Source organism: Podarcis raffonei, chromosome 2, assembly GCF_027172205.1.
Source record: "Podarcis raffonei isolate rPodRaf1 chromosome 2, rPodRaf1.pri, whole genome shotgun sequence".
Classification (NCBI taxonomy): Eukaryota; Metazoa; Chordata; class Lepidosauria; order Squamata; family Lacertidae; genus Podarcis; species Podarcis raffonei.
In genome coordinates, this window is record NC_070603.1 from 6072226 (window position 1) to 6214818 (window position 142593).

At 45.3% G+C, this 142593-nt stretch overlaps 5 protein-coding genes across 12 annotated transcripts; 2 read left to right on the forward strand and 3 right to left on the reverse strand.

The window, feature by feature from the left end:
- Window positions 1-13800: 13800 nt before the first annotated feature.
- On the reverse strand, window positions 13801-30041 carry PTGES3 (prostaglandin E synthase 3). The gene is made up of 8 exons (XM_053371776.1): window positions 29820-30041; window positions 20803-20916; window positions 20625-20694; window positions 18920-19018; window positions 17960-18049; window positions 17728-17790; window positions 16493-16517; window positions 13801-14984 (listed from the first exon to the last, which is right to left on the reverse strand). Coding segments are annotated over exons 1-8 (483 nt in total). The 5' UTR covers window positions 29822-30041; the 3' UTR covers window positions 13801-14964.
- Window positions 30042-45636: 15595 nt separating this feature from the next.
- Window positions 45637-64557, reverse strand: NACA (nascent polypeptide associated complex subunit alpha). Of its 8 annotated transcripts, none has more exons than XM_053371799.1 (11): window positions 64422-64557; window positions 62733-62804; window positions 59897-60013; window positions 57833-57913; window positions 53390-56755; window positions 50995-51080; window positions 49763-49840; window positions 48958-49104; window positions 48316-48444; window positions 46743-46865; window positions 45637-45758 (listed from the first exon to the last, which is right to left on the reverse strand). In XM_053371799.1, the coding sequence occupies exons 2-11, from the start codon at window positions 62800-62802 to the stop codon at window positions 45744-45746; spliced, it is 4212 nt and encodes a 1403-aa protein (XP_053227774.1). In that variant the 5' UTR covers window positions 62803-62804; window positions 64422-64557; the 3' UTR covers window positions 45637-45743. The 8 variants fall into 8 exon arrangements, with proteins under 8 accessions (XP_053227774.1, XP_053227767.1, XP_053227803.1 ...); XM_053371792.1 differs by having other exon boundaries at window positions 59897-60028; window positions 64422-64556; XM_053371828.1 differs by having other exon boundaries at window positions 53390-56101; window positions 59897-60028; window positions 64422-64549.
- Window positions 64558-70631: 6074 nt separating this feature from the next.
- On the reverse strand, window positions 70632-89950 carry PRIM1 (DNA primase subunit 1). The gene is made up of 13 exons (XM_053371861.1): window positions 89800-89950; window positions 87777-87934; window positions 87275-87381; window positions 85588-85661; window positions 84347-84483; window positions 83554-83612; window positions 81365-81474; window positions 79967-80058; window positions 79071-79203; window positions 78645-78714; window positions 76198-76289; window positions 73071-73169; window positions 70632-71033 (listed from the first exon to the last, which is right to left on the reverse strand). Exons 1-13 carry the CDS (start codon window positions 89900-89902, stop codon window positions 71014-71016), a joined length of 1254 nt encoding a protein of 417 aa, XP_053227836.1. The 5' UTR covers window positions 89903-89950; the 3' UTR covers window positions 70632-71013.
- An 8172-nt stretch (window positions 89951-98122) lies between these two features.
- LOC128405337 (17-beta-hydroxysteroid dehydrogenase type 6-like) lies at window positions 98123-105685 on the forward strand. Its single transcript, XM_053371867.1, has 5 exons — window positions 98123-98290; window positions 100717-101038; window positions 102089-102347; window positions 102886-103049; window positions 104686-105685. The coding sequence occupies exons 2-5, from the start codon at window positions 100732-100734 to the stop codon at window positions 104904-104906; spliced, it is 951 nt and encodes a 316-aa protein (XP_053227842.1). The 5' UTR covers window positions 98123-98290; window positions 100717-100731; the 3' UTR covers window positions 104907-105685.
- A 23968-nt stretch (window positions 105686-129653) lies between these two features.
- LOC128405345 (17-beta-hydroxysteroid dehydrogenase type 6-like) lies at window positions 129654-135171 on the forward strand. Its single transcript, XM_053371876.1, has 4 exons — window positions 129654-129975; window positions 131646-131904; window positions 132378-132535; window positions 134376-135171. The coding sequence occupies exons 1-4, from the start codon at window positions 129663-129665 to the stop codon at window positions 134591-134593; spliced, it is 948 nt and encodes a 315-aa protein (XP_053227851.1). The 5' UTR covers window positions 129654-129662; the 3' UTR covers window positions 134594-135171.
- The last annotated feature ends 7422 nt before the right edge of the window (window positions 135172-142593 follow it).

Genomic DNA, 142593 nt, shown 5'->3' on the forward strand with positions numbered 1-142593 from the left:
TCCGGTAAAAAATCCTGTATAGGTAGGGCTGGACAACTCTCCAGCCCATCACAAATAGATTATTTTCCTCAGCCTGGGTGGGCACCTTAGGCAGGCATTCATGTCAATTCAACACTTCAGCAGTGTTGTCGATCTTCTTACAGAGTTTCTCACCAACCTTCTCACGATAGATTTGCTGCTTTGATCTTCTACACTTCCCAAGGGATACAATCCTCCTAGAATGGCCACCACAATTTTTTCCTCACCTAACAGAACACCAGCTAGATCTGGTTCACCCCCATTTGCAGTGCGTTCTGGGAATGCAGACTCACCAACAGGCATTTTGCAAGAATGATTCCCGAAGTTTCCCTTGTGACACGTGGCAATTATCGTTCCCTTTACCAAGAATCATGCTGTACATCTGCAGCCAATGTAGCTGGACAATTGCATGACCACAATCCTGTCAATTGGACAGCTTTTCAAAGCTCTGAGGATCAAGCAAGTTTCTAGCCCTGAATATGATAAAGGGGAGAAATACACAAAGATTTTTAATCATCATCATCTAAGCCAAATTTTCTAAGGCCCAAAAGTTAAAAGAGAATGTACCGCAACTGCAGTTCTATTTACGAGGGTAGCATCACACAACCAGCTCCCAGTTATTTTCCAGGCCTGCCTGCTTCCCACCTTTAAACATTAGAGTTGTCAACTTTTCAACCAGCCTCTGTGGCTGCAGACTTGTTCTGCTGAAATTAGCAGGTGAAGGTTTTTATGACATGGCAAAATTAATGACCACCAGTTAGGGCTCATCCACGCATCCCTTAGTCGTGCAATTTCTTCCATTTGTTTTGAGATTTCTAGGCACAGGTCCAAGAGGTGCTTCTTCAGTCCCTCTGCTTTCCCCAGAAAAACCTGCTGTTTACTGCTGAATCAGAATAAGAAGAAGAAGAGTTTGGATTTGATATCCCGCTTTATCACTATCCGAAGGAGTCTCAAAGCGGCTAACATTCTCCTTTCCCTTCCTCCTCCACAGCAAACACACTGAGGTGAGTGGGGCTGAGAGACTTCAAAGAAGTGTGACTGGCCCAAGTTCACCCAGCAGCTGCAGGTGGAGGAGCGGGGAAGCGAACCCGGTTCACCAGATTATGAGTCCACCGCTCTGAACCACTACACCACACTGGCTCCCAGCTTGAATAAATGTCAGTCTGCAGAAAACTTGACTGATGTTTGTTCTGATTCAGCAGCAAACATTGGGATTCCCTGGGAAAAGCAGTGGAAGTGTGGATGAACCCGTACTTGTTGTAGATCAGGAGTGGCAAAGGTTTTTTTCCAAGCCTGAGGATTGCATTATTTTACAAGAAACTTTTCATGGTGTGTGTGTGGCTAGAGGCAAAAGTGGGTGTGGCCAGAAGTAAAAGAGAGAAACGCAATGGATGTGACTGTACAATAAGCTACTTTCCAGCCATACAAAATCCATAGGTTTCTATAGCCACACATATATGCACTTTTCTGTCTTCCATCCAGGATAGCAAGATGTGTTATTGTAGTTCAAGGACTCATTTCGTACAGGTAAAAGTACTTATGGAAGGTGTAGAGCAGGTTTGGTGAGAGGTATGCCCAGACAAAGAGGACTTGAGGACAGGTTTGGCTTCTGGGCCTAAGATTCCCCACAAGCCACAGTTGCAGCTGTGAGTTGAAAAGTTGACAGCCGTAGCTGAATGTTACCTGTTTTCTGGCCTTTAAAAGCTGCAGGCAGACATTTAGCAAGTGCTGACCCCCCATTATAGCTCTATAACAGGAGAAAGCATTGGTAGTTGAATTGCCTCCTTCCATGCCCTTGTTAAAAGCACAGGAGCCCTTAGACTAGTGGCTGGGCATATAAAAGTCTATATTTCGACAAATGTGGAAAAACTTTTAAGGAATATTTGAAAACCTACAAGCTATCAGAAGAGATTCATAGAAGAGGTGACTGAAAGAACAGGCAGTGGCGGGGGGGGGGGAATCCCCTGGGACTTGTGGTTTGGAAAACACTGTCAGTTTCTGCCATGTGAACTTTCTGTTCCCTTCAAGTTATTGTTGCCGAAATCATGTGCTTCTCATTTCCAAAATAAAAACAGCCATTCCTACCTTAACCATTAGAGAACAAGAGCTCCAAAACAATACGTAGTAGAATGTTACAGATAGCAGAAGGAAAATAAGCCTTTATTAAAAATGCATCACTTTTAAGTCAATGTTGGGGATTATTTTTTGGCCTAGTTTTTGCATCTTTAAGATTACTTCAATACACTCATAGCTGAGTGGGGAATTGAGCCCTCGTCTCCCAGATCCTAGTCCGACACTCTAAGCACTATACTGCACTGCCTCTACACATGTACAAGTGAAAACAATACACCTTTCATTGTTGTACAGCTCAGCTATTTCTGCTCACAGACTGAACACCCCTTGAAACATCATATATGCATTGGGAAAACAAATTCCTGCATTGCAGGGGGCTGGACAAAATCACCCTTGGGGTCCCTTCCAACTCTATGGTTCTTTGATTCTATCACCAAACAAATTCCAGAGGGACAATTGTGCTAAGTCAAAAACAACGAAGAGTCTTGCCACACATTAAAGGCTAGCAAATACAGAATTTTGGCATGAACTATTATAGCACAGAAGCGTACCAGGACATTTTCCCATTTCCTCCCCAGCTAACTGGCTGTTTTATAATTAGCTACTGGTTAGAACTGGACATTATTGGGAAATGACATACCCCCTCTTTTTTTAAGTTCAGGAATATTAGGAAGGCTGACATTGGTTAGCTCCCAATTCAGTATTTGCACAGAAGTTCAAATGTGACCACTGGAACTGTCACGTTGCTTGATTCTCTACACATCGTCTTGGTGTATTGCAGCTGTTACTGTTTAACATGAACTTTTTCCCTTGCGATGCTTGCAAAAGCCTGCAGAGAGCCCTTTTGTGTCCCAAATCTCTCTAATTAAAATTTACTGCAGCATATGTTTGGGATCTGATTTCACTGGAGCCTCTGTGTATCCTGCCAACATAAGCTTGTAATATGGGGCTTCTGATAAACTGGACAAGAGGGACTGTCCCCAGCCTAAGCTGTATTACAAAGCACTTGCCTGGAGTCTGATAACACCTCCATGGTTGTCCTGCCAACTTTTCAACCTGCTCTACCTGCAGCAGCTTAATAATGCACAGAAAACAGCAGGTGAAAATGTTGGTCTCTGTGAAAAGTGTCTCCTACTGATCTCTCCAGATCACACTTTTGTTAAAGGCTAAGCTATTGCCTTCCCTCCATCTCAGCAGGGGCAGACTTGGTAATATGGCACCCTGAACAAAGACAAAATTTGGTGCCCGCCCAATTTTTATTTTTGTATTTTCACAATATTTCCTTTTGGTGCAGTTGCTTTTTAAAAGGTCTCAGTTGGTACCCATATAAATATAGGTGGTGGTATTATTATTATTATTATTGATGATGATGATTAGGGATGCAGGTGGCACTGTGGTCTTAAACCATTGAGCCTCTTGGGCTTGCCGATCGTAAGGTTGGCAGTTTGAATTCACGCAACGGGGTGAGCTCCCATTGCTCTGTCCCACCTCCTGCCAACCTAGCAGTTCGAAAGCATGCCAGCGCAAGTAGATAAATAGGTACCACAAGGTAAATGAGTCTGACACTTGTCACGGTGTTCTGTGTGCCAGAAGCAGTTTAGTAATGCTGGCCACATGACCCTGAAAAGCTGTCAGCAGACAAAGGAGTGCCACACCACATAGTTGAATGCAACTGGTCTTCACTGTCCATTATTATTATTAGCGCTCCCTTGGCTTGGCACCCTGTGAGGAGGAACTGCCTACACAACCTTAAATCTGGCTCTGATCTCAGCTGGTAACCCAACCTGACAACTGCAGCAATCGCTCAGGAATGATTAAAAAACATCATTTTCCAGATGTGGCTTTGGAGAACTCAGCTGCCTAAAAAAGAAACTCAGATTGGTTGTCCTGATTAAATGAAATTCTCTAGTATATAGATCTTTCCAAAGTACCCTTCATAGTGCTATCACTTTACTGCAACATCTTTGGTGTTTGTTTGAGGCTGTGTACACATGACTCTTTACTCTGACTTCAGTGCATTCTCACTACTGGTATTTGAAGCCAACTACACAAGACGTTTGCCACAATCCATATCCTGTAATTTCTTGAGAAATGCTTCAGTGTGGTGCATTTCCCCTCAATCCAGGTTCCATCTGATTTCAAAAGGCAAGCTGTGTTCCCTTTGCAGTTAAGTTGAGGGGTGTCCATTTGAGACCATTGTTGCACATGTGCAGGTGACAGGTTCATGAATAGGAATTGTGGGGTTGCAGGCATGAGAAACCAAACAGGAGATGAACCGATTTTTGTGTGTATGGTGAAGGGGATTTGGGTTCAGTTCCCGCCTTTCACTCTCTCTCACACACCTCCTTTGTGAGAGAGGCAAGTTGCTTAGCCTTAGTGCATTACTAATCCCTTCCTTTTCCGTAATACGTTCAATTATACTGATTGTAAAATGTTCAGGGCAGAGGCTGCACAATGTTTTCAATAGCAGAGCCAGTGTGGTATATGTGCCATGCTTAGCACATCAGACTAGGACTGCAAGAACCTGGATTCCCATAAAAGCCACTGGTTGACCTTCGGCCGGTCACTCTCAGCCTTATCGTGCCCTTCAAGGTTGCTGGAGGATATGGAGATGTGGAGGGGGAGCCTTGCATGTCACATTAAGCCCTTGGAGAAAAGGGAGTATATCACTGTAATAGTATAAACTTGGAGAAACATGGTTACTGCATTCGAAGAGCAGTGTGGTCTGTTGGAGAACACTCACCAAATTCAATACAGAACTTGGCAGTGCCTTTAAAGGAAAATCAAAACAAACTGGTTCTGGAAGTCTTCAATGTGATGCTGCTTGAGTCAAGGAAAACCAGCTGTGGAGAGCCCTTATTAAATACTGCCTGTGGCATCACCAGCACATGCTCCCCCCCTAGCACATGTTTGCATGTGTAATTTAAAGTGTGTGTGCGTTTTTTATAAGGTGGTGGATGAAAGTATATTTGTAAAAAGTAATATGCTGTTTAAATGATTGTCGAAGAACCTGCTGTGCCCCACTGTTACGTTGCATTTGCTTTCACCCAAAGCAAATGAAGAATAGTCTGTCTGGATGCCACAACCTTGTCTTGCTTCTCTCTTATTTTCTAGCAGTCTTTAATGGTCTTGCTAGCTTGCCTTTCATTTTCCCCCAGCAACCAAGATGCGTCTTTAATGTAGTGGGTTCATCTGAGGTCAGGTACTCCCTGTAAGTTATTTCCACAATATACTATGTCACATTAAGTACAGGTGGATGTTATAGAATCACATCCCCAAATGGCAAATCAAAGTCCGAAAACTTTCCAAAAATGGAAAGTGAGAGAGGTCCCAGGTAAGGAGGATTGGCAACGTAACATGATAGAATATGCGGAGTTAGCTGGTCTAACAAATAGAAGAGAGCAAGATCAGGTACCGTATTTTTCCCTCTATAACACGCAGATTTTTTCTCCTAAAAAGTAAGGGGAAATGTCTATGCGTGTTATTGAGCGAATGTGTGGTCCCTGGAGCCGACTGGCCCAAGTGCATCACACATTTTCTTCGAGGGACGTCTTCGTTGCAGTCAGCAGAAGCCAGGGAAGTGCTTGCTAGGAGGTTTGGCCACTCTGCAGCGCGACTGTGTGTTTGCTAGTGTGTGTGCTTTGTGAGTGTGTGGTTGCCTGTGCCTGTGTGTTTGTTCGCTAGCGTGGGTGCTTGGAGGGAGTGAGAGAGTGACTGACTGCTGCATCTTCTCCTGCAATTTGCCTTTTAAAAAATTGGAAGCAGCGGGGCAGTAAAAACCACCTCCGAGAGCCCCATTTTTCCCTTCTAAGGCTGCAGCTCGGCTTTGGGAGCCCTGAACCCCTGCCTTGTTCTTGGGGGATCTTTGAGGTTTTCCCTTTAGCTTTAACCCAGCCCCCTTATTTTACCAGTTTATCTTCATTCTCTGCGTTTGAGCCTCCCGAGAGAGAAAGCTGTTGCTTTCCTGCATTCTGCCTCAGGGTCTTACTGCCCACCCGCTTCTGTTTCATTACTGTGTTTGCTCAAACGGAACAAAGAGCAGAGAAAACCCCTCCCCTCCAGGCAAGCAGAGGGGAAAGCAACGCGTCCTTCCTTCTACCGTAATTCCTCTCCGTGCTCCAGTGCTGCTGCGTCTAGGGACTCGCAGGCAACACGCAGGTGGGGGAGAGAAAGAGAGAGAGAGCTGGCTGGCTGGCTGGCTGGCTGGCTTGGGTGGGTAGGTGGGTGGGGGAACTTTTGCCTTCCTTTCCTCCCTCCAGTAAAACCCCTCTCCTGCATTCTTAGCCAGCTGCTTCTCCGCACACCCCTCTCGGTGCTCCTTGTCCATTCTATGTTTTTCCTTCCCTCCCCACTTAAAACGTGGTTACAAAGCACGGATCCACATGGATCCTCAGGATCTTTGCATAGGGTCACCCCAAATTCACCATCAGATCACATAGCATATCCATGGCTACAGCCTGCAGCAAAAAAATCACGCACCCACTGTTGCCTGGGGCTGCAATGGTGCAAAAACGTGGTTACAAAGCATGGATCCACATGGATCCTCAGGATCTTTGCATAGGGTCACCCCAAATTCAACATCAGATCACATAGCATATCCATGGCTACAGCCTGCACCAAAAAAATCACGCACCCACTGTTGCCTGGGGCTGCAATGGTGCAAAAACGTGGTTACAAAGCACAGATCCACATGGATTCTCAGGATTTTTGCATTGGGCTACCCCAATCTCACCGTCAAATCACATGTCTGTGGCCACAGCATGAAGCACAAAAATGATACATCCACTGCTTCATTCAGAATTTTTTCCCTTGTTTTCCTCCTCTAAAAACTATGTGCGTGTTATGGTCAGGTGTGTGTTATCGAGCGAAAAATACGGTATTTAAAAAGTGGAAAAATTGTGCACAGCCTAAAACGCTGACAGTATCAAAGTAAATTCAACAGTACAATAAATGCGGAAGTGATGTAAGATAAGAGAACTGAATTAGATGGTTATAATAAAATATGTAGGAATAGTGGATAAATTAAATGAACCATGGAAGGGGAAGGAGGGAAGTCATTGAATGTATGGTATAATGAAAGATGTTTAATTTGAGATATAAAACTGAAAACTTAATAAAAACTATATATATAAAGAGGATCAAATGTATTATTATGACAAGCTTTTGTGGACTCGGGGCCACTTCATCTACAGCAAGTGGATTTGAGTCCATGAAAACTCAGGCCTTGCTATACCCTAGTCTTCAAGACGCTGTGGGGTTCTGCTGTTTCTGCTGAACAGTTTCTTAAACAGCAGTTCTGCCCTCCAGTGTTAGGAGTAGCCAACTGTTCCTTAAATCTGGTAGAGACGTTCTCAGCTGGGAAGCATGCCTGTGTCTTGTTGAAAGTAGCACTTCAGTCTGCAGGTAGGGACTTGCAGGGCTAAACCCCAATAAAAGGATTCCTACACACATTTTTAAAAAAATCCAGCATGGCAGCAGCAGGTTAGGCTAGAGTGCTTATTCCTGCTGCTTGGCTTTTGTATGTGCAAAGGTTTTTTTTATTTTCGTTTGGAGAAGCAATCATTCAAATATTGTCCAAAAACAACAACATGTGTTATTTGTATTATTAATTTACAGTACTTATATACTGCTGTTGGGTGGTTTCGCAACAAAATCCATACAAATAAATAAGACACAAATACGGAAAGAAAGAAAAATGATTAATAAAGCCTGGCTCAAACGATTGTACAGATTGCCCTCTAGTGGCTTCTAGGTTGGTTGCAGTTTCGAAATGTATTTGCTCCAATAGCATTTTATTGCATAGGTGCCAAAATAAGCCCTGTACTTACTACTTCCCTCTGTTTCAACTGACCAGCATGTTGGGCAAAGTAATGTTGAGCAAATTACAGTGCAAGCAATTAAGAGAGATTCTACTTTTAAAGAAGGAGTTTATTCAGAAATGGGTACGGGACACTTGTCCCTTTTAAAGTGCGTCTCAGTACAACCTTCACTTGTAATGACAGAAGAGACGGTCATTCGTGACAGGTAACAATCTCCTTTTGTGACAATCACATTGGTAACACTGTTATCAGAACATTTGTCCTCAATAATCTTATCAGCTGAAGCAACTGATATCACCATCATCACCATTACAATTAACTTCAGGTAGGTAGCCGTGTTGGTCTGACGCAGCCGAAATTATATATATATAACACCAACCAGATAGAAGTGTGCATGCACACGAAAGCTTATACCAAGAACAAACTTCGCTGGTCTCTAAGGTGCTACTGGACATTTTTATTACTATTTTTATATATTTCGATTACAATTAACTTACTGGTACGAGCGCTTTTTTACAAAAGCCATGGACCAATAATGTGGCGCTCAGTTCCCAAACTTGGAAGTCCTGCCGATTGATGAAGGCCGGTGGTTCTCAAAGGCTGTGGCACAAGAAGAGGATGGCAAGTGTAGTGGGAAGATTCAAGGACAATCAAAGAAATATCTAAACTATATTTAGGACTGATTTGTGTACCTTATGTACATACATTGTTTTATACTTTCTGGGTGTCTCATGATCATATTATAAAATAGCTGTGTTCTGTGTTCTAAATTAAGCACTGCTGGGAGTCCCCCCCCCCAATATATTTCTTATCAATAAAAAAATCTGTGTGGCCCAGATAAAAAATTTGAGAACTACCGTATTTTTCGCTCTATTGGATGCAGTTTTTCCCCTCCAAAAATTGAGGGGAAATGTGTGTGCGTCCTATGGAGCGAATGCAGGCTTGTGCCATAGCCACACACAACCCCTCCGGCAGGGAGAGGCTGCACAGGGCTATGGCTTCTTTAGCCCCGCACAGCTTCTCCCAGCAGGGGGAAGTTGTGCAGGGCTAAAGAGGAAGCCAAAGCAGCGAGCAGGATCCAGCCTGCTCTTTGGGGTTGGGGGGGGGGGGAAGAGATTTTTTAAATTGATTTCCGTCTAAAAACTAGGTGCGCCCTATGGTCCGGTGCGCCCTATGGTGCGAAAAATACGGTACTGGCTTTCACTTTCTGAGGTCTCACTATATCCAGATGCAGAGCAGGCACCATGCTGGTTCAGCATTGGAAGTAAAGCAACAACAGTTGACAATAAGTTAGCTGAAACAATGGAGGGCAGTAGGAAGGCAACCTATTCTTCCTTCACAGATTTCTTCTCCAAAGTAATGACTTGTGGTGTAGATTGTGTCATCAGTCCTTGGCAGAGCTTAGGTGAATGTTTTGCATTACCTTGAGTCATGCAAATGACTACATTGTCTGCCATGTAAACCAGGGGCAAGTTATGATGGTCAATGTGTTGTTGGAGAGAGGTAACAAACACTTTGAGGTAAGAGTAGCCCTAGTATGTCTTGGAGTTAAAAGGTAGGCTTGTTGAAGTGTGGATTACAAAAATAGCTACTCTATTAAATTAGTTGCCAGTCCACACACACACACACACACACAATCTCTGTGCTTTGCTCCCCAACCAGTATATTTTGATTTGTGAAAGCTTATCATCGCAGTCTCTGCTCAGAATGATCTATTATCCAGCAGAGTTCCAGATATCTGGAAGATTTCACTAAAATTGTGGGTTAAACCACAGAGCCAGATACGTCAGCAAAGCTAGACCCTAGGTCTAAGCAACATCCGAAATACTTCATAAATATTTAATAAATAAATATGTGGGGGATATTGTATGTATTATTGTGCTTTCATATTGTAAACCGCCATGTGATCACTGGGTGAAGGGTAGTATAGAAATTTAATTAATAAAATAATAGTGCAGTTAGAAAATCATAGCCACGTCACTTCTCCCAATTCATGCTGCTGCTGCTGCTGCACTACTGGGAATTAAGACATGGTTTGGCTTAGCGTTACATGTAATCAAACACAGGGTCACAACTTGCTGTTGTCACTCTCCAATGAACCATGAACTATTACCGAGGGTTTGTTATTGGCTTATCACCTGGGATTTGTTTGGGGAAAGAGAAACCTCAAGCCTGGTTTCACACATATTGCTCGGCCAAACTATGGGTTAGCTCCTGGCAGCAAAGCAGGAGAGGAATGAAGCAGCCATGATTTGTCAGCTGTCCACTTGCTCCTTCCTGCTTAGCCAGTTTGAGTTGCTATTACCTCTAAATAAGACATCTATCTTGTAGCCCAATTCTTGAGTCTGCATTAAAACCAGTCCATGCTCTCTCTTGTATGCCAAAGGGCTTTCTGTTGGGATAGTAAAAAGTGCTTTAATTTTTGCAGCTTTAACCGTCTGTCCACTGCCTGCTGCAGTCTTGAGTATTAGCTACTAGGATGATAAATTTAAACCGCTTTCTCTCAGCATACACCAATGTTCTCTTAGAATGTTCATAGAATGGCTTAAAGATGCAATATTTCACCATACAACAAGATCAGAGTATACCTTTCATTTTAAAAAATCTGAAATCGCAAATGACACAGGTCTGATTGTTGTGTATATTTTGATGATTCTGCTTCCAATATCAGGTTTTACAATATGAAGTGCTGCACCTAATAAGTAGAAGAAAAACTGAAGAATTAAAAAAACACCCCTCAGCTTTACTACCCCACACAGTAATTAAGACTTTGGAAAATGTCCTATAGGTGTGCATGAAAGCACTTTAGAAGATTTATTGGTACAGGTAGGTGGGATTTTCATGGAGTCACAGCTTGTGAGATAAAGGCTAACTCTCCCCTCACTGTGCCTCCCCTCTACCAAGTCGCCATCTCCCTCATCCTACATATAGCAATTAGGCTTTTAAAAACGTTTGCATTGGCACCAATAGAAGCATTTTTAAATGTGTATTGTCATGTGGGGTGGAGCTAAGGACAAGCAGCAGAAGACAAGGTAGAATTGAATGGATGGGTATGTGTATGTATGAAAGTAGGTTTATGGGGTGCCCCTGTCTGCTCCGCCACCCCGGTCAACTAGCATGATGCTCTGGGAAGATTCCCCAGGAGGCAATGCAGCCTGAATCTGAAAAAGGTTCCCAAACCATGCCTCACATCAAGCAAATATTCCCAGAGTGCTAAATGTGATTTGCCAGATCCAATTCCTTGGTTGCAGAACACAATGCAGTCTTGTGCATAGTTCAGTAGCAGAATTCACTTTCTAGGATAAAGGGCTTTTAATGGGTTCATAACATATGGAAGTTAAGTCTATTTGCAATAATCAGCCAGAAAAATACAGTTCCAATGTTCAAACAGCATTATTTTGATTAACAGATGCTAGGAAGCACCAGGCGATGCCCTAGCTGTGAAGCTCTTTCAAGATTATAAGCTGCACCCAGACTCAATATGCTTGCGTTCTTAACTTCAGACATTTAAAAAGGGCTGCGCCAGCAACCTCCAACCTTTTGGGCAAGAACGCTACATATCAAGTTCAAAGTATGGGGAAATACACACCAACTCTGCTGTAGACTATTAGACATATGCAGATCCAGTCCCACCAAGAGTCTTGGTATGGTTTGCCTTTCACCAAGTGGGAGCCAGTTACAAAATGGCTGCTGCATGGGAGGCGCAAAGCATAATACAAAATTAAGAGAACAGCCATAGTGAAGATTTTCTCATAATTGTATTTCCATACTAGAAATGGCTTAATGTGTTGAATTTGTCTTAAGGCACAAGAACCCTGTTTTTCCCAAATGCCAACCCTAAACCAAAGTCTATATTGCCATCCTGGAACTACTTGGGAGTAAGTCCCTTTAAACACCAGTATTTAATTCTGTGTAGATATTGTAAGGTAAAGGTAAAGGGACCCCTGACCATTAGGTCCAGTCGTGGCTGACTTTGGGGTTCTGGCACTCATCTCGCTTTCCTGGCCGAGCTTCCGGGTCATGTGGCCAGCATGAAGAAGCCATTTCTGGTGAACCAGAGCAGCGCACGGAAACGCCGTTTACCTTCCTGCCGGAGCGGTACCTATTTATCTACTTGCGCTTTGACGTGCTTTCGAACTGCTAGGTTGGCAAGAGCAGGGACCAAGCAATTGGGAGTTCACCCCGTTGCAGGGATTTGAACCGCTGATCTTCTGATCGGCAAGTCCTAGGCTCTGTGGTTTAACCCAGTGTCACCCACATCCTTATTAGTAGGATATTGTACTGTAAGTTAAATATACACCGAATTCTTAATGAGTGCCTGATCTTTTGCCTCCTGCACAGACTACAAGCCAAATCTTATAATCATAGAATTGTAGAGTTGGAGGGTCATCTAGTCCAGCTCCCTGCAAGCCAGGAATATTTTGTACAATGTGGGGCTCAATCCCATGATGAGATTAAGAGTCCCATGTTCTACCAACTGAGCATTGGCGTTTAGGGGACAAATATCTACCCACACTTATTGCGTAGTAGTATTTGCAGAAAATAACTTCTAGAGAATACCTGATCTGAGATGAACCCGCCACAGGAAAGATGCATCGTGGTTTATATGGGGAAAAGGGAAACTAGAGATTCCAAGGACTAGAAAATAAGAAAGAAGCAGGATTGCTTGGTATCTACTTATTGTGGCTCTAACACTGATAGGCAGAAGCAACCAAGAAGGTTCATTTCACAAAACTGATTAGGTTATCTATACGGTTTGCTTCACCACTTACATTCTAGAGACTTTTTGTCTTAAAGAAAGCTCAGTCTGGCCCCCCAGCTGCCAGTGAAGGCCTTCACAGCAACCATGGCACTTGCCCAAGTTGGCAGCCCCTTGGGGTTTAGAGTCACAGAAAAGCATATTAAATTTTTAACTTCTTCTGGCCTTTCCTTAACACACTCCTCAAGCACTCACTTCTTTACATCCCTATCTGTCCCAGCCCTCCCTTCTCTCGTTTTGTTTTTTTGTCTACCCTGCTTCCCCACAAATATTCTCTACTAGGCTTTCAGTCTTCCAGCAACTGACTTCAGTGGAGGCACATCAGATGCAAGATGGTCATACAGCACAGCTGTTTGCAACAAATAGCATAATAAGCCAACACCAACTGAATCACATGCTTCTGAATTAAAGAAACAATTCAGATATACTGATATATTCTCTCTGCTCCATTCCTACATTTGAGGGACTTAATTTTGGTTTAAAACTCCAACAATAGCCTTTAAAAAATGAAGTTTGTTTACCTCTGGGCAAGGAACTCAGCAAGGTTGGCTTCTTGGAGCTCATTCTGCCCTGGGGCTGCAGACAAGGACATTCCGGACAAAGTGATGACCAGCTATCCTCAGGGCATAAACTACATTTCACTAACAAGTGACCCCCCCCCCAATGCTTGTCTGCATCTTAGATCAATAGTCTCTTAACAGCCTTTTGTTTAAGACTTAACTTAGACGTTTATGGTTTCAGAGCAGCTGCCAAGTTGGAAACCAGTGGCAAGCCTAAATTCATGTTATGTCTATCTGATACTATTAAAGGGAAAAGTCTGGTTGAGAAGACAGCACTTCTATGAAATCCAAATAATTTAATCCCCCAAATTCCTTAATTCGACACCTTCCTAAAAACGCAAGCTCACTGGGGACCCTCAATGCAACAGTCAAAAAAGGTGTGGAACTGTGTGCGTTTGGAGTGCATGTTAAGAGTTGGGGGAACTGAAGTATACATGGAAAAAATGTTTCTTCAGTATTAACAGCCTATATCAAACTCCAAGTGCCCCACCTCAGTCACACATATTTAGCTTGAGAACCCTTTTTAAAAAAAGTATTGCAGAAAACAAGTGTCAAATGCAGAAGCTCACCGTTTTTAAAGGAGGACAAACTTGCTTTTATTTTAGTCAAATCACAACATTTTTTTTTAAACTGTCAGTGTACCCACAACTTACAGATCCTTTTTTTTTTTAAAGACTTGCCTGGGAATATTACAATTTTCCTCCTTCAAACAGATGAAATAGTCCCACACTTTTATTCCAACTAGAAATTAAGTATTCCATTCCAACAAATAGTAAGAATACATGAAGTTACAGCCAGCCAGACAGTTGACAGCCATGGAGTCTTCAACAGTTTATTAGAAATAATGTAGACATTAAAAAATCCCCACTGCTTTGAACACAAATTGAGGTTTTTAGGCTTATCATAAACTGGTCAAAAAAATAAAATAAAACCCCAAAAGAAGATCCAATAGTGTATTAACATTTTGTCACTCGCTTTCATACCAACAGTGCAAATACAATTTGGTCTAAATGTACAGATTGACAAGCAACAACGTACAGGCTCTAACCCCTCCATACTGAGATGTAAGAGCTTTGAGGATCAAACAACCAAATGTACAGGCTTCACCCATTTTAAGTTTTAAAGGGACTGCTAGTTTTAGCTAGGATATTTTGAACACTAACTAGTGATTAAATACAACAAAGTGAAGAGCATTAAACATTAGTGGAACATACCCTGAAGACACCCCAAGAGGTACAGCATGTTACCAGTTTAAATTTGGAAAGCCAATTAAAACATTGCTTCAGCCAGTTCTGTTCCAGGCGTAAAATCTGAAACGTTCTAAGTTGCCTGCTTTCCACAATGTGAGGGGGAAAGTACATGTTTACCACTTCATGTAAATTGAGAGTTTTCCCATTGTTATATTTGATGATGAGGCAAAGAGGCGTTGTAAACCCTTTTATTGCAACTGTTTTTTCTCTCGATTGCCTATACCTCAATTGTTTGTGTGTGGCTTTTTTGTTTTTGGAAGTCTGGAAAACCTTTCATGCATAACATTATTGCCTCACGTAGCTTAAGACTGCCCTGAACAATGGTACGCACCAATCATCAATGAAGCTGCTTAAAACAGGTTGAAGATGAGTTAAAAGGATGCATTTTCTGCCTTTAGAGCTATCAACTCAGGAATTCTTATCTCAATTATGAAATGTTGTGATGAAGTTCTTTCCCTAAACCCCCAAAAGATAGCAGGTTCCCTTTACTCCAGGTCTGGCATTTCTGAAACAAAACAAAACAAACATTGAATACTGTATGGCAACAGCACTAGAATTAATGCACTGAAACAGCTTTCACCAACATCTGGTGCCTTCTACATGTTTTGGGCTACAGGCTCTCATCACCATAGTCATTGATGAGTTGTAGTCCAAAACACTGAGAGGATACCAGCTGAGGAAGTCTGCACTAAGTTATTGTTAGCTTTAACAATTTTGAAGAACAGTCCCACCTCCAAAGATGTGAGTAATATGCCCCACTAGAGTTACTGTGACAAAAATACATAAATACCCACAGAGCCATGTACCCAATGGTACTACTTCTGGTAAAAAGTATGTCCAGCAGTACACAGCCTCTCCCCTGAGCACACAGATGTCTGGGTAAGCTAACCAAAGCCTCTCCTACTTTTCACACATTTTCTCTATCACAGTGGAAATGAAAAATGTTTATTCCCTACCTGCCAGATTTTTTTTTTGGGGGGGGGTGTTGTTGTGAACCCAAGCAGAGGCCATCTAAACAGCCAGGCTAATGCTTACAACGTCCCTGAGTGGTGTTACAAACCATTATTCTGGCCAATTCTGAAAGATTACTCTCTTATGCCTCTTACACCAAGTTATTCTAGGTAGCTGCAACTCGCAGCACCTTGAGAGTATAGTGTATATGAAAAATTCATAATGGTTGTAATCATAGGGAAAAATGAAGTGGAGATTGTGCATTCACAGAAGCATGTCTCAAAAGAACTGCAGTGGTAAACTTGAAGATGTTTACAATCTCTCTTCCATCTTGATGCTGGAGATCTGGGAGCAAGTTAGCATCTTGGCTTTAAGTCCTGGAAGACCTGCTCCCTGCCTTGCAGGTCTTTTTCCACCTGGCCTGGGAGGGTGGGGCCCTGACTGATTGCAGCTACAAAAGCTGAGGCTGCTGAACAGACTCTTGGGCTGCGGTATTTTGAGGGGGGGGGTTGTTGGTCTTTTCTTTTAGATTTTATTGTGCTTAATTTATTGGTTTCGACTACTTTAAGTTGTAGTTAAGTATTTTCTTCATTTTGTAAGCCAGCTTGAGCATGGTCTGAACTGCGGAAAGGTGGCATACAAATAATATTATGTAGGTACTTCTCCTGTGTGCCCAGTCACGCATGAGTTACAAGAATGCAGAAGAAAGCCCTTCAGTTACTAATACAGAATTTAACATGACCAGCTCCACTCTAGAAACAAGAGTGTAGGTAGAATAGTTCAATCTATGCCCTGCCATCCATCAATAGCTTTTCCACCCCGCCCTCTTTTGATGCAAGTGCAAAGCAAGTTTTTCCCAGCGTAAAGTCACCTTGAGGGAGAATATTCTTCCATTCTCCACCACCCAAGTAGCATAGCAGGATAGTAGGCCCGTGGCAATCTTTGTCAGGCAAATGTTAATGAGGTATGGGAGGCACAACTTAGTAAATATTCATGCCAAGAGTTTTGTCTAACTCTTTTGGATGTATATGGTAAGTAAACACAGAACAATAGTCAACTTACTTTCATCATCGCTGTCTGGTGAATCCTAGGACAGAAGCACAGAAGGTTAGCAATTAAAGCCAGCTACGAAAGCAAGCCATAGCGCAATATTTGCAAAATTACTTTGAGAACCTCTACAGGCAAGTATCTACATATCTGGAATTATTATGCTGAGCAGGGGTGGAGGAAGGGGGGTGCGGTGGGTATGAGCCACCCAGGGTGTCACCACTGAGGGTGACAAAATGCCAGGTGGCACTCACCATGGGGCCTGCAGCATGCCTGAACCACACATCTCTCCTGGCTTGGGCACACAAAGTCGTGGCTTGGGCACACACAGACTCTGCGCTGCCCAAAACGGTCCGCCTGCTGCCTCCCCCCAGCTGTAGGGCAGCTGAGTGGGAGGAGGCAGGCAGACTCCGGAGGCCCCACAGTGTGCCCCGCCCCTATGGGTGGCTCGCCCCACCCCTGAGTGTGCCGCCCCAGGCGCTCAAGCAGCTTCCTCCGTCGCTGATGCTGAGAACAAGTGTTAGATATATTTTGATATGGAGTTAAGCCTACTTTATACATTAGCACCAAGAAAATTTGGACTCAATGTTTATATGCAACTGTGCATATCACATTTTAGATGCAGATAAGTCTCCTCCCAAATGAGTGTATTAAGTAGTTTGGATACAGGAATAAACTCTCAAGTAAGGATGGGCGATACCTGGCTTTCAACACTGCAACGTATTACCAGCTAAAGACCACAATATACTGATATTATCACGATTTCTGAAATAAGGATGGAGCTATGTTGAGGAATTGGCTGGCTTCACTGTTTCCCCCATCATGATTTTTGCATAGCGTGTGCAAGCATGTGCACACATGCACACACGATTCGCAATATATTATCAGTTCAAAAATCATGGAACAGATATCACAATATGGACTTTTAAACCTGTTTTGGACAATATATTGGTATACTGCCCAGTTCTATTCTCAAGTTTCAAAAAAAGGGCAGTATTTGTGCAAAACGTGACCTACCCAAATTTGCTCTGGAGGTTTGCGGGACACCCCTTCCCCGGGCGGATTTAGGAAGCTGTGGGTAAGGGATGTTCTGGTGTGCAGCAGAAAGTCCTTCCATTAGATGAAGCACATCAATGAATACTACCCAGAGTTTCCAAACAGTGACACTATACAAATGTCAATATACATCAAGTATTGACATCAGCCTCAAGCAGGAGACTAAAAGTTCCAATCACAGGGAAGCTACTCACATCGTCTGCTCCATCTACTTCTGGCAAATCTACATCTTCATCACCACCCATGTTGTTCATCATCTAAATGACGCAAGGGAGTATTAAGTAAAGTCATGTTTTTTGTTTTGATCAAGCAAGTAAAAATAGTATATATGAAAAGGAGCCAAAATAACTATCAAAACTTCAGTGAGATCAAGATCAATGCCCAATAATTTAAGCTATGTCATCAACCGCAGAATGTTCTGCTTACTTCAGAAAAGCGATCAAAATTGGACAAATCTTCATCAGAATCATCTTCCCAGTCTTTCCAGTTGTTAAAGTCCACACTGAGCCAATTGAGCTGTGGATATAGAAATAAGGTCACAGGCAAGTTAGGCAAATAGGGATGGGATGGAGTCTATAGGAGCTTTAAGAGCCCTCAATTGAAGTAACGCATTTCTTCTGACCTTTGTTCTACCCAATGAGTATTTTAATTCATTAGGAAAAATTACTTAACTTTGTTCTACAAGTTAACCCTCTACTTGCAGGGGTTATAATTTTATTTTTTAGTATGTATTTTGTGCTTTTATATTGTGATTTTATGTTGTGAAGCAGCCCAAGACTTGCGGGTATAGGATGGTATACAAATTGAATGAATTAATAATAAGTCTAATGGTTTCAAAATGTGACTCCTGGATGAGGATTAAAAAAAAAATCAAGATAATTTGACTTGCAAATCATAATTTTAGTTATTTGTTTATAGGCTAGGCTTTCAGACTCTAGAACAGGGCACAAAGTATATGGGGCATCATACACAGAATGAGAGCATTCATAACCAGCCAGGAACTGGGCAATCTCTCAGCAGAGTATCCTCACCAATCCCAAATAAATCAGTGGAGGCAACAGCTCACTTCATTCTAACCTGATCTGAGGAACAGCAGTCAGGTGGTCTGCTACTATACTTTGAATGTTTCTGTGTACATGAGAGATATTCAGAGATAACCTATTCTTCCTTGTCTAATGTAAAATAAATGCCGCAAAACCACAGAACTTATACAAAGTAGGTCTTAGTGTGCATTGTAACTGCCTGTGAGAATCTCTGTATCTTCAAATGGAGAATGAATAGTCCTAGGTTGGAGCCCTCAGAAAGTACATTTAGAACGGGGGCACATTAAAAAACTTGAGATACACCAATATAGAGGTTAGAGTACTGTCGTGAATAAAGATTTACCTTTGCCCTCTCTTTCGTTAATCGTGGCCATGACTGGCCAGATTCTCCTTTTCGTAAACAACATAAGACAGACCTGTCTGTTCTTTTATGCTTGGATTCCTGAAAAGAAAAGAAGTTCCTTTAACATAGTAAGCATGTGCCTAATTCTTACACAAGGCTACAGATGAAGGCTCACATAACTGTGTTCCTTCATATTAAGAAACACTCAAAAAGCTGCCATTTCATGCGGCTCAATGTGGTGCCTTCCATAGTTCCAGTTACAGATAGGTAGCCGTGTTGGTCTGCCATAGTCAAAACAAAAAAAATTTTCCCTTCCAGTAGCACCTTAAAGACCAACTAAGTTAGTTCTTGGTATGAGCTTTCGTGTGCATGCACACTTCTTCAGAAACACTCAGTGTGCATGAAGAAGTGTGCATGCACACGAAAGCTCATACCAAGAACTAACTTAGTTGGTCTTTAAGGTGCTAATGGAAGGGAAAAAAAATTTTGTTTTGACTATGGCAGACCAACACGGCTACCTATCTGTATCAAAAAGCTGCATTAGCCTTCTTGCTGACATCCCAGCTTTCTTGGTACACTGAATATTTTGGGAAGCTATAGAAATGGTACAATTGAGAAACAGGTTCATCATAATGTTTATGAGAACTAGACTTCACTGGCATGAGGGAGCCTGCAGTTACTACAGTGGCAATTTGTCTTACCTGCCTCTGCTTGCATTTTGACTACTAACATGTGTCGGTAGTCAAAATGGTTGGAGTTAACCACCCCACATTTGTCAAGCACCCCTACCCTCAACGATCAAAGCATAATATCAAATATTAAGTGGTCATAAAATCTCAAGTACTGTGTAAGCTTTGCCATCATGCTTCCACTGCGGTTTCCTCCAAAGGTAATTAGGCAAAGCAGGCAGAGGGAAGACTCTGAGCCATGTGTAATGATGCAATTAAATGCCTTGAAGACTGAGAGCAGCAGAAGCTGAGCAGCAGTGGAAACAGAGCTTCATGCTCTACTCCCTAATGGTAGTTACCAATTCTTTTTGAGAACTTAGTAACACATACATACATAATCAAAGAATTAGAGGAATCAATAATAATTAAGTTGGTAATTTGTCTACTAGGTGCAACACAATCAAACATTTCATGACCTTTAGCTTTCCCAGGAGGCTACATGCTTTTACAGGATTCAGTACAATCAGTGTTAGAACCTGAGATATGAAAGCTAGGAGGCACCTTAAACCTATGTTATGGGCGCAACAATGGAACGTCTAGGCACGCTTTTTAATAAGAAGAATACAAAGCTGAAAATGAATGAACTGAAGCTAAAATATTATGTTCATTTTTCACATCATCTAGTCCTTCCCCTGTCTATCCCCCCCCCCAAGAGGGTTTCTTCTCCAGTCTTCAGATAATATCTGGAAGTGGGGAGGCAGAAAAAGGTCCACCTTTCCTTCTACTCTGCAGCTTTAATCAGAAACTGCTCACCTTAATGAAATCCCATCACAAAATGTGCCTAGAACAATGGAAGTGTCAAACACTGAGTACAATCTTTTAACTATTTCATTGTAATCAAACTGCACACTAAACGGCAGCAAGAGTCACCACCACCTATTTACAGGTTATATTTATAGGCATACTAACAAAGTGAAGTCCTGTGGTTTTTTACACCCTAAAATTAAGCATGCCATAGATAAATGAAAGCAACTTACATTTGGATCAATTGAATTATAAAGATCAATTTCATTTAAATGCTTGAAGTTATCGTTTCCTCCAAGACAACTGTAGGAAAATGAGAAACAAATATTAACACTGTCTCGAGAAGAGGATCCAGTTGAAACACATGCATGTGATCTCTGTTCATGGTCAACTTTTGGGTGTTTTGCTTACCTGAACGAAAGTTTGGATTTCTCAAAATTTACATTAACATCTTTACTGTCTTCAACACAAAATTCAATAAAGACGTAGTCCCTTCGGTCATACCACTTCGCAGAAGCAGGCTGCCTAGAAAGGTAATTGGAGTATTAGAGAAAAAATGTACACAGCAAACAACTTGACATAAAGCAACAAATGACTCTAATGAGTATGATGCTCTGTTACACTAGCAGCTTTTCCTAGCAGCTTCTCTTTTTTTGCTACAAGTTTTGCTATCTGCAGCAAAGCAAGACTGCAACAGTATTCAAAGAACTTGAAGAATCCTGGGCGCCCAGCCAAGCACCCACTGGTCTTATTCAGGTGTCCAGAGCCCGCCCCTCCCACAATGGGATTAAGTCTCACTGAGCTTAATGGGACTTACTTCTGATTAGATATGAACAGGTTTTCACTGCAAGCAAGGTGTTTGACTTGAAACACAGAAACCTGATAGGAACATGTGTTTTGTTGGTAGCTTTAATTTCAACAGGTCTTCCAGTATGTCAGGAAGCTGAGCAATATGCACATCATTTTAAATTCTAGTCTAGTGCTAAGGTGTTGCTGCACAATCACACATGTGAAGGCAACAGCACCATAAAGATGGTGCCCATTGTCTTTATGAAATCCTCAGAAAGAGGGAAGCAGATTCACAAGTAGTGTATTGAAATAAGAAAACGTTAATGTTTAAACAGAAAAGCTCAAATGAACTATCCCTGCAGCAGCAAAGAATGTTACCAAAAAACAAAACCTAAATGTTTCAGAAGAAGCTCTTTCACAGACAAGTCAATATAATCCTTTGGTGTTCTAACCTGAGAAATATTCTATCAGAGTTTTGAATTTCTGAATAAGAACTAAAAGAGGAAATACTGATCAACTAAAATACGAGCTGAAATGCACCATTAAATTGCAGAAATAAAGAATGCTTGTTTGAAAACCAGTATCACTGTGATCTACACAATCAGCAGCAAGCTACTGACATGTTCATAATCCAGTTTCTCAGAAAAGGCAATGCATTATGGCACCACTCCATTTTCAGTCAAGAATTTGCATTGAAGCTGTCAACACCAAAGAAGAATTCTTGAATTTCCTAGTTTAATGCCAACACTCATGCCACACCTGACTGCGTTTCCCCCCTGCACTAGGTAGATGGTGGCCATGATGATACAATACAAAGACAGAAGACTTCTGCACTGTCCTCATATGGGCTTCTCCCCACCCATAGTTTAGGTTTAGGTCCCCCAAATATGGTGAACAAATTAGAATGTGAATATTTTTAGTTATTTCCATCTTGTCAAAAGTGTCGGCCTCATGTGTTTAAGCTGGACAGCAAAATAAACATAATTCTATCAAGTAAAAAATTGAAATAGAAAAAGAGAATGCATTCAGGAATGTTAGCAGTTTTTACAGCTGGCCTTCAATAATGCATTTATTTCTCCCACCTTTTCTTCCAAGGAGCTCAGGGTGATGTACATAGTTTTTCCTCTCCCCATTCTATCATCACAACAAGCCTGTGAAGTAGGTTAGGCTGAGAGACAGTGTCTGGCACAAGGGAAGCCAGTGAGCTTCATGGCTGAGTGCGGATTCAAATTCTGGTCTCCCAGGGCATAGCCCAGCCTAACTGTTACACCACACTGACTCTAGTTCATTTCCCCATATAATTTCAAAGTTTACAGGAGAATGTAACCACTTTGTTTATTCATACAAATTATTTCCCAACTGCTGTATCTCTAATACTCAATTTGCACCCCAATTTCTAGGGTTTTTTTGCTATTACCATCCTTATGAAACTAAGCATTGCCAATAAGTTCCAAGTGGACAGGAACCGCCTTTTAAAAGACATGAAAAGGTAAGTATGTCAGATTACTTTGTATCAAGTGGAAAACACCATGTAGCCTCCCCCTCCCCTTTGCTGGTCTCTAAACTACAAGATTACATGCCTTTCTCAACCTGTGGGTTCCCAGATGTTGTTGAACTACAACTCCCATCACCCCTAGCTAGCAAGGCCAGAGCTCAGGGATGATGGGGGTTGTAGTCCAACAACATCGGGGGACCCAGAGGTTGAGAACTGCTTCCTGATATTAGAAATCTTATTTCAGTTGAATATATTTTAATCCTTGTTAATCTTATCAGTCATAACTGGAGTTTCCTAATTAAAAAAATACATGTAATCATAAGCCCAATTTATACAAATTTAGGCCTTCATGAGATAATGTTGTTGAGTTTACAGCATGACAGAACTCACACGGAGCCAATAACCGCAAGAACTAGGGTCTCCATGATCATGCTGGCATTGTCATTCACATATTGGTAACATTCCTTAAAAAGGCTGCTACAGTAAGGATACCAGCTTTCATAAAAGGCACTTTCTGAAAGAGCTGTTAGACACAGGGTTTAATCCAACAATCACTGCTCAAGCAAAATGACATCCACTCATGGACTGGAATTTCTTCTTCCTCTCCTCCCCCGTAACCCCACCCCAATTTGCTCTGGAGGGTTGGGAGGAATCCCCTCAAAACAAATCTGATGGGCACACAGAGGCACGAGAGGGAGTGGATGTTCCGTTGCATGAGCAGAACTCATTCCGTTTGTGCCATTACTTCAATGGATAAAAGCCTGAGAATGGCAAAACCAACTCCCAAAATGCTCGTAAGTCTAAGAACCAGGGCACAGTGTAGTACCACATATTTTGAACATCCTAGAATTGGAAGTACAAATATAAAACTTCAAATTTGTAACAGACTAACAAGTTCTGATGAACAGAATGGTGTGTGTTGAAGCACAGAACAGTCAACTTTTGTTGCCGTGGTCTCGACATAAACAAAAGCAAAGCCAGCATGACAGACTAGCTGCTGCAATCAAACCAGTAAGCTATCCAAAAAGCTACATATATGCTTGCACCATTACTTCCTCTTTGAATGGCTTTTCAACACATCTGTGCACTGTACCTAGTCCCAAATGCTCTGATTAAAATACAGTGGTACCTTGGTTTTTGAACTTAATCCATTCCGGGAGTTTGTTTGACTCCCGAAACGGTTTGAAAACCAAGGCACAGCTTCTGATTGGCTGCAGGAGCTTTCCTGCACTCAACTGGAAGCCGAGGAAACCGCGTCGGATGTTCAGCTTCCAAAAAACATTTGGAAACCGGAACATTCATTTCTGGGTTGGCAGCATTCGGGAGCCAATTTGTTCGGGAGCAAAGCCGTTTGAGTACCAAGGTACCACTGTACAGCATTTTACTCTGATGGTCCTCAATAATCTCCCAAGTGTCTCCTATCCAGAACTGGAGTGTGTTCTGAATACAAGGGGGCCTGGAACTTTTAGAGATGGAAAAGAACACCAGTTCAACTCCAGAGCTAATGGGCTCTATTAGCTATTATCCTCATTTTCTAACACATCTGTATTTGGCTATTATTAAAGATACTCAAAGGCATTTTAAAGTACAAACTGGACTCAACATGATTCAGGGGCTTGTAATATCAAAAGGGTGTTATTCACACAATATGTTATTTGACTAAATAAGCTTTTGCTCTCTTTTTAGATCATCTGAACACATAAGCATATGTGCAACCTGGAACCCTGCGTTTTCAGGTTTTCAAACTGCATGGAGGCTTTTCAGCAGTGTTAGAAGTCTCCTTCAGAACTTCTCATTCAACATAAGATGTTTGGAGAGGCATACATTGGCTGGGACCAGCAGATCCCCTACATGCTCACTCCTCAAATGTTGCTTAAACATCCAGATGTTGTGGCTAGATGCAAGTGTAGTTCTAGTCAACTGCAGATATTGAGCAGATCTCAGCAGCAGCACTGATGTGCCGTACTGAGCAGTTCTTTGATTCAGACTCAACACCCAGTGCTCTACAAAGCAATGTTTTTGGCTTGTGCCCTCTATGCTTAAAAGGTATGATCTGTTGGCAACATTGAGATCTTGCTTTCAGTTCTTTGTATCTGCTCTAGATTTAGCAAGATCAAACAAAGCCCCAAACTAAGCATGGTTTACAAGAATTTTATATATTTGGTCTGGAACCTTTAAGATAAAACAAACCATAAAATGAATCTTGATTTAGGGTAAGTTCACTTTGAGTGCAATTATAAGTTGCTCTACCCAGAGGGGCTCAGACAAACAACACACTTTAATAAAAACAAATTACAGAAGACAGGGGACAACCTGCAATTAAACCTCAGGTGGGTGGACAATTGGTTTGCATCCTACATTTTAAATATGATTACTACTAAAACCTTACATATCATGTGCACTCTGAAGTCCACATATCTCTCCTCATTTACATGCACAGCCGCACATCCCACATAAGTTCAAACTGCAACGGAAAGGGCCAAGCTCAATGGTAGAGCACATACCTTTTGTGTGCAAAGGACCAAGATTCAATTTCTGGCATCTTTAGACAGGGCTAGGAAAGACTCTGCCCAAAATCCTACAAGACCACTGCCAGTCGGTAAAACAATACTGAAATAGATTGATCAGCAGTCTGTCTCAATATAAGGCAGTTTCCTATATTCTCAATTTCCTCAATCACACAATCATGTACATCAGTGTTTCTCAATAAGATGAGTACTGTGGACCCCGTTTTCAAAAGCCATGACACAGACCCCCTCCCTACTTGAAAATTTTGTTATCTCTATGATAGTTTTTGTTATGTGATTGGTGCCACGGACCCCTTGGGTGGGTTACATGGGCACCCTGGGGTCTGCAACCCACCAATGGGGAACCACTAATGTACACCATATCTCAGTTCACACATGCATCACTAAATTTGTACTTAAACCCATAAGACTCCATGCACACTCCCCCCTCACACAAACACACACACTTTTGATACCTTGATTGCACATCATATCACAAAACACCGAGTATTACATAGCCACATTGCAGCTTCATTCCCACCCACTCAACAAAGCCTGTTGTGTATCATTTACTAGGGGTAACAGATACTTACCTGAATGTGCTTCTGTTGCTAAGAGCTGAAGCCTCATCTCAGCCCTTGTTGCATTTAAAACTGCCTGTCCCACTACCTTCTTGTGCTGGCTATTTTCTACCCTTGAAGTTGCTAGGAATATTCATTACTTTCAAGAAGCAAAGGGAAACAGCATAGTACTGGTAAGTCAGGGTTTGTGGATTATTATTTTTTTCTGCTGTAGAAGAGCAGTTCCTTCCCAAGCAATTGCTTCTTGGCAGCTCTTCAGAGCTAGCAAAATGTCAATAATGATGGGCAGAGAGTGTCTATATACTATAGCAAGGATTTCTTATGATATAAGACAAGTGTGTGCTCTGCATACACAGACCTGTTCTATCTCTCCCCACTTGGTCCCACTTAGTGGAGGTTGGGCTATCCAATGTCAGTAGTAGAGACAGGATTTTCCCTCACCACAACCATGGCTCCAAATGTACTGCTTTGTTTGTTTGTTTTTACACAATAGTAAATGGAAGTTATTCACTTATACAGTATAGGACAAATTAAAATGGTTTTACACAATGACAGCATTGCAGTGCAGAATACACTCTACTGTTTGAGGGAGAGAAGCAGTTTCCTTTTTCCCCATAGCTTCATTGACCACTGTCAGTTAATTTTGTTCTTTAGAACTTAAAAGCACTCAGACCTGCCCCTTGCTGCCATATGTTCTGAAAATTGGTCACACTACAATGTGATGGAAGTTCCTTTTGTATACACATGTTCTCACTTGCCTTATTTGCCACTCCGTTTCCTTTACACAGAAGAACCATTTCATTTTGCTTTTTAATGTCTATTCTGATCCTACCTGACAGATATTATAATAGATCAAAAGGGGGGGGGGAAGATGCATGTTTCATTCGAACAGAACCATGGGTAACATTTAAACTGAATCAATGTTAGGGAACTAGAGGCCATATTCCTTTCTAGCATTGCATTTCCAGACTGCTTAAGCAGTTATTTGGGGGGCGACTGTTTGTGGACCCATAACCAGTGTATTTAAAGTGACAAATAGATGCATGCCTGCTAAGAGCATCCCATTCTCATACTGTATCTCAACCTAAGTATTTCTGTCAACACAGCTAATTACTTCATTTGCTTTCAATTAAGGACTCTGGATCCAAGTCCTACATGAACATGTTGGCGATTTCAATCAGCATCAACTATGTAGGAGGTTGACTTACCTTTAGAGGGGCTGTTTAGTAATATAGAGAAAGTGGGAGGAGGAATAACTGCTGCAATTCTATATTACAACTATAGCTTCGGTAAAGTTAAAGAAACAAAGCCTACTTTTCTGGATGCATAATGACATACTGCTTGACAATGGCTGAACAAGTTTGTCTAAAGACTTGCATGGGCATTCTCTGGCGACAATGACTCAATTCTTACATAAGAGAAGATCATGGTTTGGGCATTTCAATCTGAGCCTCAAGTGTGCATATGCCTTCCTAAATGCTTGAATTTCCATCCTTCCTCCCTTGGTTAAACCATTGTTTTCAGGTATATATGTATCCTGCAAATGACTGCTTGCAAAAGGCATTATTTGCCTAAATACTGGAACTGAAAACTAGAGTTTGAAGTGGGCTTCCAATTCTGATTTGGAAGCAAAACACAGTTTGTACATTTCAGATTTTGCAGCAAACTACTGCTTGACCAAACTGGGAACATGTTTGGACAGGCCCATGGTTCTGGCAAAAATTTGTCTATTATTTGTCATTAGCTCTGAACTGAGTCACTGTTAGCAAGGCCATTTCACCAGTCATTAGAGCCTATCTTCCTTCTAGACCACTTTAACTTCTTCACTCAAGACAAAATTAGAAGCAATTTGGTCATGGTACCAATAATGAGCACAGGCAAAATGTCTCAGTTCCTTCCTTCCTCCAGATCCACCTTTTGTTGTTGCAAGACTGTTGAGTGGAGTTATAAGTGCACGTGTTTGCATATCAAATAACATTTTATTTCATTAACAGCTTTCAGGCAACATGTTTTACCTGTTTCTTCATCCTTCATTTACAATTCATTTTACCTAGAATAGTGTTTCTCAAGCCTTTTGGTTTGGCCCCTCTGCCTTCTTCACTGTCTGAACTACCCACCACTAAGCATCAACAATCTGGTCTATAGTTGGGTACAGAAACTTTCGCACAAGGTTTTGCAGTACAAGTGTGACTTGCACGGGGCTTACATTCCAGGGATGGCACATGTAAGCAAAAACACATACCCAAAACCACCTGGAAAACTCATTGCCAAAGGAACTTTTAACCACTCTGCCTTGCATGTAATTTGCTGGATTCCAACTGGCTGACTTTCAACCATGTACAGTTGAAAATGCACAAGTATGCAAGATGCAATCATACTATATTTTGCACACTATACAAGGATCTGTGGGTCAGGGGCACAAATTCAACTAACCCATGGGGTATATTACATGAGAAGCACAACAGGACATCTCTGAACCTTCGTAGGTAACGATGCTAGGAAATCATAATTAAAACAAGGCAGTAGCTCTTCCCAAACTACAATGAGATAGGATACCAAGTGGAGGCAGCTTCTCTATGCCCAACAGGAGACCACTCTCCATACTGGAACAAAGCTTGTCATTCCAGACCTTTAAAAAAAAAAGATATCCTCAAAGCTGGAGAGCACCTAGCAAGGTCAGTAGTACCCTCCATTTATAGAAAGAGAAGGAAAATAGGCATTAGTAAGCCTGACTGGAAATAACAGGTGTTTATGACTTCGACCTAACAGAACAGAAATTATTCTTGCTTGAGGTGGTTAGGGCACAGTGCATGTGTAAGCCCTCTGCATGCCTCTGGAAAAGACATAAGGTCCCAAACTCTGAGGGTTCAAAAGTTACTATAAGATAATTAACACTACAAATTATCTTTTTAAAAGTTACAAATGTAGCATATTACTGCCTGCAAAAGCACTTCTGCCTTTTACTCATGTGGCTGTACAATCTCAGCTCTCTCTTTTTGCCATGGAACAGTTGCAAACGATCTGCCCACACACTTATCATTTCCACTATTCCTCCGGTGAAACATCTCGCTAGGTATGTTACAGTCCCATTATTTAAGCCAGCCTTACTTCCTTTCCCAAGCCCTGCCTGCCGTCTTCCTATGCTTATTCCCCAATGAGCCAGGCATCCCCAATGACGGCTATCTTCTTTAGCGTACAGGGTTAAGCGAGTCATATTACAACATTCCAGCCCTAACCACATGCATTATGTCCCAGAGCTCATAACCCACTGCATCCAGCTCCGGGTCTCACATGATGTGCTATTTCTTTCCCTCTCAAATCTTGCTGCCTAACTTCCTTTACGCCCTTGCCTCTCCTAGCCATAGCTGTCAACGTTTCCCTTTCTTAAAGGGAAATTCCCTTATTCCGAATAGGATTTCCCTTAAAAAAAGGGAAAAGTTGACAGCTATGCTCCTAGCACCTAAAAAAAGAGAAAAGCCTCCTCACAGCCCTTCCAAAAATGAAAGTCAACTTCTAGCTCCAACCCCGACCTGAACGAGCATCCATTTTCCTCCCGGCATTGCCTCGCACATGCTTCCGCCTCCTAATTCCGGGTGCCGCACAATAACGACCCATTTTCCCACCTCCCCAGCGCTGGGCCCGTCAGGGGGACGCCTGGGCAGCGCTTCAACTCTACAGGGAAACGTGCAGAGTATAAAATGAACGGCTCTGCCCGGGAAAGGCCGCCCTCGTGACCCTGGGAACCTTCCTGGGCGAAGCGCGGCGGCGAGGCGAGCGCACTCTGCACCTGCTCAGGGGCGCTTTCCCCCTCAGCTCTTTCTCCGGAAGGGCGCCGAGATGCGGGGGCTGAGCCCTGGCGCAGGTTAAGCCCGCGTCTGGGGCTGCTTTCTGGCCCTTCCTTAAATACCATCGGGGGGGGGGAGAGAATGCCGTCTTTTCTCCCTTTCCCCGGTGGCTCCGTCCCGGCTGATCTGCCTCGATCTGACCCCAATCCCTCCCGACCCTCCTCCGGCCCAGCAACAGATTAGCTCAGCCCGCCCCGCCTCACTCACTCACATGGCGGACGGCGTTGGCGGCGGCGGCAGCGCGTGTCCTCTTCCTCCTCTCCGTCTCTCCGAAGGGCTCGGCCAGAAACCAGCGGCGTCGGGGTGGGAAGACCCTCGGGCGAAGGTGAGGAGGCGGCTGTGGCGGCGGCGGCGGCGGCCGGGACTCCTTCTCAGGGCTCAAAGGCTCAGGCCTGCTACCCACAAAGCACTGCGCGCGCGCGCTCTCGCGCTCTCCCTCTCTCCCCCCCCCTCCTCACCTCCTCCCGCCGCTCTGCCTCCTCGCTCTCTCTCAGGCAACGGCGGCTTCCAAGCGGGCGGTGACGCAGCAAAATACCAGCCCCCTCCCTCTTCCCTCCCTTCCTTACACTACCCTCTCTCTCTCTCTCTCCCTTCAAAAGCCAGACGCCGGAACAGCGCATGCGCGCCACTCGCCGCCACCTTTGCCGCCGCTTCGCTGTCCTCAACCGCGCGCGCACCCAAGCCAAGCGGCGCCGGATCGCTGGCTGCTGCGCACGCGCCTACAGCCTTTCTCCCCTACGCGCGTGCGCGTCTCTGCTTTTCGCGCATGTTCTCCCTCGCGAGCGTTATTCTAACTCCTACACGACGACGCATGCGCTCTGTCAGTCTTTCGCGCATGTTCTCGTCCTCTCTAGATCCCCCCCCCCGCTGCCAACTGCCCTCACGCGCATGCGCCGAAGGAGGCGGGGGGGGGGGGAAAGGACTCGCCTTAGTTAGCTCTGTTCCTTCTCCGGGGCTGGCTCTCTTTGGTCAAGTAGCAGCCTTGCGCTCGCTTTCCTGGGGCTAAGAGGTGCCTCACGGCGTGATTCCATGGAGGTCTTGCGATATCTCGCCCAAACCCAGAAACCTCTTGGGGGGGCATGGAGGGGCTCCTTGAATTCTGCCACCTGAGGCGGCTACCTCAGTCTGCCTCATGCATGGGCCGGCCCCGCCGATCCTGTGCTTGCAGTGGCTAACAAATGAGTATGGAAAGGCCACATCACTCTCTCACTAGCGATACGCAGCCTTGGATATGGAGACAGGACAGCCATCATGATTAGTAACCCCTGATAGCTTGATCCTCTCTGATTTTGTCTGATCCCTCATCACAGATCTTTAGAAATGAGGCTGAGTAAGGCGAGGGTGGAAATCCAGGCTGTTGCATCTAAAGATGACCTGGATGTATATCTCCAACATAAGAACCAGCCAGTCAAGAACCCTCACCAGGTCTGAACAGATTCATGCACTGATTGAGAAGAAATTTCTCGGCATTGTCTTTGCTACCAATGAGTTCCATCAGTGTGTTTTTGGCAATGCTATATCAAAGTCCAAGGAAATCAGCCCTGAGTGCTCACTGGAAGGACAGATCCTGAAGCTGAGGCTCCAATGCTTTGGCCACCTCATGAGAAGAGAAGACTCCCTGCAAAAGACCCTGATGCTGGGAAAGATGGAGGGCCCAAGGAGAAGGGGACGACAGAGGACGAGATGGTTGGATAGTGTTCCTGAAGCTACTAACATGAGTTTGACCAAACTGCGGGAGGCAGTGGCAGGCAGGAGTGCCTGGCGTGCTCTGGTCCAGGGGGTCACGAAGAGGCAGACACGACTAAACAACAGCAACAACAACATATCAAAGTCCACTGTGATCATAAGCTGTCAGAGACAATCTTCACCAACCCTTTGGGAAGGTCTGCCGGCCTTCAGTGGAGTTGACTAAGTATGATTTCCACATTGTGTATGCTAAGGGCACAGACATGGTTGTTCCCCACACTCATGTAGAACTTAAGATAAGGGTCAGTGGAAAGGCCATTCCATAGGCGAGGTGCCACCATGAAGAAGGCCCTTGTGTGAAGCCACATTGAGTGATTACTGGCTTTGGGCCCGCTGCTAGAACATGTCTGAAGACAGCATCCACACGGCTGGGACTTCATGGTATGTGTGTCCTGATCTCATGGAAGCCTATGTACAAGCAGTTGCACATGCATAGGCCTTGCGAAAGGTCAGTGGACAATCCAGGAATGTTGGCAGCAGCATGACATACTCCCTGTAATCGTGTGGTTCATGTGCAAAGCAGGTTTAGCTGTGCACATGATTTCAGCCTCAAACAGCAAGGCAAGTTACAAAGGCAACTCCTAGAAGATACATGTATGAACTATAGTTATACCGTTCTGAGAACATGGGTCCCATTTTACAGAGGGGGAACACCTCCAGGTAATTGACTAGCCCAGATTTGATCTGGAAATCTATGGCAGAATATTATTAAGAATATATTGCATACATAACATGTATGCAGGAGGGGTGCTGGGGTGTGCTCACCATCTACAGCCTCCCAATACATTTAAAATAATTGATCAATAAATTAACGGTGTTGGTGGAAACCTGTTTCTTTGGTCAAACTGCTCCTGCCGTCCACCCTCCCCACGACAGACTTCAGTTGCAAGTCTGTCTTGGTTTCCTCTAATCTGAGGGCTTAGAAAAGCAGGAAGAACTAGTCAATGATAAATATGTAGGGCAGGATTCACCAAATTAGGCCTGTCAGCAGAAGCCCTGTGCAAGGACTTCTGCTTGTGCAACAGGGCTTTCCCTCTTTCTCTCCTGCCCCTTGGCCCCCTTGAAATTGGTTCAGGAGTAACCCCAAAACAGCATGCAGGGAGAGGAGGGATTGTTTGGTCTGGCAAGTTGAAATGCTTGTGCAGACTGAAGGTTCTTAATAGCATTATGTTGTATTCCACCCATTTATTTGCATTGAACACTGAGGCATTTACTCACAGGTGGCGGCGGCGGTGGAACCAGCAGCTCCATTTAAAATAACATGTTTAATGCAAGTTTATTTGCTTGACTCGGGGAGGATTTATGATTATGTGATCAGAAATTAGAGTTTTAGATGTCAGAGTTGGTGTATAAATATCAGGTATCAGTGCAAACAAATGCAGAGGTTTATGGACAACTTTAGCAGAGAGGCCTCTGTGGGGGCCTATTTCCTGTACCTTCAGATTTTGCTACCATAGGCGGGGGAGGAGGGCAAAGTAGCTGCTTTGTTGAAATCCAGATGCAGATTGAACAGAACTCTGAAAATCACTTTTGCCCTGATTAAATTAAAACAATAGAAAGGTACAAACCCACTGGTTTTTAATATATATATATATTTATTAAAGATTTTGTGGTTTACAAAAATACACGTATTGTTTCTTTTTTCAAGTTGTGTTTTCTACAGATCAGTTTCATTTGTTGTGAGACATTGAAATACTTTATTGTCACTTGTACAACTTGTATACAGTGAGATTACACGAGCACCCCCCCAGCTCTCTTAGTCTTAATTCGCCTCGTTTATTGACACCCACCCACCAAACCCGAAAGTCAGTTGCCCTGTTGTTATCTTTTCATTCAGCAGCCTAACAGCCCACGGATAGAAGCTGTTCTTTACCCTGTTGGTGCAACTAATCATGCTTCTATATCTTCTACCTGAGGGCAGGAGATCAAGAAAGTGCCGGCCAGGGTGTGAATCATCCCTGAGAATTTTCCTCACTCTCCTGAGGCAACGTTCTTCCACTATTTCATCCAGCAGATTCACGGGACAGCCCATAATATATTGTGCTGTTTTCACTACCCTCTGTAGGCACTTCCTATCAATTGATGTCAAACCAGCGTACCACACCGTGGTGCAGTATGAAAGGACACTTTCTATTGTGGACCGGTAGAAGGAGATCATCAGATGTTGATTGACATCGTTCTTTCGCAATACTCTGAGGAGATGGAGTCTCTGTTGGGCTTTCTTAACCACCTGGGTTGTATTGATTTTCCAAGTAATGTCTTCACTGAGATAAACTCCTAGGAATTTAATGGAAGAGACTCTCTCCACACAGCGCTCCCTGATGTACAGTGGGGCTAGTTCTCCTCTCTTCCTCCAAAAGTCCAACACCATCTCCTTTGTCTTGCTGATATTAAGGTGCAAGTTGTTTCCTAGGCACCATGTAGATATTTTTTTGTTGCATACAGTATTAGGTTAGGAAGAAAAGAGAGGGAGAGGGGTGGGTTGGGTGGTTATGCTTCTATAGTGGAACCTCAGTTTTTGAATGTAATCTGTTCCAGAAGTCCATTCGACTTCTGAGATGTTAGAAAACCAAGGATCAGAGGGTTCCAGACAGACAGGCTGCAAAGTCAATGGGGAAAAATGAAAAATGTGCCTCAGAAGCCATTCGACTTCCGAGGCACGTTTCAAAAACAGAAGCATTCACTTCCGGGTTTTCAACGTTCAGCTTCCGCAACATTCAGCAACCAAGACATTCAAAAACCAAGGTTTGACTGTACTTAGTGTATGTGTCAGGTTTTGTATTAGTGTCACTTGTCTGGGTTCTCTTACTATTTGCTTGTTGTATTTCCTTGGTGGTGAGAGAGGTTGGGGGTGGCCTAGAGTGTGGTTGGTTGTCTTTGGTTGGCTGTAGTGAGATTAGTTTTTGTGTGAGAGTGGGGTGTGTGGCTACGTATTTTTGGATCAGGCTAGCAAGATTGATTCGTATGCTGTTGGCAGATTATTCTTGTCTTCTTGGGCAAAGTATGTGTTAAATGGGAACCATACCTATCGTCTGCGATAGGGAGTGGTCAGTAAGACGGTGTTAAGCGCCTTTGTGACGCCTGTGTTGGGTATAAGGTTTATAAGCAATGTTGTCAGTGTTACTAACAACATTATTGGTTTGTTGGGGTGGGGATATGGGTATTGGCATGCTCTGGCACCGCCATTGTACTGGGACACTTTTTGGCTAAAGAGTAGGGTGCCAATGCTCTAACATATTATCAGAAGTGTGTTGGATTATTATTATTATTATTTATTATTTTATTTATACCCCACCCATCTGGCAGCGTTTCCCCAGCCACTCTGGGCAGCTCCCAACAAAATATTAAAATACAATAGTCTGCCAAACATTAAAAGCTTCCCTAAACAGGGCTGCCTTCAGATGTCTTCTAAAAGTCTGGTAGTTGTTTTTCTCTTTGACATCTGGTGGGAGGGCGTTCCACAGGGCAGGTGCCACTACCGAGAAGGCCCTCTGTCTGGTTCCCTGTAACTTGGCTTCTCACAGCGAGGGAACCGCCAGATGGCCCTCGGCACTGGACCTCAGTGTCCAGGCAGAACAATTGGGGTGGAGACACTCCTTCAGGAAAACTGGACTGAGGCCACCTGTGTTAGTACTGTACTGCAATACTCCTGTCTGATACTTTCGCCAAAACTTTTGTACATGTTCTGACTGGCTACCTCCTACTTAGACTACAGTAGCCTCTTCCTCCTCAATCCCCCCCTTCTGTGTACAGTAGTACCTCTGGTTACGTACTTAATTCGTTCCGGAGGTCCGTTCTTAACCTGAAACTGTTCTTAACCTGAAGCACCACTTTAGCTAATGGGGCCTCCTGCTGCCGCCACACCACCGGAGCACGATTTCTGTTCTCATCCTGAAGCAAAGTTCTTAACCTGAAGCACTATTTCTGGGTTAGCGAAGTCTGTAACCTAAAGTGTATGTAACCTGAGGTACCACTGTATTTCCTTTATTGGGAGCACTTCTGTTAATTTGGTCTCTTCTCAACACTCTAATCATGCCACCAACCACAGAAGTTAGAGGGATATATCTGATTAACAGTGCAAACTTAACCATGCCTACTGAGAAGCAAGTCATACTCAATTCAGTGGGGATTCTCCCAGGTAATGGGGTTAGGATTTCAGCCCCAAGTCTTCTAGTAGTTAGGGCAGGCCTAGACCCCCATGAGGCAAGGTGAGGCAAGTGCCTCAGGTGGCAGACTCCAAGGCGCAGCAGATCCATCCACCGAGGAATGCATTGCCAGCTGCCACTGCCGTGGTGGCAGTAACAGCTATGGCATGCTCCTTGGAGGCCATATCTGCTGTCCCCTCAGCAACCCCCCTATGCTGCTTCTACAGTGGTCTCTTGGTGATTAGGAGGTGCTTCTGGATTGCTCCCACCCTTGTTCCTGATGCAGAACTTTACTCACCTCTTCTTCTCTAGCGGGGAGCACCATTTTGTGGTTTGTCTCACATGGCAAAATGTCTTGGGCCAATCTTGGGTCAGAGGCACAGGATCCTACATGGTCCCTCACCTTGACCACCAGACTAAACAATGTAAAATATAAGGAATAAGTGGGAACCTACAAGGAACTGTATGTTATGTTTTTGCTCCCCTCCCTTTCTTTCCCTCACAACAGACATTTCACTGAAGGAAGGGACTGAACTCAGATAAAACTTCCTGAGAGCTCAACCCTCACCCACCCACAACTTCAGATGCAAAGAAACGGCTCCCTGACTATCAGCTCAATCTGGGAGAATGTTAAACATCATGGGTCTAAGGGAGAGACTTGCCAAATCCAGAGCATGTTTTAAAAGTACTGCAGGACTGTGGCTGCCAGAGGCTTGAAAGAACACAGGAAGAGGACATCTGGGTTGTAATGCAGTTTTAGTTTAATGCCTTAAAGTGCTATTTTCTTCTCGTTCCTTCGGCAGGTATCAAGCTAAAGCAAGTTGTGAGAACTTGCGCCATAAACCTGCTCTCTGCTGGGGATTCATCCAACACGGGCACAGTAAGACAGAAGCACTCTTTGACAGTGGTTTGATGAAGGTGCTGTGCACATTTAGACCGTTTGTCCATCTAGCCTTACTAGAAGCTAGTCCAATCCCATCCTCAACACAGGAAATCCAGAGTTCAAGCATCTCCCAACAGATGGCTGTCCACCTGCAGTGAGGGAGAGGTCACCCGAAATCCTCTTAGCAGGAAAAGTCATGGGATTGAGCCTGAGACTTCCTGCATGCAAATCATAGGCTCTACCATTGAGCAACAGCCTCTCCTCACTGGGTAGATTGGTTTTGAGTGGGAGTGGGGAAGCTGTGACCCTCCAGATGTTGCTGGACTAAAACTCTAGTCATCATCCTTACCATTGGGCCATGCTCTCTGGGGCTAATGGGAGTCCAAGAACATCAGGAGGACCACAAGACACTCATCCATTCCTAGTTTAAATTAAGATGGTACCTCTGGTTACAGACGCTTCAGGTTACAGACTCCACTAACCCAGAAACGGTACCTCGGGTTAAGAACAGTTTCAGGTTAAGAACGGACCTCCAGAACAAATTAAGTTCTTAACCCGAGGTACCACTATAATAATGATTTAAATCGCCAAGGAAAATGGCCACTTTAAAACCATGAATTTGAATCCTGTTTCCCATTGTGGATTTGTACTTAGGTTTGTTAGACAGCAGCCTCCTCGTTCCAAGATCTCCTTTTGAGACTAGGAGGAGTTTCAGAAACAGCTTGTGATATTTAGCAAGAGGGTTCACAGGGTTTGTATGTGCCCATGCCTATGCGTTTGCCATTCAAAGGGGGAAAGTCATTTCTACTAGGCCTGCTCAAAGCACTTGACCGTCTGCCTACTATATCCCTTAGTCCCAGCCCATGAACCTTGACCTTACCTTCTCCCAGCTGGTGTGTGCGCATATTATAGGGTCACATCCACGCCATATGTTTAAAGCACATGGCTTCCTTCAAAGAATCCTGGGAAACATCAGTTGTTAAGGATGTTGGGAATTGCAGCTCTGTGAGGGGTAAACTACAGATCCCAGGATTGTTTTGGGAAAGCCGTGTGCTTGTTCGTAAGAAGCACCATGCCAAAATAACTGTTTTCGCAGCATAATGCACATTTGCACAGTTCCTTTGGCATGGTGCTTCTTACAAGTAAGCTGCCGTAAGAGGCGCTTTGCAGCGATCAGTTTAGTTCCATTTTAAATGGGCTTAAAGCTAGAATAGATTACGGATTGCAGATCACCGCCATGGGATGGGTTACTAAAGCAGGTGAAGGGTTGTGAGAAGATCCTTCTAGCAGACCACGTGAGCTTCTCTCAGTGGAAACCCTAAGAAACAAAATAACTTATCAAGAAAGCACCTCATTCAGGTTTGCATTGAAAAATAAAATAATTATGAACTAAAACAAGAAAAGGGAAACCATGCTTTCCAGAAGAAGAGCTACTACTACTTTTTTGGTTTAAAGTTTTTTTGAGCCCAGGAACGCCTACCTCTTGCATCCTTGACATTTTGCAGGGAGCATTTGAACATAACACCCAGTGCATATCATTGCCACAATGAAACTGCCACAGAGATAGGGCATGTGCTGCTGCGGGGGGGGGGGCGACTTTAAACAATATCAGACCAGGGCCGATGGGGCATTGCTCATGGAAGGAAAAGCTCTAGCCCAAGCCACTAGCCCTGTACCCATAAATATTAGGGGAGGGAGCCAAGGAGGAACACTGCCTCCCATCAACTATGCAATGGCTCTTTGCTTCTTAATTTAGGAGAAAAAGGACTGTGGAGAGGAGAGGGGAGGAAGAAAGCCCAAGAACTATGTGGTGGTTAGATTGGGATTTTTCTCCTCCCTCCCTTCTTCCTGTGTGTTGGGTGATGGACCAGAGCCAGCCCACTAAATGTTTAGGGGATGTAGTTCTCCCAGAGGGCTATAGCTGCAGCAGCCTTTGTAAAAACATCTGTGAGCAGCTGGACATACTCAGAATAATTCAACATAGTGCTAAGCAGATTGCCTGAGGGAATGATCCACCCTCTCCCCACCTACCTCCTGCATGCTGTTATGGGGTTTCTCCTGACCCTCTCAGCCAGGGGTCAGCAAACTTTTCCAGCAGGGGGTCGGTCCACTGTCCCTCAGACCTTGGGGGGGCGGACTATATTTTTTGGGGGGGAATGAATGAATTCCTATGCCCCACAAATAACCCAGAGATGCATTTTAAATAAAAGGACTACTCATGTAAAAACACGATGATTCCAGGACCGTTGGCGGGCCAGATTTAGAAGGCAATTGGGCCGGATCCGGCCCCCGGGCCTTCGTTTGGCTACTATGTGAGTCTCAGCCAATGCGGGGGTATGAGGGGAGGAGAGACAGGGAAAGCCCTGTTGCACTAGCACAGGGGCGGACTTTGCTAATATGGTGCCCTGAGTGAGGACAGCATTTGGCACCCTCCCCATAGTATTTCTTATTTTCCATGGCCTCGGTCCAGTATACCTGAAGGAGCATCTCCACCCCCATCATTCTGCCCGGACACTGAGGTCCAGTTCTGAGGGCTTTACTGCGAGAAGCCAAGTTACAGGGAACCAGGCAGAACGCCTTCCCACCAGATGTCAAAGAGAAAAGAAACTACCAGACTTTTAGAAGACATCTGAAGGCAGCCCTGTTTAGGAAAGTGTTTAATGTTTAACAGACTATTGTATTTTAATATTTTGTTGGAAGCTGCCCAGAGTGGCTGGGGAAACCCTGCCAGATGGGTGGGGTATAAATAAATTATTATTATTATTATTATTATTATTATTATTATTATTATTATTAGTTTTGGTACCGTTGCTTTTGTATGGATCTTCTCAGCAGGTACTCTGAAGTATTGTTAATGGAGGAAACTACACTGTCTTGTTTGAAGTTCAGACCATGAAAGTTGAATATATAATTCTGGTGGCAGGCAACTGTGATGATTTGCCCTTTCTTTAGGAACTGGGGCTTTTAATGCAATTTTTCCTCTCTAGTATGGAGCATTTCTAAGGATCCCGTTATTAATAAAATCAATGAAGCATCTTCTGGCACCTTAACAGACATGTGTTGAACCAAGGCAAACCGTTCCAGAAGCTTTGCTAACACCATCTTGGTAGTCAAGATAACCCCACAATTAATTGGTAGTGGTTGTAGCAATGAGCTCATGTATGTTTATATGCACTTGCTTTGATATAAGCTAATTGGCATGCTTTAATGCCATCCTTATTTGTGGGCTTGGGGTGCTGGGCTCTGAGCTCAGAAAGATCTTTAAGGCTTGGGTATTTGCCACCTATGCCCTCATCTGGTCAGGTGAAATGACGTAGGCTGCTTTGTGTATAAAGAATGTACGCACAATTGCAAGCTATCTCCTTGCCGTGGTTCCTGTCCGGCGTCTGCAAAGGCTAGAAGACCTGACAGGCTGGTTTGCTGCAAGTCCACATCTTCTTTAACGAAACACTAGAACTGATCACGCTGTCATATTTGGCTTCCTTCTTTGCTTTTCTGCACCCAACCACTCCCACAAGCCCTCCTTTGGACCAGCAGTTTGGAACAACTTAACCAATTTGTCATGGCATAAACTTTTGTGGGTGACCACAGTAACTTTGCCTTTAAAGTGCCACAAGACTGTTGATTTTGCTGCAGCACACTAATACTTCTCTGGACATTATTAACAAAGCTCGGGACTTCCTATTTAAATGAAACCAATATCAATTGATGACAATTTCTAACAGGAAGATGATGCAACAGTTTGTTATAGTTCCCTTTCAGCCAGTGCAGAAAGTGGTATCCAAGAGATGCTTCTCTCCTCTTCCATTCTCAGCAATTGATAGATAAGAAAGTGATCATTTCGCCATTCAGCTTTCCATTCAGTGTAATTCAGATAGAGGGGTGTTCCCAGCACAGTAAAATTAGATTGTGTAATTCATGAATCGCAAGTTTGATAGGTGGAAGAATTCCATGTTAGAGTAGTTCAGTTGTTTAGGCACCTCATTTATGTGGGTCTAGTGTTGTGTCCCTGTTTGGTTGCGGTTTTGTTTTCATTTTTCCTTTTATTGTTTTGTAAAAAATGCAAATAAAAATTATTAAAATATATGATGATGTAATAAGTCAGATCTTGACAGAGCCAGAGGAATGTCCTGCTAAATATTTAATCTGAAGTCAATACTGTGAATCTTAGGCTCAATTTTTTGCAGAACGCTTCACGCTCACCAACATTACAGAGTAACAGATGGAAGTGCAACAAAAGGAAATGATGTATCTTGGACCTAGGAGAAATTATGTTCAGACTTTCAACCAACAGGCTAGACCCTCATGAGAATACTCCATTCCATTTTCTCACCCTGCACCCCATTTTCCATTTCCAACTGATAGTGTAGATTCCATGGCTATTGTACAAGGATGACCTTCAGTGGTTTTCTTAAAGTAAGTTTTGCATATCCGCAGAGGTATCTAATGATACTTTTACAAACCTCACAGAGTTCCCTGATCATTCCGATACCATCCTGTTTCTCAGGTGCCCTGTTTTGACTATAATTTTGTCAGCACTTACAACCTAGATTTTTAATTAGAGGGAACAATTCCAGTTTGGGTGGCAATCTTGTATTATGGCTCCCAGCTTTAAGAATTAAGCCAAATCAATCATCCAGACACCACCCCCCAATTCTGTTACTTTATTATGCCTAGCATTTGTTTTATGCTGAATCTCTCTCCCTTGTATGATTTGGTTTTACTTGTTGGCTCCTCTTCGAACATTTTATTGACTTTTCTGCTCTCGGCTTTCATTGTAGTGATTGTCTGGTTATGAGCATTTAAGTCCAAGCCGCCTTGGGGGAGTCTCTCTCTGTATGCACACACAGTTAAGAGACCGCGCCTGAGGAGCATAGCATAATGGCAGAACAAGGGTTCTGAACATCCCATTTGATCGTAAGAGATGTTCAAAGTAGCCAAACATGAACTTTGGTAAGGCGCTGCTGCTTTCGATTTAAAATCTTTACTGAATTTAAGACCAGAAGTCTTTTTGATAAACCTGCCACCACCTTTGGGGATGTCCAAGTGGTGTCTGTTAGCCCATTTCGTTTATACATACCGTATTTTTCGCACTATAGGACGCACTTTTTTCCCTCCAAAAATGAAGGAGAAATGTGTGTGCGTCCTATGGTGCGAATGCAGGCTTTCGCTGAAGCCTGGAGAGCGAGAGGGGTCGGTGCGCACCGACCCCTCTCGCTCTCCAGGCTTCAGGAGAGCCCCACCGCCAGCCCCACAAGCTCGGGGGACAGCGGGGAGGCGGAACGCCGCCATCCCGCTGTCCCCCGACTTGGTTAGAAGGCTGGCGGGGGGGAGAAGCCTGGTCCTCCCCGTCGCCAGCCCCGCAAACTCGGGGGACAGCGGGAGAGGCGCAGTGCGCCTTTCCCGCTGTCCCCCGACTTGGTTAGAAGGCTGGCGGGGGGGAGAAGCCTGGTCCTCCCCGTCGCCAGCCCCGCAAACTCGGGGGACAGCGGGAGAGGCGCAGCGCGCCATCCCGCTGTCTCCCGACATGGTTTGGAGGCTGGCGGAGGGCTTCCTCCTCCCCCAGCCCCGCAAGCTCCCAGAGCGATGCCAAAGCTGCGCACAGCTTCGGCATGGCTCTGGGTCCCGTTCTGGGGGAGGGGGAAGCTCGGGCATCCCCCACCCCAGCTCCGCACCTGGGGGGGGGGAAAATAATTTTTTTCCCCTTTATTCCCCCCCCCCCCCCAAAAATCTAGGTGCGTCCTATGGACCGGTGCGTCCTATAGTGCGAAAAATACGGTAAATAATACTGGGTTGGTTCCAAAGGTACTCTTTCACATTCTTGTGCTCACAGAAGGGCCATTTCTCCCACTTGTAAAACCTCTTGAGAGAGTATAAACATTGTGGAATCTTGCACAAGGGTCTGTGGAACAGCACCTGCAGCCATTTTTCTTCAGCTCATGGTTCTCTGGCTCTAACCCAGTGTGAAGGACCTCGAAGATCCTCAGCATTTTGCTGAGGTCCTAATCTCTCCTACCAGAGTGACAGGGATGAAGTGTCTTCTTAAGAGATGTAGGAGCGTATCATAAAAAGAAATGCGGTCTGCTGAATTATAGTAAAATCAAGGTTACCGTTTAAAAAACACTTAAGGTGCACAAATGGTCAATCCTGAACAGTTGAAGGACTTAAGCATTTCCAACTATCAAGCCCATTTTAAATTTTGCTTCATCTAGATTGTTCAGTTTAGTCCCACAGCCTATGTCATATACCAGGGTGTAAGCCTCACTGACTTCAGTGTAACTTACTTCTGAGTAGAAATGCCGAGAACTGCAGTTAATTTCTGTGTAAGATCACACCTAGTCTTTGGGACAGAGATGCGTGGCTGGATGGAAGTTGCTGAACTAGGGACTGTCCAGAATGGCTTAGAGATTACCTTCATAGTTCTTATACTGTATTGCTGTATTATAATAATGGAGGAGGGTGTATTATAATTTTGTCTAGAATCCACACATGAAGATTCAAAGGTTCAGTATTTTTGTATTTTTTAAAAATGATTTCAGAATGGCTTTGTCTCACATTCAGGATAATAAATTATCTCCGCTTTATCTTTCTATTAAATCACATTATAGGCCACTATTTCTTTGTTTTTGTTCTCAGGAATTATCTATATGCAATTTCAGACACAGTCTTCAGCATATTTAGAGGGAAGTAGTAATTAACTTTAAGTTGTCACTTTAATATTTGTCATAGAAGTGTAGAACATTGCACATAGCATTAAACATACACCAACCAACATGAGTTTGACCAAACTGTGGGAGGCAGTGGAAGACAGGAGTGCCTGGCGTGCTCTGGTCCAGGGGGTCACGAAGACTCGGACAAAACTAAACGACTAAACAGCAGCAGCAGCAAACTCAAGTGCTGAGTCATTACAGCTGTGGAGCCAACATGGGGCAAAAAGGGGGTGGGATATCAATTTGCTTGGCAGAATCTCCCAAGGCTTGAAATCAAGGTCAAGGTCAAGGTACCCCTGCCCGTACGGGCCAGTCTTGACAGACTCTAGGGTTGTGCGCTCATCTCACTCTATAGGCTGGGAGCCAGCGCTGTCCGCAGACACTTCCGGGTCACGTGGCCAGCATGACGAAGCTACCCTGGCGAGGCAGAGCCGCACACGGAAACGCCGTTTACCTTCCCGCTAGTAAGCGGTCCCTATTTATCTACTTGCACCCGGGGGTGCTTTCGAACTGCTAGGTTGGCAGGCGCTGGGACCAAGCAACGGGAGCGCACCCCGCCACGGGGATTCGAACCACCGACCATGCGATCGGCAAGTCCTAGGAGCTGAGGTTTTACCCACAGCGCCACCCGCGTCCCACAGGCTTGAAATAGGATTTATTTATTTATTTTTGGTGAGGGGGATCCTAAAGAGTGAACTCCACCTCCATGCCTATTGATAGGGGGGGGGGGAGCAACAGAAAACTGGGAACAGAATAGATATCCTTCAGAGACATAGGTAGCTTTGATAAATTTCCAGCGGTGAGAGAAACAGCACCAGTATCGTGGCCCAGCTCCTTGCCTGTCTACCTGAACTAGGATTATGCATATAGCTCCAATAGCAAAAAAAAATGAAATATGCAAACTGTCTCAATGGCAACAGGTTCCTGAAGGAGAAACTATTTTGGGGTAGGAGACCAAGCAATTTTGAATTACTTTCTTGGCGACAAGTTGTGTCCTTCACATAGACGGCGACTCTCCCACCCCTGACTCTCCCACGCAAGGAGAAATCATGCATGTTACCTTGCCTCTCTCAGGCACACATTTACATGGATGGATTTTAATCATTTTTTTTTTAAAATCAGAAGAAGCCTTGAGAGATTGGAATCCTGAGAAGAAAAGCTATGGGCATGAGTTTTACCCTTTCCTCTCCCAAATGTTTTCCCTCTAGGGCAGGGCAGCCCAGCTTTTCGTTCCAAGTGGGTCACAAGTGTACTTCGACATGGAACCTGTGGGCCACACACTGCCTTGTTGCACAAGGGAGAGCAAGCCCAAAATGTGATGCCCTCCCTGCCCTCCCAAAGTAATATGCCAGTTTTGGGAAGGAGGCAAGAAGCTCTGGCAGAGTCCTAGAGCCCTCTCCCACCTTCTTCCCAAAGCTGGGAAAGCACTAACCACGCTTTGGGAAGGAGGCAGGACCACCACTCCAGGACCCTGACAGAGCCCTCATGTCTTTGGGGCAAATATTGGACCCTGTTCTAGGGAATATTTCCTAAAACTTCACTTTCCACCAGTTAATTCTGCACAAATAGAAAAGAAGGGAAAAAAACAGGCAGTGTTTACACAGTAGTGCTAGGCACCAACCTTCCTAACAAAAAAGTATTTTGAACATGCAGTTATTGTACTGTTTGTAACGTAATGGGTCTGTGCCTGTGAACTTTGGATGTACATTAATAAGCAGTGATAAGTGATGGCAGGATCCCAAATATGAGGTAGCATTTGCTAAGGGGATTACACCAACCAAAACCTCTCACACAGTGGCAAAAGTCGTTCTCTGGGATCAATGATACAGAACAGACTGTTCTTTGCAGTGTTACTCAATTTTCCCCAGCACGAGTGCCTGAATAAACTGTTTAAAACAGGCAATTTCTAAACTACAAACACTAGATCTAAGAATAAGCATCAACTCTTCAGAGCCAGGAAACAGAACAACACATACTGTATCTCTAAAGGAGCATTATTATCAATCTCTAGTTTTCTGATATCCCAGCGGTTCAGGCAACTTGAATTAGTAGAATCTTTTCAGTAAATAGGCAAAAGTACTGTATTTTTCGCCCTATAGGACGCACTTTTTCCCCTCCAAAAATGAAGGGGAAATGTGTGTGCGTCCTATGGGGCGAATGCAGGCTTCAGGAAGCTATCCGCTAGCCGTGGGAGACGCAGCTCTCCCACGGCTAGCAGAGAGCTTGCCGGCACCCAGAAGCTTGGGGCGCGCTGAGCTCAGCACGCCCCAAGCTTCGGGTTTCGTGCAGTCCTCCGCTAGCCGTGGGAGAGCCGCGCGACTTTGCGCAGCTCTCCCACGGCTTGCGGATAGCAGCTTGTTCTGGGGGCTGGGGGGGAAATAATTTTTTTTCTTTATTCCCCCCCTCCCAAAAAAACTAGGTGCGTCCTATGGGGCGAAAAATACGGTAATGGGAGCATGCTGGCACCAGGATCATAAAGCACAACTAATTGTTTCAATTTGAGTAATTGAATGTGTTGTTGACAACTAAGAAAAAGATGTGTGAAACCTTTGAAACCACAACTTTTATTAATTGATAGAAATAGTACAAATTTAATTCAGCTGCAATTTACTCTCCTCTGAAACAACCAAAAAGTTCCCCTTCCTGGGTGGCTACATCGTCAACTCCTGGGGGGAAAAACAGAAAAAAAGAGAATTAGAAACTGTTTTCCCATAGGTGATGGGATGTGGAAGTGCTGGGTATTTTACCATTGGGAAACTGACCGACTCTTCATCTATCCTGCACAGCCAGATGACCTTGGGGGGCTATTGTTATGGCTGCCTGAGATTTAAGATGGAGAGGATGCAGAACATAGCAGGCGTAACTCTAGCAGCAAGATAAAGTAATCAGATGAGGACAGGCAAAAAAGTGCCTGGTTCCCAAGTAGTTGCCTAGGATATAACATTGAGAACTGATGCATTTATGTTCCCAAAGGACAGACAAATCTGCACTAGATGTTTCAAGTGGTTTCCACTGAGAAGATTCGTCCTGCCTCCTGGAACCTTGGGAACTGCATTTCTGTGAAGAAGCCAACTGACACCAACCAGACACTTCTCAGAAATTTTGCAAAGCTAAACCATGGCAGTTAAATCTGTTTGTAGGGTATATCTGATACATCTGATCTTACGCACTAGAGCAGTTTTGTGTACAGTACCCACTGACCCACACATGCCTATAAGCAGTTGCTGATGTTACATTGTTCAACATACATATACCCTGCTCAAGATCACAATAAAAAAATATCACTGGAAAAACCGTTTCATAGTAAATGTCATCTGTAAATCCAGTTGTCCAAGGCACACTGTTGCAAACGAATCTTAGTAAATATTAAGCTATGTTTAGATATACTTGAAAACATAGGTGTTAAAATGCATTGTGTTGCATTTGACTTTTCCAGGCATCCTTTCAATGCTGAGAGGTAGTTAAATGTTATAGTCACTGATGAAAAGCAGCTGCAGTGGGGCAAGAGATAGAAAACAGTGCATTTCCAAGAAATGGATTAATCTGGTGGTGAAGTGATGACATAAAATGGCCATGAACTTTTTGCCATCTGTTCTCCAGGCTCTGGGTCCATGGGCCCTATGATAAATGTCACTCAAGCAGGAACTTACCATAATAGCGTTTACAATATCGTTACTGTTGTTCTTCAGGGCACGAACGGCTTTTGCCCGGGAAACATTCGCTTGGGACATCACTAATTCGATGTCTTTCACCTCGACACCAGTCTCGTCAACCTGGATGGGGAAAGATAATGTCTCAGGACAGTTGTTCAAGCCCTTTTCTGCCAAGTCGGAGAGAAATGGCATGGATCCTTAAAAGTTAAGGATCCATTCAACCTAAGGTTTACAAAAGCCGCAAGATAAAGCAGGCACAGGGAACCCCAAATTATTGTTAAAGAGTCCCTGGTAAACTTGAAAAACTCACCTGCTCTTTCAAATAGAAAGGAAGAATAGATTGAAACAGACAGGCAAGTGAGTGTGCTCTCTACATATGCTTAGAACTCTAACCCCACAGCTTGATTTGGGCTCCGTGTCTGCCCACACCAAAGACCCAATAAAATGCAAGCCTGGAATGGTAATGAATTTCTTTTGACAACTGCCCCTGCCTGTTAGGCAGCTAAATGTATGCCAGTTCATTCCACAAGAGGAAGTTTTCTAAGTCCAGTGCAAGTACAATTATAGTCACTGGTATTCTGTGTAAGACATCCATGATCATTAATAGAATGTTTGTATCAAAAATGCATCCTCAGTGCCCATGTCACTCCTGCTACCTGCCAATATCTGGGAGAAGAGAGCAGCTGGCTCTATTATTTCTATAAGTGACACCAATTACAATAGTTTGGGGGCAGGAGACCCTAAGTAGATTGCTCATTGGGAATATGATCAAGTTCCCCTCCCCAAATTCAAACAGGAAGCTGGGATGATGGTAAACAAGAGACTGAGTGCATGACAACTCTCCATGACTGCAGGAGGTGAGAAAAAGTTGGGCATGTGCATTGTTTTCACACTAGCCTGATTTGCATATAATGCTGAATTATGGTTTATTAATCCATGTCTTAGCATAATGAGCAACAGTTTATCAATCCATGGCTTAGCATAATGTGAGAACTCTGTCCACTATAAGCAAACCATAATCTGAAGCCACAGTTTATTGTTGGGTTATGGCATTATGTGGGAACTTACAATTATGCCTTAACCATGGATGGTCTGGCCACTCCATCCCAAACAAAGGCACAAATCAAGAAGAGCTGGAAAACAAATCAACCTTTGGAGAAACAAATCATGGCTTGGAGTTTTGTGTGTTGAAGGCCACTGAGGCACTTGTAGGGATTTTAAAAGGAGAAAACTTCAATGAAATATGCAATCTGTTTGGTATGCACCTGCAGAGACGAAGGAAGCTGAAAGCTCACAAGACGAAGGCAGGGTGTTGGTTGGTTAGTGCAGGCTGCCCAATAGGGGCACTAACAATAATGAGACCACATGGAGCACTGAGCTGTACCCTTCACACCCACCCGAAGAACCATACTCTCCCCACACATCAGAAATCAAGAAACTCCTGATCAGCAGGAGAAGCTCTTCCTGTCTCATTCACCAAGGCAGACATTAAAAAGACCAACAGCTCTGAGTTGGCCATGAGTGCCAGTTTCAAGGCTGAAATTACTTATACAGAAAGTATGTGGCATACCTCTTCCTCTTCACTCTCCTCTTGTACAGTGGGAGTCTGTGTGTTTTCCTGAATGTTTGAAACGGCTTCTCCTTGCACTTTGAATTTCTCTGCAGCAGCCAGCTGTGCTTGCTGCGAGAGATCTTCAATCTGTTAGAGATGGGTGAGAAAGAGAGAGGTCAGTGAGGCTGTTGCAACTGAAGTAAGCAAGCAACACAGAACAGAATGGAGGCCTCTGCAAGCACTACTGACAAGAACAACCAGCATTTCCAGATATAGACCCCCCGCTTCCCACTCCAATTTTAGAACTCTTCTCCCATTCCAGTGGCAGAGAAACTACCGTATTTATCGCTCTATAAGATGCACCAGACCACAAGACGCACCTAGTTTTTGGAGGAGGAAAAAATATTCTAAATCTCAGAAGCCAGAACAGCAAGAGGGATTGCTGTGCAGTGAAAGCAGCAACCTCTCTTGCTGTTCTGGCTTCTGGGATAGCTGTGCAGCCTGCATTCGCTCCATAAGATGCACACACATTTCCCCTTACTTTTTAGGAGGGAAAAAGTGAGTCTTATAGAGCAAAAAATACAGTACATAGTGCAACTGTCCTGTTCTTCCAATTGCAAGGCCCCAAAGTCTAGTTAGACATTCCTGAGCTTAGCTTACCTTTGCTTCACCGAATACTATATAGGTATCTGATGCAGGACTTTTGTAGACATCTGGCTTGGTGATGACAAACAGGATGTTCTTGGATTTCCGGATTGTAACCCTGGTTACACCTGTGACTTGACGAAGGCCAAGCTTAGACATTGCCTTAAAAGCAAAGGAGAAATAATTTTTTGGGTTGGGGGAAGCAGCCACCGAGTATGAGAGCTAAATGAGTCATGGCAAGAACACGGCTCTTTGGTTTATAGAAAGTCTTTCTAACGGTGCTAAAGCTACTCCAGTAGTGCAGCAGGCATTTTTTCCTCATTTGATTAACAAAACAAAAAGCCTTTCCCCAAAAGCAAAACCAGAACTAGTGTCCATTCCTAGCTGTGTCACTAACTCTTACAGAATACTTACTCAAAATAAAACTTCTCAAAATACAACCCCCCCCCAACCAACCAAAAAGTTCAACCAATTACTTTGTGCGTTTGGGGGATGCACGTTTGTTTTTGTAGTTTATGAACAGGGTTGGGAGAAAAGCCTAGAGGAATGGGCCATGCTTAACTATGTAGTTTCCCTTGAGTTATTTCTCTCCTCCTTCGCTGCTTCTGTGAATGAAGGGTAACATTTCAGAGAAAGAACAAATAGGCACATAGATCAATCCCTTTTGCTGGTTGCAATAAAATAGGTTCTGGAAGAACATCCCAAGGAGTATGCTAAAATGATTATAGGTAAGTAATTGGGGATAAAATGTTTGAGTAGCTATTGCCTCCCCAGGCTGAATCAGCAAAACATCAGTCATTTCCAATCAACTTCATTTTACCTTCCGTGCTTTCTTTTCACTCCGACTCTGTTTGGCTTTGCTAACTGGTTCTTCATCTATTTCAGCTGCTGCTGCAAGCTGCAAATAAAAAGACCCAAAATGGAGTTAAAGGGATGCGCAGAAGAAAGTCCCCCTCCCCAAATACATTTTCTGACTGAAGATTTATTGTGCCCTCTTTCTATAATGGAAACGAGAGAACAGATTTATATGCTCATGCCCATCTACCCTACAAGTCCTCCAAATCCAAGCAGGGAGGGCCAGGTATTTGCAAAGCATGCCAAAGAAATCACTCCACTCCCATGTACTAGCATAAATTCATATACTGAAGTACATTATCTATGTGCCAAGTTAGGACCACAAGAGCACACAGAAAGGTGTTCCTTGTGGTTGTCCCATGATGTTAGAATTCTCTTCCCCTGGAGACTCACCAACCAAAACCTATGTTCCTTACAGAAGCAATCTTAACTGATGACCAGATATAGAATAAGATTCAAAAACCGCAGTAGAGTAACATTGCAAATAAAACAGTGCTAAGTAGTGAGCAAGCTTTGGCACTCTTCACAATTGTTATTCAATTTGGATTAAGCAAAACCAAAAGGCTTACTATCCAGAGAAAAGGCTGGAACAATAGGAAAACCCAAAGATCTCACAGCAATGGCTGTTCTCCATATTTTGAAAATAAGTCCAGCATAATTCAGTAATTGCTTCCTTTTATATTTTCAAAATACAAAGGAATAGTCTTTGCTGTTTCTATGTCTCAGTAGGACATGAAATGTTTTGCTCTTACAATGCCCTTCAATCCATCATAAGATGTTACAAACTGTAGACTTTGCGAGCTTTTTCACCACAACAACTTTCCTCTTGCCTTTCACTATTTCAATTATAATCCAGATTGAATAAAAATTACTGAGAATTGTAAAAAAGTGTACATTTAACAATACTTGCTGTTTCTTATTCTTGTGTAATTTGCTTCTTTGTTTGCTTTTTCAAACTTGGGATTTTAAACACAGAATTTCAGACTGTGTACTCACTACCTACTGGTCAGAAGGCAAACCATCCTAGGACAAGGATGCTTGTTAAAGTATGTGTGGCTGAACAAAGCACACACAGTAAATGGTGTGTTAAGCATCCTGGTGTGTGGTTTTTTGCACATTGGTAGCTCTTCAATGTCACAGGTTTTGTGGCCCTGCCCCGGATGCCAATTAAATGCAGCCCCGTTATTTGCTTCTCACCTCTGTCCGATGTGTTGTGGCATGCGTAGGGTCATGTTCTTCAAGTTCTGGCACTGACTCATCGCTGTCAGATTCTGTTCCAGACCCTGCAAATACAAATGTGTGCAATCCTTTTTTTTCCATTTTGGCTTCAGCTGGGTGTGGCAGAGAAGCCCAGGGGAAACATGAAAGGCTTTGCCAACTTGATCATGCAGATTTTATCTCCTTTTTATTGTGATAATGCACATCAAAAAACTCATACCAATCCAGAAAAGTCACAATTATCTAGTGGCAGAGGCATTTATTCCCAATACAGGTAGCAAAGCAAACAACACAGAAAGAATGCAACCTACAGACAAATGACTTTGGAATGGAAGTGCTTTATATTATCATTTTTTAAAAAAATGTTTAACAGGCCATTGTATTTTAATATTTTGTTGGAAGCCGCCCAGAGTGGCTGGGGAAACCCAGCCAGATGGGCAGGGTATAAACAATAAATTATTATTATTATTATTATTGGCTATAATATTTGCAGCAATAGAGGTGCTTTGAGCTTTGCTCAGCCTGGGCTTCAAGACAGTGCATATAAAACACTAGCTCTTTCAAAGATTAATTCAGGTCACTGCCTTCAGATATTACTACTAGAAACAGGTCTGTGTGTATGGGAAAAGGTGAGGCAAAAGGACTTTTAAAAAGTTTTAAGAGTTCCAGCTAAAAACAAATATCTGGGAAAGTGTGGGTATTCTAGGCATGCTAATATTAGTTGTAGTGTATGAAGAGAAAAGTTCCTGGGGGAAGGATCTTGCTTGCATTTTTAGGATTGAGATACCACTTCTACATGTAGGAGAATTGGCAGCTGAGCTCTGGCTTAATTCAATGGCTTGAGATTAGGAATGTGTTGCAGACTTGCATACTCTCTGCAGTTATGTCTTTCCCTTCCATGATTTGTGATTATGTCTTAATTGGGCTATCTCTAAGTAGGGTTAGTCAGGATAGTTATGAGATGATGGGTCTTTATAATGTGCTGGGTGTCATGGCAAACTGTAGTTATTGCAAAACATGGAAAGGAAGTAGAATGCCCAATGGCGGGGGAGGGGAGGGGGGGGGAGGTGGAAGTGGAGGAGCCCATAGCACATTCCCAATGATTCAATTTAACTTTGCTAATTCCTCAGCTTTTTAAAATAACAAAACAACACAGATTTTAAAAACTCAGTTCAGGCCCGGATATGCTTCACCTCAAGAACCTAGAATGAAGTTCACCGCTGTCTTTTTGAATGATAACCACCCTTGTCCTTTTAGGACTAAGTGACCGTGATGTAAATGGGAGGGAAAAAATGACTGACCAATAGAACACATTTCCTAGAACAAGTACAAATATTTTCTCACTTGCCAATGAACTCAGCTAATTCTAGTTTATGTAATACTCTAGCATCTTTCCCAATACAGTGGAACCTCAGTTTTTGAACGTTTCGGAAGCCAAACACCGAAAACCCAGAAGTGAATGCTTCCATTTTCGAATGCGCCTCAGAAGTCAAATGGCTTCTGCAGTGTTTTTCCATTTTTACCATTCACTTTGCTGACAGCCCTTTGATTTTTGAACGTTTTGTAAGTTGAATGGACTTCTGGAACAGATTACGTTTGAAAACAGAGGTTCCACTGTATATGCACCAGACCACACTGGTAGCTAGGCAAAGCCTCACTTATTCTTGAATTTAGGCAGATGTTTGATTTTAACAAATAGCATGCATCTTGTTTAATATGTCTTTAATAGAGAACTACTGCCAACATAAAAAAATACATTTCTGTGTAACCCCATCCCCCAGTGCAAGTACAAATACAGACAAAGCACAACTGAAGTGGATAGTGGACACTGCAATTTCTTCCAGAGTCTGGATAAAACATTAAACAAGAGTTGGCAACACATGCTAAATCTATGAACATCTCACTTAAAGCACTTTTAATTAACAAGATGTACTAGATGTCCAATCACAAGCCAAGTACTAGGATTGGAGACAGAGGACAGCTACAGTGCTACAGAAAACAAAGCTGTGATTAGGGTTTCTAGGTTAGTGCTATTCCAGAAATACCAGCCAAGGCAACATTGATGTCACACCCTCAATAAGACATTCACAACATGCTGAGCATGTGAAGTGACTCTCTCATTTGTGCCGTACATTCTTGTGCACAAGTCTCGATTCCAACACAAAAGGAGTTTTCAATTGGCTCTGACCACAACTGGTTACAGCTCAGCTTGGACTTACTTTGGCTTCACTTCTAAATACTACTTTTCTAGACTAACAAACAAAGCTAGGAGCCCAAGGGAGGAAACTTGGGACCCCTTGCCCATACAGACAGGTTAGTATTCAGTGAGCAGTCTGTGATATCCATGCACACAGCAAACCAAGGAGGCAAATACCCTTATCATTCTTCAGGACAGGCTGTTTGGCAGGAGGAGGAAGAGGAGCAGGAGGAGCAGTTGCTGGGGCCTCAGCAAGGGCCACAGCTTGTTTGGGAGAGAAATCCACCAGGATTGGCTGCAGAGGTTGCTCCCCAGCAGGCACCTCTGGAGGGATCAAGGGCGGCAACTCGTCGTCTTCAATGACAGCAGGGACAGGGGTGGGGGGTTTGGGTGGCACTTCAGATGCTAGACCAGATGCAGGTGAAACTGGTGATGGCTTAGGAAGCACAGCAGAGGGAGTTAGCTTTTTTACAGGGGAAGTAGGAGGTGGCACAGGGGAATCAGGCTGAGTGAGACTGCTTGTAGCTGTGGCAGAAACAGAAAGATCAGCAGGTGCAAGAGGCAAAGGTGTTGTTTTTTGTGGAGGTGCCTTATCCCCAGCAGAGCTGACAGGGACCTGGGTCACATCCAAGGGCAAGGCAGCAGAGCCAAAAGGGACAGCAGAGGCAGGGGTCACCAGAGAAAGAGGGGCAGGAGTGCTCGGGGTGGCAGAGGATGTAGAAGCAGCCAGTGGGGAAGTGGTGGCCACAGTGCCAGGAGCAGAGACAACAGGTGACACTGGGGAGGCTCCTGAGCCAGAAGCAGAAACAACGGGAGACTTAGGGGAAGCAGTGGGGGTCACAGATACAGAGGAGTCTACAGAAGGGCCTTTGGGGCCAGCTGCAGAAGTTACAGGGAGAACTGGAGGGGCCACTGAGGGAGCTGTTGAGGGTACAGGGCTAGAGGCAGGCACACCTGGGGATACAGGGGGAACTACGGGCTCAGGTGCAGCTGCCAAAGGAGAAGCAGGCTTTGCAACAGGCACTGCGGGTGCCAAAGGGGTAGGAGCAGGCACTGTTGGGGCCACAAGAGGAGTTACAGGGGCAGGTGTAGGACCAGAAGGAGGCCCTGCTGGGGCCACAGGGCCAGGTGTAGGTGTCAAAGGAGATGCAGGTTTTTCAGGAGGCACTGGCTTAGAAACAAGCCCTGCTGGGCCCACAGGAGGTGCCAGAGGAGGAGCCACAGGCTGGGATGAAGGAGGTTTCATTGCTGAGCCTGTGGGGGCCAGTGGCTTAGGAAGGGTCCCTGCTGGGGAAACAGGACCAGAAGTAGGTGACAAAGGTGAAGTAGGTTTCACAGGTGGCACTGGCTTAGAAGCAACCCCTTCTGGTACTGCAGGATGTGCCAAAGACCCAGATGGGGGCACCAAAGGAGGAACCACAGGTCCAGAAGCAGGTTTCAGAGGTGGCCCTGTGGAGGGAAGTGGTCTAGGAGGGACCACTGCTGGGGCCTCAGGTCCAGAAGTAGGGATCAAAGGACTAGATGCAGGCCCTGCTGGGGTGACAGGACTAGATACAGGCACTTCTGTTGGGGCCATAGGAACCGGCCCTGCTGAGGCCAAGGGACAGGAAGCAACCCCAGGAACAGAGACAGGTGCCAGAAGAGGAGTCATGGGATGAAAAGCCACAGGGCAAGAAGCAGTAGATGCCATAGGTGGAACTGTAGGTGCCACTTGTTTGGATGCAGGTGCTTTTGCAACCACAGGAGTGGTTATGGAGCCAGAAACAGGTGCCAAAGGAGGAGGCACAGCTTCGGCAAGAGGTGCCCCAGGTCTAGGGGGAGGTCCTCCTGGGGCCACAGAGCTAGAAGCAGAAACTGAAGGGGAATCGGGTTTCACAGGTGGCACTGCAGATACCAATGATCTAGGAAGAGACCCTGCTGGGGCCACAGGTCCAGGAGGGGGTGCCGAAGGACTAGAAGCAGGCCCTGCTGTGGTTAAAGGACCAGGTGCAGGTGCTGATGGAGGTGGTGGTTTCACAGGCAGCACTGCAAGTGCTTGTGGCTTAGAAGCAATGTCTGATGCAACTATAGGAGGAGTTGCACATCCAGAAGGAGGCGGCAAAGGAGGAGCCATGGGACTAGAGGCAGATGCCCCTAGAGTCACAGGGCCAGGAGGAGGAGCCACAGGATCAGAAGCTGGTGGCAAAGGAGAAGCTGCGGGTGCCAGTGGTTGAGGAACGACTCCTACTGGAGCATCAGAAGATATAGGTCCTGAAGCAGTAGCCAAAGGAGGAGTCACAGGACTAGAAGCAGGCCCTGCTGGGGTTACAGCGGCAGAAGGAGGAGCCAGAACAGGGGCCACAGGCTGAGAAACAGGCAGAGCTGAGGTTAGAGGGCCAGAAGTAGGTGCAGGAGATTCACGTTTCACTGTTGGTACTGCAGGTGCCAACAGAATAGGGGCAGGTACTCCTTGGGACACAGGAGGGGAAACAGAACCAGAAACAGGTGTCAAAACAGGAGTCACAGACTTAGAAACAGGTGATACGGGACAAGAAGCAGAAGCAGGTTTCACAGATGGCCCTGCAGGTAGCAGGGGTGCATGAGCAGGCCCTGCTGGAGCCACAAATGCAGGGCCAGAAACAGGTGCCAAAACAGGAGCCGCAGGCCCAGAAGCAGGTTTCACAGGTGGCCCTGCAGGTATCAGTTGTCTAGGAGCAGGCACTGCTGGGGACAAAGGAGGGGCACCAGGGCACAACACAGAAGCTAAGGGGCAGGAAGCAGGTGCTGCAGGGCCAGCTATAGGTGCCAAAGGAGGAGTCACAGGGTGGCAAGCAGATCCCACAGGTGGCCCTGGGGGTGCCACAGGACTAGATGCTGGCACTGGAGAGGCTGCAGGGCCTTGAGTAGTCACTGCAAAGGGTAGAGGAGAAAGAGGTGCTGTAACAGAATTATTGGGTCTAGAAGGAGAAGCAGGCGATATCATAGTGATATGAGGCTTTGGGACTGTGGGACTGACAGGAGAGCTGAGAGGAACTGTGCTTGATACCACAGGGAGAACAGTGGGTCCAAGGACCAGAGGAGGAGAAACAGGAGCAACTGGGAGAATGAAGGGAGCTGGAATAGGACACGATGGCACCTGAGGAACTGGGCCTGCAGATGTTGCCAGTGGTGGGCTCACAGGGGTAGCTGGATGAGCTGAACTAAGAGACCCAGAGGAAATTATTGAGACTGGGGCAGAAGCTGCAGGCCCTACGGCAATGCTGGGAGAGAAGGAGCTAACTTTTTGTGCAGCATCAGCCAGATCCGGAGGCTTCAGGGGAGAGGAAGCAATCTGGGTCACCACAGCTGGGACACTAGAAGGCAAGGCTGAGCCAGGAGAGACTGACATTGGGGAGGAGGAGGGAGGAGGAGCCACAAAGGAGAAAAGCTGCCCAGGTGAGGCAGCAAGGTCAGTAGGTGCTAGTGGAGTGCTGGAAGGACAGAGTCCAGCAAGGGGGGAGTTAGCATCATGGGATGAAGAGGGAGGGTGGGCAGCGCTAGATACAGAGGAGCCGGAAACAGCAGCTAAAGGAGAGAAAAAGTGAATCAATGATGAAAACATGGAGAAGAAAAAATGAATTATCTACAGCCACCCACATGGAAATGCATCTCAGTTACCTGTGAGGTAGAAATTGCTGTAGCCGCTGTCAGAAAAAAGTATCACAGTGTTTGTATGCCCCACCCCATCAACCAAGGCTCTTTGTATAGTGCCAATATTCCGCTGGAGGACATGTGCAGGATCAAGTCTTTTGAAAACACGTGACAGTGCACAGGCAAGCCCGACATACTTGTCACCACTCTCACTGGATGTCTCACTACATATCCAACTCTATTATCCAGATATCTGGTTGGGCACCCTCAACACATGCTATCAATAGAAACTCAATTATAGAGGAGAAAACAGCTAGTTCAAGAAACAAGTTGCAAAGTCTTACAAGTGCTGACATTTAACTTCCATGTTGTGTCCAGGTACACAGATTTGAAAAGGACAATATACCAGTCTGCCGCCGCTTGAAAACTGCTTTGTAGTACATGTTCCATTTAAATGGAAATGACTCCTATATGACCCAAGTTAATCTGGTTGCAGAAATGAAGCTTGGGAACATGATTTTTCACCTACCCTGAGGTTAGGCCAATGTATAAAGAGGGGCGATTAAAGCAAGATCTTCATACAAGTCACATGTAATTTCAAGGTGTAGCCACTGGCATCCCGGGAACCACAAAATGCCAGTATTCTTTGAAACAGATATTGGGACAGCAATGCAAGGTACCACAGAACTTTTCACACCAATTCTGGGTGCCTGTCAACAGCAAGCACCCACAGAAAAAAAAATCAAACCCTCCCTCTGGTAATCTAGATGGCAGATCAGTCCATAATACATTTCCTTACATTACTAACTTTGCTAACTCCAGAGAGAAGTTTGTATTCTACACAGTAACCTGTATATGATCTATGTCAGCTGAAGAATAGAACTCAGGAGTGTGACTTTAACTACTTTAACCAAGTCTTTTTTTGCTAAATATTATGGTTAATGTAACTGCATCAACACAACACAGCAAAATGTTGTTAAGGAGACATACATAGGGACTAACAGCAAATACCTGGTGCTTGAATAGGAAGCTGAGAAAAACAGGCTGCAGGTGCTTCAGAAGCACCAGCAAAAGGGTTTGGAGTGGCAGGAGCTAAATGAGCAAGAGCAATAGGTTATTAACGACAAACCAATAAGCTTGGGGCTAGAACCACCTAGAAGGTTCCATTCTCTTGACTTAGTCAAAATGACAAATTAAGTCTACTGGGAACTGTCTATCCCTGAACTAAGATGCCTTCAACTTCAGGCTTGGCATAATTCAAACCTAAATGGGACATGCAAGCTACAACTTACACAGCTAGCATCCACCCAAACTTTTAAAGCATGAGTCACTCAGTGATCTTTCATCAAAGCATTAAATGGTGGATTAACTAATCTTAAATTATATGTGTGGCCTAAGAGTAGGTAGCTGCTCTAGGAATGTCTGCAAGTCTACTCTGATGAGCATAAACTGCTTTAAATGAAGCCAGAAGCACACCGCTCAGTGAGATCATGCAGGGAAGAGGAGCCCAGCACGTTATATTAATGTTGACTGCATGGGACAGAAGTCCGCTATCACATGCAATTTAAGCAGAAGGATCTTAGAATTCCAGAAAGAGGAATTTAAGAGCTACTTCCGCAACACTGGGATTGACCTTCATAAGGGCAGTAAAAAACAAAATGGTTATAATACAACATGATAAAAGATTCTGAGGGGATCAAGGGTCCCTTTTTTGTACTCATCAGCTAGACGAGCAGATGAGTAAAAAATGCTGAGAGAATTCCCTCAAATCGTGGGCTGCATCACTTCATAGCAGGACTGGGACAACCAGAATTCAAGGCACAGATATAGCAGAAAGGTGATGTAAATGCCAGATTGAGCAAGTGCTCAGACTACACTAACACCAATTCACTACTTCAAGATTTTCCTTGTTTCCAAGCTTTCCAGTAAGAATGCTAGAAGCCTCAGTTCAATGAGCGAGCTGGCTTCAATAATCATAATTGTCTCTCATGAATGAGTTACTAAACAGTCCTTAACTGTAGATTCTAGGTCATGTTTCTACTAAGCAGATGAAGAAAAGAAGGCAAAGGAATCACTATATAATGTGTGTTGGTCACTGAACTTTAAATGGTCGCTTGTCTACAGCTACCCACTGCTGTGCATCAGTTCTTGGGAAAATAGGTATACAATGGGAGAGCAAGAGAATGGAATGAAGATTCTCTCTCTCACCCCCCCCCCCAAAAAAAAGTTAAACAAGGAAGGGGCAAGAACTACATGTAACCAGAAAGTTATAAGATTCATGCTAAGAAAGCTGAACTATTTCTTAAAATTAAACTATGACATTTTAGATAAAACATGATCTAGCCTAAAAGAGTACCATCAAAGTGCAGGCATTCAAACTAATAGTCATTCTAAAGGGGTAGGCAACCTAAGGCCCTTGGGCCAGATGCGGCCCAATCGCCTTCTCAATCCGGCCCACGGACAGTCCTGGAATCAGCATGTTTTTACATGAGTAGAATGTGTGCTTTTATTTAAAATGCATCTCTGGGTTATTTGTAGGGCATAGGAATTCGTTCATTTCCCCCCCTCAAAATATATCCGGCCCACCACATGGTCTGAGGGACGGTGGACCGGCCCAAGGCTGAAAAAGGTTGCTGACCCTTGGTTCAACCTTTATGGTGGCTCACCATCCCCCGTCCCGCAAAAAAGCAGTAATAAATCATTGTCATCATCTGAAACTTGGAATCACTGAGATATGACATTTCCCCTAGGTCTACTGTAAATTATATACCACAAGTAGTACACCCAGGGACATCACAAGCAAACCATAGAAACGCCTTCTTAGGAAGACCTGCATACCATACTTAACAGTTGTTAACTCTTGCAGTAGTGTATTTAATCAGCAGAAATATATGTTTCAAGTATCTACATTTACTTATTTCTTTCACCAGCAGGAAACAAGATCTCAGCTGAAACAAAGCTGGCAGTTTGGGAGCCCTGATTCATTATAGGGTTTTTTAAAATAAAAAAAAATCATTTTAAAAATTAAAATGAAGTGATTTCAACCCCATCTTGCTGTTTTAACTTGAAACCTACCTGATGGCTCCAGAGCAGTCCCAGCCTGAGAACCCTTGCCTGCCACCTCAGGATTCTTGGTGGCAACTGGTTTGGACTCCTCAGTTGTCTGCATCACTTCCATGGGGACCCCAGGAACTGGGGGTAGAGTTACTGAAATAGTGTCAACTGTTCAGATACCACTCAGGAAACCCAACAGTCTGCACATGCCTCATGAGGTGATTAGCAATCAGTAGCATCCAAAATTGGGGAAAGATGTGAGTTATCCTCAGCAGCCCAGAGACAAATGGCACCAGGACTAATAAAAACCTTAATGTATGAAGCCTTATAGGGATAATCTACTCCGGAGAGGAAACTGGCAATTTAAGTTATGTTCCTAGCCATCATGAGGATTTGGTGTCATCACCCTGACAGTCGTAACTCAGCTGACATCAGCTTCTGAATGTTAGTACTGATGTATCAAAAGCCGATCTGGGCCAAGTTTACTGCGTCACAGTGGTCATGCATGCAACCACTTCATAATGGGATAAAACGGATGGAAGTCAGTACAGGTTTTTGGTTTTTTAATGTAGCTACCACTAGCAGAGGAAGCAGTTAAAAATCTTCCTGTTTGCATCACATTAGTAGCCAGTGCCTTTGAGGGCAGAAGGACATATTCATGCACCAGACTGTGGTAAATATGAACAAGAATGGATGATGTACTGGATTTAGAACTAGTTGTATCAGTTCTTCTGTCTCCTCCTATCTTGCTTCTACATTCAGTGTGGGTGGCTCTGGAAAAGCTGCTGTGTATCTTCTTTGCCACTTCTTAGATCCAAGAACCAGCAGCAAAGCTTGACTGGAGCCAAGCAAAATCTATTTGCTGTGCCCCAACAATCTCCTCACAGAATTCTGTCTAGTGTGTCACACACTTTGCCAATATCAACACTGGCACTTACAGCCATCTCTTCTCTGCAACACAGGTGCCTTGGCATAACTCTCTAAAGGGCCAGAATAAAAGCTTAAAACCAGTGCAGACTTTGCTAAGATTTGGTAGGCTATTCAACACCACGACATCCACAATATGGACAGGCAGACATTTTCTGTTTGCTTCAGAGAAAAACTGCTCCATTCTATACAGCTCCATTTATTTATCCAACCGAACTTGTGCGTTTCCTCCCTGTCTAAGAGAAACTCTCACACCCCTTGGACAGAAGTCATTGCATTTACCAGTCATGCAGTGTACAGCATCCCCATGCGTAGGTGTGTGTATAGGAGAGACCCCGTCACAAAGTCATGCAGTGTTCCCTAAGCGGCAAGGCAGAAATGTAGCATACAAGGAGACCTGGTTCTCTGCTAACCAGCATCCATGATACCTTCAAGACAGATAATTGGAGACACAATACACAGGGAAGGTTTAGAGTTAGCATGTCCCAAGTAAGAAGGATGCACGTGCGCACAAACACACACTTCAGAATATAATCTTTAAATGCACTATCAGCTGAAAATTCTACTCCACTAGAATGACGCACTTTCACAGCCAACACATCCATCAGCTGTGTTATTGCCAAGTTCAGGATGCTTGGTAAATGCCAAAGTATGTTGTAATCTTTTGGCTTGCAGTCACAAAACAATGATTCCCTGCTCTGTGCTTAAGATAGGCAGTGTTAGTGAGTGGATTAGAAAGTTATCCACTTGACATCTAGCAGGTTTCAAATAAACAGATTAAAATTCCTTCTAGTCTTGAGGTCCCCATTTCAGTCACACCAGAGTCACCACCTCTCCAACCTTAAACAGTGGTCAATACCAATTTGCAAAATTTGCAAAAAAAGAAACATGTGTCACAAAGTAATGATGGATGATCATAAGCTTAACATTCTAATTCCCAACTGTCTCACACAGGTTTAGAAATATGAAGAGGTTGTATCCTTTGGTTCTTACTAAGCCACCTGCCTCCTTCTTCCTGAAGAATTCTTACACATCAAGCCATTTGTTAACGTGGAAGCATGATTGGGAAACAAACCATGTACAGATCCTTTAAAACACACAGAGTTTACTCCAGCACAAAAGGCCAAAAAGAAGAAAACCTTCCCAAGTCATTAAGCAAGTATCTAGAATTTGACCTAGGTTAAGATCCTCATTTCTCTAATGTTTCATCTAGTAATCACCCAATGTTAGCATACACACAAAAATCAGAAGCTGTTGTTAGTAGTTTTAGCATTTTGTAGTCTAAAAACCTTCAAAATGTGGTGGGATAGCAGTGTTTATCCAGCTTGTGATTCACGTCAAGCATGCTACTGCCATGTTCGAGAGAGAGACCATGCAACTCATCCAACGTGGAGGAGACTAAACGTGGTAAGAGCACAAGAGGACAATTTCAAAGTATTTATCTCAATTTCTTCAAAGTCATGATAACGTTTATATGGCAAGTTCCAAGTATTTTCCACACATTGTCTCATTAATCCTTACAGTAACATTGTAAGGCCAGCCAGGATTATTATCCCCATGCTGCAGATGGGGGGCTGAAGTTTAGAGATATAGTATCTCAGATATTGGCTTTTCGAAGGCTACACAGAAAGCTCATGGCAGGTGTAAGACTCGAACCAAGCTTTTTAAAGTGCAACTTACACATGACCTCTTTTACCATGCATTTCTATGCACGTCTACTCAAATGAAGCCCTACTGAGTTCAATAGGACTTATTCCCTGGTAAATGTGCAAGACTGCAGTCCTAGACTCTTAGCCACTCTGCCACAATAGCCCTCAATTATTTGCAAGTTCTACCCTTCACAAATGGTTTTACCTGCCTTGTTAAACTGGCTGACTGGACGAGTTTCAGGATCCTTTCTGAAAGTGTATTAGTCATCCAAGGCACTAACCTGTCTCAGCATGAGGCTGTGGCAGCTCATGTTCTGTTGCTGGAACAGTTTCTGTGGCTTCACCAGGCATTTCTGGGAGAAGGGAAGTAAAATTCAGTCAATTTTTCTAGAGAATTAGTGTAAATCATTACAGGGTATCTAACCAAAATCTTGCTTCTCTACAATCAGAATATCATGGCAAGCTACATATGAACAAATTGAATCACTTCCTAGAGAATGAACACTGCTGCCAAGCACAATTTGTTCTAGGCAGTCACACAGACAAAAAAAATACATGCATTTAAAAACTTTTGTCTGTCAAATTACTTAACTTTCACCAGCCCCGATTTCTGTACTAAATGCATAGAAAACCATATCCACTGAAGGACTATTGATACAACTGCAGGAGATCTGCCCAACTTCTGTATCCATAATCAACTTTCATCCCTGGATGTTTACCAATGGGTTAAAAGCTTTTATTCCCTTCTACCCTCACCTAACCAAGTTGTATGGCAAGCAAGATTGGCATTATTACTGTCAGCCATGATACCTAAATTAACCATCCATGTTCAATGGCAGCATCACAGACTATGGTGAGAAACAGAAAAGGCCTGTAGGATCCCCCCCCCAAAAATCTGGTTGGCTACTGTTGGAAAAAGAGCACAGGCTTAGGTAGGCCTTTGGTCTGATCCAGCAAGGCACCTACAGTGGTACCTCTGGATGCGAAGGGGATCTGTTCCGGAGCCCCATTCGCACCCTGAAGCGAATGTAACGTGACTGCGTGTGTCACTGCTTCTGCGCATGACATCATTTTGAGCGTCTGCGCATGTGGCGAAACCCGGAAGTAACGCGCTCCGTTACTTCCGGGTCGCCGCAGAGCGCAACCCGAAAATATTCATCCCGAAGCTACTCAACCCAAGGTATGACTGTATTTGCTTTGCTACAACTCCACCCTACAACCGTCATGTACCCAATCTATGGATACAGCGAGATCTTCCATTCACTCTCATGCGGGAGCTTCCTAACCCGTGCACTTCCTCCTTGACAGGCATAATATGCATCCCAACAGAAATAGCTTAAGGTGGGACAGACCTCAGCTCCCTTCATTTCACCAGGCGCTTAAGCCTGTGCCCCAACACGCACAGCCACCAACCCACTCAATGCCAACCTTCCTGGAACCCTCCTGAACAGCAACTACCCTTCTTGGAGGAGCGCTATGAGAGCACCTCCTCTGAGCGGAAGGCCGGAGCCCCGCTTCCCCTGCTGCCAAGAGTGACACCCCTTTTCAAGTGGGGAGGGGGGTGGCAAGGTGGCAGGAGCGGCCCAGGGTCCTCCAGGCGTCGACCTCCAAGCTCCACGGGTGAGGGTCGAGTGGAGAGAGCCGGGTCTCCCTCCAAAATGTCTTTCTGTCCCCCTCGGCTCTCCCTCCCAGTAGTCCTTCCCTTCAGGGCCTCCTGCCCCCGTTTCCCTACGAGCGGAAAGCCTTTCCCGAAGGCCCGCCGAGGCCCTACAACTCGGGCGCAGCGGCCTATTCGCGGAACCGTCGCTCGGCCCCGGAGCCCTGGGCTCGACCCGCCCGCCAACGCCGCATCTTTCCCCGCTTTAAGCCCCTGAGCGGCCCGAGGCCTCCCCGTCTTCGGGAGCTTCCCGTCTGCCCTGTCAGGGGCTCGCCGAGGAGGATGGCGACGGATTCAGACGGGGGGAACTTACTGTACAGGACGAGCCGGGCGCAAGATGGAGGCAGAAAGAGAGCGAGAGGCGGAGGGAGGGCGACTTCCTGTCCGAGCAGGAATAGCTTCCGGGTCCCCGCGGGGCTGCCCCGTGCGCTGTTCTATGGTTCCGTGCGCTCCTCTCGCCGCTGCTTTTGCTTCCTTCCAGCCCTACTCTGCCTTTAGCAAAAGCTGCAATAAACATACATGGAAAGAACGAGCGCAAAGCCCTGCAGTAATTCGCTGTCAGAAAGCAGGATATTCCAGCGCGGTGATCCTCAAACTGTACTGAAAACAGTCACACTAGGGGACCGCAATTGACAATCGGACGAGACTTTTAAGAACGTGTGTTTGAGCTTGCTTTCCCCTCCTTCCTCCTCTTCCATTCTCTTCGTGTGTCGTTGCCGTTTTGGATTGTGGTCCTCAAACAGAGAGCTTGTTTTGTGTTTTGGCTAAGCTGCGCTGCGAGCTATTTTGACTAAAATGATACCATTTAAATGCTGAAAATAATTAAAATAATAGACTAACCATGTTTCATGGGCCACTGATGTGCTGTAGTAGGACTCTGCAGGTTTGCGTGGGTATAGCCAGGGGGCGGGGGGCAGCTGCCCCCCAAATCAATAAAAATAAACTAACAAAAATAATATTTTTTTAAAAGAAATATATTGGGGGTTTTCGCTGTAAGCCATATTCCCGAATACTTCAACTTCTCAGTTGTCAGCGCACTGACCATCAGCAAATCTTTTTTTGCCTGTGTATCCATATTTTTCACTAAAACCTTAGTTTCAGTTTTATTTAAGACCTGCAACTTCTCCATATTTCCTTATTTCCTCCAATAACTTAGATACTGTACACTTGTCAATTGTTCTTCTACAGAAAACACCACATCACCTGCAAAGGCTTTTATCTTATAATTCTGTTGGCCCTTCCATATTCCCTTTATGTCCAAATTATTTCTTACCCTCCTCACCACCGCCTCTAGGGCTGATATAGATTGAAGCAGTGATGGGGGTATCCTTGCCTTGTCCCCTTCTATATCTTACACCCCCCCCGTAATGGCATTATTTACAATCGGGTTTGCAGTTTGATCTGTATAAATTGCCTTAATTCCTTTTATGAATATGACTCCTCATTCCATTTTTTTCTAATAACTTAATCATAAATGACCTAAATCAAAAAGAAATTCAAAATCGACTGATCTAAGGTTCTGCACTTTGGCAGGAAGTGTTAGAATCAGACCTAGCTGTCTAGAGTTTCCAGCTAAAGAGCAGTCTAGCACAGAAGGCACCTGCTAGAGGACAGGCCACAGGAGTGGGCTCTTGCTGGTGGTCTTCCTGGAGACATCTGCTGGGCCTTGGCTCTGGGTGAAAGATCCTTTTCCAGCTATGTCATATCCAGCCCAAAGGAAAGAGAAACATTGCCAGCTGTTAAAGGGCTGCTCTGCCTCGTCTTCTTAGGACAGCCCTGGCCTTCCTGGAGAGGGAGGAGACCCCTAGGAGGGTCCTCCAAGCATCAAGGTGTCCTAGAAGAGGAGCAAAACATGAGGAAGGGGGTGGAGTCTTCCTTGGAGCCAGAGAGACCCCCAGGAAGGGGGAAAAGGCTGATGGCGTTGGGCAGCGAGAGAGATGGGAAATGGAGCCAGGCAGAGGTGTAGTGGTTTGAGGGCTGGATTAGGAGGACCTGAGAGAGCAGGGTTCGAATCTCCACTCAGCCATGAAGCTCCCTGGTGGACCTTGGGCCAGCCTAGCCTACTTTGCAGGGCTGCTGTGAAAATAATCTTTCAAATAATCTCTTCAAAATCTTTCACTTTCACCTGATGTTCTACCTCGGTTAACAGCTCTCTATATGTCACCCTATTACTTCTCATATTTAATTTTTTCAATGATATCACTTCAGGTTACAGACTCTGCTAACCCAGAAATAGTGCTTCGGGTTAAGAACTTTGCTTCAGGACGAGAACAGAAATTGTGCGGTGGCAGCAGGAGGCCCCATTAGCTAAAGTGGTACCTCAGGTTAAGAACAGTTTCAGGTTAAGTACAGACCTCCAGAACGAATTAAGTTCTTAATCCTAGGTACCACAGTACAGAGAAAAAAGTAGTCTGGGGCAGTAGGGAGAACGTGTGTGTGTTTTACTAAAAAAACAACACACCCCTAATAATCCAGTAGGATATAGCTGAAAATGCGAGCACATGAATACAATATTCCGTCCAAGTTGGTGTGCTGCTTTCCCAACTCGCAGTCCTTGGGTGATAAATTAGCAGTGCAAGAAAAGTACAAACATCAGAAGTGGAACAGTTACTTTTTGTACTGAGAACACAATTCCCAGTGTCATTTTAGATTTATGGTACCCTGCGACTCTTGTTTTCACCGCAAGAACAGCCACATCCGTGGAATTTGTTTTCTTGAAGCCGAAGGACCATAGCTCAGTGGCAGAACATCTGGCCTGCCTGCAGTTCCTGGGGTCTCCAGAATAAAGCTGGGAAACCTGCCAGTGAAAATTAGGCAATACAGAGCTAGGTGGATTTATGGTCTGACTCAATGTAAGGCATCATCCTATGTTTGTATGTCAAGGACAGCTGTTGTTGCCTGCATGTTCTTTGTGGGCTTTCACAGTTTCTTATAGCCCTTGAAAAAAACCAATACTAAATGCTTCGGAATGAAACTTCAGCTGCTGCTTTTGCCACCTGTGGCAATATGCATGGATGAAAGATGTCACAGCACCAAAAAGGGTGAATTCTTACCACGTAAAAGGTGAATAATGCTGAGCTTGATTTCTGGCAAGGCTTATACTTCAAGAGCTGAAAAATAGATGGGAGAATTCTGCAATTGCATAGTTTTGTGTGCAACCACAATTTTAATCCCAACAACCCCCCATGTGTTTTGTAAAGATTTCTGGATGCTGATTGTTAATTAAAACAATACATTTTTTTTTTTAAAGTACAACTTAATAAATGAACGGGAAACATACTGACAGCACCAAGAAGGGGGAAATTGTTTAAAACTACTATAAAGGCTGTAATGACAGAGCCTAGGACTTGCAGATCAGAAGGTCGGCGGTTCGAATCCCCATGACGGGGTGAGCTCCCATTGCTCGGTCCCTGCTCTTACCAACCTAGCAGTTCGAAAGCACGTCAAAGTGCAAGCAGATAAATAGGTACCGCTCCGGCGGGAAGGTAAACGGTGTTTCCATGCACTGCTCTGGTTCGCCAGAAGTGGCTTAGTCATGCTGGCCACATGACCTGGAAGCTGTATGCCGGCTCCCTTGGCCAATAAAGCGAGATGAGCACCGCAACCCCAGAGTCGGTCACGACTGGACCTAATGGTCCCTTTACCTTTGAAAGACAAAAGAATAACAGAGCTCATCACACCTGCAGACCGTGCTGCTGTTCCACTTCTACCAAAAAAAGTGAGATTTGCTGCAGCCTGAGAAAAGAAACAGCCATGGGGAATGGAGGACAACTCTGATGGATGCTGCTGCTGTGTATATACCCTATAAAAAGGAAAGAGCAATCCAAACTCTTGGCCCCAGGCTGGGTGTGTGTGCGTGTGTTGGTTGGAGCTATCCTTCCACCCAGTCCTGCTGGCCTCTGCTTGTGGAGGAATGCTAGTGTCCCTCCCATCAGCATTTCCGCACAAACGTGCAGGTAGAAGTGCTGCTGGCAAAAAGCCCTGATGTGGGGCATTCTTTGGGCCTAGTTGCTGCCTCAACTTCAGGCTGCTTGTCCCCCCCTTCTGTGCTGACTTGGCAGGGCTGCACATGAGGTGGTGGCTGTTATGTACTGAAGTTCTCACCCTGGGCCAGCAGGGGGATACTGTAGTTATGCAAATGAAGGATCGAAAGTGACGTTCAGTGATTGGATAGTTTTAGAAAGTTGCTACAGTAACGTTGTACAGGAGCTCTATATAAGCAGGCTGACTGAGCCCTTCAGTTCTGTTCTGGCCTCTGAATAAACAAGAGCTGTTTGAAGAATCGCTGTGTCGTCTGATATGTTCACCCACAACTTAACAGTGGCCTTGCCACTCCATTCAGTACTGTTGGGCAGCAGCCAGGGTTGGGACTGAACCCCAAGTGAGGCAATTCCACACTAACCACCTGGTGTGGAAGCCCCCTGAGCACTTCCAGGCTGTTGCTGTTTTGTGGGTAGAATTCAGTCTCATACCAGAAAATTCAGGCAACATAATTAGAGTGGATCTGATACTCTTGTGCCATTAACCTGCTTATGCCCACCCACCCCACTCCAAGTAAATTTTTTTTTGTGGTAAGGAACATGGTAGGAAAATATGCTAGGAAGTATGGGGATAAGAGGGATGCAGGTGGCGCTGTGGTCTAAACCACTGAGCCCCTTGGGCTTGCCAATCAAAAGGTTGGTGGTTCGAATCCCCATGACGGGATGAGCTCCGGTTGCTCGGTCCCAGCTCCTGCCAACCTAGCAGTTTGAAAGCACCCCAAAAAGTGCAAGTAGATTAATAGGTAAACGGCGTTTCCATGCGCTGCTCTGGTGTCGGTGTTCTGTTGCGCCAGAGGCGGCTTAGTCATGCTGGCCACATGACCCGGAAAAACTGTCTGCTCCCTCAGCCTGTAAAGCGAGATGAGCGCCGCAACCCCAGAGTTGTTCGCAACTGGACTTAACTGTCATGGGTCCCTTTACCTTTACGTGATAAGAATTGCTTGACAAAGATCCACAGCACACATTTAAAGCACATGGCACCCTCCAAAGGATCTAGGGCACTGTGTTAAGGGGGCTGAGAATTGTGACTCCATGTGGGGGGAACTAGTCATGTGTTAAATATGCTTTTAATGTACGGTGTGGCTCTCCATGCAGACCAATCAGAACTGATGCTCAATAAGAAGCCAATGTCCTCTAACCTCTGCACAAACTTTCTTCAAACAAATCAGGGTGATTGCTCAATGGGCAGGACATCTGGACGCAAACCCTTGTGTCTATGCAACCATTTGAGGAAACGCATGTAAACTGGAAGAGAGTAGGTTCTCTCCTCCTTTCAGACCGTATGCAAGCTCACAACTTTTGTGGCTCTTTTGTAAAATTTATTTATGACAATGTAAAGATTTTAGGACAACGGAGCTTTAAATATAAAGAAGACAAAAAGGACAACATGAACAAATTCCTTCTAAGATGATAAAAATAAAACAGTCTTAAAATTTAGCCTGTACAGAATTAAAAGAGAGATAACAACAGGAAAGTGGGGAAGGCACTGCTGGTTACAGCATAGATGTTGCATACATTAATGTACACAGCCTATAAAATACACGGAGCGAAGCTGGTCAGCCTGCTTTTTGGGTACTACAGAGGTGGGCAATGCACACATGGCTATTATGCACACTTCCTGTAACCCTCTCCTGACTTCCCCGCGATACTTTGTCACAAAAATTCATTTTGGAGCACCGTTAAGGCCTTATGCTGCTTTATTATAATACCTGCAACTCAGAGACTGATTTAGGCTGCAAACCTAATGTCACTTACCTGGGAGCAAGAACCACTGAATTCAATAGGGCATACTTCCAAGTAGACATGGCTAGGCTTATGCTGTGTTTCAGTGGGTGTGGCCAAAAGTTTGTATAGCTCTGGCAGAATCTCTGTGTTGCATCAACTTAGCTTTTGTTTTCTTTTTGCTGCTCATAGAAATCAGCAGAGTCTTTGGTAGCAGGAGGGGGCAGAAAAAGAAAAGACTTGGAGGCAGATTAGGCTGTTGGGCTGAGAATTAAGCACTGCTGCCTTAACACATGACCTGCAGGTGGCATTTAGCTTGGTGGCTCACAAGCAGAGCAGGTTTGTTCTAGTGCCTCTCTTGGGGACAAAATGCAAACTCTTGAGAATGAAAAGCTGCCCAGATATTTACGGAAAATACCTAGCTTACATTCATTAACTCAGGACCGTTAATCTAAGAGGCATCCTACTCAAAAGGAAATGCATACTGAACTTTTTGCATTAAAAAAATGGGGCAGGGGACAAAACCAACAAGAACTATACTGGAAAATAGAGGATGATAAGGTAATCAGGGCTGCTTAGCACATTGCCTGTTGCCTCTTTTGCCATAAACGTGCCACAATGTTTTCTGAGTCCTGCACATCTGATTCTTGGTAACCAAATTGAGCCATGTTCCCTCTCCTTCGAAGCACCATCCGGAATTTCCTGTTATTTGCAGTTTATCTCAAGGAGAAACAATACCACACCATTTTTCTGTGCTAGTATGTGATTTAAACTCTTCTTTTATCTGCTACCAGTGAAAGAAACATCATGTTGAGTAGGCTCCCACCTTATGCAGAATTTCAACACTACTGCTGAATGTTTACATTTTAATCATGTGGGTGGTTTACATCAGGTCCTTTAGCCACATGGGCTCTGTAGTCTGCTGCTGGCACCTACAAGACTGCGAGCTCCTAATTCTATTCTAATCACCAGCCCTTGGACAGGGGGGATTATCGTTACTTTGCTCTGCTTCTGTAAATGAAAGTGGTTGGCTGCTGCAAGAATCTAACAAGGCAGCTAAAAATACGTCCCACTGCAGATGAATACAGCTGTCTGGCTGCATGAAGGGGTCCTCATTACTGCACATCGAATGTCAAAAAAACTTCAGAAATCCAGTTGCATATCTAAAAAGAGAAAATATACCGGTAAGGCATAGTTTGAAGGTATTATCTAACATGTTCTGTAACAAATTAATAACAATAGCTATTATTCTGCCCTTCACCCTAAGGCTCCAGGGCAGGTTGAAAAATTAGAATACAATATTAAAAATAGTTTAAAACAACTTACAAAAGGCATGTCCAATTTATTTATTTTTAAAGTTACAGAACTCTAGGTGGCTGCAGGAAAAAGCCACCAAGTTGAGGAACATATCATTGATCACCCACCCCACCCCCGAAAGTGGAGTATCTGCAGAATGAACATCCACACCAGGGTGTCTTTGCACAACGGTTCCAGAGTTTTGAATATTGCTGGATTTTTTGCAGCAAGTTTAAAAAAAGAACAGGGATGATGGACATAAACTGGAAAACTGACACAATGATGGCATTGTTTCTGGGGCTTTTTTGAGGATCAGTATAAATAGTACGGGCAACACTATAGAAGGCATGTCTGGAGGGGCCCTTAAACAAAGCAAACAAAACAGCATTGTTACCCAAAATAGCCCGGTGTCGAGTTCCCTGCTCTGTAGCATGTAATACAATGTTCCCTGCCATCTGGACATCACTATGCTGTGTTTCCCTGACCTCCACTAGAAGCAGCCAGATACATAAAACAGAGAAGCCCAGTGTAACGACACCAGTGGAAGTTGTACCATGTTAGGGGGGTGGTAATGAGAAATCTGGGACGCGGGTGGCGCTGTGGGTTAAACCACAGAGCCTAGGACTTGCCGATCAGAAGGTCGGCGGTTCGAATCCCTGTGACGGGGTGAGCTCTCGTTGCTCGGTCCCTGCTCCTGCCAACCTAGCAGTTCAAAAGCACATCAAAGTGCAAGTAGATAAATAGGTACCGCTCTGGCGGGAAGGTAAACGGCGTTTCTGTGCCCTGCTCTGGTTCGCCAGAAGCGGCTTAGTCATGCTGGCCACATGACCTGGAAGCTGTACGCCGGCTCCCTCAGCCAATAAAGCGAGATGAACGCCACAACCCCAGAGTCGGTCACAACTGGACCTAATGGTCAGGGGTCCCTTTACCTTTTTAATGAGAAAGCTAGGGCAGCTGTTTTGGGTGGCAGACCCCACATTTCTTATCTGTGGTTCTGCCTTCAGCCTAAGGCTGTGTACATGCCATGTGTACATACCCTCCAAAAGAATCCTGGCTCTGTAGTTTGTTAAGGGTGCTGGGAATTGTAGCTCTGTAAGGGGCAATCTACAGGTCCCAGGATTCCTGGTGTGTGTGTGTGTATGCACTTTAAATGTATGGTGTGTACATAGCCTCTGTCACAGCACAAAATAAGCCAAACTCCAAAATCAAGCCATACAAGAATAACCAAAGCAAATTTCAAAGTGAAGGATGCAATAGAGCTGCGGCACATATCTTCTGTAAAGCAAGGGTGTTCTGAAAAAAACAAACAACCTTCTAAAGCGTGTTTATAGGTCCCCAGTAAAACTGACTGCATACAGGGGTAACAAACTGGTGTTTGCCCGCTGGTTTGAAAATGTCTGTACCGGGGAGAGAGAAAGGGTTAACATATAGACCAATAGGAAAGCCGGAGGCGGAGCCTACCTGTTTATAAAAGGGCTTAGCCCAAGGTTTGGGAGTGGGTTGTTGGTTGGTTTTAGTGGGTTGGTTGGGAAAGGCAGTTGGAAAAGCAGTTGGCAGGAAGTTGGAAACAGAGAGACAGTTAGTGCAGTGGGTTCTTGTGTGAGGGGAGGTAGAAGAGATAAAGACAGGATAAAATAAGACTAAGAAGGTAAAGAGCAACAACATTTGGAATGCAGCTAAAATTTGTTTGTGTCTGCAATAAACTACACTCTTCTTTGTTAACTTGAGAACCTGACTGAGACTAAGTGATTTACCGGGGAGGACCTGGTTGGTGGCAGCAGATTAGTGGTGTACGGGTCAATAGTCCGTGAGACGACTGGGGGCTCCGTACAAACGCCACACAAACATTTGGGGAAAGCACAGGGAGCACAAGCCAACCCTCTCATTCTGACTCAAGCCCTTACCGCTAGCCTTGAGACGTTCCTTTTTGTGAGATTTTTCCATTTCCTCCAGGAACTGCTCAAAGACTTTCACATATGGAGCCAGGCTGGTTTTCTTGTAATCTATAAACAGAAGACATACAACAAAGTATGTTGTCAAGCTGTTCACTTTCCATGCTAAACTAAATAATCCAAACACACAGCTGGGGAAGCTGTGGCCCTCCAGATATTATTGGATTCCGACTCCCCTGAGCCCTAGGTTGGCACTGCCAATGCTCAGGGATTATAGGAGAAGTAGTCCAACCACCACAGGAGGGTCTCAGGTTCCCTATGCCCTTTTACAACAGAAAAACAGTAGGAGTATGTGGCTGCATACACAGCATCCTTCTAAAGCACACACACTGAATAATCCTGCAAACTGTTGTTTACCCTGCAGGGAGCTAGAATTCCTAGCACCCTTAGCAAAGTACAGTCCCCAGAATCGGTTGCTGAGGTGCATGCGTGTGTTTTAAATGTGTGCCTGTATCTCATCTGCCCCTGAAGGTAAGGGACACAGATCAGCTTTCTCCACTAGATGGAGATGTTTTAATACACTTCCCCCAGCCTGCTCTGAGCCAGCTGGGAGAAAAGAAGACTCAAATCTGCAGAGCTCTGGAAGGTACAGCAAGGCAGGGTGAGATTTGTTCCCATTTTCCCCTGCCACCCTCCATGTGCTCTGATCAGTGTTAAAAAGTCAGTCTCCTAATCTCACGTTCTAGCCCAGGGGTCGTCAAGCTTTTTGAGGGGTGGGCCAGTTCACCGCATCACAAACCTCCCGGTGGGCTGGAGTGCGTGTGCGCACGCACATATGGCAGAGAGGGCTTCTCTCTCCCCCAGCCCGTCCCGTCCCGTCCCTCTGCCTACCTAGGGTGCTGCCAAGAGGCAGCGGCTAATGGTGGCAATGGAGGAAGAATGAGCAGCTGAAAGGGCTGCTTTTGGGCTGCTCGTTCCTCCTCCGTCGCCGCCACCGACAGTGGAACGGGAGGCGGCGGCGGAATAAGCTGCAGTGGCAAACAGCTTGCTCCAACAAGGGGCTGCTGAAAATGCACTCGCCCAGCCCAGCCCCCTTCCTCCTCTTGGCCATGTGCAGCCGCCGCTCGCCCATTGGCCGGGGCCTCAAAACTTTGCAGGCGATTGGCCAGCGATTTGCTGCACAAGAAGGAGGGATAGAGGAGGGAGGAGGTTCTGCCATGGTGAGGAAGAGGGGAGAAAAGGTTGGCAAAAAAAATGGCGCCCGTGCCGCAAAAAAACCCACCACGGAATCCAACCGCCGATCCATGGAACTGCCCATGGGCCGGTTTCAGGAGGCTCATGGGCTGGATTCGGCTTATGGGCCTTAGGTTGCCGACCTCTGTTCTGGTCAGCAAACTAAGGGCCGTGGGCTGGATAAGGCCCAATTGCCTTCTGGATCCAGCCCACGGACGGGAATCACTGCATGGATCGCCAGCATGCGTGTTCTTTCCCTTGCCCTCAGACAGTGGCAATGGTGGCGCCTCCTCCCTCCCTCCTCCCGGCTTCTCCCCACCCGACCTAGAGGAGGAAGGGGGTTGGGCTTTGTTGGTGCCAGCAGCGCTCGAGTGGCCGCCATTTTAAGCAGCCCCTCTCTGGCGTCCCTCCACCGCCGCCAGCCCCTGCCACTCGCAAGACACAGGTAAGCAGCCACTGGAGCTCTTGCATCATCCCCCCCCCAATAAAGTCCGCCCCCCCAAGGTCTGAGGGACAGTGGACCGGCCCCCTGCCGGAAAAGTTTGCTGACGCCTGTTCTAGCCAAACAGGCTATAAATACGCACGTGTCAGGGTTTGGCCCTGAATGCGTGTGACATGTAACTCTGAGGCCAAGCCCGTTACAGGCCTATGTAAGAACTCAATGACTGCTGTGTATCTTTTGTTCCTTTTGGATAACATACACTACATTTGTGCAACAGGACTCCCCCCGTTCCCAAATTTACTCTGAAGCACTGGGGGAACCCCTAAAACAGATTTAGGGGTTGTGCAGGGGGAGGAGAGGGGGAGAACATTCCACATGCAAGCAGAAATCTTTGTGCTTACGGAATGATTGCCAAGGCGCTACATTGGATTCCACTCATTAATTATTATTTCTTTATGGGTGAGATTCAACCAATGGGTCCCATCAATTTGTGTGATGGGTCCCCCCCCCCCAACTCCTCCTTGGTGGCTGAGTGGGTGGTGGTTTGACAGAACTCTGGAACATTGCATGTGGGGAGAGAGAGATTGTCCTTTCTGGCAAGTGAAAATATTGGATCCTGCCTTTTCTCCCAAGTCCAAGGCAGCAAACAGAAAAATGTTAAGCCAACACGGTATAAAAAAACATACAGCACAGTTGTACCTCAGAAGTGGAACGGAATCCGTTTGACTTCCAAAACATTTGGAAAACAAGGCGCGGCTTCCGATTGGCTGCAAGAAGCTCCTGCAGCCAATCGGAAGCCGTGCTGAACGTTCGGGATCCAAAGAATGTTCACAAACCGGAATACTCACTTCCGGGTTTGTGGCATTCGGGAGCCAAAACGTTTGACCTGCAAGGCGTTCGTCAACCAGGGTACGACTGTACTTAAAACATTTTTTAAAACAATTAAAAAAACCATACTAAAACTTCTAAAAATTGCCATATTGTTGTGATTATACAGTGGAACCTCGTTTTTTGAGCGTCTTGGAAGCCAAATATTTCAGAACCCGAACGCTGAAAACCCAGAAGTAACGTGTATAAGACTAGGTCCCCCCCCAATAATGTCAAAAATTAGGGGGCATTTTATACACGGATAGTGCCGAGGGTGGACTGGCGATTGGTTGCTGCCCAAAAATAGGGGGCATCTTATACATGGGGGTCTTATAGATGGGAAAATATGGTAATTGCTTCTGATTTCAAACACACCTTGGAAGTCGAACGGCTTCTGCGGCATGTTTTTCCATTTTCAACACTGAAATTGCTGACAGCCCTTTGCGCCTCGGTTGTCGAACGTTTCAGAAGTCTTCCGGAACAGATTATGTTCGACAACCAAGGTTCCACTGTATACGTTTTAATATTGCCTTATTACAATCTCATGTTTGAAAGTGGGTGAAGATTTCACAAGGTCTTATGCTGCCTTCTACGAACCTCTGCTTCGCCGAGAGTTTTCGGGCTCCCCGTCATTTTCTTTTGCATCCCCCTCATCATTGCTAACTGTGTCCAGCTCATGACAGAGGCGGCTAAAAGAAAACAGAAACATCAGAAATCCCACAAAACCTGGTAAAAAGGTAAAGATAAAGGGGCCCCTGACAGTTAAGTCCAGTCGCGAACGACTCTGGGGTTTTGGCGCTCATCTCGCTTTACTAGCCAAGGGAGCCGACGTTTGTCCTCAGACAGTTTTTCCGGGTCACATGGCCAGCATGACTAAGCCGCTTCTGGCGAAACCAGAGCAGCGCACGGAAACGCCGTTTACCTTCCCCACTAAATTATTACTGGCTGACAACATTAGCTTCGTATACTGGACACACCAGTTACAATAATAATAGTGACAATAATAACTACTACTACTAATAGTGGTAGTAGTAGTTTCTGGGGCAGCAGAACACAGGTGTTGAAAACTAAACAGAGCAGGCACCAGGCAGGCCTCCCTAGGGAGAGCCCAAGGACCACACCTGTCTCAGCTCCCAACCAGGCTGATGTGGGGTGATGTGTGCTGATATAATGTTTTGTGTGTGTGTGTTTTTAAAAAATTAAAGCTTTGGATTTGGAAGTTACATTTTTGCAATGAAGAATGCTATGATTCAGAAGCTCATGCTAAGCCCTGATCTTTCATTTTAGGATTTTCAAAATATTGCTGCGATTCCCTTAAAGGTAAAGGGACCCCTGACCATTAGGTCTAGTCGTGGCCGACTCTGGGGTTGCGGCGCTCATCTCGCTTTATTGGCCGAGGGAGCCGGCATACAGCTTCCGGGTCATGTGGCCAGCATGACTAAGCCGCTTCTGGAGAACCAGAGCAGCGCACGGAAACGCTGTTTACCTTCCCGCCAGAGCGGTACCTATTTATCTACTTGCACTGAACTGCTAGGTTGGCAGGAGCTAGTACTGAGCATCCCCTTGTGGGGATTTGAACTGCCGACCTTCTGATCAGCAAGCTCTAGGCTCTGTGGTTTAACCCACAGCGCCACTCTTCTAGGAACATTCTCTCTTCAAATCCACCTTCTGTATTACAGGGTGGAACTCTTTCAACAGCTTGGTCCTATGTAGTTTAACACTCCTAAACCCACTGATGCATATGATCAGGCAACGTTGGGGAGTCCTCTGTATGTTGCTGGACTACATCTCCCATCATCCCTGACTATCAGCTGGCTGGGGTTGATGGGAGTCCAACAACACCTTGTAGTCCACAGGTTCCCCAGCTCTGGGCTATGCCAAAACTGAGGCAGAATAAAGTCGTAACCTGCCCTGGGACCTTATTAATAAATCTCATCTATTACATTTTTTGGAAAGTTGTTTGTTCACTATGCATTTTGACACTTCATACAATATCGTAAACAAATCCTGCATAATGGTTCTACAGATCAAGCAGCAGGAGCAGGTTTTCCTTTATGTTTGGACATAATTGGTTACCATTTTGAAGCAAGGTGGCGGACTGAACCTTTCAAAACTTCAGTGATTGCAATTACTGATTTCAAAACTGCACCATTTATTTATTTTTTGTTTCTTAGAATTCCCAACCAATGAAGGGCACAAGGCTGCTCGTCGATAGTAAATAAATAATGGAGAATGTTGTGTTGTGGCTGCAGAGATATGAGGGTTAAAGGAAATTAAGAGTAAGAAACAGGAGTTTCCTCCCCTCGGTTAAAAAAAGCTACGGGAACAGTGATGCCTCTGTTAACCCAAGATGCTGTAATCCTCCTAGTCCAGTGACCTAAGGGTCTAACCACATGAAGAGCAGCTGATATGGTGTCTTCGAGACGAATAGAGAATGAAGATGACGGACTATGCAGAACTTGATAGACGGACTGGAAGGATCCGAAATCGACGAGACCAGAGATTTATAGAAGATTGGGGAAAGTTGACAGAATATATGCATAAATTAAGTGATAATCAAATAACGTTTGTAAGCTTTAATGAAGCTCTGTAATAAGAAATGTTAGAATATGAGTAAAACTAAGAATTAATTTATAAAAATAATTGAAGAAAGGCTTTAGAAATGTGTAAGAAATTAAGAAGGGAAGGAGTATCAGGCAAGTTGAGGGAAGTCAAAAAGAGAATGGATATAAAAAAGATGTATGATTTGTATAAATTTTGTATTGGAAAAATTGAATAAAAATAATTTATTAAAAAAGAAGAAGATATGGTGTCTTCCAGATGCTGTTAGACTGCAATGGCCATCATTCCTAACTGCTGGCCAAGATGGCTGGGGCTGATGGGAGTTGTAGTCCAACAGCATGTGGAAGCCACCACAGTGGCTATCCCCAGACTACGCAGTGAAGGTAACACAGACTGCTGCAGCTGCTCTGTGCTCCAAGAGACAAATGGCAGTGTGTGTTGCACTTCAACTTTCCATGTGCCCAAAGCTGGATCATTCATACCTTATAGTGGGAACAGCAAATGGATCAAATTCATCCAGTTTCTTCAGGTCGATTGGAACTGAAATACGTCCTAAAGGAGGGCAATGAGCAAGTTAGAAGGGGCCTTTCTGGGTGCCTGCATAGATATAACTCTACATGCTTTGGTGGGGAAACAACAATACTGCTACTACCACTGATCAAGATGGTTTTATCTCACCCTTCCTCCACAGCTCAGAGCGCTCTAGGTGGCCCTCTTTGATTTCACCCCCAGAACCTTGCAAAGTAGTTTAGGCAGAGAGACAAGCGAGTGGCCCAAGGACACTGGCAAGAGTGAAGCTGGCACACCTAAGGGGATATGTGAACTCCCAGATCCAAGACCAAAGGCCCTATCCAACTCCCTATTAGATCCCCATCTTGACTAAAGGAAGGTATGTTGAAGCAACCAACCTGTTTTGGGGTGAACGCTGAAGGGGCTCTTCAACAAGTGGTTGATTCCTTTGCTGACATTCATATCTAGCCGTGGAAAACAGTACTGAAGCATGATCTCAGACTCAGTGTGCGCCATTTTCTTGAGTGTGCTCTGGGAAGGAAGAGGAAGATTGGGAAGGGTTCAAACTTGGGAGGATCTTTTGTAGGCATCTGTATTTCACCCCTCTATTAGAAGGAGGCTACGCTGTGGGTTAAACCAGAGAGCCTAGGACTTGCCGATCAGAAGGTCGGCGGGTCGAATCCCCGCGACGGGGTCAGCTCCTGTTGCTCGGTCTCAGCTCCTGTCCACCTAGCAGTTTGAAAGCATGTCAAAGTGCAAGTAGATAAATAGGTACCGCTCCGGCGGGAAGGTAAACGGCGTTTCCGTGCGTTGCTCTGGTTCGCCAGAAGCGGCTTAGTCCTGCTGTCCACATGACCCGGAAGCTGTACGCCGGCTCCCTCGGCCAATAAAGCGAGATGAGTGCCGCAACCCCAGAGTCAGCCATGACTGGACCTAATGGTCAGGGGTCCCTTTACCTTACAGTCGCAGAGGAAGGGTTGTGCCACCACAGCACCTAAGAGCACACTCTGCGACTGCAACGCTGAACAGTTTTATATTGGGGGCAGGGGTGGAATCAGCAGAAGGGGTTAGTGAGAAGTGCTTTTATCAAGACAGGGGGTTCAAACACTGCCCATCCCAACAATCCCATTGCTTTAGAATTCAGCTGTCAATCCCACTTCTTGGTCAAGAAATAAAAGCTCGCCAGCTTCTCATGTTGCTTTGTTCCCCATCACCCAGTGCTGGCAGCCTAGGGACTCACCCAAAAGATTCTTATGATGCAAATGCCCCCTCCCCCGCTACCTCAAATACTTACACTGTGTCTTTCCAATGCTTTTGTCAAAAGCTCCCAGCGCTTGACTGAATCGTGCTTTTTAGTGAATTCCTGAAGCAGTTCTTTTCGAACTGGTGGCCAAATTGTTAAGGAGTTTCAAATCTGGTCCGAGGCCTGCTGGTGCCTGGGGCAGAGGAGCCCTGCTGGGTCAGACCAAAGGCCCATCGAGTCCAGCATCCTGTTTGCATAATGGCCAACCGGACGCCTATGGAAAGCCGACAAGCAGGATACGAACACAACAGGATTCTCCCACCCAAGTTCCCCAGCAGCTGGTATTTAGAGGGATGCTGCTTCTGCATCAGTAAAATTTGGGGCATCACACGGCAGGACAGCGTCTCAAGCAAAGATATGCTCTCCCAACCTCACATTCCAAGCATACTTGTACAGTCATACCTCGGGTTACGAACGCTGCGGGTTGAGGACCGCGCCAAACCCGGAAGTACCGGAATGAGTTATTTCCGGGTGTCGGCGCTCACGCAGAAGCGCAAAATAACATCACACACATGCGGAGAAGTGCCGAATCGCATCACGCGTGTGTGCAGACGTGGTGCTTCAGGCTGCGGGTTGCAAACGTGCCTCCTGCACGGATCATGTTTGCAACCCGAGGTATGACTGTACTCCTGTCTCAGCGACGTTTACACTGGCTCAGTCGTGTACACAGAACGGGAGATAGCAGGAACCCCAAGAACGTGCACTACGGGGAGCTGGCTTCAGGCACCAGGCCTGATGGCAGACCAACTCTGTGTTACAAAGATTGAAGCAAACATGCCCTGAATGCTGGTAACATTGCCCCTGCCATATGGCACTCTCTTGCAGATTATTGCAATGCTAGGAAACAGACAGGTTGTGCATCCCTAGCAGTGACCGCAGGAGGAATGACTGCTGGGAGGAGCGCAGAGAGAAGCAACGCCATGCTGCATCTGCAGCAGCACAACCAGATGCCTTCATCTGCCCCGGTTGCAACAAAACATGTCTCTCCCATATCTTTCTCCAATGCCATAGCAAGCACTGTAACCTTCCAAGTTTGAATTCACCCCCAAAGGCAAATGGATGCCAACAACAACAGCAGCCGCTGCCTCCGATACGGGATAAATCTACTTACTGACTCCTGCATCAACACAAGTGCCAGTAAACAGACCCAGGGGTATCTGGATTTTGTCCCCATGGCATTGACTATTTATTGCAGGGAAGGAGAAGCTGTGGCCCTCCTAAAGTTAATGGAATATAGCCCCTATCATCCTTGGCCGTATACCATGTTGGATGGGAGTTGCAGCCCAACATCTGGAGGGCCACAGGTTCCTCATCCCTGATTTTATGGGCATGTCACTAGTAAGATGTGCAGCACTCTCTGGCACGCCCCATGGGCTCTTGAAAGGATATTCTCTGGGACCAAAGCCAACACTTTTTCATAGCTCTCTTTACTTCCAAGAATGTCCTGCTCGACAAGTGCATACTCTCTGAAGTAACGCTTCACCACATTTAGAGATTCGCTGCAACAGAAGAGGGGAAAACATCAGAGTCAGAGGGTTAACTTTGGTGGAGAGGCAGGTGAATGGGCACAAGGAAGGTTACCGAGGGCATGGGCTGAAAGCACCGCAAGTGAACTATGTCGCCAGTCATCAGGAAGCACAACATTCCTGCTATGTATATAAAGCTCAATAATCCTCCTACACATACAAAGTTAGGGACGCGGGTGGCGCTGTGGGTTAAACCACAGAGCCTAGGACTTGCCGATCAGAAGGTCGGCGGTTCAAATCCCCGCGACGGGGTGAGCTCCCGTTGCTCGGTCCCTTCTCCTGCCAACCTAGCAGTTCGAAAGCACGAAGTGCAAGTAGATAAATAGGTACTGCTCCGGTGGGAAGGTAAACGGCGTTTCCGTGCGCTGCTCTGGTTCGCCAGAAGTGGCTTAATCATGCTGGCCACATGACCCGGAAGCTGTACGCCGGCTCCCTCGGCCAGTAAAGCGAGATGAGCGCCGCAACCCCAGAGTCGGCCACAACTGGACCTAATGGTCAGGAGTCCCTTTACCTTTATACAAAGTTAGTTATCTTTTATAAGGTGCTTTGGAGTAGGTGGGTGGCCTTTGCCCTGAAAGGTGCAATATGTTTACACACTCACACGCCCACCCACACCTAGGATTTTGGGAAAGAGGGAATTTCAGCAGGAACAGCCTGCCACACAGAGGTGATAAAAGCCTCAATGGCATTTCATTTGCTCTTGCCTAGGTCTGGGGAAATCTGTACAGCAGGACCTCCGGCTGTGCGCGGGATCCATTCCGGAGCTCCGGTCGGATCCCAAGGAATTCGCAACCGGAGGTGCCTGTTCTGCGCATGTGCGCAGCAGGGTAGAGGGCTTCTGCGCATGTGGCAAAACCCGGAAAAATACTTCTGGGTTTGCCGCGTTTGCATCCTGAAGGATACGCAACCAGAGGTGTGCGCATCCAGAGGTACCACTGTATTGTTGAAGAAGGGAGCTGCAACATAGTATGGCATCATTTTGTAGCATTGCCACACCCAACCCTGGTAGAAAAGCACAAATATTGCTAGAAGGGAAAAGAGAAGATTGCACAAATGGGATGCATGCCAATGGGCATGTATTCCAGCACTTGCCTGCAGGAGGGGAAATGTAGATATGGTCTCGGAATTAGTAATGTGGTAATGTCTCTGTGCACATTAGGATAATGTGAGTTGAGTGGTTAATGTGCATAACAGCTGGCCATTGTGCACATCCACATGGGGAATGTGCACATAATCTGTCTATGAAAAGGGAATTCTGCACATTCTCCAGTCATTATGCATAGTCTTCAATGGGCCTTTCCTCCACTTCACATCTGAATATTTACCCTTGGAGCTGCATTAACCACAGCCTACCCTAGTTTTGGGTCTAAACCACAGAGCCTAGGGCTTGCCAATCAGAAGGTCAGCGGTTCGAATCCCCACAACGGGGTGAGCTCCCGTTGCTCGGTCCCTGCTCCTGCCAACCTAGTAGTTTGAAAGCACGTCAAAGTGCAAGTAGATGAATAGGTAGCGCTCCGGCGGGAAGGTAAATGGCATTTCCGTGCGCTGCTCTGGTTCACCAGAAGCGGCTTAGTCATGCTGGCCACATGACCCAGAAGCTGTCTGCGGACAAACGTCGGCTCCCTCAGCCAGTAAAGTCAGATGAGCGCCGCAACCCCAGAGTCGTCTGCGACTGGACTTAATGGTCAGGGGTCCCTTTACCTTTTACCCTAGTTTTAGGGTTTTAGGAGCAGCCCAAAAGCTTTCCCATGGCTCAAGGCTCTTATTATATAGAAGGCTTTTCTCAGCCCCCTGGTTCATGGTTAAGTGTGAAACAGAATGCCACTGAAGAAAGCCGCCCACAAGCCTCATCAATAGTTGCACCTATAGCTTCTACACACCCTTCTCCACCAGAAAGCCACAATGCAGTCCATACCTCCTTATTCCATAGTGATTCTCAGCACAGCTTAAAACAACACTTAAAGCTTAACATTTGCTGAATAACCTATTCAGGATGTGCAACCTCTCTATGCTAGAAATGCCATAAATTCCCTGGCTGTTGCCTGAACTGACCTGATGAAAGGGTGGATGTTGTCCGGAAGAGTCACCTTCTTGATGGTCTCTTCGCCACCCTGTGAAATATGGAGGTTTAGTTTAGGTTGGTTTCTTTAAGCATCTTTCAGTCTATCTAATGTTTATTGGATGGATTTCCCCTCTAAATTGATTTTTTATTTTATTGTTATTTACGCTTTATACCGTATTTTATGCTGGTTTTTTTGTAGCATCAATTAAGTGTTTTAAATTTGTTGTTAGCCACCCTGAGCCCCGTTTCCTGAACCGGGAAGGGCGGGGTATAAATAAAAAATTATTATTTCCAAGTCAGTTTACAAACAAGAAAACATTTAAATACAAAATAAAGAAAGAAAACTAGAAGCTCAAAACAAGATTAAAAATGAGTCGAAAATGCACCAGAAAATAAAAAATATGCAAAATGAGCTCTGGTTAATACCCCTCCACTGAGAGCTAGAAACGTCATGCTTTATGGGCTTCCCAGAGGCATCTGGTTGGCCAATGTGAGAACAGTGCTCAAGTAGATGAGCCTGTGGCCTGATCCAGCAGGATTCTCTGTTAATACACTTAAAGATTGCTTCTGGTCATGACACTGTGCTCTGCCTTTCCTTGTCCTAGGGGCATGTCCCGACGTGACAGGCCAGTGTTGTAGCTTAACTGGGCCACTGATTCTCTGCCCTCCAGTGTCACATAATCATAGAATTGTAGAGTTGGAAAGCACCCGAGGGTCATCTAGTCCAACCCCCTGCAATGCAGAAATTAAGTTCCACCTCCTTCTGTCCTAAAGATACCACACCTTCACAAGGGAGAGATATTCCACTGCTGCAGAACGGAGACTTGAAGACCACTTCCTGACCGATTCGTCACACACCCAGCAATGAACGCCTCTCCGTCCCGAGTACACCCAGAGGCGGTGCTTGATGCCAAAGTCCTCTGGAGGTGCAGAAGAGCAGAGTAGAAAGCACAAAAGGTAACAGCTTTGACAAGAATGCAATTATAAAACCTTAGTGCTGCGAGTGCTCATAGCGTTCTGCATGCATCATCTAAGGAATTCTTACAACAGTCCCGTAAGGTAGGCTGCCATTATTATTCTATTGCAGCTTTGACAAGAATGCATGAATAAAACCTTAGTGCTGCAAGTGCACTAAGCTTAATTTGCCCCCCATCTGTTTAGGCCGGAAGTTCCTTGGGACAAGGACCCACCTTCTTTTGCTTACACTTCCCAAAAGGCTCCACAAAAGCCAATGGTACTGGATAAATCATAGAAGGGGAAGAAATGGAGGCAGTGAGAAATTTTACTTTCTTGGGCTCCATGATCACTGCAGATGGTGACAGCAGCCACGAAATTAAAAGATGCCTGCTCCTTGGGAGAAGGGCGATGGCAAACCTAGACAGCATCTTAAAAAGCAGAGACATCACCTTGCCAACAAAGGTCCGTATAGTTAAAGCCATGGTTTTCCCAGTAGTGCTGTATGGAAGTGAGAGCTGGACCATAAAGAAGGCTGATCGCCAAAGAATTGATGCTTTTGAATTATGGTGCTGGAGGAGACTCTTGAGAGTCCCATGGACTGCAAGAAGATCAAACCTATCCATTCTGAAGGAAATCAGCCCTGAGTGCTCACTGGAAGGACAGATCCTGAAGCTGAGGCTCCAATACTTTGGTCACCTCATGAGAAGAGAAGACTCCCTGGAAAAGACCCTAATGTTGAGAAAGATGGAGGGCACAAGGAGAAGGGGGCGACAGAGGACGAGATGGTTGGACAGTGTTCTCGAAGCTACCAGCATGAGTTTGACCAAACTGCGGGAGGCTGTGGAAGACAGGAGTGCCTGGCGTGCTCTGGTCCATGGGGTCACGAAGAGTCGGACACGACTAAACGACTAAACAACAACAACAACAACTAGATAAATCATACATTATGAAAATATGGTACACACTGCTGGTAGGCGCTTAAACTTGGACTTGGGCGAGTCTCCGAAAGAAAGGTGGACAAAATGGTCAGTCTGGCAACAGTTGCTACATGGCCATTGGCCACTTACCCATGAGTGCCCGGTCTATGATGCGGATGGCAATGGTCATTAGAGTCCAGCACTTGGGGCAGATCTCTGCAGAGCTGAAAGAAGAGTCGTTAAAAAATGAAGCCCTGATTAGTTTAAAAATATAACCCACGACTCCCAGCTTTCAAGGAAGCTTACAAAACCATATAAAAACCACAACAACCCAGTTCAGACAATTGTTCTAGACTCTGTGGTTTATGGAACAGTGGAAAAATGTTGGGGCTGAGCACTCATCCTCTCCTCTGTTGGCTTAAGTGCCAAGACCCTGGACCGCATTAATCCAGAGTTTTATGTTATGTCCAAACTAGGAAGCTCTAAGTTAACGTCCCTTAACAAACAAGGAAGTAAGTCAGGGTGTGATCTGCTAAATGCTCTTCAGCCCAAAGTGGGCAGTGTATTTTTTAACACACACACACCCCAAAGGCACTGAACAAGCAAATCCAAGAGGCGAGAGCCAGTATGGTGTAGTGGTTAAGAGCAGTAGTCTCGTAATCTGGGGAACCGGGTTCGTGTCTCCGCTCCTCCACATGCAGCTGCTGGGTGACCTTGGGCCAGTCACACTTCTTTGAAGTCTCTCAGCCCCACTCACCCCACAGAGTGTTTGTTGTGGGGGAGGAAGGGAAAGGAGAATGTTAGCCGCTTTGAGACTCCTTAAAGGGAGTGAAAGGCGGGATATCAAATCCAAACTCTTCTTCTTATTCTACGGCTTCAGGATTCAGTGGGAAGAGGCTTATATGTAATGAGTGGCAATTTCACTGAACATGAGAAGTCATTTGACACTGCATCCACACGGTGTTCTTGCGCACATTCTGAAGTTTCAGAATGGAAAAGGGATTTTCTTTTAATGAAATAATTTATACGATTTCGTGTTGCATCCAACACTTAGATCTAGCATGCTTATTATTATTAGGCGTGTGGGACAAAACAAAGGGTGGCTTCCATTATCCTGCCCACCTGCAATCTTGCATGCTGTGTCAGAAGACAGAGCACTTGGTTGAGTCAGGCTCAGCATGGCATATATTCTTCCAAGCTCCCAGAAGAGTGCTATTCAGAGTTCTTCAAGCTGCAGGCCTATTCAGACTTACCTGGCAGTAAGTCCCGTTGAACACAGTGGGACTTACTTCCAGGAAAACATGCACAGGATTGCACTGTCAAGGCTCCTCCAGATGACCTAGCAAGTCATTTGTTCAACCCCCCACTTCTGAATGAATTTCCCTGTCACTTTGCAAACTGCAAAAAGCCTGGTTCTTTTTTAAAGTGGATTTGTTGTGCCAGGGTGACAGGGCCCTTTAATCCTCTTCTACTGTACAGACCTAAAGTTCTGGTATCCACTTGTGTGGGAATCCTTCCCACAAAATACTGAGAGTCTAGACTCCCATTTAATGTGCTGTCAAGGTTCAGGGAATGCCCACACATGGAAATAAAGTACAAAAACAGACAATAAGCTTAAAGTAAAAACGAAACAAGTTTCTAGTCCATAACTGTTACAACAACGCTGGAAGCATAGACGTGGGCAGCATCTTGTGAAGTTCAGAGCAGAACTCAAGAGTGATCAGTCAATGGAGAGCGAATGCTCTACCCACCTTCCCAAACATATACAATTATCATCCTCACCAACAAATTGGCTTCTTGTCCCCAAATCACTATCCCAGAAGGGTAACAAAAATACCTGCAGCATCTTCTAACATCATCGTAATCTGTCATGTCTATATCAAATACGAGCTCTTTCTCCTGGGCCTGGAAGGCACCTAGGTGTACCATGTTGTGCTGGATGGGCTGCAGGAAAGCGAAAGGGAACAGAAATAACTTAGAAATGATAGCTGCTTGCCGTAATTTAGAATTTTATTTCCCTGCCTTGTGACAGTTAACTAATTGGGGTTTTTTTTTCAACGGTTCCGGTAAAATTATGTTTTATCATATTTGTACGGTCAAAGGGCCAAGTCTTTTTTTAAGCCAGTTAAATGGTGGACTCTAGGGCAGGCAGTTTTGAAAACTTTTTCTAAATCATTTTTATAACAGGACTGAGGAACCTGTGACCCTCCAACTGTTGCTGGACTCCAGCTCCCATCAGCCGCAGCCAGCAATGCTACTGGCCAGGGTGATGATGGGAGTTGTAGTGCAGAAACACCTGGAGATTCCTCGGCCTGGCTTTATAGCACTGAAGTGCATACCTTGTGCGAATACACGGCCCCAATGTCAATTTTGTAAGGGCACATTTTCTGGATCTCTTTTTCCAATTCCAAGGGTGTGTTGAAAGACTGGTACCGCACGTAGATGTCATCACGGAGCGTGAATGAAAACTCCCTTCGCTGAAAGTAATTCTTTGACACTGCAAAAGGAAGATCACATGCTAGTTACATTGCGCAGCACAGTTTCTGCTTTGAATCTCAGCTCTTCCACGAAGCTGGCAAGGCGGTCTTAGGCAAGATGCTGTTCTCCAAGCCCCAGTTCTCCTTTTGCAATATGGTGGAATAAGACAGCACACTGAACACTCTAAATGTGATATATAAACTCTAAGCGTGATTATATTTTAGTCAGCCAGGTTGGCAATAATTCAGGAAAGTCCGTACAAGAAGTCCATACAACCCTAAAAATTCTGTGGCCAGCAAAATGTTGGGTCCTCCTTAACTGTCCTCTGTTAGCTGGGCTCGTCCTCTGTCCAAAAGTGTCTGCTATTTGCAGAGCCTTCCAGTACAATTCCACTTTAAAAATAACAATAAGAAGAGAAAGCAGAGGCCTTGAAGTTGTCCATTATTCGGTCACAGATCATTCAGTCACAGTCTTCAGTGTATTGTATTGCACTAATCATATTTGCATTTATGCCAAATACATGAGCACGTGTAAATTTTATGCATGTCTGTGCTCTCTTTTTTACCACACAGGTGGCCACGCTAGCCAATGCCAGACGGGGCACGAAGGTGGCAGTGTTCCCTTGTATAGTGCTTCCAAACACAGAATCATGGAACTGTACAGTTGGAAGGGATCCTGGGTGCCATCTAGTCCAACCCCAATGCAGGAAGATGCAGGTGGCCTGTATGGGGATCAAACCTGCGACTTTGGTGCTATCAGCACCACCCTCTAACCAGCTGAGCCGGGGAGCTTCTGTTTAGAAGAGAGGTGAACTAGCCCCGTTGTATATCGGGGGGGGGGGGCTGTGTGGAGAGAGTCTCTTCCTTTAAATTCCTGGGAGTTTACCTTAGTGAAGACCTCACTTGGAAAAGCAATATAACTCAGGTGGTTAGGAAGGCCCAACAGAGACTCCATTTTCTCAGGGTCTTGCGAAAGAACAATGTTAAACAACAATTGATGACCTCCTTGTACACAATAGAAAATGTCCTCTCCTATTGTATCACAGTGTGGGACGTTAGCTTGACAGCCACGGACAGAAAGTCTTTACAGAGGGTGGTGAACACAGCTCATGGTATCATGGGCTGTCCCTTGAGTCCGCTAGATAACATCGCAAGGGATCGTTGCCTTAGGAGAGCGAGAAAAATTCTCAGGGATGATTCACACCCCGGCCAGCAAGGAGATATAAAAGTATAATTAGTTTTACTAACAGGCTTACAAACAGTTTCTATCCGTGGGCTGTTAAGCTGCTGAACAGAAAATAATATAGTGCAACTGACTTTAGGGGTTGGTGAATTGTGCAACAAGCACACAGAGTGCAATGAGATTGAGTGTTTGTGGGGGGGGAGGGAGGCTCGATTAATTTCATTGTACACAGGTTGTACATTGACAATAAAGGTATTATTATTATTATTTCGGTTCAGCGTAGTTGATAGTTCCTCTTCCACAAACCCGCAGAACCTTTTCTTTTGGAAACCTATTGCTCCTGCATCTTGCAGTTGTGCGTTCCTCAATTAATTCCTCAGTTAATTACAAACTGCGGGAAGAAGCCTGCCCTGAGTCTGCAGGCAGCGACTCATTTCCCTTAGCTACCCCATTTTCTTTGAACCGGGCGCCTCCTCCCGTTCCAGTGCCCACCATGAAGGGCGAGACCAGGTGCGTTTCTTCGCCTTCTGCATATGCTCAGAGGCACCCGTGTTGCAAGACTGTGGGGGCTGAGCGCCGCCCCGGAGCACTTACGCGCCTCGACCACCTTCCCCCCAGTTGGGGGGCTTCCCTTCCGCTCCCTCCGCAGCTCCAGGGTCCCAGGAGCGCGCCTCTTCCCCCCCCCGCCCGCTCCTGGCTCACCGTCGCCGTAGCGCAGCCACCGCCCGTAAAGGCCGAAGGGGAAGACGCGGCGGTAGTACAGCGGCAAAAGGTCGGGCAGGGAGCCGGGTTCGAAATCTGCCATGTCCAAAGAGCAAGCGGAGCGCGCGCGCGGGAGAAGCCAGGCTCCGCCTCCCGCGTCTCGAAGAACCAATCAGAGCAGCGCCCGCCATTTATGCGCCGCGCTCGGGATTGTGGGAGTTGTAGTTTCGGCGAGAAAAAGCGGCCTCTGAGGGCCTCTAGCGGCCCTTTACGAAAATGTCGTTTAGTCGTGTCCGACTCTGGAGAGGTTGGATCCTCTTGCAGCCCATGGGACTCTCAAGAGTCTCCTTTGTTGTTTAGTCGTTTAGTCGTGTCCGCCTCTTGGTGACCCCCTGGACCAGAGCAGGCCAGGCACTCCTGTCTTCCACTGCCTCCCGCAGTTTGGTCAAACTCATGTTAGTAGCTTCAGGAACACTATTCTTTTTTTTTTTTAAAATAAATGTTTATTAAGGTTTTACAAATCAAAAAGTTCAACATTTCACATAGATCATTCCATTAAATAAAGCCCACAGAAAAAACAGAAAACAAAAATATATAGCAAAAAAGAAAAATAGAAAAAAGAAAAATCCACCTTTTAAAATTATAAAATTCCATGTCCCTCTGTCCTGACCTCCTCACATCTCCCTTTTTTGTGTTCCTCTTTATTCCAATCTAATTCAGCAAGTTCAAACCCTTATTCAAACCATACTTACAATTATATTTTTCTAATTATTATGTCCCAAGTTTTCGTTGTCTTAGCCCATTCCTCATCTTATAAAGACATAATTTTATTCTGTTCATAACCCCCTTCTCCTTTTTTTTAAAATTCTTCTTTTCATTCACATTTAACCAAATCCCACATGCCCTGTTACCTTCACTTCCCACATCATGTTAACACTCAGACATTTTGCAATGTTTTTGTAAATAGTCCTTAAACTTTTTCCAGTCCTGTTCCATCGGTTCTTCTCCCTGGTCCCGGATTCTGCCAGTCATTTCAGCCATCTCCATGTAGTCAATCACTTGCATCTGCCATTCTTCCACGGTGGGTAGATCTTGTGTCTTCCAATACTTGGCGAGAAGTATTCTTGCTGCTGTTGTTGCATACATAAAAAATGTTCTGTCTTTCTTTGGCACCCGTTGGCCAACTATGCCCAAAAGGAAGGCCTCTGGTTTCTTAGGAAAGGTAAATTTAAATACCTTCTTCAGTTCATTATATATCATTTCCCAGTAAGCCTTAACCTTTGGGCATGTCCACCAAAGGTGAAAGAATGTTCCCTCAGCTTCTTTACATTTCCAGCACTTGTTGTCAGGCAGGTGATAAATTTTTGCAAGCTTAACTGGGGTCATGTACCACCTGTAAATCATTTTCATAATATTCTCTCTTAAGGCATTACATGCCATGAATTTCATACTGGTGGTCCACAACTGCTCCCAGTCAGCAAACATAATGTTATGACCTATGTCCTGCGCCCATTTAATCATCGCTGATTTAACCGTTTCATCCTGAGTGTTCCATTTTAACAGCAAGTTATACATCTTTGACAAAATCTTAGTTTTTGGTTCTAACAGTTCTGTTTCCAATTTTGATTTTTCCACCTGGAAACCAATTTTCTTGTCCAAATTGTAGGCCTCTCTTATTTGATAATAATGAAGCCAATCTCGCACTTTGTCTTTTAATTTCTCAAAACTCTGCAGTTTATCACCTTCTTGCTCCAAAATTTCCCAATATTTTGGCCATTTGGCCTCCATATTAAGCTTTTTCTGAGACTTAGCTTCCATAGGTGACAACCACCTTGGGGTTTTACTTTCCAGCAGATCTTTATATCTTGTCCAGACATTAAACAAAGCTTTCCTGACAATATGGTTTTTAAATGCCTTATGTGCTTTAACCTTGTCGTACCACAGATATGCATGCCACCCAAAAACATTATTAAAACCTTCTAAATCCAGAATGTCCGTGTTCTCAAGAAGCAGCCAGTCTTTTAACCAGCAAAATGCTGCTGATTCATAGTACAATTTAAGGTCTGGCAGGGCAAATCCACCTCTTTCTTTTACATCAGTTAAAATTTTAAACTTAATTCTGGGTTTCTTGCCCTGCCAGACAAATTTAGAAATATCTCTCTGCCACTTCTTGAAACAATCCATCTTGTCCAAAATTTGCAAAGATTGAAGCAAATATAACATTTTTGGCAAAACATTCATCTTTATAGCTGCAATTCGACCCAACAAGGAAAGCTTCAAATTAGACGAAATTTCTAAATCCTTTTTTACTTCTGACCAACATTTCTCATAATTATCTTTAAATAAGTTCAAATTTTTCGCAGTCATATTAATCCCTAGGTATTTCACTTTCTTAACAACAGTTAAACCTGTTTCATTCTGAAACCTGTCCTTCTCTATTGGTGTTAAATTCTTCTCTAATACTTTAGTTTTTGACTTATTTAATCTAAATCCTGCCACATGACCAAATTCTTTAATCAATTCCAAGGCTCTTTTCATACTAGATTCCGGCTCCTGTACAGTCAAAACTAAATCATCTGCAAAGGCTTTCAATTTATATTGTTTAGCTCCGACCTGTATTCCTTTAATGGACCGGTCCCTTCTGATCATGTTCAGCAGCACCTCCAGGACCGAAATAAATAATAATGGAGAGATAGGGCAGCCCTGACGTGTTCCTTTTTCTATCTTAAAATCTTCAGTCACCACATTGTTTACAATCAATTTTGCTCAGGAACACTATTCAGCCATCTCGGCCTCTGTCGTCCCCTTCTCCTTGTGCCCTCCATCTTCCCCAACATCAGGGTCTTTTCCAGGGAGTCTTCTCTTCTCATGAGGTGGCCAAAGTATTGGAGCCTCAGCTTCATGATCTGTCCTTCCAGTGAGCACTCAGGGCTGATTTCCTTCAGAATGGATAGATCTGATCTTCTTGCAGTCCATGGGACTCTCAAGAGTCTCCTCCAGCACCATAATTCAAAAGCATCAATTCTTTGGCGATCAGCCTTCTTTATGGTCCAGCTCTCACTTCCGTACATCACTACTGGGAAAACCATAGCTTTTACTATATGGACCTTTGTTGGCAAAATAAAAAAATAAAATAAAATAAAAAATAAAAAAAGTTTTCTCCTTTCTGAGGGCAGATGAAGGCTCTTATTCCAAGAGGCTTTTGGGAGTAGACTTTTTTTTTAAGCGAAAGGGCATATAATAGTGTTGTGCTGTTTTTACTGTCTGCATTTTATGGTATTTTATGGTCTCTTTCTTGTGAGTAGATCACGGGTGTCAAACACAAGGCCCTCGGGCCGAATCCGGCCCGCCAGAGCTCGTCATGTGGCCCGTGTACATTTGAATATCTACTTATATTCTAGTTCTGGACAAGCGGCTTCTCTGAAAGACAGGCAGCCCCGGGTTTTTATTCCCCTCCCTTCCTTTTGCTGCGGAGAGGAAGTGAGAACCCCGGAGCTGGGAAGAGGGCGCGTGGGTGGGTGAGTTGGAGGGTGAAGATTTGGGTTGGGCAAGAAGGATCAAGGGTCGGGAGCGAAAGCGCAAGCCAGGGCTCCCTCGCCACCCCCACCCCCTCTTAGGACATCCGACCAGACCCCGCAGCGCAGGCAGCCGTGAATGCGGGTGGGGGAAGGCAGGCGAGAGAGACCACCGATCCGGGCCAGCTGCGCCCAAAGAGGGCCGGCGATCCAGCTGCAGCCCGCCCGCCCACCCCCCTCCAACGCGAAGATCAGCCACACAAGCTCACCAGCTGAGCTCCGGGACGCGGGCCTGACCGAGTCCCCGGCGCAGCCGCCGAAGCTAGCAAATGCACGGGAGCGGCAGGGGGAGAAGAAGCCGGGCTCCGGTTAGGCTTCACCAAAAATGCTGTAGGTGTGAGGCTGCGCGGCGCGCTTTTTATACGGCACGCTGTATCCCTCCGCCGGAGCAGCGCCTTCTTTTTCCCTCTCCCTCCCGGGACTGGGGCATGTGGCAGCAGAGTGACTGCAGCAGGCAGCCCTGCCCCCTCCCCTCCCCACACGCGCCCCGGCCCCTCCCCCGCTCCCTCCCAGCCGCCAGCCCAGCTGGCAGGCGGCGAGGAGGACGGCGGGCAGCAGCAGCAGCAGCCGGCGCATTGGCTTCGGAGTGCCTGCCAGGGGTTGCAGCAGGTGCTGCTCACGGCTTAGACGGCTTCCGTGTTCCTGCTTTGGTCCGAGAGGCCGAGCTGTTCCGCAGCAGGCAGGAAGAAGGGCAGGCTGTGTGTCTGCTGCTTCCCTCGGAAGCCCCGAGGTGCAGAAGCCTTGCAATAAAAACAAGAGCGAAAAGGGGCCTGGCGAGGATGCGTTTGGGGCCGAACCTACTGTTAGGCAGAGTGAAGAGGAGAGATTTTGAGGTGACTGGTTTGGGGGTGGGGGGAGGGCAAGAAGAGGAAGCAAATTCTTGCCTAGTTCACTTATTGTTTCTGGAGTTTAGCTCCCAGGGAGAAGGAGAGGAACCTGTGGGAATCCACAATAGCCAGCCGTGTACATTTGAATATCTACTTGCCATTATTCTGCCTATGTTTCTGCTTTCAGAGCTAGTTATTACTTACATTATTACAAAAAACAGTAATAATTGAATGCAGTTACAATAATTTATGATAATAAAGAGTGGACACATAGTCCTACAGATACAACCGGCCCTTTGAGGGTGACCAAACTGCTGATGCGGCCCCCGATGAATTTGAGTTTGACACCCCTGGAGTAGATCTTTGGGAGCCTGCCTAGCCTGGGAGGATTCCCAAGTTCTTTAAAGTGAGTTGTAACACACACCAGATCAGTTTCTGTTTTCAAGTTCATTTCTCCATTAAATTTGATTCTATTACTATGGAATTGTAGAGATTGTTCATTCTCTCCACAACACTCCTCCTCTTCCTTATGGTCTTGAGCACTGGCAAATAAATGCTGCCATCAAACTCTGGCCCAGCCTGCTACTCCCTGAAGTCATTCTGCAGCTTTCTTGGGATAATTCCCACAGGAATGTCATAAGCCACAACAGGGCTAGAGCTGGCCATTCTCTTGCTACTGTGAGGCAAGGGCAATGCTTATTAGTCAACTTCACTTCCTTGGCATTCTGTTTTCAAAGCTCTGGAGAAGTTTCCAGGTGTTAAAGGTAAAAGTAAGGGGACCCCTGACCATTAGGTCCAGTCGTGGCCAACTCTGGGGTTGTGGCACTCATCTCGCTTTATTGGCCAGGTCATGTGGCCAGCATGACTAAGCTGCTTCTGGCGAACCAGAGCAGAGCACGGAAAGGCTGTTTACTTTCCCGCCGGAGCAGTACCTATTTATCTACTTGCACTTTGAGGTGCTTTCGAACTGCTAGGTTGGCAGGAGCAGGGACCGAGCAACAGGAGCTCACCCCGTCATGGGGATTCAAACCGCCGACCTTCTGATCAGCAAGTCCTAGGCTCTGTGGTTTAACCCACAGCGCTACCCGCGTCCCTTCCAGGTGTTAGCTCTAAATAAATTATTATTTTGTCTGCAGCTGTTCCCTCCATCAGGAACTCATCAAAGACATTTCCCTGACTGAGCTCACACTGCAGGGTAGCCTCTCTAGTTGCCACTTTGCCACTGAGGATGAAGTCGGGTTTGTCTACCATAAGGCGCAAGGTGCAGGTCTTGGCTAGCCTGGCAATTGTGTTCACACCGCTGAAATGGTCAAGGCACCTGCCATCTGTGGTATTGGCTCTGAAGCGCATTGGGGGAGGAACGGATAGTGGCTCGAGGGAGAAGTGCTGCCCCCCCCGCAAAACTCACGTTTGTTGACCCGCCCACTTTTACCTCTGCCCAGTGTAAAAGTTCTAAGCTGAATGTGCATCAAATGCTATGCTTATATGCATTGTGTGTGCAACTTAGTTGAGGTTTGCATTTGCAGGATTTCTGTTTTGCAGAGAACTGTAAGCTCCGTATAGTTAAAGCTATGGTTTTCCCAGTAGTGATGTATGGAAGTGAGAGCTGGACCATAAAGAAGGCTGACTGCCAAAGAATGGATGCTTTTGAATTATGCTGCTGGAGGAGACTCTTGAGAGTCCCATGGACTGCAAGAAGATCAAACCTCTCCATTCTGAAGGAAATCAGCCCTGAGTGCTCACTGGAAGGACAGATCCTGAAGCTGAGACTCCAATACTTTGGCCACCTCATGAGAAGAGAAGACTCCCTGGAAAAGACCCTGATGTTGGGAAAGATGGAGGGCACAATGAGAAGGCGACGACAGAGGACAAGATGGTTGGACAGTGTTCTCGAAGCTACCAGCATGAGTTTGACCAAACTGTGGGAGGCAGTGGAAGACAATGGCAATGGAGTGCCTGGCATGCTCTGGTCCAGGGGGTCACGAAGAGTCGGACACGACTAAACAACAACAGCAACAACGTAGCAAGTGCAAACGGGTGCTTTTGCAGCTAGGGTTGCAACAGAGGGTGGAATCTTTGCTTCATTGCTCATATTAATAGATAACTCATCCCTGGGAGTCTGCGCGTCTCTCAGAAGCAACCTGTTTATTGGAATCTCTCTCTGGGCTATATTAACAAGTTACAGCTTAAAGAAAATTGGACTGCATTGCTTGTTGTTTAAGAGCAATGTGCTGATTTCTATTTAAAATGTTTTTGTGACTGGTTTAAGGTAAAACTTTGGAACTCTTTCTTGGTGTGAAGAGCTTTTTGATTCAGGCTCTGCACAAGGTCCAGATCAGGGAATTCTGCTTACATAATTCTCACAGCCCTGAAAGGTTGCACAGGACGTAGCATGACCCTCAGCCTTATCAGCACCCTACCAGGACAGTTATCAGTTCACAGATACAACCCAGTACTTTGAACTTTTCTTCAGGGTTATGAGTTTGAGGTATTCAACTGTGTGGATCTGGCAAGACTTTTAATTTTTGGAATAGCCATGCTAGCCTCCTGGTGATGTGCAAGGAGAACAAAGGAAGGGGCTCACATGGTAGACAGTGAATGGGTGAGGTAAAGGTAAAGGGACCCCTGACCATTAGGTCCAGTCGTGGCCGACTCTGGGATTGCGGTCCTCATCTCGCTTTATTGGCCGAGGGAGCCGGCGTACAGCTTCCGGGTCATGTGCCAGCATGACTAAGCTGCTTCTGGTGAACCAGAGCAGCGCACGGAAACGCCGTTTACCTTCCCGCCGGAGCGGTACCTATTTATCTACTTGCACTTTGACGTGCTTTCGAACTGCTAGGTTGGCAGGAGCAGGGACCGAGCGACGGGAGCTCACCCTGTCGCGGGGATTCGAACCGCCGACCTTCTGATCATCAAGTCCTAGGCTCTGTGGTTTAACCCACAGCACCACCCGTGTCCCTGAATGGGTGAGGACCCTACCTCAATTCACAGATAGTGAAAAGGAAAAAAAACAACAACCAGAGATTTTGAGAGGAGAGCAGTGAGGAGACCTAGAAGTAAAGCAGCTAGCTGGATAGACACCCAGAGACCAATGTTTGATATCTATTTGAATCCAAGGCTGTAGTTATGGGAGAAATAAAACCCTTTTGGGGTGCTAATGCTGTGAACCCCTCCATTGCAGGCTCAGCTTATATAGTTGTGTAAATAAACCACATAGCATGAAGACATCACGGTCTCTGCTCTGCGTAATTCCAAAAGGAAACACGAACCCTGGAAAAGCGCCTGTGACCCCCTGGAATCTCGCACCGCTTGGTGATTGGGGTGGCAGGCAACACTGTTCTTATGTTAAATGCTGGTCTACCTGTTTGTGTGTTTCTAAGGGCCAAACAAAACATGATGCTAAATGCTACACCTGAAGTGCCATGATTGATCTTTTTAAAAAACGTTAATAGGTCCTGTGTGATTAATACCTCCTCCCTGTTGACACAGTCTGAACAAAATCAGTTAAAATGCTGCCTGATGGCAATTAACATTGAAAGCCAACCACCATGGCATATATATACACACACACATATATATACCATGCCCTAAATGAATGTAAATCTTTGCACGAATAAAGGAGAGTTTCATCTTGAAAAATTAACGGGAAAACCTGAAAGAAGAAAGCAGGCCAAATCTGTTCTTGAAAGGCTTGCAGATAGCATTCACAGGGACATTTTGATCCGCTCCCTGCCATGCGCTGTGACTGGTGCCTTGGAGAAGATGGCAAGCAGCCAGCCAGCTGCAGGAATAAGTACTTCCCTGGCTAATGATTTCAGACAACTGAAGCAGGGAAGTCATTGAACTAAGCCCCAGAATGGTTACCAATTCATAGATACACAAAGTACTTTGGACTTTTCTTGTTTTGTCAAAAAAACCCAACAACTTGGTGGCTGTTTTCCAGCCTATCCAGAACCTCCGTACAAATTCTGAGGTGGGATTTAGGGGAAAGGTTCACTAACAGAATGGATTAACAGATCTACTCTTCTGTTTGTAGAGGGTTCCTGTTTCAGACAGATTGGACAGTCAAGGTGTTGGTTGAATTTTGAGGTAAGCAAAGCGCATTAACTTTTCGCTTGGCGATGGGAGTGCTTCCAGACAGTGACTTAATATTGTACATGGGTAACTAAGATAATCATAAATGAGTCATTGCTAACAGGTGTTTTTAATACAGAATTAATGCCTGGAGAGGGTCAAGCTGGATTAAATTGGGAGGGAGATACAGGCTGGCATTTTGATGCCACTAACACCGTGTGAATGCTGCAAAAAGCTTGCGTGCATGAGACACACCAATCCACAACAAATGCATCTGGAAGCATCCAGGGTGTGTTTAAAAGAAGAGTGGCTTGAATCTTAGCTATCCTTTTTGGAAGGAAGTTGGGTGGGTTACAGCTTAATAGAATTGTCAGTAGCATTGTAAGAAGACAAGCACTGTTCTTCCTTAGAATAATGAACCTATATGTCTATTAAGTTTTACAAGAATGACATCAATGGCTGCTTAGGCGGGGAAAGCCCATGGCTCCCTAGAGGCAGAGAAATGAGGTCTCTAAAATGGAATACAAGTTACAATCTGGAACTAAGGTGCCGGATGCAAAGGAGGACCAGCCTCGGGTCTGCAGCTGCTGTTGCTGAATGCCAGGTCGACACTGAGTAAGACCTCTTTCAGCCATGATCTGATGATGGATAAGGCCAATCTGGTCTGTATCACTGAGAGTTGGGTGGGTGAGCAGGGTGGAGTTGGTCTTACCCATTTGTTCCCACCTAGATACTCTGGGCAGCATCTAGGCAGACTTGAGGGTCAGGGAGGAGGAGTTGCTATAGTCCGTAGGGTTTTTGTCTTTCTCTTCAGGCTCTCTGTCCAGTTGGGTGGGATCTTGAGTGTATGTTCCTAGCACTGGGCAATTGGGACAGATTAGGAATTCTGTTGGCTTACTGTGCATCTTGCTGCCCAGCAGTTTTCCTGCCTGAGCTGGTCTTAGAAGGGGTGTTGAGGACTCCCAGACTGCTGTTTCTGGGGAACGTCAACATCCATGCCAAGGCAACTGACTCTGGGGTGGCTCAGGACTTAATGGCTTCCTTGATGACCATGGCGCCGTCCCAACATGTCACTGGCCCAATGCATGTGGCAGGTTACACTCTGGACATTGCTTTCTCAGCTGAGCAGGAAGAGGGTGATCTGAAAATGTGAAATATTGACATCAGTCCATTGTCAGGATCAGATCCCTTGACTGATTCAAGAACCTTTTCCACATCCTTTATCCTTACTACCTGAAACTCATCCAGCATAACAGGGAGGTGATTAATGCCCCCTTGAGAGAATGAATGGCTGTTAAAAGAATGGATTATGCTTAACTTTAAGTGAAAATGGCTGGCTGGGGTGCTGTGTGAGAATGTGGGGTGGCTATAAACACTTATAGGTTCCAGCCTGACCCACCCCTGGTATGCAGCCCTTTTACATGTTGCAAATGCGGACTTCAAGGGGTGGGTGGCTCCCCCATCTCTCTTCTATTGCATGTCCTTTCCAGAAAGAGTCTCCCTGGAGCTTTTTTTCCTTTTAGGATCCCTCAATATTAAGCATAGTGTCTCCGTTAATTTCAACAGAGCAGTGCCAGTTTAGTTCAGTCATTGTCACAGGCAAGGACACAGTCTCAGAAATCAGTGTCATGAACTCCAGGGCAGGCATGGCTTTGTTAATCATTACCCTTATGTTGTTATGTTAACCCTTTGAGTGTTGCAAACTGCTTTCCTAAGAGAACTTTGCTGCCTGATAACTCCAGAATAGGGATGCAGGTGGTGCTGTGGGTTAAACCACAGAGCCTAGGACTTGCCAATCAGAAGGTCAGCGGTTCAAATCCCTGCAACGGGGTGAGCTCCCGTCGCTCGGTCCCTGCTCCTGCCAACCTAGCAGTTCAAAAGCACGTCAAAGTGCAAGTAGATAAATAGGTACCGCCCCGGCGGGAAGGTAAATGGCGTTTCCGTGCGCTGCTCTGGTTCTCCAGAAGCAGCTTAGTCCCGGAAGCTGTATGCCGGCTCCCTTGGCCAATAAAGCGAGATGAGCGCTGCAACCCCAGAGTCGGTCACAACTGGACCTAATGGTCAGGGGTCCCTTTACCCCTTTACCTTTACCTAACTCCAGAATGGGAATAATGAAGCCTGGCGCCTTCATTAGGTGCCTTCAGGCACCAGGCAAAAAACATTCCTTTTTAACCAGGTCTTTGGTTGAATTGATTTACATCCTATGCCCTTTCAAAATGTGTTTTTTTTGGGGGGGGGTAGTTATTGGGTGGTGTTTGTTTTTGTTTTGATTGTGTATTTTGTGGTTTAATATTTTGCTTTTATTCTGCAAACCACCCTGAGACCTCTGGGTATAGAGTGTATATAAATTCAATAAAATAAAATAAAAATAAACCTGGAATGCATAAAAACAACAAGAATTAAAAAACAACCCTGCCATGTTTTGCTTCCTCTTTTAAAAGAAATACACAGTGAGCATGTGGCTCCTTTTGGCAGTCTTGCTGTTCTTTGTCATCCGATGGTACCTGGAAAGGCAGAAGGTGGAAAACCTCCGAGAGAAGTATGTCTTCATCACTGGCTGCGACTCCGGCTTTGGGAACCAGCTTGCCAGGCAGCTGGATGCTGAGGGGCTAAGGGTGTTGGCAGCCTGTTTTACACAGAAAGGGGCCGAAGAGCTGGAGAGGCTCACATCAGATCGGTTGAAAACCACCCTCCTGGATGTCACCAGCACAGAGAGCATTGTGGCAGCGACTGAGTGGGCGAAAGGGTGCGTCAGAGACAAAGGTACAGTGGCTGGCTTCCAGATATGAGCTTGAAGATAGTGTGATAGGAATTTTATGGTCTTAGATATATGGTAATGTTCATAAGTGTACCAACCAAGCATGTACATAGATCAGCACAGGAAGACCAACCTGGAACCATTTTGATTCCTAAACTGAGCCAATGTTTTCTCTGCAAGGTCAAAGTGGGAAACCTCCCATTGTCTCTTTCCTCACAAATCCTGCCTTAAGGGCACATTTAAGCAGGAGAGATACAGCTATATAGCAATTTTAATTGTGTGCACAAACAGCAGTTCAAGTACAGTAATAGTTTCACACAAACAAGGGAAGATTCAAAAGAGCCATTTGTGGTATCCCATGGCAACATAAATCCATATGTGGCTCCGCTTCACGAGTCCTCTATAGGGACTGCATAGCCAGGTGTTTCCCTTAGCTTGCCTACATAGGAACATTTTCAATAACTTTTAAAGCTTCCTACCTATCTATTTTTGGCAATGCTCCATGTCTCCCTCTAGCCAGCATTACCACCTGTTACTCTAGGCACACAATCCCTGCATGCTGTGATACGTTGCACACATTTGATTCTGCATCTGGCGAGCAAACTGTTTTACTACAAACCATTTTCCCTCTTACTCACTAAAGCACAGAAAAAGCATGCTGAAGAACAACACTTTGATACAGAAAGGCAGAATTTAAAAAGGCAACTCCCACAGTCCTTGTCCATCACACATGGTGGGTGGTATTGATGGGAGCTGGAGTCCAACACCATCAGCTTCCCCATCCCTAGCTTACAAAACCTTGTGAGTGCAGAATTTTTAGAACCCCCCCCCCCCCCGAGCAATACATTTTGTTATGAGAAAATTAAATTTATTGGTGTTCCCAAGCTTTGCTTAGCCTGGGCCAGATGTTCAGCATCATTTTATCGTGTTTTTAATAGTCCTTTGGTTTCTGCCCAGCGTGGCTGGGGTATAAATAATAAATTATTATTTAATTATTAATTATGATGATGATGGTGTTCTTACTCAAATGCTAACTTGCTGCCTCTACTCCACAGGGCTCTGGGGCTTGGTGAACAATGCAGGGATTGTGGAAGCGATGGTACCCAATGAGTGGCTGGACAAAGATGCCTTTGTAAGAGTGCTAAATGTCAATCTGGTTGGACTGATTGACGTGACGCTACACATGTTGCCGCTGGTGAAGAAGGCCAGGGGAAGGGTTGTTAACGTGTCCAGCATCCTGGGGCGACTGGCTTTCTACGGAGGAGGCTACTGTCCATCTAAGTATGGGGTGGAGGCTTTCTCCGACTCTCTCAGGTAAGCTATCACTTCTGACATCATAATTGTCAAAATGCAGTGCAGAGAGGGGCTAAATATCTCAGGCCCAGATCAAGAGGAGGAAGAAGGCAATCAATTTTGGGCTTTGCTGGCTGTTTCATTCCCCCCCCACTCCACAGCTGGGGACAGTGAAGCTGAACAATTATGTATCCCATGCCATTTTTTTAATTATTAGCTTTTCTGCTAAGGAGTGAGGTTTTAAGAAGCACCTTTTGCAAAAATTTGGGCCGAAATGCTGCCTACCTCTGCTCACTGGGTTAGCCTCGTCCCTGGAATGTGAGATAATTTTCTACGGACCTTGCAAAGGGTCCTTGACTAGCCAAGTAAGTGAGTTCAGCTGTTTACAATCACCTACCCTCGTTCCCAAAATTCACCCTCACTCACCATTTCCTTTAATTGCCAGACCCAGATTCAAACTAAATTAAATATTCAATTTCTTCCCATATAACTGTCGTCTGTTAGCCACAGTTGCAGGGGTAGCTGTATGAACCATGTCAAACCCATTGTTTCTTTCCAGGCGTGATCTCCGCCCTTTTGGGGTGAAAGTAGCCATGGTGGAGCCAGGCTATTTCCGAACAAACATGACTAACATCCAGCACAGCATCAGCGTCCTCGAGCAGCAATGGGTCCGCACCCCACAGGAAGTCAAAGATAGCTATGGACAGACCTACTATGAGAGATGTGAGTCCTCCATGTGGTCTGTGGGGAGAGAACTGGGGCTGCCATTGAGATAAAGGTGGATGGAGAACCTAGCGCCCTTCAGATGTTGTTGGACTTCAACTCCCATCAGCCCAAGTCATCATAACCAATAGCTGGGGATAGTGGGAGTTGGAGTCCCGCAACATTTTGGAGGGCCACAAGTCCCTTGCATTTGCGAACCTCTGCCAGCAGAGCCTCCCTGTCCATTTGAAGAATGGGAGGTTTGCCCTTAATATTGGGTTGCATCCACACCATACATTCAAAGCATGTTTATACCACTTTAACAGTCATGGCTCCTCCCAAAGAATCCTGGGAATTGTAGTTTACCCCTCGCGGAACTATAACTCCCAGCACCCTTAACAAACTACGGTTCCCATGATTTGGGGAGGGGGGCCATGATTGTTAAAGTGGTATACAGTGGTACCTCGGGTTACATACGCTTCAGGTTACAGACTCTGTTAACCCAGAAATATTGCTTCAGGTTAAGAACTTTGCTTCAGGATGAGAACAGAAATTGTGCTCCAGTGGCGCGGCAGCAGCAGGAGGCCCCATTAGCTAAAGTGGTGCTTCAGGTTAAGAACAGTTTCAGGTGAAGTACGGACCTCCGGAACGAATTAAGTACTTAACCCGAGGTACCACTGTAAATGTGATTTACAGGTATGGTGTCCTTGGTGCTGGAGAATCATTTTGAAGCCATTTGGGGGCCTTCTGCCCTTTTCACAGTACAGTGGTACCTCCAGTTAAGAACTTAATTCGTTCTGGAGGTCCGTTCTTAACCTGAAACTGTCCTTAACCTGAGGTACCACTTTAGCTAATGGGGCCTCCTGCTGCTGCTGCTGTACCGCCACCGCGCAATTTCTGTTCTCATCCTGAAGCAAAGTTCTTAACCCGAGGTACTATTTCTGGGTTAGCAGAGTCCGTAACCTGAAGCGTCTGTAACCTGAGGTACCACTGTAGTCATCAGTCACAACTCAGGCACTCATTGGCTAAAACAGTGGAAGGTGGAAGCAAGTCATATCTCACAAAGGAATTTTGCTCTGTGTCATTTGTTCCAAAGGAGCTAGAGACTTAATACCTCTTTTTAAAATGAAATCTCAGAGTCTGGCCCTGTGTTGGTTCTGGGCCCAGTAGTACAGAGGTGCCCCTTGTACTTACCCCCTTTGGCGGCCCTGATTCCTTTTGATGAGTCAGAATTGTCTCCTAACATAGGAAGGGGGGAGAGACCTGATTCTGCAACAGCCTCATCTGCTGATTTCTGCAGCTTGTCTCTGATTTATGGTTAGCCCCCTAAGGGTTCTACCTTCCAATTTGAAAACAAACTCATTGGGGGAAAAGACCACCTGCCCTACTTCCTCCCTCAGACTTGGCAAAGTCCCAACTGCTCAAACGTTTGTTGATTTCTTTAATGGAACAGGGAATGTACCTTTCCAAATTCAGAAAGTGCTCTTTTTTGTGGGGGGATGGTTGAGTGATTAGCACCAGTTCTTGTTGTTGATTTGAAAACTGTTCATATGCCACCCTGACTGTCGCACAGAGAACGGCTTCATATCCTGGTGTTTGTTTGCCGTGTTTTGGACCACAAATCTTCTCCTCTAACTCCCTCTCTTTTTCTTCTCAGGGCGCCAGTTGTTCAAAGAGGCCCTCATAACTCGATGCAGCACTGACCTCTACCTGGTCACTGACTGCCTGGAGCATGCCTTGACGTCCCGGCACCCTCGCACACGCTACTCTGGAGGCTGGGACTCCCAGTTCTTCTTCGTTCCTCTCTCTTACATGCCCACAGCATTGGCAGACCTTGTGCTGACCTGGTCTTGGCCCAAACCTGCTCAGGCCGTGTGAAGACAGTGACGTGAAAATAGTGGCTAGGGAAAGAAAAAGGGGGATTGGGTAGCCAGATGCAAGAGAAGAGAGACAAGGCTCCTATGCTTTCAATCGTTGTGTACAAAAGGGAATTTCAGCATGTGTGGTTTGTGTTGGTAAGCTGTGCATGTTGCACGTTCCTCTTCTATGTAACTATTCAAGGTTCAGGAGCCTTCTCTGCTTCTGCTGCTGGCCACAGGGCGCACAGGTTGCTACATCTCACACCTTCCTGAGATTCTCACCTTTCTGAATTTTCTGATGGAGTTCTCCAAACCAATAACGTGTCTATAAGGGTCAGGAACAGAAACCAGTCAAAAGAGTAGGATCATTACTTGTTCACATCATTGTTGTTATCAAGTCACCGAATAATAGAACTGTAGACTTGGAAGGGATCCAAGGGTCATCTATTCCATCCCCCTGCAATGCAGAATCTCAACTAAAGCGTCCATGACAGATGGCCATCCAACCTCCGCTTAAAACCCTCCAATGAAAGCGAGTCCACATCCCCCAAGGAAGCTTTCTTAGACTGAATAAAGAAGAGGCATCCCCAAGTCTGCAAATGCCATGTAATCAATAACTTTTTGGGATCTGATGATTCCTTTACACTGACATGAATGTACATTATGTAAGCTAAGTAACTTGTACTAAAGAGCAGACAGCGAGGCAATTCGTGTGTCTGGTGGAAACCAAACTGCAGTAGAATGGAAGCAGCTTTCTTCCTCCCACTTAAAGAAATAAAAGACAGAGAGAAACCAAAACTGACAGGTCTGTTCACTCCTAGCTTTTAGTGCACCACTTTGTTTTCCTTCTGAAAAGCTTTTTGCCTTACTAACTGGATATTGGGTAGAAATTCAACAGGCACAACTCTGCCCCAGTCTGGAGGTGCATGGAGAAAAGGGCTGCCCCCAGTAATGTTCCGTCTGTTGCGTAAAAAACACATGGCTTCTCAAGCTGCAATTCATGCAAGAGGCGGTGTGGGAACCTCAGGTGTAACCCTCAACTTCTCGTTTGTTTGTTTGTTTTATTCTGTGGCAGCCAGTCCGGACCTCACTGTAGAGATTGTGGTGAGGGGGGGATTGGAAGTTTCTGCTTCTTCCATTCATCCCATTCCTCACACATAAAATTTGATCTAACTGTAATTAGTTATTTGTTTTTAAAAAGCTTTCAAAATTTTCTAAAATACATTCAGGATATATTCATAATAGATCATATACTGTACTACATTTGCAAACAAATTCCTTCTCCAATAATTAATAAAAGCTCATTGCTGCACAGTGGTACCTCGGCTTAAGAACTTAATTCGTTCTTTCAAACTTCCGGGTTAGCGCCATTGCCTAATGGCGGATTCCTTCCGAGCTCCGGAAGGAATCGGCTTAGTAGGGGTCGGGTCCTGCCGCGGCGACGACGCGGGGACCCTCAGAAACCACAGGCGCTGAAGCCTGTGGACCTGGTGACTCGGCGGGCACCATTTGCGCCCCCGACCCGCGAAGGAGCCTTTTTAAAGGCTCCGGAACGGGGGACGGAGAGCGGTGCGGTGCTGTGAGTCGACTGCTTCCCCTACTGAGTGAAGCCGCATGCCATGGACGGAGAGCACTGACTTCTTTCTCTGAACATTTGGACTAAAAGTAACAACCCGTGAGTAATACGGAAATTGGACTTAAAAAGGGAAATTTTTTGGGGGAATTAGGCACGACCGGGTAAGGTGCAAAGAGGAAGTCCGCCTACCCGCCTTGTAAACATCTTAAAGCAAGGATTTTATAACTAAGGTTGAGAGAACACCTTTTTCATTTGTGGATAAAAGCAATTAACTCCACGTTTTGGCAATATAAGTGATTGTGCTGGAGGATAAGAGCTAATATTAAGAGCGGAATTGTCACCCCTCCCCCAGGACCCGGGAGCGATCGGTGAGAGAGCCGGCTGAAGAGACATAGAAGACTTTGACAGCTATCAAACTAGCTGTCAAAGTTGGGAAAAAAGGGAACTTTGTTTCTGTTGTCTTTGCTGGTTATATTTGTTACAATTTGGTAACAAATTGTTAAAAATAAAGAAGAAAGGCTAACTTGACTTTTGGGTTGGAACTGGAAGATACTAAGAAACCAGAATCCCCCTAGAGGGGGTTCAGGACATTACAAAAATGGCTGTAAGTGGAAAAATACTGGCTGAACTGGAGAGGACTTTTTTTCTCTTGGGAAAGTTACAAGAACAAAGTGATGTTTTGGCTACAAATGTTACAATATTGAATGGAACAGTAAATAAAGCTACTGAGCCTGGGAGGGACTTGACTCAAGTCTTTGCAGCTGAACAAAAACGTTTTGCAGTTGATCTAAAAATCTCTGCAGCTGAACAAGAAAAGAAATCTGAGAAATTTGAGAATGTGATGAAAGAGAAACATGACGATTTGAAGGAAAAGGAAGGAGGAGCTATAATGCCACAGATGATTAAGGAGAGCCAGAGGCCGGTTAAGATGGATACAAAGGAAAATAAGATCAGGATGATGAAAATCTGGTTTGAATTGAAGAATGGAGAATGGAGAGATCTCCTTATGTGGAGATCTGAAGACCTATGGAATACAAACCTGGCTAAAGTGGAAACTGGAGCTTTTGGGACATTTGGACTTAAGAGAAGCAAGAAACAAGATTTTGGCTCCACTTTTAAATATGGAGGCCTGGCTGGAAGAAATATGGACGTTATTGGGACAGAGCTTCTTCGAGATTTGGTGTTCAATATAAAGGACTATCAAAAAAACCGGCAGAGAGGAATTGAGAGAGAATTAAGAGCCTCGGACGTGAGGTCGCCAGGCTGACAGCACATAGACTGATGGACATTTGTTGGGGTTCGAAACCGGGAAAGGGGGGGTGGGGCTTTGGGAATCCAAAGGGTGTATGTGATGGGATGGTGAGCTGCTTGTGCGTAAAATCCTAGTCCCTCAGAGTTTGGCTAAGTCCACAAACCTCTGTCTGTGACGGAGCTCCTTAAGCATGGCTCCATCAGTCGCTCGTTGAATCGGACAGTGGGCGTTTACGGAACTTCTTCCAGCATAAAAGCTCCTTAACGGAAACGCGTCTTCTGGACTCTCGGCGTGACAGTTTCCGGCGAGGAGTGGGTGTCCCTACAGGAGGTTCTGAAACCTCCCCACTGTTCTCGCTTGAAGTGTCTCTGAGCCCTCCCTCCGACTCACTTTCCCTTGGAACTCCACTTCTCCCCCTGCTGGTCCCCTCCTCAGCTGAATGGTCTCTCTCACCCTCCGTGAGCCCCTTCACCTCCTGCGTCTCAGATGGCAGTTCCCTGACATCCACCTCCCCTCCAGGGCCCCCTTCACCCCCTTCCCTCCCCTCCTCTGCGGGAGGCGAGGGAGCAAAACCCCTGAAGGAACCTCCCTCATCTTCCGAAGTTTCGAACACTTCCCTCCACCTGTTGCTGTTTCCGGTTTCCAAGTACTCCTCCTCATCGGAGTCTGTTCCTTCTTCCAACTCCGATTCCCTGAATCCTTCCAGTTCCTCCTCATCGTCGGTGGTGCCAAAGTACTCCCTCCGGAACCTCGCTACTGGCTGAGGTTTCCTGGGGAACCTTTGGTGGAACGTTTCGATCAAGATCTCGTCACGGACCTCCTCTGCCGTCACCCAGGTGTTTTCCGACTCCGGCTCCCCTTCCCACGCGACCAAATACTCCACCTGATTACCCTTCCACCTGGAGTCGATGATTTCCGCCACATGGTTGCTGCTTTCCCTTTCTTCTATGGCTGGCCCCCGTGTGGATACCCCTTCACCTTCCCCCCTATATGGTGACAGTAATGACCTGTGGAATACTGGGTGCAGTTTCATGTGGTTCGGTAACCGGAGTCTGAAAGCCACTGGGTTGACCTGTTGGATGACCTCAAATGGTCCCAATCTTTTGGGTCTCAATTTCTTGCAACCCCCCTTGAACGGCAACCCTTGGGTTGATAGCCAGACCTGACTCCCCACCCTAATGGTTTCACCTTCCCTTCTGCTCTTGTCTGCCTGCCTCTTATATTCTTCTTTGGCCCTTTCTAAGTTGAGTTGGAGTTGACGATGGATCGCTTCCATCTCTTCTACAAAATGTTCAGCGGCCGGGACACTCCATCTCTCCCCTCCTTCCCCTGGAAACGCCCTGGGGTGGCACCCATAATTAGCCAAAAAGGGGCTCATCCCGGTGGACACATTCTCTGCATTATTGTAAGCAAATTCCGCTAGCGCCAACTTTTCGACCCAATCGTTCTCTCTGTCATTGACATAACACCTCAGGTATTGTTGGAGGATACCGTTTGCCCTCTCCGCCTGCCCATTGGTCTCAGGGTGCCTGGCAGTCGAAAAGTTGACCTCTACGTGCAACAAGCTCATAAGTTTCCTCCAGAATCTGGACGTGAACTGTTTCCCTCTGTCGGAGACCACCCTCAAGGGGGCGCCATGCAGCCTAAAAATATGTTCTACAAACAATTTCGCTGTCTCTTCCGCCATGACTGCATGTGAGCAAGCTACAAAGTGACCCATCTTAGTTAACAGGTCTACTACGACTAGTATGGCGGTTTCCCCCTGGGATTTGGGCAGATCAGTCATAAAATCTATCGATACCGCCTCCCACGGTCGTTCTGGTGTGGGTAACGGTTCTAATAACCCCGCTGGCGCCCGCCTTTCTCCTTTGGCTCTCTGGCATTGGTTACACCTTCTCACATACTCCCGTACATCCTCCCTCACCTTGGGCCACCAAAACTCCCTGGTCACCAACCACATGGTCTTGTGTTGCCCAAAATGCCCCGCTGTGGGGTTGTCGTGCAGCTGTTTGAGTACTCTCCCCCTCAATTCCCCTTCGGGTATATATAGTGCCCCTTTGTAATACAATGCCCCGTTTCTTTCTTCAAAACCTCCGGGGTCTTCTCCCTCTCTCCTTAAACCTCTGAGCTTATCCTGGGCGTATTCATCATTTACCGTTCCCTCTACCAGTTCTCTTTGCCCCACCCAGGCCGCCCCACACACCCAGTGGTCCTCTGGGATAATATGTCTCTCTTCAGGCGCTCCCTCCCCCTCCAAATATTCTGGTTTGCGTGAGAGAGCGTCCGCTCTAATGTTTTCTGGACCTGGCACATAGCAGATTTCAAAATGGAATTTGGAGAACTCCTGGGCCCACCTCACTTGTCGTTGGTTGAGCACTCGTGCCGTTCTCCAATACTCCAAATTCTTGTGGTCCGTACACACTTGCACCTTATGCTGTGCGCCAATTAGTAAATGTCTCCATCTCCGGAACGCTTCGTGAATGGCGAGTAGTTCTCGGTCATATACGGTGTAGTTCCTCTCAGATTTGTTCAGCTTACGCGAAAAGAAGGCACACGGTCTCCATTCCGACTTATTGCTCCCTGGCTGAAGCAGCGCCGCCCCCACCGCCCGGTCTGAGGCATCAGTTTCCACTCTCATGGGTTTTTGTAAATCCACATGCAGGAGCTGTTCTTCCGAAGCGAATGCCCTTTTCAATTCCTCAAATGCTTGCTCCGCCTCCGCCGTCCAAACGAATTTCTTCTTGCTGCTTAGACAGTCCGTGATGGGAGCCGTTAAGTGGGCAAAGTTCTTGATGAATTTACGGTAAAAGTTCCCAAACCCTAAGAACCTTTGCACATCCTTTTTCGTTTTCGGTGTCTTCCATTCCAGCACCGCCTGGACCTTGCCTGGATCCATGGCTAATCCCTTGTCTGATAAGCGGTACCCCAGGAATTCCACCTCCTTGGTGTGAAACTGACACTTCTCCAATTTCACCCACAGCTGGTTTGCTTGCAGCTGGCTCAGCACTTCCCTGACATCCTTTACATGCTGCTCCTCATTCTCTGAATATATCAGCACGTCATCGAGGAAGGCCACGCAATTCTTGTAAAGCAAAGGTCCCAGGACATGGTTCATGAGCGATTGAAAACAGGCGGAGCCTGATTGCAATCCGAATGGCATAACGAGATATTCAAAAGCCCCCAAAGGGGTGAACATGGTGGTTTTCCATTCATCCCCTTTCCTTATTCGTATCAGGTTGTATGCCCCTCTCAGGTCCAGTTTCGTGAATATCTTTCCCTTCCTCACCCTGGTCAAAATGTCATCAATCCTGGGCATGGGGAAAGTCACTGGTTCTGACACGGCATTTAGCCGCCGGTAGTCCACTACAAGCCTGGGTTTATCCGTGTTTTTTTTGTCCACAAAAAACACTGGGCTCCCCCCCACCGCTCTGGACTCTCTGATGAAGCCCCTCTTCAGGTTTTTATCAATAAACTCCCTTAACTCCTGCATTTCCCTGTCTGACATGGCGTACAGCTTGCCCACGGGGAGCTGGGCCCCAGGGACCAGGTTAATTTGGCAGTCAAAGTCTCTATGCGGTGGTAGTTTCTCTGTTTCCCTTTCGCTGAAGACCTTGCTCAGGTCAGCGTATTGTTTGGGCACCTTCCCTTTGTCCGCCACTTCCGTCCCTGCTAGAAAGGCTTTTGCCCCTTCTGGCACCTTTCCTTCTCTGCAGTGTTCCAGGCAATGTGCTGACCCAAAGGAGACCACTCTCTGATGCCAGCCCACTAGCGGGTCATGCAACGCTAGCCAGCTCATTCCCAAAATGACGGGAGCCCCTCCCAGGGTGGCCACATTGAACGCTATCCTTTCGGTGTGCCTGGCCACCCTCATAACCATTGGGACGGTCTGTAGGCTAACTTCTCCTCCCAACAGCTCCCTCCCATTGATCGTGGTCACCTGCAGGGGGTTGCTTAAAGGGAGTATCTGTATCTGGTGTTCGGCTGCAAACTCCTTACTCATAAAATTACAGGAGCTGCCTGAGTCCAACAGCGCCTTTGTCTTTAGTGGGTATCCGTTTGCCAGCTCTAGCAACACCTCTATTACTAGGGCTGGTCTTGGAGGTTCCGGAGTGGGCACTTTTACTGCTCCTTGGCCTGGCTGCAGTGCCCTGACGGTGGCAGCCAGGCGTTGGCTTTTACTGGCTCCTGTACTCCCTCCTCCTTCCCCCCAACAGCTCCCGCCATCCCTTGCCATTCCTTTCTTTGCGGGCAGACTCTGGCAAAGTGACCTGGCTGCTGGCACAGATAACATTTCTTGGCGCTCTTTTCCTCCTTCTTCCTCCCTTCACTGGGATTTGAAACTGTGCGTGCGCGCGCTGTTCCAACTTCCATCGGCTCTCCTGGCGGGAAACTCGGCTCTGGAATCTCTGGAATGCGGAAATCCCTCCAACGCTCTCCTTTCCCCTCCCGCTTCTCCAAGGCTCTTGCCTCCTGGCGCGCTCCAATGGTCAGCGCTGATTTGGTCAGCTGGTCCATAGACTCCGCCCTGGGCGCTCGGGAAAGTTCGTCTTTCACCGCCGAAGAAAGCCCCTCTTCAAAGAGCATTTGAATGGGTTCCGCCGATAGGTCCCACCCTAATTTATGTATCAACATTGTAAACTCAGTCCAGTACTCACGAACCGATCGGCTACCCTGTTTGCAAGCCATCAATTGTCTGCGCACCAGTCCCTGTTCAATCTCGCTGGAAAACATCAAATCCATGGCGCGAAAAAACTTCCTCGTGTCCTTCAGCATTTCACTATTCCCTGCCATCAGGGGTCTAACCCAGTCTCTCGCCCCCCCTTCGAGATGGCCAATCACAAACGCCACTCGCGATGCCTCGTCGGGAAAGTCGTTAAACTGCAGTTCGAGAGCATACTGCATCTCTGTCCTAAAGGCTTGGTAGTTCCTGGGGTCCCCCCCAAACTTCTGCACCAAACCTGGCATCTTTCTTGCTAGTGTAGCGCCTTTTGCCTTTTCTGCATCCTGCGCCCTCCTTTCCTCTAGCCTCGCCGTTTGCAGTGCTAGCTGGACTTCCAACACCCTGTACCTTTCTTCCAGGCTTGGACCCTCTCCAGCTCCTCCTGCTCCCCCGGCTCCGGCTGGGTTGCTCATGATGCCTCTCTGCACAAGCTGCTTTCAGGGACTGTCCGATTGCTGTGATGGGATGGTGAGCTGCTTGTGCTAAGTCCACAAACCTCTGTCTGTGACGGAGCTCCTTAAGCATGGCTCCATCAGTCGCTCGTTGAATCGGACAGTGGGCGTTTACGGAACTTCTTCCAGCATAAAAGCTCCTTAACGGAAACGCGTCTTCTGGACTCTCGGCGTGACAGTTTCCGGCGAGGAGTGGGTGTCCCTACAGGAGGTCCTGAAACCTCCCCACTGTTCTCGCTTGAAGTGTCTCTGAGCCCTCCCTCCGACTCACTTTCCCTTGGAACTCCACTTCTCCCCCTGCTGGTCCCCTCCTCAGCTGAATGGTCTCTCTCACCCTCCGTGAGCCCCTTCACCTCCTGCGTCTCAGATGGCAGTTCCCTGACAGTGTACAATTATACTCTGTTTCATTTAATTTTGTTTTGCCTCTAATATAAAAATGGGGAATTCGTGGAAGGGAATTGGGGTCGACCTTAGAAAAAGATTTTTAAGAATAAGTACTGATGTATAAAGATTGAGGTTTATAAGTTAAAATTGGTTAACTAAAATGAATTAAAGAAAATAAGGTAAAGTTTGGGAACAAGAACTTGCTGAGCTAAAAATTGGAACTGGAATACAAGAAGGGCAGGTGTGGGGAAGTCAAGGAAATTGGTTATTGATAGTAAGGAATGTAAATTTTATGTGTTTTTAATTGTTTTTTTGTTTTTTCTTTATTTTTTGAAAATTTCAATAAATATTTATATATATATAAAAAAGAACTTAATTCGTTCTAGAGGTCCGTTCTTAACCGGAAACTGTTCTTAACCTGAAGCACCACTTTAGCTAATGGGGCCTCCTGCTGCCGCTGCACCGCCGCCACATGATTTCTGTAACCTGAAGTGTCTGTAACCCGAGGTACCACTGTATTGTTGCCTGACTCCTTTGGACCCTATGTCATGAGGTACTTTGGGAAAAGAAAAGAAGAGAAAAGAAGAAAAGAAAAGAAAAGAAGAAAAGAAAAGCATAGGCCAATTTATTTTCCTATTCTGTGATAGTAGTCACATTTTCTAATATTTGATATCTAGTAAAGAGGCACCTGCAGTAATAAGATAAGATAATTAGAAAATATCGAGAGTTATTAAGATATTTGTCATAGGGAACTCAGAAGTCCTAAACTGCACACATGAACACCCCAATAGATCTTGCTCCCCGATTAGATTTCTAGGGGAGCTCCAGAGCCCAGCGCAGATCAGACATGGATCTGACTTTCTTCCCTGTTCTCTATCTACTGGCCAGGTGAGGAGGGGGGGGAGGGCACATCACTTTCTGTATTTTTCACTCTATAGGACGCACCCAACCATAGGATGCCCCTTCCATTTTCCTACCGCTTGGCTGAAGGGGCACTGCGCAGCTCTCCCTCTCTGCGCTCCGGAGGCTTCAGGCGGCTATCCTTGAAGCCTTCGGAGTACAGCGCGAGTTCCCGCTGTGCTCCAAAGGCTTCAGGTTCCTTTTGCTGAAGCCGGGAGAGCAAGACTCTCGTGGCTTCAGCGAAAGCAACGCGAAGCCTCCGAAGCACGAAGGGAGCTCTCCCTCTGCACTTTGGAGGCTTCGCGTTGCTATCGCTGAAGCCAAGGAGCCTGCATTCGCTCCATTGGATGCACACACAGTTCCCCTTAATTTTTGGAAAAGTGCATCCTATACAGCGAAAAATACGGTAGTTGTAGCTTTTGCAGGACGGCTCATTCTTTTGGGATGCTGATCATGGTGCTTAAGTGTCCAGCCATGGCCACTGTCTTACAATCGCCTAGACAAAGGGAATGGTTTGGAAAACTTGTTCTCACGCTTTCTACTCCCACTGTTACAGAAGCCCAAGAACCGGAAGGGGCCCAGGGCATCATGCAGTCTGACCCCCTCAAACCTACATCAATGTTCACTGGATTGATTTCTGTTCTAGACATGGAGATGAATAAGTGAACAGCAGCAATTGCCACTCCCATTACCATTTTTGTCGGACTTCTCCAACATCCTTACTTGCAACAGGCTCTCCTAGTCGACTGTAACATGAGGAACTCAGAGTAGCAAATCTCAGCAGCTGCTTTCTGACTCCAGCCTTGGCAACATTTCTTTTTACCCTTTACATCGCAGGACATCTCACATTTCTGAACTTCACAATGCAAGAGAGAATATATTTCAGAGCACCAGATGCTGGCAACAAATGAGAGAGCCTTCCTGCTCTGCTTTCTGACTCACTGATTTATTAAAACAGGCACAGGAAGAAGAAATTCAACTAATGAATTACTAGGTTGACATAAAGTTCTTTTAAGCACAGTATAGAGGTTACTGGAGATTACTAACTGGTGCAATGAAAGTGACTGACCTGCAGTTGATCAGAGTAAGGGCTCCTAGCTTCAGCTGAGTGGCAGACAGAACGCAGGTGGCTTCTGCTTGTAAAATAATGCATCTGCCTGCTCCAACTTGTCCATAGAGTGCCTGCAGCTGCCCACCTTTCACACCATTGGCTACAGCCAGTTTCTCACATCTGGCCTGGCCAATGGAGGAGGTGGAATGTAAGAACCTTTCTAGGCTAACTGGGAAATCTGTTGGTAAAGGGAAAACCCTCCTTCTGTAGACCTTCATGTGCCAAATTCAGCCATTTTCCCTCTGTTCCATCCATCCATAAGTTTCCTTTCTCTTTCTCTTTGTTTTTGTTTAGATAGTTTCTTTTCTTTTATTGTATTATCATCATCATCAAACCTTTATTGCATTAGCATACAGCCATAGCAAGATAAGACAAAAAAGCAAGAGAGAAATAACCTGATAAAACAGAATTCAGACGATATTACGGGCATTGTAACATTTAAATTACCCTAAAACAATAATATAAAAATTTAGTTGCCAGCACCGGGAATCTAAAATGCAGATGTATATAAAACATATAATGGCCCCAAAATAGGCTTGGCACATTTGGTTAAAAAGGTAATACAAAGAATTAAAACAGGTCCAGGTCTGGGACCCACTACCCAGTCAGTGTAGCCCTAAGTTTCAAAGCCTGCACTATAAAGATTGCCACCCCACGTGAAATTTGGGGATTTGCGTCCACAAGAAGGAATTTCAAACAGTCTTCCTTAGATGTGATGGTGGGCGGGATCAAGAGGAGGAGCTTAGTTCTTATTAGCTCATAAATAGGGCAGTAGAAAAAGAAGTGTATGAAGTCCTCTACTTCATTCATTGTGCATGGACAAAGACGCTGAGTAATGGGGGTCTTAAAGTAAATCCCCTGCAAGAAGGCCGTGGGTATAGAATGGAAACGGGCCATGGTAAACGCTCTTCTCAAATTGGGCTCCGTCAGGTCTGTCAAGTAGTTGGCAAGTGATCTTACCACTTTCACTTTAGGGAGCCACTTGGAGAGGCGAGCTGTGGCGGACTGTGCCCGGTCCATGGCCTCGTCTCTTGTAAGAATCCAGGCCTGGATATTGTGATGGTCCCAAGATGACAGCGTGTCAAGATCTGGGAGGGAGTAGCGTGCCGTGATAATCTCCATGGCCTTGGACCATTTGTTGTTAAAAGCACAAGTTAAAAAGGCTTGCCTGGCTAGTAGGGAGCCTGGGGCTTTGATTAATTTACAATAAAAACTAATTATTCTAATGTGGGCTCTCGCAACAATAGAGGGGAGGCCCAGTTCTGTTCTTAACTGTGCAGCAACCGAGCCCCTGGGGAGGCCCAGTAACTTTCGTGCAAAAGAGTTTTGTAGAATCTCGAGCCGTTGTAGTGTTTTTAAATTCCACCCCCAGATTTCAACCCCATACAGTAACATCGGGAGGACTTTGCTGATAAATGCTTTTCTGATTGGAGGAACCAACTGGCCGCCTTTTGCATAGAAGAATTTCTCCAAGGCTTTGATGGTTCTACGGGCAGCCAGGATGGTCATATTTAGGTGAGCTGACCAACTAAGCCCATGCTGAAAAGTGATGCCCAAATACTTGAATGCTGAACAATATTCAATAGAGTGGCCCTCAAAATTCCAGAATGGCTTCCGAGTTTTCGTGCCAAAAGTAAGAATTTTGTATTATGAAAAAGCTTGAATAAAGCATTGTTAAATGACTAAGCAATTGGTAGCCATCAAAGCTTGAAGTCCTTTTCCTGCTGCCCAGCAGTTCTCCCATTCCTGACTGGGTGGCTCCAGGTGGAGGGATATACCGTATTTTTTGCACCATAACACTCACTTTTTTCCTCCTAGAAAGTAAGCGGAAATGTCTGTGCGTGTTATGGAAGGAATGCCTATGGGTGGCATGCCTACGGATTTTCCTCCTCTAAAAACTACGTGCGTGTTGCATATATGTGTAAGCCATATATCATAGAGACACCACGGTCTCTACTGTGCCTCATTTCAAGGAAACCAAATCCTGGGTGAGCCCCTAGAATCTCACACCGCTCAGAGTTTGGGGTGGAAGGCAACAATATCAGCTGATGAGACCAGGGATTGAATGGGCTAAATGTTAAGAAAATCACGTACGTTTGTTAACTAACCAGAGGTGCAGGAGGGGGCTGCTAAATCTTTTAAACCGTTTGATTCCATAATAAGAGGGCGCTTAGGTAATGGTGTAGGGGACGCGTGTGGCGCTGTGGGTAAAAGCCTCAGCGCCTAGGACTTGCCGATCGCATGGTCGGCGGTTCGAATCCCCGTGGCGGGGTGCGCTCCCGTCGTTCGGTCCCAGCGCCTGCCAACCTAGCAGTTCGAAAGCACCCCCGGGTGCAAGTAGATAAATAGGTACCGCTTTATAGCGGGAAGGTAAACGGCGTTCCGTGTGCTGCGCTGGCTCGCCAGATGCAGCTTGTCACGCTGGCCACGTGACCCGGAAGTCTCTGCAGACAGCGCTGGCTCCTGGCCTATAGAGTGAGATGAACGCACAACCCTAGAGTCTGGCAAGACTGGCCCGTACGGGCAGGGGTACCTTTACCTTTACCTTTAGGTAATGGTGTGATTTCCACTATATGTTCCCTCTTATTAAAACTCCAATTTTCTCCCCTCTCCTCACTGAAAACAGTCTGGGAGACAGTCTGTATCTGCCACCATCTGGGACAACACCCTGAAGTTAGTGCAGCGACATCGTTTAACCCTGGTGCGATTGGCCCAAATAATTAGATGTTCCCCTCTGCGATGAAGGGGGTGTCTTGACAGGGGAACTTACTTGTACATGTGTTGGAACTGCAAATTTGCCAATTAATTTTTGTTTATTTTCAAATTTATAGTGCATCAAAACCAAATTGATTAATTTAAAACAAATTTTTCAAAACTGGTTTCCCAGACTCTCAGATATACCGTATTTTTCGCTCTATAACACGCACCCAACCATAACACGCACGTAGTTTTTAGAGGAGGAAAATCCGTTGGCATGCCACCCATAGGCATTCCTTCCATAACACGCACAGACATTTCCGCTTACTTTCTAGGAGGAAAAAAGTGAGTGTTATGGTGCAAAAAATACGGTAATCCAATTTTCCCCCTTTTACATATTGCTTATTTTACAAATTTATCTCCAATTAACATCTTCTTTTTAAGCAAATTCCTCATTCCTCAGCTGTCCACTTACCAACTCCTTCAAATAGATAAACTTGCTTGACCGCAAATTTTTACCTAAGTTCTGGAGATGAGTTTTACACACACAAAATCTGAGACTGTAGGAAGATGAGTTAACCTCAGATGCCCAACTATGTTGGTTATCAATATTTGAAGATGGCAATACATCATTAGTGAACAAAACTGTTATATTTGCTGGTTGCAGCCAGACTGACCATCTGGTAGGGATGGAGAAATATGAGGCTTTCCCCTTAACATCTGGTTTAATAAATCCCTGCATATTGCAGTTTCAGGGGGGAAATGACTCATTTGATACATGTTTCTGTCGCACAGCGTAAATTAATAATGCAGAGTCTTCTTCAGTAAAGGAATAAAAGCTTTACTGAGTTAAAATAAACTTGTTTGCCAATAACACCATAGTGAACAGAAGATTCAACTAGCTTCAGAGCATACAGAGTTTCCACTGAGCACAGGCTTTACAGAGCACAGGCTCCACACAGACATTAAGTCACTGAGTCTGCCTGCAAGCAGATAGTCATACCTCAGGTTGAAGTAGCTTCCGGATAAGTCTTTTCAGGTTGTGCGCTGCGGCGACCCGGAAGTAACGGAGCACATTACTTCTGGGTTTTGCTGCTTGCGCATGCGCAGACGTTCAAAATGACGGCAAATCACGACGTGCGGACATGGGTTGCCTTCGCTTCTGGATGTGAAAGGGGCTCCGGAACGGATCCTGTTCACATCCAGAGGTACCACTGTACAATACGTATACAGAGAATGAGTCATCCTCAAGATGAGTCACAGTGATTCAGCATGCTAAATGATTTTGCAGCTTTACAATATTTCACAACATTTCTAGACTCCTTTGCTGCTTCTGCTCTCAAATACCTTTGCCACACGACAGTTTCAGGATGCACTGCTAAACCAATGGATTATGTCACTATATAGGGGATGTTTTTGATGTCTATAAAAAACGCTGGAGCGATCCCACCACAATTGATTTTATTTAGTACCAATATCTACAAAAAAGGCCCTCCCGGTGACCCAGGGAATTATCGGAATATCAGTCTGCTATCGTCCATTGGGAAAATATATGCCCGTTTTTTGCTGGCAAGGTTGATGAAGTGGTCAGTTGAGGCTGACCTGATTGGACATGAGCAAGCTGGATTTAGATTAAATCAATCCACAACAGACCAGGCAATTATTCTTTATCACTTAGCCCGGAAATACTCGACACCTCGACGGGGCCAACTTTGCGCAGCTTTCATAGATTTGAAAGCTGCGTTTGATAGTATTCCGAGGAAATTACTATGGGATAAACTTGCCTGTTGGGGAATAGATAGAAGGCTCCTGTGGCTTATCTCCCAACTTCATGCCGGGTCCGTGACCAGGGTGAGATTATCCCCTGCTGGAGACCTGACTAACCCAGTGCCAGTAAATAAGGGTGTACGCCAGGGTTGTATTTTAGCGCCTCTTCTTTTTAACTTATTTATCAGTGAAATGAGGAACCCATTAGCTGTCTCACAAAAATTTATCCACTCACCTCGTATAGCAGATTACCGTTGTCCTTTACTTCTCTACGCAGATGATGCGGTACTACTCTCTTACTCCAGAGTGGGTTTAAGGAGGGCACTGAAGATTTTCGCGACATATTGCCATTCTAATCATCTGTCTATCAACCACACCGTCCAAAGTACTGATATTTTCAAGGAGTCGAAAACTTTATTCATGGAAACTGGAGGGCACGAAAATCGAACAAGTACATAAATTTAAATATTTAGGAATTTATTTTCAATATAATTTAGGCTGGAAAGCGCATGTTGAATATCTTCAAAACAAGACAAAAGCCCTATCACACTCCCTCCTCCGTTTTTTCTACTCTGAGGGGGCCTTATTCATCCCTGCGGCCTTGAAAGTGTTTAGCATCAAAGTGTTGGCCACAATGGCCTATGCTGCACCTTTATGGGCTGCCTTTACAAACCTCTCACCTTTAGAGTCACTTCAAAGCCAATTCTTACGCCGACTTCTAAAATTACCAACATGCGTAAGTAATGCGGCTATTCGCTTAGAAATGAAGATCCCCTCAGTGGAGCTAGTTATATGGAGGAGAGTCTTGATTTATTGGATATCCCTATGGCATAAACTCCCGAACCACTATCTCATTCAATGCATGTGGCGAGATGACTTCACAAATTTGTGGTCAGGAAAAATCCATGCCAAATTGCTGTCCTATGAGATCTCGCCCACTGAATTGCTCAAACTGGATCTAAATGTGGCTAAAAGGTGTATAAATCAAAGGCTGGATGATGTGGAGCTATACCAAAATTTCGTAGCTGGTGGTGGAGCCTGCTCGCCGTTAAATTTCGGCATAACCCCTATTTACCGCGCTCCGTCCTACTTAACTTCGCTTATGACCGCGTCTCATCGATATGCCTTCATTAGAGCTAGGTTCAATGTCTTTCCAACAAATGTGCTGAGACATAGATTCACTAAGGGCCAAGTCCCTTCAATGTGTGCTTGTGAAATGAAAACATCTGAATCTCTACATCATGTTATGTTTATCTGCCCTTTGTACAGTTCAGCCCGTGCTAGTATACTAAACTCCATAATCCAGCCTATGGCTGACAAACCAGTAGACCTACAGCTTGCCTGGGTTCTTCAAGATGTGGATCCTTATATTACCCTACAGGTTGCTAAATTCCTAACAGCCGTCCTCTCGTACAAGAGACGGAATGGAATGTTAGCTGATTATTGATGGTTATAAGAATTTTCTATAATGACATCAGATATTGATTTTAGTGTAGTGCCTAAAATTTTTAATCTTAGTCTTAAACTTTTTTTTTATGAACGGCTAATATCTGTCCTTGTGAGTTGTGAACTGTGTTATACTACTTGTGGTTTGTATGAGCCCGCTGTTTTATTTGATTTGTTTTGTTGTGTTTCATGATGGGCGTAAAGCCGAATAAACATTTGATTTGATTTGATTTATTTAGTACCAAATAAATGTGAATACTCATTACTATTAGCCCTCTTTGCTTCCATGAAAATAAAATTCCAATTTTCTTGATCAATCTTGGATTGAACCCTCCTATGTTTCAAAGTAATATCTAATTATGAATGGTGGATCTATAATAGTAAGTTGCCTCTTGGTTCTTTACTTTGTTGTATTGTATGTTTTGATTATTCTATAGTCGCTATTTTAAAACAACAACAACCCTATATTGCTTGAGCTGGTTTAGGCCAAATGTGGCTCATCACGAAGTCAGCGATGGACGTTGGAAAGTAAGAGGCAGGAATGTACAAGAACTTTGCATCCCAGCCTGGAGAGTAGCGAGTGCGAGGGCAGCAGGATGACAGGGCATGTTCTATGCAGTCGGTGACCAGGTGAAGGTTGTCGCTGCCAGCCTTTTGGAAATATTTGCTTATTTTGCAACCTGTTTGTGAAGCAAAAGAAACATTATCCTCGCAATAGCCTAGGTGGCACCTAGAATCTTTTGGAAGCTGAAGGTATAGATTAGCTACATAAAATGATGTACCAATGGTACCGTATTTTTTGCTTTATAGGACGCACCCAACCATAGGACTCACCTTGTTTTAGAGGGGGAGAACAAGAAATCCCCCCCCTCTGCTCAGCACCCCTTCAGCGAAGTGGCAGGAGATATGGAGCCCCTTTCATTTCTCCTCCCGTGTGATGGCCTGGGAATCTGATTCAGAGGCTGAACCTGAGGAATCCCAGCCTGCACAGGAATCCCCGCCTCCAGGGCCGGCTGAGCTAGGGCAGGGGCTTGAACCTGAAGGGCCTTCACCTGTGCTGGATCCTCAGGAGCAGACACCAGCTGAATCTGCTCTGGCTCTGGGGGTGATCGAGGACCCATTGCCTGCAGGTGCTCCTCTCCCAGCCCTGTCAGGGGAAGGTGAGGTTGCCTCTGGGTCCAGTAACCCTCCAGCCTTTCCTGAACTGGAGAGGCTCAAGGCAGAGAGGCGGAGGGAACTAGGTTCTCGCAGGAGGAGTGCTCGCCTCCAGGCCAGGAGAGGTGAGTCACCTGTGGACCGGGGCCGCCCTATGCCTCAGAAGAGATAAAGACCAGCCCGCCCAGTCCCAGGTTGCGGGAGCAACATCGTTGGTTACCTATTCCACCTGGCACCCTGTCCTGCTTTCCGCCAGAGTTCCTGACCATGCCCGATTCCCTGCCTTGGACCCCGCTTCAGCCTTGGATCGGACACGGACCACACCGCACGGTAACCCCCCTGGGACCAGCACATCCTGCTTTGCTGAAGGGGCGCTGCGTAGCTCTCCCTCTCTGCTGAAGCCAGGAGAGTCTTGCTCTCCCGGCTTCATCAAAAGGAACCCAAAGCTTTCGGAGAGCAGCGTGAGTTCCCACTGCGCTCCAAAGGCTTCAGGTGGCTATCCCTGAAGCCTGGAGAGTGAGAGGGGTCGGTGCGCACTGACCCCTATCGCTCTCCAGGCTTCAGTGAAAGCAACGCAAAGCCTCCAGAGCGCGGAGGGAGCACTCTCTCTGAGCTTTGGAGGCTTCGCGTTGCTATCGCTGAAGCCAAGGAGCCTGCATTCGCTCCATAGGACACGCACATATTTCTCCTTAATTTTTGGAGGGGAAAAGTATTTAAAATCCATATTGTCAGGAAAGCATTGTTTAATGTCTGGACAAGATATAAGGACCTACTTGAAAATAAAACCCCAAGGTGGTTGTCACCGATGGAAGCGAAGGCTCAGAAAAAGCTCAATATGGAGGCCAAATGGCCGAAATATTGGGAAATTTTGGAACAAGAGGGACAGTCTCAGTCCTTTCTTTGCAATCTGTGAAACACTCAGCAGATTGAACTTCAATTCAGGAACCAAATAAACATTGTTTATAGTCAAGTTCAGACTCTTAAGATACACAGTCCCTACGCCGGTCGCTTCCAGCTCCTGACCGTTGGCCTGTTTCACAGCGAAGCTTTGCTTCTTAAACGATGAAAAGAGTCCTCTGTGTGGGGACATATGAACGGTACATCCAGTGTCGATAATAAATGCGTTCCCAACATCTGGCGTGGTTCCTTTCGCCATCATAGCCTTTGCAGGTTTCACCATAGGCTTGGTATGACCTTTGCCTGACGCTTCAGGCTTTGCTGAGCGGCCCTTAGCTCCTTTCGGCTGACGTGGCTTCTTACAGTTCCGCTGAAGATGCCCAGCCTGTCCGCAATTGTAACATCGGACAACGTTCAAAGCTAGAGCTTTCTCTCCAGTAGCCTCATCTGCGGGGGAATTAGAACTCCGTTCCTCCCTCCCCCTGTCCTTTTCTTCCAGTGCAGCAAGTCTGTCGTGTTCATTCAGAACGACGGCACACACCCTTTCCGCGGTCAAATCTTGAGCGGGGAGGGAACCAAGCTGACTGGCAACCGTTTTGTAAGTCCGATTTAGGCTGTTGATCATCATGAAGCAAAACACTTCCTCCTGCAGACGGAAATTGCGTTCCACCATCTGCTGGCGCAGATATTTCATCTCCGTCAGGTGCGCTTGAACATCTCCATCAGGCGCAAGCCTCAGATTGGTCAGCTTCTCAAAATACAGCAACGCTGAAGAACCAGCATCCCTCTGATGTGTTCTACGCAGCATTTCCCAAATTTCCCGTGCATATTCCAAACCCTGAATATGCACCAATTGGTCATCCGACACACACAGAATTATAGCCGTTCTGGCTTTCAGATTCTGTGACTCCCAACCTCGTGTTGGAGCTGCAGGGATGGGGTTCTCAATCACGTCAAAGATCCTCTGATTCTGCAGCAGGGCCTTCATCTTTATAGACCAAGATGAATAATTGTCATTAGTCAGGGGAGGTGGATAGGGTAACCCTCCCCCCTTCTTGGAATCCATGCTGAATCCAAGGGCCAGCTCTCACTTCCTCAAGCCAGTAAAATCCAAAAGTCCTCTTTTGGCTGTTTACTGCTTCACTGGCAGGCAAACTTTTGGGCTGTTTTCAAAATCCTTGCACAGCTGCGCAGAATTCAAAACAATTCCTCTTCCCAGGCTCTTTGAGTGAGCCAGTTGCTTTCCAAGCCTTCTGGCTGTCGTTGCCTAGCAACCTGCTCGGGACGGGAATTTTATCTACCACAGGAATTCCTGGTATGCAAGCTTGCTCTCAGAGCTTGTTTTTTTTTCCAAACGCAGCTCTCTCGTGAACAGAGAATAATTCTTTCTGTGTTCACTCTCTTTAGCCCGAAATTCAGCATACCTTTTGGGGCTCCGTTGCCTCTCGGTGTCCAGCTGTCTGTTCAGCTTTTGGCTGCAGGCAGACGCTTTCTTTATCTCCTTAGGTGCAGAGGATGGCAACGATTCATCGACCTCTCACCTCTCATGCTGATTCTCATGGATCATTTAAACCATCGGCATTGCTACCAGATGTCGAATTCAAGCCAGCAGAGCTAGCGAAGTTCAGAGGAATTTGGCCACCCTCCAGGTGCCCGGCTTGAATCCTTTTTGACCTCCTGTCTGCGTCTCCCGGCAAGACCTTGGGAGGTCTCCCTCGGCGATTCTTCCCAACGTGAAGAAGAACACACCATTCCTCCCCCTCCCATCACCAGGGGGGGAAAAGAGACAGACAGAAATATATCTACATGCTTTTATTCCTGTCTTTCCAGCAGTACAGAGAAAACATGTCTGTACCCTCTCATCCCAACTGCAGAGAGAGAATAACTCCACCCATGTACTTCCAGTACAGGGTCATGTGCCACTCTGAGCTAACATCCGGTGCTCAGTGCACTGAACAGACTGTGCCTGGTTCCCACGGCATAGTCCCATAACATCCACATCCTGTTTACCATTCCAGCCACCTGGAGCTCGCTTCTGCATTGCTCCTTTTTCGTAACAGTTTTTGCCCAGTTCTCTAATCTGTCAAGGTCGTTTTGAAGTGTGATCCTGTCCTCTGGGGTGTTAGCCACCCCTCCCAGTTTGGTGTCATCTGCAAATTTGATCAGGATGCCCTTGAGTCCATCATCCAAGTCGTTGATAAAGATGTTGAATAAGACCGGGCCCAAGACAGAACCCTGTGGCACCCCACTAGTCACTCTTCTCCAGGATGAAGAGGAACCATTGATGAGCACCCTTTGGGTTCGGTCAGCCAGCCAGTTACAAATCCACTGAGTGGTAGCATAGTCAAGACCGCATTTTACCAGCTTCTTTACAAGAATATCATGGGGCACCTTGTCAAATGCCTTGCTGAAATCAAGGTAGGCTACATCCACTGCGTTCCCTTCATCTACCAGGCTTGTAATTCTGTCAAAAAACGAGATCAGGTTAGTCTGACATGACTTATTTTTCAGAAATCCATGCTGACTATTGGTGATCACAGCATTCCTTTCTAGGTGCTCACAGACTGTTTGCTTAATGATCTGCTCCAGAATCTTCCCTGGTATTGATGTCAGACTGACTGGGCGGTAATTATTTGGGTCCTCTCTTTTCCCCTTTTTGAAAATAGGGACAACATTTGCCCTCCTCCAGTCTGCCGGGACTTCGCCTGTTCTCCAGGAATTCTCAAAGATGACTGCCAGTGGTTCTGAGATCACATCTGCCAGTTCTTTTAATACTCTTGGATGCAGTTCATCTGGCCCTGGAGACTTGAATACATCTAAACTAGCCAAGTATTCTTGTACTATCTCCTTAGTTATTCTGGGCTGTGTTTCCTCTGCTGAATCATTTGCTCCAAATTCTTCAGGTCGGGCATTGTTTTCTTTATCGGAGAAGACTGAGGCAAAGAAGGCATTGAGGAGTTCAGCCCTTTCTGTGTCCCCTGTTTGCATTTCACCATCTTCTCCTCTGAGTGACCCCACTGTTCTTCCTTTTGCTACGAACATACCCATAAAAGCCTTTTTTGTTGCTTTTAACCTCTCTAGCAAGCTTGAGTTCATTCTGTGCTTTAGCTTTTCTGACTTTGTGTCTACACATGCTGGCTATTTGTTTGAATTCCTCTTTGGTGGTTTCCCCCCTTTTCCATTTTTTGTACACATCCTTTTTTAATCTTAACTCAGTTAAAAGTTCTTTAGATAGCCACCCTGGCTTCTTTAGGTACCTTCCATGTTTCCGTCTCATTGGTATTGCCTGAAGTTGTGCTTTTACTATCTCCCTCTTAACAAACTCCCAGCCATCATGAACTCCCTTTCCTTTTAGTATTACTGTCCATGGGATCTCACCCAGCACTTCCCTAAGTTTTATGAAGTCGGCTTTCTTAAAGTCAAGAAGTTGAGTCCTAGTATGCTTGGCTGCTCCTTTCCGCTGTATAGTAAACTTCAGAAGAGCATGATCACTTGCGCCTAATGATCCTTCCACTTCTACCCCACTAACCAGGTCATCAACATTGGTTAGGACCAGATCTAAAATGGATGTTCCTCTTGTTGCTTCTCCCACTTTCTGGACAATGAAGTTGTCTGCAAGGCCAGTGAGGAATCTGTTTGACCTTATGCTCTTGACTGAGTTTGACATCCAACAAATATCCGGGTAATTGAAGTCCCCCATTACTACTATCTCCCTTCCTTTTGCATGCTTGGCCATCTGTTCCAGGAAGGCATCATCTATGTCCTCCGTTTGGCTTGGGGATCTATAGTAAACTCCCACAAGTATTGTTAAGCATCTCCCCAATCTTTGAAAAGAAAGACTCTAGCATTCATAGAATCATACAGCTGGAAAGGACCCAAGGGTCATCTTGTTTAACCCCCTGCAATGCAGGAATCTCAGCTAAAGCATCCAAGACAGCCTGGCCCTTCCACCTTGTCTACTGTTTTTGAGGCTCATGGTCCTTCTGACACGAGTGAAGGGAGCGAGGCTTTTGATTCCTCTGGTGCCTTGTTCTCCCAATTCCAGCCTTCTAGGATCCCAGTACCAGCCAGTCCCAGGGGTCGGCCTAGGAGTATGGGTGCATGATACAGCAGGCATTCCAGTCCGGTTTGCCCCGGTCGCAGTCTGCACCCCCTGGGCATGGGAGTTGAGGGTCTCAGCTTGCTCAGCATGTGGGGGGGGGGATCTTCTTCCCAGCCACTGGTGAGCCCGGCCCTCGTCCAGTTAAGGATGCCAAGAAATATTTGTCGCTTCGCCCGCCTGGGGATGGTCCCTTCCTGGTTCATCTGATGGAAACCAACACATGGCTCATTATAACCAAGGCCTGGCTGAAAGTACATTACAGAACAACATCAAATTCCTTTTCAGCCTCTATGCTTGAAGACCGTGATCCATCTAGATGGTATAGAGCAGACATGGGCAAACGCGGCCCTCCAGGTGTTTTGGGACTACAACTCCCATCATCCCTAGCTAACAGGACTAGAGGTCAGGGATGATGGGAATTGTAGTCTCAAAACATCTGGAGGGCCGAGTTTGCCTATGCCTGCTTTAGAATATCGGTGCCTACAGTTCCTAATAGAAAAGCTTCTGGTTTGTTTGTTTTTACAAAAGTTATTTTAAACATTTTTTTCAATGTTTCAAGTGGTACCTCTGATTACGTACTTAATTCGTTCCAGAGGTCCGTTCTTAACCTGAAACTGCTCTTAACCTGAAGCACCACTTTAGCTAATGGGGCCTCCTGCTGCTGCCGTGTCGCCGCCACACAATTTCTGTTCTCATCCTGAAGCAAAGTTCTTAACCCGAGGTACTATTTCTGGGTTAGCGGAGTCTGTAACCTGAAGCGTATATAACCTGAAGCGTCTGTAACCCGAGGTACCACTGTATATCATTTCCCAGAAAGCTTTTACTACCTTACATGGCCACCACATATGATAAAAGGTACCTTCTTTTTCTTTACATTTCCAGCAGGTATTTGTACTTGCTTTATACAATTTTGCTCACTTGCTAGGAGTTAAATACCACCGGTACATGATTTTCATATAATTTTTTTTCAGCGTACAACATGCTGTGAATTTCAAATCTGTTTTCCATAGCCTTTCCCAATCTGAAACCTGAATATTATGCCCCAAATCCATTGCCCAGTGTATCATTACAAATTTAACCTGTTCATCTTTTGCATACCATTCCAAGAGCAATTTATACATTTTCGACAATAATTTCAAATTGTTTTCTAACAGATCTTTTTGTTTTTGACTGTCTTAAAGATATCATTTAATTGGTGAAACTGTAACCAATCTGTTAATAAATCCCTTATCTCTTCAAAATCTTTCAGTTTCACCTGATGTTCCACCTCGGTTAACAGCTCTCTATATGTCACCCTATTACTTCTCACATTTAATTTTTTCAAAGATATCACTTCTAATGGGGAAAGCCACCAAGGTGTTTTCTGTTCAAGTAATTTTTTATATTTTCCCCATACAGCAGATATGTCCAATCCATCGATCACAGGCCCGATTCCTGTTGCTCCCGGGCCCGAGGCAGCCCAAGAGAGCCTAACATGCTCTTCACCAGAAAGGCAACGGCTCCAAAGCCAACACGAAAGACACACATGCACAAGAAAGGCAGAAGGAGGAGCCAGTGTGAGGCAGGAGGCGGGAGCAGGGAGGAGGAAGACGGATTGAGGGTTGGCAATGGGAAGGCAGCAGCGGTGGATGGTGGAGCAATGTCGAGATGTTGTCCGATGTCAGTATTCCCTTTGGAGGCTTGCCAAGTTTGGAGGGTCTCTTCGCCGAGGGAGAGCCTGGAGGGTTCAGTGCCCCCAGCCCCCTCCCCCTAAAGAGGCGATTGATGGAGCAAAACAGTTTAATGTTGGAGCTCTCCTTCTCCTGCCAGCAAACGACAAATTAGTGAGATGGAAAGGACTCCTAATTACCCTTTGGAGTTGATTCCAAAGTAACATCACAGGAGGCAAACATGCCTTCCTAAGCGGGGGGGGGGGAGGCATTGCTAGGACATTGGCATGGCCCCTTCTCTTTGGTTCAGATCCGTCTGGTGCAATATGTGGTGCAATAATGGCAAAATAAGGCATACGATCTGTTGGCTGCTGATGCTGAGCTTGCACAATATTTATAGATGTAGATAGGCTGATACTGTTCCTCTTTATTAAGCTCTTCAGTTAATAAGCAGCTAGCTAGAGCTATTGTTTATACTTGTTTTAGCTTGCCTCTGCTGCAAGCAGCTCATTGCTTCGTTTCTCCTTCCCCTCAATAACACTGCGAGGGAGGCTAAATAGAGCAGTGAGCTTCATGGTGGAGCAGGGGTTGGGATTTGGTTTCTCCAAGGCTTGCTAGGTCCCTGTGTGCCCCACTCTTGCAAGCTTATTGCCTGCAGGTTTCAGCCATGTGGCTCTACCTGGCTGCCCTGCTGGGGCTTTACTTCCTTCGCCGATGGTACCAGGAGAGACAGACGGTGGAGAACCTGATGGAGAAATATGTCTTCATCACCGGTTGTTCCGCTGGCCTTGGGAACCACCTTGCCAGGCATCTGGATGCCCGGGGTCTGCGGGTGTTGGCAACCTGTACCACCCAGAAGGGGGCAGAGCAGCTGGACAAGGTCACCTCAGAGCGCTTGAAAACCACCGTTCTGGATGTCACCAGTACAGAGAGTGTGGCGGCAGCGACGGAGTGGGTGAAAGATCAAGTGGGGAAGAAAGGTAGTTTTTTGTTGTTTTGTTTCCATGCTCTGAATCAGGCCTGGCATTATCTGTATCATCATCTGCTTATCTTTATTCCACTTTCCCACAAAATGTAGCCAGAGCGACTCCCAATATATCAAAACGAAAATTATGACCATTTTAAAAAGTATTAGAAACAACTAAAATCAATAAGGCAGTGAATGGGGAAGGATTCCATGGGGTCACCTTAATTCAGCCTCTGTCAAGAGCTACTAGGATTGCCGAATAACCTGAAAGATTATTGCTTTATGCCTTTGACAGCAGCTTGTTCTGTGAAGTCACACAGTGAAACTTCATTTTGTATGAAGATACATGTTCCTATCTGATAATGTCTACAGATACAAGAGAGCATAATCAATGCTGCAAGATTTTAATCTTAATTAAAAAAATTAATTAATTTTTTTAAATTTAAATTTAAATTGGCAAGCAGTTGAAGAACCTCAAACTGATTAGCCAGTGCCTCTGGATGGATCAGGCCAGGGATTTTCTGTATCATCTGTATCTTTATTCCACTTTCCCACACAATGTCGCCAAAGTGACTCCAAATATATCAAATGAATGAGTAATATTCAAAAAACTTATTAGAAACAATTAATCCAAATATCAGTGAGTAAAAAAAAATTAAAAACTATGCAATCAGCTTAAATCAACCTCTATAAGAAGCTGATCTGAAAGACATTTGCTTTGTGCCTTTGACAGCAGCTTATTCTGTGACATCAGCAGGTGAAGCTCCTTGTGGGGTGAAGAGAAACATTGACACCTGATAATGTCCACTGATCAAGCTGCTCTTTAAAGCACATATATGAAAAGCCGTAAGTGATGGTACAAAATGGTAACTTTAACTGACAAGCAGGTGATGCTGGACTCTGAATTTTTCCTCCTAAGAGCAGCTGGGAGGAGCTGCAATCCACACCAGGAAAATGACTCAGGAGGAGGAGATATGTGCTGCCCTTTCTTCAGAAATGCTGCCTGATCCAATCTAACATTAATATAACTTCTCCACAGTGGCTGCTGAGACTGAGACAACAAGGGAGATTATTATACTATTGTTAATAAATGATATAAATAATTTATTAATGATACAAACCCCTCTTTCTTAGTTATTCCTCTCATCACCCACTCATAAACACCCTCTCAGTCTTCCATGCATGCTATATTCTACACGTATTATGTCTTATTAATTTTATAGCAAAATCCCTATAAAATCTCCTAACCAACCTGTGCATAACATAGGCCCAAACTACAGACTCCATTCTCTGACAGCATGCAGGGAAATCAGGTGGCTGCTGTGCAAATTGATGCCCAGGGCTATCCTCCACTTTAGTGCTGTGCTCATTTGACAGAGGGCAATGACGGAAGTTGCAAGAGTGTCTGTGAAGGGATCCTAAGCACTAAGTGAGCAAAAGATGTGTGGGATAGAAGCTAAGATGGGTGCCTTGACTTAACAGCGTCATCCTTGGCAGTGCATATAGTATTAATGGGAAATGTATCATTGTGTGTATCTGCGTGCACACAAACACACACAGACAGAGAGAGAGAGCGCTCACAAGAATGCAGATATACCCACATTTCCAAAGAATTGTGTATATCCCATTATTAAGGCTGGTGGGAACCTGGAACAATAAGAATAAGTTTTTCTTCTCACACAGGGCTCTGGGGTTTGGTGAACAATGCAGGCACTGGTGCCCCATCAGCTCCCAGTGAGTGGCTGACCAAAGATGGCGTTGCAAAGATGATCGGCGTCAACTTTCTTGGGATGATTGACATGACGCTACACTTGCTGCCCCTGGTGAGAAGAGCCAGAGGGAGGGTGGTCAACATGTCCAGTATGGCGGGACGACGGGCATGCTTTGCAGTACCCTATGCCGCATCCAAGTACGGCGTGGAAGCCTTCTCTGACATCCTGAGGTAAACATGATAGTTCTGTATCTTCCTCTTTCTCCTTGCTTTAGTGGGATGTCTGCTTCTCCAGCTAAGTTTCAAGCAGAGGACAGCAATGACTAAAGAGCAGGTGCTGGGACATGTGGACTGCACCAGAGCCTTACCAAGTAATCAGCAGGGGTTTGCACACCTAAGCCAGCTCTTTTTCTTGAGGAAACAATTTAATGTACCAGCAAGAGTTGTAAGCACCAACCTCCTGGTGGCTGCCTCTGAATATGCCTGATGCTGGGTCATGGACAATGCCCTGGTGCCTCAAGACAGAAGAAGGCAGGAAGATGCATTTCACCATATCTCCCTCTCTCCATTATTATTATTATTATTATTATTATTATTATTATTATTATTATTGGAAAGATGTTCTATTCCATGGAAGCCAAATCTTCCTTATTATTCTGGTTCAGTAACAAGACGTGTTTCTTGATTTTTCCTCCTCAATTCAGGCGAGAGATTCATCCTTTCGGGGTCCGAGTCAGCATTATTGAACCCGGTTGTTTCAAAACACCCATTCAGTCAAACATGATAGAGAGCTACAAGAATGCATGGAGCCAAGCCCCTTCTGACATCAAGGAAGCCTATGGGCAGCGCTACTTTGAGCGCAGTGAGTAGAAATGGGCGGGGGGAACAATTCAGTTTGGTTTGCAATGTGCGAAAGCCTGCAATTAAAGCATGTGCTAATAAGTCCCACTGTTGCAGTGGAACACACACACACACACACACACACAGAGAGAGAGAGAGAGAGAGAGAGAGAGAGAGAGAGAGACCCTGAGACCCACCAGGCTAAATTGCTGGTTTCCAAATCCCACCCATCAGTAAGATGTTGTTATGATTCCCAAGCTTTTTGACTACATTCCCCCTCCAATGGACACACTGACACATGTGTGTTTGTGTGTGTGTGTGTGTGTGTGTGTAATCTCCCCCCTCCCCCCCTTTAAAAACATACAAGGCTAAATTTTGTACACTGTACTGGCCAATATCCTAATTTTTTTTTTTACCATTTGCCCTTTCAGTGACTATTCAGTGCCCTTTCAGTGAAGTCTATTTACAATGCTGATTATATTTAGGGGTGGGGCCAGAACCTAGCTAATGTGACGCGTTCAGGTCTGTATCTGGAGAGATATGAAATCACACCCATTCCTATCCTGTCGTTTGATCTTTGATTCAATTTGGCATATATGATACATAAGGAGACACATAGAAGCGAGAGAGAGAGAGAGATGACCCTGGTGGGAGACCAGCCCAGCCAACACTGCACTTGTGGAGCAAAGGACCTTGGGCGGCTGGGGCCAGCAGGGTGCTGCTCTGGGCTCCTTCTTTACTGCACGGAAAGGGAAGCACAATCAGTTGTGGGAGATGGAGAGGAGACACAAAGAGACAGTTATACACACATAAGCACACACACGATCGAGTCCAGTGGAAAAAAGGGAAGAGATTACTGGGGGGGGGGGAGGGAGAAAGATGCACAGACACCCACACCAAAACAGTGTCCGCTACCCGCTTGATCCTGGGAGGCAGCTCTAAGAAAGGAGACCAGTTTATGCTTTTTTTTAAAGCCGCAGAGAGGGAGAACAGCCAGGTTGCCCCAGTGGCAGAGCTTCATGCTCCGGCACAGAGGGGGGAGGCGGAGAGCAGGTGGGGGCAGGCTGGGACAGGGCGCGTGTCCTGGGGGTGTGGCAGGGGGGAGCAGCCGTGACAGCACCCCACCGGGATCGCGCTACCTCTTCCTCTGCCAGTGGGTTGCCCGGGCCTGAACCCGTCGTATGGCAACCCTCACCTACATACAACCATCGAGCCCCACTTACTGACTGAATTGCATATTGACACTGTCTAATCGCCTGTTGCTAAAGATTTTTAATTATGGTGCTGGAGGAGACTCTTGAGAGTCCCATGGACTGCAAGAAGATCAAACCTATCCATTCTTAAGGAAGTCAGCCCTGAGTGCTCACTGGAAGGACAGATCCTGAAGCTGAGGCTCCAATACCTCATGAGAAGAGAAGACTCCCTGGAAAAGACCCTGATGTTGGGAAAGATGGAGGGCACAAGGAGAAGGGGATTACAGAGGATGAGATGGTTGGACAGTGTTCTCAAAGCTAGCAACATGAGTTTCACCAAACTGCGGGAGGCGGTGGAGGACAGGAGTGCCTGGCATGCTCTGGTCCATGGGGCCACGAAGAGTCGGACACAACTAAACAACAACAATCAGCTGCTGCTAAAGGTTCTGTCTTAAAGCAAGAGAATATGTTCCCGATGCCCCTCCTTAGATTTAGACCTCCTAGGCAGAGAAATCCAGAAGCTAACATATCCTTTCAGAACCCAAAATATTTAGGTTATCTCCTGTGAAGTTATAGGGCAGCACACAAATTAAATAAATAAATAAATGCAGAAATAAATGCATATATATTTTTGTACCACTAACTTTTCTCTTGTTTCCTATATCACAGGTCTCAAATTAATGAAATTCTTCTCCTTCACCGGCAGCAGCAACTTGCAACCGGTCACTGACTCTATAGAACATGCCCTGACATCCTGCTCCCCTCGCATCCGCTACTGTCCAGGATGGGATGCCAAACTCTTATACGTTCCTCTCTCTTACTTGCCAGACTCCATTTTTGACTTCCTGTGGAGATGCATTTGGCCCAAACCAGCACAAGCCATGTAGAATATTCTGAAGAAACATGTCAGTTCTCCAAATGAACCAAGGAAGTCTTTGCACTATTAATGATGTTCCGTTGTTTCTCTTTTCTGAAGTTCTAAACCAGTGGTTCTGATACTTTTCTTCCCACGGACCACTTGAGAATTGCTGAAGGTCTTGCTGGACCACTCAATCATTTTGCTACCCGTTGCAGCAAGTGCAATGTGCCATGGTAGGGTGCTCAGCGATTTTTAATTGTAGTTTATTTCTACTTTTATATCTTTATATATACAATGTATTTTATCGCATTACAATTGGAATTCTAGAGTAGAAGTCTATTAAAATATTTATCTGTTGCAATGTAATGTCCTACTCAGTAAGCATTTCTCTCACACCACACAGATGCACCACTGAAAAACTGGTTTGATGTGGCATTTGGCCAATAGTTCCAGTAAACAAATTAATACCTTTGGTCGATCCCCAAAGTACACAGAGTTAAAGGCAGGATCATGATATTATCTCAGGGTTAACCTCAGTGTCCCAATGACTTTCTCATGAATGAGTTTGGCTGCAAGGCAGTGGAGGTTGAGAACCAGACTTTTCCTTCTCCAGCACTGGCTACCTTCCCTTTTGGAAATGTGTGGGGCCCTGTCTCAGTTCGGGCAGCAACAAGCAGGGTTGCCCAGAGTCCTCTGGGTTTGGGGGAAGAAAGTCACTGGGGAAGTAATATGTCTTTGTTTAGCTCCATGAGTAAGGAAAAGAGGGTGGGGGATTCTGAGCACCATGTGGGTGGGGTGGGCCCAGGGATTCTGAAGGAAGTGTGGGATATAAAGCTGTCAGTCTAGTCCAACATTCCAAGACGACTAACTGCCTCTATGTGGCAGGTAGTTTTGTCAGTTGGTCAGATGGTTGGTTGCTGCTAGGAGTTTTAACTGGTAACTGCTCGGTTGCAGTCTTCTCATGATTCACTACTATCTAGTATATAGTTTATCTGTTATGTAACCTAAACCTGCCTTCAGGAACCACTCTGTCAACCTGAATGAATCTGAAAGTAAAGTAGTTTATGTTAATATGATTCAGATTCATATGTGTTTTCTTTAAGAGGGACAGAAAGGGATTATCAACTAGGAAGGTATAATTATTGATAGGACTCAAATGAGTTAGCAACCCGCTTGTCGCTGCATATACTCCAACACGGGATCGTTTAAACACTTCCACAGGAAGTGCCCCCAGATAAAGCCTGGTGGCAAGATTTTGAGTTGGAATATGGGGCAGGAGATGTCCAGGGAAGAGATTGCCCATGTGCCAGAGAGGAAGCAGCTGGGATCCTGTGTTTCAAGCAGCTGGAGAAATTGTCTGGGGGTGTGAGACTGGAGGCCCTGACCCACAATCCAGAAGGAAGGGGGGCAGAGGACTGGACCCAACATGGACTGAGAACTGTGTTCGATATACTCAAGGGGAAGAAGAAGAAGAGGAGGAAGAGGAGGAGGAGTTTGGATTCAATATCCCACTTTATCACTACCTGAAGGAGTCTCAAAGCGGCTAACATTCTCCTTTCCCCTTCTCCCCCACAACAAACACTCTGTGAGGTGAGTGGGGCTGAGAGACTTCAAAGAAATGTGACTAGCCCAAGGTCACCCAGCAGCTGCATGTGGAGGAGCGGAGACGCGAACCCGGTTCACCAGATTACGAGTCCACCGCTCTTAACCACTACAGCACACTGGCTCTCCCAAAATTCTGGGAAAACCTAGGCAGGCTGCCACAAAGCGGGGGGAGAGAGGTGAAAGCTAAGAGAATACGGAAGGTGTGGGTTGGTTGGTTGGTTGGTTGGTCATCATAACCTCCAATCCCCTACACTCATCCTTCTGAATTTTTGCAAGTTACCTTCCTATGAACACCTTTATGATGTATGAGCAGACCCCAGTTAAGAAACTTGGGTGCAGCAAGATTAGGATCTGTCATCTTCACAGAAAAGATCTGGGGCATTTTAGGTACATGGGATGTGGTGGAGGCTGGTCCACTAGGTCTACTGAAACCCTGACCTACCAAGTCTTTCCCCATCCACCATACAAATGATTGGACATCTTTGTTCTAGTCCTGCATATGTCAGAATAGAGGGAAAGGGTCGAACAAATTCTTTTTTAAAAAAATCTACAATTTTATTAGTTTTTACATATATTTTCCAAACAGAACATATCATCTCATCTCATTTTATACAACATTTTGACTATTTTAGCCTGAGACTTCCATCAACCACGTCTAATGATTTTCAAACCTCATCTCTTAATCTTACATTTGTTATCCTATCTTTTACTTTTAATCATCCATAACTTAAAGTCCATTCTCATAAATCTTTTCTGCAATATTTCATATAGTTCTCCTTACAAAACTTCTTGTAGTCCTACAAGCATAGTCAGTTGGTTACAATTGTCTTTCAGGTAACTCGTATATTTACTCCAATTTTTCAAGAATTTCTGGTCCCGCTGGTTTCGAATTCTCCCTGTCATCTTATCCAATTCTGCGTAGTCCATCAATTTCATCTGCCATTCCTCTTTCGCCAGTAGTTCTTCCTGCTTCCATTTCTGTGCCAATAATATTCTTATTATTGGACGCGGGTGGCGCTGTGGGTTAAAGCCTCAGTGCCTAGGACTTGCCGATCGAAAGGTCGGCGGTTCGAATCCCCGCGGCGGGGTGCGCTCCCGTTGCTCGGTCCCAGCGCCTGCCAACCTAGCAGTTCGAAAGCACCCCCGGGTGCAAGTAGATAAATAGGGACCGCTTACTAGCGGGAAGGTAAACGGCGTTCCGTGTGCTGCGCTGGCTCGCCAGATGCAGCTTGTCACGCTGGCCACGTGACCCGGAAGTGTCTGCGGACAGCGCTGGCCCCCCGGCCTATAGAGTGAGATGGGCGCACAACCCTAGAGTCTGGCAAGACTGGCCCGTACGGGCAGGGGTACCTTTACCTTTACCTTAATATTCTTGCAGTAGTTGTCGCACATAAAAACAGTTTTTTATCTTGTCTTTTAATGTCAGAGCCTACAATATCAAGTAAAAATGCTTCTGGTTTTTTTTATAAATGTAAACATCTTTTTCATCTCATTATAAACCATTTCTCAGAAACCTTTCACTTTCTTACATTCCCACCACAGATGATAAAAAGTGCCTTCCTTTTCCTTACATTTCCAACATTTATTGCTTATTTTATACATTTTAGCTAATTTCACTGGTGTAATATACCATCTATACATCATTTTCATTACATTTTCCTTCAAAGCATTGCATGCAGTAAATTTTGTTCCTTCTTTCCATAATTTCTCCCAGTCTTTTTTTTTACTCATATTTATCTATTTTACACTCATTGCTTCCAAAATTGACAACTACCATGGTGTTTTACGTTCTAATAGGTTTTTATACCTATCCCATATTTCATATAGAGATCTTCAGAATATGTGCTAGAATATGCCCTGCATCCAGCTTCAACTTATTCAGACTACCTCCATACTGCAACATCAACCTCTGACTGGACTCGGACCTTGCCTCTCAGTTAGCCCATGGGACCAGCATGCTGTTCTTGCGGCTGATTGATTTGGCTCTGAAAAGTGAGTAAATTGTTTTTCTAATGGGTGTCTCAGTCTCCAAACATCTACCAGATTACAACTTTCTACTAAAGAGAAGAAAGTTTTGGGTAACTTTCCTTCTTTTGATTTCATTTTTCTTCTTAATCTGTCCATTTCTAATGAAATTACCCTGTTCATGTCCCCCATTATTACAATTTTTTTATCAACATTGTCAAACAATTTCTCTTCTAAAGATTTATAAAATTCAGTCTTACAGCCGTTTGGTGCATAAATTCCAACAATTTTTTTGCCTTGCCACGTGACTTGTACTGCAATCATCCTACCTTCCTCGTCCTTGAAGATTTGCCGTGCTTCAAATTTGTGTTTTATATACAAAACTACCCCACTCTTCTTACTTCCATCTGAAGATATAAATTCATTCCCTAGTTTTTTATTAACCAAATTCTGTTTTCTAGCTACGTGAGTCTCTTGTAAACGGATAATATCCAAATTCTTTTTCAACAAAACATGCCCAATTTTCTTTTATTTTTATTGTTTAAATCATTAACATTCCATGTCCACGCTTTTAATGCCATCTTGATTTCTTTTACTTTTTGTTAAAAGAAAAGAGAAAAGGTATTTAAACCTGTCCTCCTCCTCCTCCTCCTCCTCCTCCTCCTCCTCCTCCTCCTCCCTTATTATCTTCTTCTTCTAGGTCCAGGGTCACTGCTGCTGTCTTCTTCCTTGCCTAGCTCTTTGTATCTTCTCATAAATTTCTTTGTCTCATCCACATTTTTAAGTTGAAACCACTTTTCTTTGTAATAGAATGAGACCCCTTCTAGGAATTCCCATTTGAATTCAATATAGTTTTTTCTCTGTATTTGTGTCAGTCTTGTAAGGCTGGCATTTCTTCAGGAGACGAAGTGGGATGTCCTTAAATATGATTATAAATGTTCCATCAATACAGAGTCTTTGTTCTCTGTTTTTCTTCAGGATCAGATTCCTCATCTCTCTATCTTTAAATATGATCAGGCAATCACCTGGGAATTCTGAAGCTTTAGTAGCTTTTGTTTTGATCCCGAATGCACTTTGAATTGTATTTGCTACCTCCTCTGCTTCCATACTTAACCATTGTGCAATCTCAATGATCAATTTTCTCATGATATTTCCCCCTGGTGTTTATGGAACCATTCTAAATCTCAAATTCATTTATCTCTGCTTCATTTCATTTAAAGCAATAGCATCCCATAAGTCTTCCTGCGTCTTACTTATTTCGGACACATCTCCTATGGTCTTTTCTTCCTCCTTTTTCAACTCTCTCATTTCTCGCTGTGCCTGTTTCATTCCTTCTTCCAAGCTTTGCACCCTTTTACTTATCTCCTTCATCTGTTAAATCTAAGGAAGGTTTAGGGAATAGTTTACAACAATATGTTCCAGACTTCGTTGTTAAGAAGAAGTATAAATGAGCTGGGCATCTTCCGCCACTTGTTTGGCTAATCCACAGATTTTGAAGCTTTCCCGAAAAAAACCTCACAATAAAAACTAATAAGAAAAAATAAAATACAATATCTTGAGCCACTTGCTGGCTTAATTCCACACAGTTCCACGCAGTCGCTATTCACTATAGAAGAAGAATCCCAGGAGTCCAAAAAACAACTTAAAGACAAGGGAGCGGGGGGGGAGTTCTAACACTCTCCTCTCCACACAGCTTCTCCCCAAGTTGTTCGGAGGTACGGCTATTTTATAAAGTTTTAAATAGGTCTATCTATGCTGGACATTTGCAGGTCCTGCTAAAAGAAAGCTGCTATTTGGCTTCTTTTCCCCTTAACAGTTTTTAATTTCAATCTACGCAGTTCCACAAAATTGAAAGTAAAAGTTCCCAGGAAGCTCTCCCCCTCCCTGCCCCATGGTATCCAAAAAGTCTCAAAAGAATGTATAATATATCCAGATTAAGAGGTTTTTTCACGCCTTTCTCAGTAAATGTTCAGTCTTTTCAAATAAAGAACAACTGTAATTGTGAATCTTATATCTCCGCTGTAGGAAAGTTAAATAGAGTCAAGTTCTCTAGGAAATTCATGCAACCACCTTCAGATCACAAACAGAGCTGACCTCCTTTTTTTGCACCCCACTGTCTTCTGAATTATTATAACACCAAATTATTATTTTTTATGTGTATGCAATTATACATTTTCTTTCTTTGTATCTCTGTGACTTCCCTCCACCTGTGCTTAGCATCATTTAATTATTTTTATATCATTTAATATTGTGTTAAAGAGATACATTATACATATTAACCCATAAAATCTTTGTTTTATTTTTTAACCTTAACTTTGCGAATTTCAGTCTATGCATATCAATAAATTTATTTTGGAACAATGTTTTGTCATGTATTCTTCTACATACTCCCATTCCTTCCTTAATTTCTGATTTGGTTGTAATCTGATCGCTGCCGTCATTTTGGCCAGATTGACAAACTCACAAAATTTATTTTGCCATTCCACTACTGAATGAACAAAGTCTGCTTTCCAATTTTTCGCAACTGGAATTCTAGCAGCAGCTGTTGTGTATAAGAATATTTTTTTCTTGTCATTGGGGATGTCTTTTGTCACTACACTTCTTGCCTTTTCTCGAATGTTGTTTTAAACATCTTTTTTGGTTCTTCATGGATACTACACCAGAACTTTTTTATTTTCTCACATCCCCACCATACATGATACATTGTTCCTTCTGCCTTCTTACATCTCCAACATACATTTGATTTTAATTTATATATTTTACCTAATCTGGCAGGGGTCATATACCACCTGTACATCATTTTCATCCGATTTTCCTTTATTGTGTAACCAGGGCCGTCTTTAGCAGATGTGGCGCTGGGGTGCAGATATCCTTCCAGCGCCCCCAAATTACCATGGATAGTGGGAGAGTGAAGCTGCACACTGCCAGCCATGGGGGGAGGCACAACTCTCCCCCATGCTGCTGCGGGAGAGTGATCCCTGCAGAGGCTTGGGAGGGAAGCTGCACGCCCGCCAGCCATATGGTTGGTGGGGCGCAGCTGGCGGGTGTGCAGGGAAAGGGGAGGCCGGCGGCAAAGCTGCGCAGCTCCCCCACTCGCTGGGGCACCCCTGAGAGGCCACCGCCCTGGCGCGACGCACCACAAAACCCTATGGAAAAGATGGCTCTGTATATAACAGGCAGTCAATTTGATGTCTTGTTTCCACAACCTTTCCCACTGTTCCATCTCGATTGCATAACCGAAATCCTGGCCCCACCTAATCATGACCTCCTTTACTTCCTTATCCTTCAATTCCCATTTTAGTAATAAATGGTACATACGTGGCCACAAAACATAGAAGAGTATTGATTAATAAGAAATGATGAACAGAATTTATTTCTTCAGGTGGGTGAAAAGCCTTTGCTACAGAGAGGAGGGAGCCTTGCCTGGCAGGAATGCCTCTTACCCTCCTTCCTGCATCCTCTGTTGCCTCTGTGCATTCTGCTTGTTAAGAGGGACGAGACAGGCCATTTGTAGGGAAGGAACAGGACCATACAGGTTTTCTTGGGCTCTAGGCCCTCTTTTTATAAAAAATTATGGAACAGTCAAAGGTTTTGCCAAAACTCCCTTGTGGGGAAGAAGATTGCAATGCAAGCAACAATGAGAATATCACATTGGTGTAATGTGTGTGTGTGTGTGTGTGTGTGTGTGTGTGTGTGTGTGTGTATCCCTGGATGCCAAGATCCAAGTTTGGGGTTGGAGAGATTGTGGAAGGTAGATATTAAATTCACAGCATGCTGTAACCTTAGGGAGAACATCATGAAGGTGTTATATAGATGGCATCATACCCCCTTGAAACTAGCAGAACTGTATAAAGGAAGGTCACCGAGTTGCTGGAGATGTAAAATAGATGTGGGGTCATACTACCACATGTGGTGAACTTGTGCAATCATTAGGGGATTCTGGGATAATATCTATAATGAATTCCAGAAATTATTCAGACACACTTTAAAAAACAACAACAGAGATCTTTCTTTTAGGCATTTTACCATTAGAAATTAAGAAAGACATAAGACCACTGTTCATGTATGCCACCACAACAGCAAGAATTCTTGTGGCGAGGAAGTGGAAAAATGAAACAATACCGACAATCACAGATTCGCAGATACTCATGTTAGAATATTTACAACTAGCAAAACTGATGGAAAGAGTTAGAGGAGTAATGAACTAGAAAACATTTGGAGAATGGAGAATATTTCAGGATTATATGGGATCATATTGTACCAACCACACCATGTTATCAGAACTTGAGTGATCCTTTATTTTTTTTAAATAAATGTTTATTAAAGTTTTACAAATCAAAAAGTTCATCATTTCACATAGATCATTCCATTAAATAGAGCTCACAGAAAAAACAAAAAACAAAACAAAAATATATAACAAAAAAAAGAAAAAGAGAAAAAAGAAAAATCCACTTTTTA

What these genes read in the sequence shown, in the direction of transcription:
- PTGES3 (XM_053371776.1), bottom strand. An exon ending in AAATCCAAACTTTCGTTCAG is followed by an intron (nt 20,695 to 20,802) that starts GTAAGCAAAACA and finishes ATTTTCCTACAG; the next exon opens with TTGTCTTGGAGGAAACGATA. An exon ending in ACCAGACAGCGATGATGAAA is followed by an intron (nt 14,985 to 16,492) that starts GTAAGTTGACTA and finishes GTTTTGTTTCAG; the next exon opens with AAATGCCAGACCTGGAGTAA.
- NACA (XM_053371792.1), bottom strand. Translation starts at nt 62,802, where the DNA reads ATGCCTGGTGAAGCCACAGAAACTGTTCCAGCAACAGAACATGAGCTG. An exon ending in ACAGCCTCATGCTGAGACAG is followed by an intron (nt 60,029 to 62,732) that starts GTTAGTGCCTTG and finishes ACACTATTTCAG; the next exon opens with TAACTCTACCCCCAGTTCCT. An exon ending in TAGTATTCGGTGAAGCAAAG is followed by an intron (nt 48,445 to 48,957) that starts GTAAGCTAAGCT and finishes CATCTCTAACAG; the next exon opens with ATTGAAGATCTCTCGCAGCA.
- PRIM1 (XM_053371861.1), bottom strand. Translation starts at nt 89,902, where the DNA reads ATGGCAGATTTCGAACCCGGCTCCCTGCCCGACCTTTTGCCGCTGTAC. An exon ending in GTGGCTGCGCTACGGCGACG is followed by an intron (nt 87,935 to 89,799) that starts GTGAGCCAGGAG and finishes TTCCTTTTGCAG; the next exon opens with TGTCAAAGAATTACTTTCAG. An exon ending in AATATCTCTCCCTTGTGAAG is followed by an intron (nt 83,613 to 84,346) that starts GTGTGGTATCTT and finishes CATATTTCACAG; the next exon opens with GGTGGCGAAGAGACCATCAA.
- LOC128405337 (XM_053371867.1), top strand. Translation starts at nt 100,732, where the DNA reads ATGTGGCTCCTTTTGGCAGTCTTGCTGTTCTTTGTCATCCGATGGTAC. An exon ending in AGGGTGCGTCAGAGACAAAG is followed by an intron (nt 101,039 to 102,088) that starts GTACAGTGGCTG and finishes TCTACTCCACAG; the next exon opens with GGCTCTGGGGCTTGGTGAAC. An exon ending in GCTTTCTCCGACTCTCTCAG is followed by an intron (nt 102,348 to 102,885) that starts GTAAGCTATCAC and finishes GTTTCTTTCCAG; the next exon opens with GCGTGATCTCCGCCCTTTTG.
- LOC128405345 (XM_053371876.1), top strand. Translation starts at nt 129,663, where the DNA reads ATGTGGCTCTACCTGGCTGCCCTGCTGGGGCTTTACTTCCTTCGCCGA. An exon ending in AGATCAAGTGGGGAAGAAAG is followed by an intron (nt 129,976 to 131,645) that starts GTAGTTTTTTGT and finishes CTTCTCACACAG; the next exon opens with GGCTCTGGGGTTTGGTGAAC. An exon ending in GCAGCGCTACTTTGAGCGCA is followed by an intron (nt 132,536 to 134,375) that starts GTGAGTAGAAAT and finishes CCTATATCACAG; the next exon opens with GTCTCAAATTAATGAAATTC.